The sequence below is a fragment of the Micropterus salmoides genome, unplaced genomic scaffold (genome assembly GCF_014851395.1).
Source record: "Micropterus salmoides isolate LMB-PRFRI ecotype aquatic unplaced genomic scaffold, ASM1485139v1 Ms_hic_scaffold_14, whole genome shotgun sequence".
NCBI lineage: Eukaryota > Metazoa > Chordata > Actinopteri > Centrarchiformes > Centrarchidae > Micropterus > Micropterus salmoides.
In genome coordinates, this window is record NW_024040485.1 from 23457166 (window position 1) to 23579061 (window position 121896).

The window sequence follows — 121896 nt, forward strand, 5'->3', positions numbered from 1 at the left end:
TCTGTTTCTGTTTGATTATGCTGGAAAAGGTGAGTAAATGGACTTTGAGATGATTGTTTTATCCTAAAATAAGCTACCACTGCACGATCTCACAGATCGTGGGGAATTCCATTAAAATGAAACCAATTTATGGTAGGAGATATATACATATATATATATATATATATATATATATATGATGCTTAAAAACATCAATAAGGAAACTGTGTCAGCGCTGTAAAGGCTACTTTTCTGTTGTTATCCACCATTGCAATATCAACCACTCACATGAAGGATAGAAGACCACTTATGAGCTCTCACACAAAACAAACAAAACAAAAGGGTCCATCTAGGAAAGCTATACTGTACTCAACTGCTAGAGGCTGTGTGAGTTGGCATGAGAGTGGCGGTGGTTGGCGCTAAATCAGCATTAACATCAGCATTACAACATGCTCACAGTGACAATGCTAAAATGCTGATGTTTAAAAGGCACTGATGTTCACCATCTTAGTTTAGCGTTTTAACACGTTAACATTTGCTAATTAGCAGTAAAGACAACTACAGCTGAGGCTGATGGAATAATAGCTAAAAGGATTCACATCATTATTATTTGACACAGCTTTGTCCATTTTATTTGTAAGTGAGAAAGAGGAAAAACTTTTAATAATAGCTTTACATCAGATTTTGCCAGAATTATCGACTACTATATTATAATAATAGACAACAATGCAACTACATAGAAAACAAGTTCAATGGTTCATTAATGCAAATGCATTTAAAACCTAACTCTGGATGGTAAATATCTCATATTGCCCTGCCATTGGCAGCTGAACCAAAAACTTAATTTCAGACTCTGTCAGTCATAGATTAGTTATACATAATAATGGTGCAGCCTCCTCCTTCCTCCTATAACAAAAAAGACATCAGAGGTCATGTACTGGTTTCTCCCATTTTCTACAGGCTGTTAATATTCTACCAGAGGCCGTAGTCAAAACAAAATCAAACAGCCTTCACCAAGAGGAACTGAATATTTATATCTCACCCTCTGCCTGTACAGCGGCAGTGCTGAGCAGCCGTGATTGTAACTGAAGTGTTGGGATAATGACCTTGCTTTGGGTACTCAACAAAATATTAATTAGAGGTTGCTATGTTTATGAGTCAGCTGTGGTCGTTGTGCACCCAGATGAGCAAAACAGCCAACTGTTTGGATTTGAATTCACCGAAAACACAAATCTTTGAGGTTGTTCTTTGTGCACAAAATGAAGCTGCTGTTACAGAAACCACATCCCCATTAGTCAGTACAATGTTTTCTTGACACATATTCATCAATAATGTAAAGGCTATGGGATGAAAAATCAATACAGTAAAAAAGAAAAGTGAATTCATTATTTTAATAGCAAGCTTGTTGCGTCATCCTGATTCCTTCAACACCTGCAGTCACAGATGAAGCTGTTTGCAGGGGAGGGAGTCATTGGAGTTGATAGCATTATGAGTATGCTTGCTAATTAACTGTTTCTAGTTCCCTTACCAAAGCCTGCAGTCTCTCTCTCTTTCTCTATAATCACTGCCGCTCCTCTTGTTCCACAGCCCAGTCTGATTTGTATTCAGGTGGCTTCCTCTCCTCCCTGTGTGTGACTCTGCAGAGCAGGTGTCCATGGCTGTGGCTCAGACAATGATAGCCCACTGATAAGCTGCCTCGCAAAGACTGATAGCTAGATAGGCAGAGACCCTGTGTTTTCCGCTGACGAGAATGACATGTTTTCAGCTGGTATTGTGCAGTTTTGGAAGGTAATTTAAATGCAGGGAAAAAGAAACATGCAAATCCCCCACATGTAGGCCTACTGTATGTATACACACACACTGGCATGTGTGTAAGCTATATACTACACAGGACAGCTAATTTTCCTATAAATTTGAGCTAAATTCACACATATAATTAAGTTTCTTATGTCTGTCAGTTATTTATTTATGAAAAAAATGTGGCCCTGCATTAAAGTTAATCATTCTGGGAAATAAATTTGCTCTCTTGAGATTTAGATGATGAGATTTAAATTTAGATCTCTGGAATGTAAACATGAAGGTAAGCCAGTTTACTTAGCTTAGCATAAAGACTGGAAACAGATACAAACAGCTATGCCTTTGCTCTGTCAGAAGGTAACAAAAAAACAAAAAACATAAATAATACTAACTGATTTGGTTGTATTTTGAGTCACTGTGTTTCATGGCATGTCAATTATTTATTTCTGTTAGGAATGTGGTTTTGTGTTCATGTTTCCTGTTTAAGTTTGTTTGGTTCTCTGTTCCAGCTCCACTTCTTCTTCTTCTTCTCCTTCTGCATTTTGGTTTGGTCTTGGTCTGTCGTCGCATGCTTTACGTCCTGGTTTATTTTGAAGTTGACTATTTGTGTCTAGCTTGTCCCTGTGTTTGATTAGTCCTCGTGTCTTACACCTGTTGACTCCCTCCCTGCTTGTTACTTAATGCCTGTGTGCCATTCAGTCTGTGTTGGATCTTTGTGGTTCCCCTTCGAGGGAACTCGAACTGCGTCGGTTACGACACTATGGAACGCCTCTAGGCGAAGCAGGTCTGAACGTGAATGAAATCACTCCAATCCTATTGGCCTGTTGCTAGAACGGTAAGGTGTGACGGAATAACCGGAGGAGTATAAAGCACACCTGTACACACTCATCATTAGCTTTTTTTTATTCAGCAGGCGCTCTGTATGTTGTTTGAAGAAAGCTCCAGTCCTACAAGCAGTGTGTCTTACCTGAAGAAGAAGTCTACCAGCATGTCCGGCAACCAGATGTACAGAAGGTGTGTTTTTTCTTGCCCTCGGTACATCACGGATGGAGATTCTCATGAGATGTGTCTCTCATGTTTGGGAATGGAGCACGCACGGGCAGCTCTCGAGGGGGCTGCCTGCGCCCGTTGCGAAGCCCTTTCCGTGCGGGTACTGAGGTCCCGCATGGCTCTCTTTTCCGAGGATGGCCGGATGTGTTTTCCCCGTGGCGCGGGCCATGCGGCCGCTGAGGCGGCCCGGCGGCTTCACTCATGGGTTCACAGCGTGATCTGTCGGAGGATTTCGGGACGGCTGAGGCTTTTTCCCGACCTTCATCCGCTGGCTCCGACGCTTCCTTTCCTCGTTCGGGGTGCCCGTTCTCGGCTTCTCCCGCTCGCGGTTTGGATCCGGAGACGCGGCAGCAATCCGACTCCGAGGAGGCGGACCTGCTCAGCGCAGTGGACGATGACTTCCGGGTGTCGGGGCGGCGACATCTGGCCGCGCCCGACTATGACGTGCTGCTGGAGGTGGTAACTAGAGCCGTGGCTAAGCTCAACACCAAGAGACAGGAGGAGCAGACACCACAGGCTAGTGGTAGCTTGATGAAAGGTTTCTTAAGCACCACGCACCACCTCCACGCCGATCTCTTCCTGATTTACATGATGAACTGAGTAAATCATGGGGCAGACCCTTCTCTACATGGCTTTCCACACCCCGATCACTGAACTACAGTAATGTGTTAGGGACCGTGGTTATGGGAGGATGCCTCGGGTGGAGGATGAGCTTGCGAGCTATCTCTCCCCTCGACTTGCGTCCTCCCTGGAGAAGCCGGCGTTACCATCCAAACCATGTCGCACCACATCCACGCTTGTGGGGAAGGCGTACATGCCAGCGGGCCAGGCAGGTGCGAGCTTGCACACCACGGTGCTTCAAGCCTACCAAGCCAACCTGCTACAGGAGATGGTTCAGAGGGGGGGTCCCTCCGAGGAAGATCTGGCGGAGCTTCGCAGAACCACGAAGCGTTAGACGCAGTGCGAAGCGTTCCGCCAGTACCTCCCTCGCCGGTCTGGACCCAAGGCAGCTGAGGCTGCCAGGCGTAGGTCCCTTCCCTCTACGAGCTCCTACGGAGAGGAGGGAAGCAGAGTGTCGCTTCTCGGGGGCCCCCCGAGGAGCTGGGGCAGCGAGACGGCGCTCTCACCCTCAGCCGTCTGAGAGACGCGATCTGAGGACCGTCATCCAGTCCCGACGGAGCTCAGGGAAGACCGGGGTAGGGGAGTCTTTCTCCCCTCCCGCACCCCCCCCACCCCCCCCGGAGGCCGACCGAGGTCCCCTCCGCCGTGGCAACAGGTGATGTTATCCCGCCGTTTACACGTTCAGGACGCACCTGCCACCATCGAGTCCGCACCGTACTGCCTGCCCCGAGGGTCTGCAGACGGACGGCATCCCGACTCACTCACCGTGGATCTTCGGCGGCTCCCCCCTGCCGTTCTGGGGCTTCAGGGTCCACCAGAAGATCACACGAGACACCGACCACCAGCCCCGAGGGGCTGGTTCCGTTGGCAGTCTTTGCAGACGCTTGGCGGAGCCTGACGAACATTTCTCCGCGGGTCCTGCGCACTGCCATAGATGGGTATCGACTACAGTTCATAGCCCGCCCTCCAAATTCAACAGAAGAGAGGGGTGGTTTGGACTGTGGTCCGCCCGGAGCAAGGTCCGGTGTTGGGACAGGAAGTTTGTACTCTGCTGAGGAAAGGGGCCGTGGAACGTGTCTCCCCCCCAGACAGAGACTTCATAGTCCCCAAGAAGGACGGAGGGCTGCGTGCCCTATTTTGGATCTGCGGGTTCTAACCGGTCTCTGAGGAGATTCAGGTTAAAGATGCTCATCATCCCCGCCACCGTGACGCACATCCAATCTGAGGATTGGTTCGTCACGATAGATCTAAAGGACGCCTATTTCTAGGTCTCCATCCGTCCTTCTCACAGGAAGTTCCTGAGGTTTGCCTTCGGGGGTGTGGCTTACCAGTATCGGGTTCTTCCATTCGGCCTGGCACTTCCCCTAGCACATTCACCAAGTGTATGGTTGCAGCACTGGCCCCGCTGAGGCTCCGGGCATCCGGATTTCAACTTCATCGACGACTGGCTCATCCTAGCCCAGTCTCGAGAGTTGGCGGTTCGGCATCGAGATGTCGTTCTGGCTCGTCTGCGGCGTTTAGGGCTGAGGCTCAACGCAAAGAAGAGCATGCTGGCGCCCACCCAACGGGCTACGTTCCTAGGGGTTGCATGGGATTCGACAACGATGCGGGCACAATTGTCTCCGGCACGTGTCGACACCATATTGGCTGCCGTGAAAGGGGTGAAGTTAGGCCACGCCATCACTATGAAACACTTTCAACGAGTGTTGGGTCTCCTGGCGGCTGCGTCCAGCGTAATACCATCTGGACTGCTGCACATGAGACCCCTGCAGTGGTGGCTAAGGAACAAGGGTTTTTCCCCGAGGGGAATCCTCTCCGTCTGGTTTGGGTTACGCGCAAGTGTCTTCGTTCCCTATCAGTTTGGAAGGAAACTTGGTTCCTGTCCCAGGGGCCCGTGCTGGGAGGGTCTTGTCGCCGGCTGGTTATTTCAACAGACGCCTCCCTCACGGGCTGGGGCGCGGTCATGGATGGCCGCTTTGCAAGGGGATCCTGGCAGGTGCATCGATCCGAGTGGCATATCAACTGTCTCGAGATGTTGGCGGTGTTCCAGGCTCTAAGGAGTTTCCTGCCCGATCTCCAAGGCCACCACGTCCTGGTTCGTTCCGAGTAGAACAACACAGCGGTGGTGGCCTATCTGAATCACCAGGGCGGTCTGCGCTCGCGCCCTCTGGACAGACTGGCGCGTCAGATCCTCCTGTAGTCCCAGCAGAGGTTACTATCGCTCAGGGCGATGTATTTCCTGGGGACACAGAATCAGGGAGCAGACCTGCTGTTGAGGCAGGGGCTGAGGCCCGGGGAATGGAGACTTCACCCCGAAGTGGTGGAGCTCTTGTGCGAAGAGTTCGGCCCCATAGACGTGGATCTGTTTGCGTCTCAAGAGACTACGCACTGCCCGCTATGGTTTCTCTCGTTCCTCCAGCCCCGTTGGGTCTGGACGCCATGGTACATTCGTGGCCGAGGCTACGTCTGTACGCTTTTCCCTCAGTCGCTCTGCTCCCGGGGTTCTGGAGCGGGTCCGCCAGGACTATGTCGGCCTACTGCTCGTAGCCCCGTTCTGGCCAACCCGGGTGTGGTTCTCGGACATCATGTCGCTCCTGGACGGCCCGCCGTGGCGGGTCCCTCTGAGGAGAGACCTGCTGTCCCAGGCGCAGGGCCGGGTTCTTCACCCTTGCCCCGCCATATGGCGACTGTGGGTCTGGCCCCTGAGGGGGCACAGTACCTAGAGGCGGGTCTAACAGCCGGAGCAGTTGAGACCCTCCTGAGCTCCAGGGCCCCGTCCACACGGAGGATGTACGGCCTGAAGTGGAGTGTTTTCTCCACTTGGTGTAGGGAGCGGTCGGTGGACCCTGTTACCTGCCCGGTGGTTCAGGTACTTGAGTTCCTCCAGGACCGGTTCTCTGCTGGTCTTTCCCCTTCCACCCTCAAGGTGTACGTGGCAGCTATTTCATCTTTCCACACCCCTCTGAGGGAGGGGTCCTTGGGGAAACTTCCCTTGGTTGTACTTTTCCTCCGTGGTGCCCGGAGGATGAGACCTGCGACTCGGTCCAAGGTTCCCCCTTGGGATCTGGCGGTGGTTCTTGGGGCGTTGGCTGAGGCCCCCTTCGAACCCCTAGAGTCAGCTGAGGCTAAGCACTTGACCCTCAAGATGGCCTTTCTCCTTGCTATCACCTCTCTGAGGAGGGTGGGGGATCTCCAAGCGCTTTCGGTTTCCCCGCAAAGCCTGGAGTTTGCCCCGGGGAATATTAGGGCTATCCTGCACCCTCGTCCAGGATACATCCCTAAAGTGCCTTCTTGTGCGGCAGGGTCCACAGTGCTGCAGGCATTTCATCCTCCACCTCATGTGACGGCGGAGGACGGGAGACTTCATCTGCCCTGCCCTGTCAGAGCACTGAGTATTTACACTCTGAGGTCCTCCCGTTGGAGGAAGGCTGACCAGCTGCTAGTGTGTTTTGGGTCTCCCAGGGCCGGGCTCCCTGCATCCAAACATACTATTAGCAACTGGATTGTTCAGACTATTTCCCTGGCCTATCAGGTGCGCGGTTTGCCTTCACCTGTGGCTGTGAGGGCTCATTCTACCAGAGGCAAGGCGGCCTCTCGAGCCCTCCTTTCCGGGGCCTCTTGCAGGATGTTGTTTAGCGGCTGGCTATGCCACTCCGCACACATTCATTCGGTTTTACAGTCTTGACCTTCCTTCGGCACCTGGCACTCGTGCGCTCTCCTCTTAGTAGTGCCATTTTATTGCACACAGGGGCAGGCGGGGTTTTTGGCACGGTTTAGTGGGTATCTCGTTCCCATAGTGTCGTAACCGACGCAGTTCGAGTTCCCTCGAAGGGGAACGTCTCGGGTTACGTATGTAACCCTGGTTCCCCGAGAAGGGGAACGAGAGACTGCGTCGGCCCGCCGCACCTCTCTCCCCGCCTGAAGCGCCTGCTTCATAGTTTAAGCTAATGATGAGTGTGTACAGGTGTGCTTTATACTCCTCCGGTTATTCCGTCACACCTTACCGTTCTAGCAACAGGCCAATAGGATTGGAGTGATTTCATTCACGTTCAGACCTGCTTCGCCTAGAGGCGTTCCCATAGTGTCGTAACCGACGCAGTCTCTCGTTCCCCTTCTCGGGGAACCAGGGTTACATACGTAACCCGAGACGTTAGTCTCATGTGTGTGTTTGCTCTGCTCCAGCTCCCTACCTTTTCATGGATTTTTTGGTTCTTAATGGATAACCTGTTTTTTGTTGGACTTGTTGTATCTGCCACTATTGTGAGTACGCCTTCAGTTAATTAAATATTGAACTGAACCTGCTCAGCTCTGCTGTCCTGCGTTTGGGTCCTCAACCTTGCTCACACACTGCAAAACCCTGACATTTTCAATGTTAGCAGCAGGTTCCTAACATGTGATTTTTATTTTGCTGGTGTGTTGCCCCTTTTGTTTACATTTAAATCACAGACTGCACCTTTATGCTCTCTGAAACCATGTCTGGCAGGCAGCGTTATCTTTTAACAGTTATCGGGCTTATGGGCAGATCCCACAGGTCGAACTGTTCCAGTATTCCCCAGGTGAAACGTTCTGTATGTGATGATATTGTGCTGCGTGATCCTGACATCCAGCATGATACCATTGCGATTATCTCCTGTAATCTTTAATAATGTCCCAGGGAGGAAGACAGAGTGCAATAATCTGCCCTGGCCAAACAAAGTGCGAGAGAGGGAGGGAGAGCGACGTAGAGTTAGCCTTGAGTAGATATCTGCTATGGCAATGAATCCTAACCTCCAGTACAAGGTTAAAACTTCCTGTACTGCTGTTAGTGCTGTTCATTTTGCAGATGAATTGGGTAATAAAATAAATCTCTGTCCAACAGCTCACACAGGTCAAGGGTCTGGGTGAACTAATGCACAGAATTTATTTGGCTTTGTGTGTTGTTGTTTTTTTTTGTTTTTTCTTAAAAGCAGTGTGGTCTGATTTGTAACTTCAAAATCAATTTCATTCAAACAAACTAACTTTGTGACTTTGATCACAGAAGCAATGTTTATGTCTTTAACAAACAAGGCCTCTGGCTTTGTCACTCCCCGCTGAGCTGCAACGTTAATGTCAGGGTGCGCATCTGGGTGTATAATTGAAAAATAAATACATATAAATTAAGGTTGCCAATGCAACAGCATGGCAATGTGATGTAAATGGGAACTGAAGGAAAAGTAAAACACTCAAATGTCTTTGAAGGGGTGCCTGAATAGGGTATGTGGGTGTGTTTGTGTTTTTTTTTTGTTTGTTTGTTTTTTCCAAAATCTAGCTTTCTTAGTTTTTCCAACGTTACCTACCCTAGTTTTCACACTAATTGTCCTCAATGTAGAAATAAGAGGGACTACCTTCCTTCAGATATTTTGACTGTAGCTTCCAGCGTTTTCACTATACTTAACATAAGGAAATGCCAGATGTGGCCTTCAAGCTTAGGGGGTAACTTGCAGACTACTTATATTCATTTTCCTTTATTACTTTTCTATGTTAGGACCTGATATGGGGGAAAAGGGTTTAAGTTTGTCCGAAGATGCAGGCAGATACAGTACATGGATTAAAGTGTTTGAGTTTATTTTTGTCACAGTAGAAATTATAAGTAAAATGCTCCAAATATGCCACTACTTTGTGAATGAAAGTCCACTGGGCAACATGGAAGGCTGTCTGCCATTATCTGCCTGTGTGGAAATAAAAATGGGGGGTAAAAAAATCAAGAACAAGCTATAAACTGACAGTATTGATCATTGTGTTTCCAGAGGGGAGGGTGAGAGGGTGGTGTTTGCATGTGATGGCAAGGATTTCAGCCATGTTGATGGGCTTATGTTTTTCCTGCCTGTGATATTGGATGAAGATTCACGGTGGCCATGGCTGCTCCATGTCCGCCGTGAATCCGGGAAGGAGATTTATGTTGACAGCGTTCCTTCTCCCACCAAGCCTAGAAGGAGGATCACACAACCTGTCACTCAGATAGATGTCTCCCCTGACAGCACAAGTTAAAAGTAAAGGAGGTGAAGGTAATGAAGAAAGGATGGAGAATGCTCCCGGGTTAGTGACGTACAAAGATCTCTCATTGTTGCATCATCGGTATTCAATTCATCCATTGACATTCACGTACATACACAAACCATACTGTGTGAGCTGAGAGTTGCACCCAGAGCACTTATGTTGAGCAAAGCTGCTCTATTCCACTGAGGATTTGTTGAATACTTCTTTGATGTGCAGCCTGTTCATGAGTGAGAAAAAAGCTATAGGGAAGAGCTCGATCATACAATATGGATCAAATAAAAAGATGCAATGTAATGCCATAGAAGTGACCTCATTACATATTATTGCAATATTTATTTAGGATATAGTGAGATGGGCAGATACATAGTGGTGTAACTGTTATCAAGTGCCATCATCTTCAAAATGGGTTTGCATTTGCAGGTTTGTTATTCAACCACAGCCAAGAATGAATTTTCTATCTCTGCATGCTTTGATATCAGGAATGATTTGTTTTCATATCATGGCCTTGCATTGTGCAACAGGCAATTTTTGTTGCATGGCGAGTGCCTCTACATAATGACGAGAGGGAACATAATCTAATTTCTACTTTCATTTACAGGACATATTGTTCAAATGGAGCAGTAACTATCTTCTCTGCCACTCGCTACCTCTCCTCGTCTTTCTCATGCTCGCCCTCCTTCTCTCGCTCTCTGCCTGTTTCGGCCCTATTCACTCCTTGAAGAATGCATTTGAAACCATGCAAATGAGAACAAGTGAACAAATGAATGTTTCATGAATGCTTTCATGATGAGAAAATGCAAATGAGGATGAGTGAGTGAATGAATGAATGTTTAATGAACGCTTGTTTAATGAAAAGGACTTATTAACTAGAGCGCTGACTTAGCACTGCGCCACAGCCCATTCCTACCACGCATGAAAGGATCACATTATATTTTGGCAAGGAGGTGATACAACACATTTAGATGAACAAGCACCCTTAATCAGTCGGACCTCAATGACAGGACAGAGACATATTGAATTAGCATTAAACTGTCACTTTCCCTCGCCCGCCACTATTTGTTTTGGATAATTCACAAAAATACAATCTGATGGAGTAAAATTGGGTGGGCCTTGCCAACCGAGCCACATTTTTTGGCTTCTGTGGCTGAGCAGGGGATAGAAACCCACACATGAGGGAGATATATCATTTGCCTCATTAGCTGCTGTTGTCATATTTCCCCACATTTCACACAGAGGTAGAGAGAAATAATATTGAATTTCTCCCCCATGTCCTCTCTGCTTGAGAGATGGAACATTTTGTGTGTGTCTGTATGCTTCTTTCACGCTTTCAGTAAAGTATACAACAAGACACGTGTGCGGCATGGAGGACAGTACATAAATTATATAACTATGTACTGAGTGTGTGTGATTTTTGTGAAAAGGCTACTGACCTATGCATGCCTGTGCAAGATGAATATGTATGCACGCCTTCATTTAAGCACAACTCTGTGTATGTGTTTAACTGCTTGAAGGTACGTCTAATTGTAATCTTTAAAGCCAATGAGGACCAACTTCTCTCTTTATGGGATATTCCCGCTGCTTCCATCACTCTCCGTAGACTGGCCTTATAACCAAGGTAAACCCAGTAGGAACAATTGGCTGATATGTTGGAGATGACTGGAGTGTAGTTTCCCCCCACTTGAATTTTCATTGGCAAGAGGTTTGCAATATTAATAACACTAAAAATGTATTTTTTTCCATCAGCCATGCTGTCCTGTGGATGAATTCCTTAACTTTGTCACCGTCCCCCCGTCCCCCCCGTCCCCCCCATTTTTCTCCAAGTCTTCATTCTTGTAGTGTGCATTATTTCATTACCTTGTAATAGATTTTAGACTGATACTATATAACTAAGTATTAGTTCCTTATTACTCTTTCTTTAAAGAAATTAGAAGATAAAGTAAGCACTTTATATTTCCCAAAACCGTTGTTTTTCTGATATTTCCAACAGTATGTGAGTGATCTACATTAATAATACACACTCTCTCAAACATATCTGAAATGTCTGTAACTGTTTACTTTTCACCTTGGGTGTAATAAAGAAACAAATCATACTTTTCCATGAGAATTCCCTCCATGTCTGTTTTATTTAACACATTTATACAGCACATTTGAGGTCGAGTCTAAATAAAAAAAAAAAAAACTTTAATATTTGCCCCAACGGCCATGGTTTAAAGCGATTGAGGCCATAACCTTAAGCCTATATCGCATTCACCGATGTTCATACACTGAGCCTAAGTGCTCAAATGAAAACTAACATTCACAAAACCAATCGGGGTTCAGTATCTTGCCCAAGGACACTTCGACATGCAGCCTGGAGGAGCCGTGTATTGAATCGCCAATCTTCTGATTCACACTACACAATTTGAAGCCCGATTTGCCAGTTGGCAAGCTCAGCGACCATCAGGCTGTGATTGGGGTAGATCAGTGATCGATCTGTGGTTGCCAGCCGTTATGTGTGAACTACTCAACAACACATCAAAACGGCTATCTAGCATGCCAAATATCAGGAGGAGTCGGCCGACTCGACATCCACATCCAGCCAATGAGAGCAGGCAGCTACTTTTTCACTACAATACACTTTTTCCTCACCTCCAACTCTCTCTGCAGCACAGACAATCCCTGCGTGGGCTAATCCATTCTTTAATCCATATTCTTTGTCTTTGTAATTGCTATATTTTGCATATACCATTTCACGTATGTTTTCAAAACGTGGTTTGGAGACCAGCCGTTGGGTAACAGTCACTCATAGCTTGTGTAGTGTGTGTGACCCCCTGTCACCGATCAGTCAGGTAGTGTGAACACCACAACGACTTCAAGAGTCCCGTCACAAGACGGCAAGTTGTGTGGTCTGCACAGCAATCAGCCGACCTAAAAGTCATGTAGTCTGCACATGCCTTAACAGGCAAACCACTCTACCTCCTGAGCCACAGCCGCCCAGTAACAAAAGAATCCCTGAATTTCTGAAATGCATTTTGTTTTTGCATTTTCTGGCCAAAACAAGCAGTAAACTCAACATTTACATGTTGTCCCCTTATTAAGTTGTTATGGTGAAAATATTTTCTATTTACACATCCAGCAAACATATTAGCATTCATTTGGAATTGTGTTTCTTTCCACTTAACAAAATTCCAATATTCATCCTCCTTTAGCTCTGTTTTGGTCTCCACCAACTCTTGAAAGACAGACCACCTAGTCACTGTCTGCTGTTTGATGCCAGGTAAGTTTTATAGCTAAAGTTGTGGGCCCTAAAACCAAAACAAATGGCTAAAAAGTGTTTAAAACAATACATAATACACGTTATCATTTGATCCATTGTTGTAAAAATATTGATTAGTGCAGCTTTAAGAGACATTTTTATCAGACTACAGTCAGCCATGTTAAGTACCATATTGCTTGTTAAACCTCAGCTCCAGTTTTGAAGATGTGCATTGATATGGATAGATTTATGATGTACAGTATGTCTATATTATTTTGGAAATTTAACTCAAAACAGTTCAACAATGTCCTTGAGTCCTTCAGGTCAGCCAGCGAATGTAATCACCTAGTAGCAGGGTGGCACTGTTTTATAATCCCTGAATGAATTTTATCCTTTCAGCTTTAAATGGAGCCATATTATTCCAATAACCATCATTATCCCTCATATTAGCTTAGCGGAGAGAACACGCCAAATGGCAAGGGCCACTCTGTCTCCTATTTGACCTTCCACGCCCACACTAACACTCACTACATATGCTCCCTCTCTCCCTCTGTCCCCAGCCTTCCCCTCCATCTCCCCTTCTCCCCTCTCTCCCCTGTTGCTACAGTTGCGTTAGGGGGAAATGGGGCTTAACAAAAATATTGTCAAACTGCCTGGAAAGCCGAGGGGAGGAAGCTGGGCGAGCATATCCAAATAGCCTCAATTTGAATTGCTAATTTGAGCTCCAAAAGAAAGAAAAAAAAACTGTTGACAGAGCTGAGAGCAGAGCAAAGGAGACTAGATCCTTAATAAGGCAACAGTGTTAACTCGTGGGTGAGTGGTTTTAGAGCGAGATCAAAGCATTTTAAAACAGGGTGGACTTGAGCTTCTTTAGGGGACCTTTCTCACCCGTACACCCCTCTCTCTCTCTCTCTCTCTCGGTTTCCCACTAATTCTGTCCCTTCAGTCGCTAGCCTCCACAATCCCCTTTTCTCACAGCTTGGGCTTTTGGATGAGAACCGCTCCTTTCTTAAAGAGCGTGCAAATGTGTGAATGTATGTGCAATAGAGACAGAGAGGGAGGCAGAGAGGAGAGGGAGGAAGCTTTGTTAGAGATGTCTAAATTGGGCTGCCTTTGTGCAAATCCACTGATCTCTTTCAAATGAAAAGGGAAAACATGTGCTTTTATCCCACTAATAGGCTGTCCACATATGCATTGATATGGAGGAACCCAAACATCAAAACCCATAGTTACTCATGTGGAATACGAGTCAGGTGAGACTATTGACCTAAGCATGGCACCTGTACTGTGTTTCTCTTGAAACTTGAATAAACAAAAACAACAAAACCAAATTAGCATTTTCTAAGGCCATGATAGAACTGTATAATGGTAACACATTGTCAAATGCATATATATGCGTATGCGTACTTAGTGACACATTATAGAAATACCCCGGAAAGAGTAGTGCAAGGGATTACAATTACATAAAAGTTCTGTTACTTGGGATAGTTGATAACCGAGTACATGTTAGCTTGGGGTGGGGGCTGGAAGTGATGGGAAGCAGCTAGCCTCTTTCAAAAGGTAAGAAATGCGTGTCCCAGTAACTCCAAAGTTACTTACTTGACTTTGCTGCTAGCTACCCAGTGGCTGACCCACATTCACAAATCACCTGATTGTGTTCAGAGTTGGAAGCAGTGTGAAGCTGCACCTTCACTGTGAGGACAGGACTTCTCTGCTGCATACAGTCGCTGGGTTAAGCTGATGGTCAGTAAATACTTCCTTAACTATTCCTGGATACAATGTACAGGTGTGGAGGCACCTTTGAAAGAGCTGGATAATGGAAGAAGTGTAACAGGAAATGTAATTCCATTCACTCTCTCTCCAGCACATATTAACCAAAATACATCGTCTGCTATGGGATCAAAAAGAATATTATGTGCAACCACAACATGACTTAAGACTACACTGATCTTTTTTCTATGTATAAATAAGGCTACTCACATATCATTCTGTGGTAGTACCATATTGATTTATTTTGGATCACAGCCCTGATGAGGATGAGGACATGTACATTTAAAGAAGTAGTGGCGGAGTATTTTTTGCAAACTGTGCTTATTAACCCAAAATGATGCAGCAAATTAAAGTAATTGAGACCTAGAAGAAGTGTTAATTTTCTCATTTTAAAATTTAGTCTTAGTCTTAGTCCTGTGTCAAATGTTCTTGTTAGTTTTTGTCATATTTAGTCCACTGTATACTATTTATACTACTTTTTTTTTAGCCAAGTTTTAGTTGACTAAAAGTCTGGGTATTTTAGTTTGATTTTAGTCAAAAGAAAATCAAAAGTATTTTAGTCTAGTTTTAGTCATTAACCATCATTTTAGTCTTTTCTAACTAATTATTATAATTTTAATCTAACCAAAATAGAGATTTGAATGATTTGAATGTTAGCTTTGTTCTCATCAACTTACCTCAATTCCCAGGTGGTTAGCCTTGGTATGCTGCTTCAAGTTCGTAGTGTTTTTTCCAAAAATCACATAACAACATCAGTATACGAACTATACATAGCTTTGCATGATCCATGATAGAGAAATATAGAGATTAATGGCAATAAAGCAAGCTGTCAATATTTGAAGACCCCCGAAATATCACAAATGGTGCATTTAGGGAAGCTGATATCTAAGCACCTCTTTCTCCCTAGCATGTTGTGTTCATCACCAGGGTTCGCATCGTAACAAAGGAGTAGTGCTCTCTAACACAGATTTTGACAGATTTGTCAACAATATTTGAGAGAAAAAGGCTTTTTGTTTACATAGAGAAAATCTTAGATCTTTGAGTTCAGCTCATAATGAATGGGGACAAAAAAAAGTGTTGCTTTTATAATTTTGTTCAGTGTAGAAGCGGTCAGTTTTGGACAGGAATGCAAAAGCTGTGAACATCACAAACGCAACAAGAGGCTTTAATCACATTCTTCACATGAATTAATGTAAAACAGAAAACACAAGGAATATTGCTTTAAGAACAACATGTTTTTAAATCTGTATCCCTTAACTCAGAAAAGTGTTTGAGCAAGTGAAGTAAAAATACCTCATACACATCAGGTACTCTCTCAGTAAAGCAGTACTGTAGCTTATCTGATGTATTCCAAACTCTGTCTAGAGACAACTGTATACTGGATTGCAGCTCATCCAGGCTACGTGAAATGTAATGTAGGTCAGACGCGGGAGCTGCAGTGCCAACACTGACCTAGTAACGAGTCCTGTCAGCCCACCTTACCTGGCACACAAGGTTGGGTTAGTCCCTCTGACTGTGTCATCCAGTGGCCAGAGGAGCGATGAGGCAGGAACATCCAGCTGTCTGATCCAGGATGCAGGTATCCAGGATGTCAGTGTGTCAACAGCTGGTTCTCAGTGTAGGGTCCAGGAAAAAGCCTCGAACCTCTGAATTCCCCTGCTCATTCTCTTCTGAATAAACTGTCTTTACTCAGATCTGTGTTTGGGACTTCTCTGCCTGAAAATCTGACAAAAACAGCCATTCCTGCTTAATATAAATATTTTATAATAGCAATTTATTTTTCTAATGCAGCAGTAAGGTAGAAAAAATGTAAGAAGAATCACAGCACAATGACAATAAAACATAGGATCATCATCAGGCAAAGTAAGATATGCCAAGTCAATAACATAATAGAAGAATCACTGGTGCTTATGGTAGGGCAGTATTGGTAGTAGGTCATTCCAGAGCACTGACAGCAAAGGCATTATTACCTTAGACTAATTTATCACCTTGGAACAGTCACGAAGATAGCTTTTTATGTTGTTACTCTTAATCTATTAATCAATCACTGACCACAAGAAAATGCACACATCAATCACATTATAATAATGTTTACTTTTGTTTAGTTCATAGCAGTAGCAGTGGAGCTATAAAGTTGCAATTTAATTTAGCAACTGGTTCATCTTCATAAAGTCACATAATATGGGCTAAACCTAATGACAAAAACATAAAACTGACTCTTTCAAAAGATAAACAAGAGTCTATTGCCATGCTACCCTAGCAGCTCTGTCGGGCTGTAGCCTGTTGTTGTTAACCAAATGCTAACGTCAGCATGGTGACATACAATATCAAAGCTTATACTGAAATATTACGTACAATGTTTACCATGGTCACCATCTCAGTTTAGCGTTTTAGCATGCTAGCATTTTGCTAATTAGCAAAAAGATGAGAATGTCATTATTTTTGTATTGGAAAATTATATTGAAAATTTGGACCTGATGATTGTGTTAGAAGATCGTTAAAGTCCCTTTGTGGTGGCGAAAGAGATAAAGTCATAGATAGAAGTTGTTTAACTTTACATCAGAAATTTCCAGATGACCAGTAATTAGTTGTATTCATTCAGTAAGACCACATAAGAACGCAAAAGTCGGTTGTTCAGTGGCATTGGCTGGTTGTCATGCATACCTATCTCTAGGTCTGCCCCTGACTAAAGACTTTCATAGTCGACTAGTAGTCGTTAGTTCGATCCATTAGTACACAGTCCTTGCATATTTATATTGATTTATTTATTTAAATATATATTTTTGGGGTATCAGTACATGCTTTGAGTTTCAGGGCTGAGAATGAAAGTTAAACATTGTAACTTTGTTAACGCCATGCTACATAACAAAGAAATGCTAAACCATGATAATTAGCCATTATATAAACTGAAAATATTATATATAAAAATATATAATATTAACACTTCTCCAGAGAGTCCATAGCTCATGTGCTAGCGGTGTAAACAAACACCAATACTCCCCCGGTACTCTGAGCTCCCAGTCCAGTTAGAGTCAGCTAATAGGACTGCAAACTAGCTAACGCAAAGCATACAGTTGACTTGGCGCATGTTGTTAAGTGTTATCCATGTAAGAGAAATGGTCCATGTTGCAAAAATTCCCTGATACTTTCCTCTTGGCCTTAACAAGGCCCAGCTCCCAAATTAAGTTTAAGGAAGTTGAATTTTATCTGTGATTAAGTGATAAATGAAACCTTAGTCGACTAAAACTCTTCTCGTCGACTGTTAGGGGGCAGCCCTACCTGTCTCAATAGACTGGAAAGACTTCCTCAAAACTTTCCCTGTGTGACTCAGGTTCATCTCTTTATTAAAAATACATAGCTGTCTGACAAGCACATCAAATATGTGTATTCATTAAATTCATGATGAAAAGTCCTACCTTGAAATAGGCAAATTCATATATGGGGTATTATGTGTTCTGTGCTGATTCCTGCTTCTGCCTCCTCCATCCTTTCACCTTTAGAGTAAGTATTTAACAAATAATTTTCATTGCTGGGCTGGCTATGTATTATATGGTTTTGTAGTGTAGAAGAAAATGATCAGATTTACATGTTTATTTTACCCTTTTAAATCAATGACAATTTTTAATAAAACTTTAGTGTAACTTCTCTAAACATTTGTGCAGTAAGTCTGACAAACCTTGGAAATTGTCAAACCTGCAGCATTGAAACCCCAAGGTTAACAAAAAAACATTGTTCTTTAGTTAGTTCATTTAGCTAATTCACAGCACGTAAGCATGAGCACCTGCTCCCTACTCACTCCTCTTTAATGTTTCTGTAGACTGCTTAAATAAATTTGTTATCTTAGCACACTTATGGAGTCAGCCAGCAAAGCCTTTTTTTGGCGCACCTTCTCTGCACAACTGATTGCTGGGTTTCTCTATCCTATCCATGTTTTGTCAATGAGTGTTACATACCGTAAAACTTCAATTAATAGCCGAGTCCCAAATAGCTGCCTACCTCCTTTACTGGCCTGGTGTGGGAACACATTTTGACAGATAAACGCCTGCCTTAATTAAACGCCTGGTCTGGTTTTTATAGAAGTTCTTTGGATGTTTAAAGCCTCTTAAACCGGGGTCTCCCGCTTTAGCTGCTTCTAAGCTGCTTAGATCGTTAATACAAATATATGTTTAAATATGTAAATATGTTTAAACATATGATCAATACGGAAATGCTGAACATCGTTAGATCGGTTAGATTCTCCACAATACCACTATAAAGTTCATTTAACGGAAACAACAGGACCCAAAGTCTACTTCTTCTAGATTTACCGGTGTAACCTGCATGGCTACAAGAGAGGAAAAGAGGAAAAAAGTGCTGACTCACGTTAACTTTGAGGCGCTCGTTAAGTCCGAATGTGTTCGTTCCTTGATTATTTAATATATTCCTTTAGTCTGTAAGGGTCCAACCATCAAAAGAATCAAAACAGCTTTTCAGAAAAATGTATCCAAGTTGTGAATCCTGTCATGTGAATCACTCGTTGTCTGCTAACTTCTCTCATCCTACACCATGTTGTTGTTTTTGTGAGGTTGCTACCTTCAAATTCTGTCAGAGCTAGATCAAATGAATGACGTGTATTTGATCATTTTTACATAAGTATTATTCTGTTTGAAATAAATAATCTGTTTCATAGTAGTTTCAGTTTTGTGCAAAAAGAATTAAAGGCCTGTCCCTGTCCCATATGGACGCCTGTCCCAAAAACAGGCAGGGTCAATTCAGTGATTTTAACAAATAAAAGCCCGGGCTTTTTTTCAAAGTTTTACAGTACTTATGTAGTATGTACTTGACACCAAGTGCCTAAGTGCAAGATACTTTCGGTTACTGCCGGCAGTAGGTTAGCTTAGCTTAGCGCAAAGACTGGAAACGGCTAGCCTGGCTCTGTCAAGTTAATCAGTATCTATAGCAGTGGTAATCTTGATCTTGAAGTATTTGCAGGGTCACACGAGTCTAACTGTCCTGTCTGTGACTATAAAGGTCAAGATCTGATAAGCACACAACTAAAGTAACCCTTTCCACTCACACCTCCTATACTATAGCAGTATATTCTGCTTTTAGTTTAATCTACATTACATTTACTCATTTGGCATACGCTTTTATCAAAAGCAACTTACATTTGAGGAACAACATCAATGAAGCATCAATAAAGTAAGAGATCTACAAGTCACAACAGATACTAGTAAGAACAGCAATAAATACTAGTTGGAGCTATTAACATGTATGACATCAATGGGGTAAATACCTAGGTAAAGAAGCAAGAGTTAACAAATAGTGCAAGGGCCAGGAAGGAACGTAAGTTTGTATTGTGGAGTTTGATAGATGGGTGTGGACCCAGTAATCACTTTGTATGCAAGTATTAGTGACTTGAATTTGGAGGCCATGAGTAGCCAGTGGAGGTCACTGAGTAAGAGTGACCATGAGTCCTTTTGGGTCAATCGAAAACAAGATGTCTGATTTAGTGCATCATAAACTGTACATTAAATACAGCGCTACTGCTCCAAAAAAAAAAGACATTTTTTTAGAAATGTATGCAGTTACATATTAAACTTTAAGTTTCATTCTAAGAGGTTTTATTTTAACCTGGTAAGCTGTTGTGTGATATTGAACACAAACATAATCTATATTTGCTACACCGGGGACAAATATACATGAGCAGCAGTCAAACCCAATGTCTTGAAAAAGGTCACCCTCAACATGTGGGTGTTCATGTGTCCTTTTCACCATACCTGTTTTTTATCCTGTGAGAAATTGAATTAGCAAGCGGTACATTAAGCAGTTTATGTTTAGTTTATGATGATCACCCTCCCCCCTCTTTTTACCTCTGTTTCTCGCTCCCACTTTTTTGACGGATGTCGAGTCTCTCCCCGAGCTGCTCCACCTTACTCCTGTACCTGCCTGCGAGGCTCGACGTCGGCTCTGTGTGTTTGTCGACTTAATGCTGGAGCAAGGCTCTAATCTGCCATTAAGACAGGGGGAGAGAGAGGCTTACTGGTGTTTCTCTTACAAATCCACTTCCACAAAACCCCGGCAGAGATGCTGCACTGCATCCCAACGGATTATGATGGGGCAACCACGGAGAGGAGAGGAGAGGAGAGGAGAGAGGAGAGGAGAGGAAAAGGTCAAAAAGAAATAATGTGATGAAGGAAAGGTGAAGATAAAAAGAGGTGAATTGATAAAGGGCTACAGGGACAGCCACAGACAGACAGAGAGAAAACCTAGGTGAGAAAATGAAAAGCGTGTGTGTGTTCAAACATTGCATTTGTGCATCCTTACGTGGGAATACACAAGAGACAGAAGTGAAAAGGAAAATGACACAGGAAGGCAGGGGTGTAAGAGCAAGAATGCGAGGACAAAAGGGAGAATAGGGAGAGATGGTGGTGATGTGTGGGTGCGCTGGTTGTAGAATGCTTTGTTGTGGGCTGTAACATTTAATATCTGGTTTCCACACGGCGTTTACTTAATGTTCTGTGCAAATAGCGGTTACTGACAGGTCCCCGCTCTGCATTTTAACCCCTTTCCACCTGTTCAAATATACAACAGACTCTCCTCCATTCTCCTTTCTACGCTCAGCCTTTGCTTTAATGACAGCCAGACTGTGTGGCCATCCCAGTGTCACTGTGATGCAGCCCAGGCATGACTAACACCTTTCTGAAGGCTGTCCATCTGTGGTGGGAACACCGGAGAGCCAGAGCAGGGGTCTGAAATGGAGCAGTCCTGACAGGCAGATGGCTCAGCTCCTCCATGCCAGGCCTGTGCCCAGTTCCCTCCGCCTCCGCAACTCACCCCCTCTTGGCTCAGCCCATCTGTGGACTGGCCTTGAGGGGAATGAATGTGGCCCACCTGGGCTGACAGGGGGGCCCCACTACAGTGTCCATTTTGTTCTGAGTCAGAGGTCTGTCAGCGCCTAAATCACACTTAGCAAAAGAGAAACCACCCACGCTCATCCAAGGAGCTGCCCCTCTAAAGGTAAGTGAGGGGTGTTTTTTTCCTTCTTTGCCATCAACCACTCTTGGCTTTCCGTGGGCAGTTGCCATGGCTACCGTAAAGTAAGCGACCACCTGTGGGCTCGCTTCTGATGTAAAAGAGAAAAAGGCGAAAAGAGACAAATCAACAGACTGCAAACTGATTGACCAAGAGTAGCCTGGAATAAATCCAACATTTCAGATCCTCTGATGTGTCAGGACATTGACGCAGGCAGATCAAAACATCTTGAATCAGCACACAGGCAAGTCTCTTGATCAGTCAGATAGGGACTCAGTCACAGTGGGCATGGGCAGCAGATTTTAGCCCGGGTCAGAGCAACCCAAACCCCCAAAGAATCTCGCTCCGCAGACTCCTCTCCTGCTGGACATCAATCTTCAGAGCTGCTGTCCAAGCAAAGAGCAGATTTGATTTCTCAGCTGAACAGAACTCAACCCTTGACCTCCCTCCCCTTAAAGCCCTGGTAGCCCAAGTAGTTGCTATGGTTACTATAAAGCAAGTGGTAGTAGTAGTTGCAGCCCTGCAGGATGCAGACCCGCTGTGAATATTATAGGAATAGATATAAATTTGCACAAGCCCCTTGCAAAGTGTAATTGAATGTAGTCAGGAAACCCATCCCTGTCAATAAATTACCTATTTATTTCTGGCCTTGAACAAGGTGACTGCATGTAATACATGCCAGCACACTGTGCAGCGTGATGCTCTAACTCTGAGTAGAGGTGGATCCTGTTTAAAAACACAGTCATGTCTGAGCACTCTCCAGTCATGTGCATGCGTGTTCGCACTAACGTGTGTACTGTATGTGTACGTACATGTGTCCAACTGTGTGACTATGTGTTGATTTGGTGCCAGTGGGTTTCCTCGTGCCAGCACCGCAGTCTGGTGAGGCAGAGCGGCATGTCGGCCGCACAGCTGCGCGTAGGCAACTCCCATTGGTTGAGGTTAACGAGGTAGAGAGCACATCTGTATTGGAGCAGGCCACGGATGAGTGAGGCCACAGCAGAAGCTGTCATGCTCTCTGTCTCTCTGACTTGTGTTTTTATGAGTGCAAGACAGTGGATTTATTTTTCTGTCAGGAAGGGTGTCACAATGTAAGGGAAGGGAAATAATTTATTCTACTATAGGATTATTTGCATTAGCAAAGAATTTACTGCATGTGCAGGAGTTTGCATACAGTATACACTATCAAACAAGCCAAGTCAATGTGTAGATAAGACCTGCTTAGTCTTGAAATATATTAATTTAAATGCAAATGACAGTTAGTCGTGTTTTAACCGAGCTTAGCCTATCAAAACTATCCCAACTTAAGGTTCACTATAGCTTTTTAAAGAGCTTTCAACAATATCCCCCCTTTTTCATCAGCGAACACAGCTTTCTCAGTTGAGATGGGGATCTTTTGGCTAATCCATGTTAGGTTTTGAGAGACTTGAATAGGCCTTTTTCACAGGAAGAAGTAGGAAGAAGCACAGGAGTAAATAATCAAATTAATGACTGTCACACTGTCATGGCTTACTGGGACACTTGAATAGACCAGAGCCATTGTTAATGTTATTAGTAACACCTGCGCTTTTCCTATTATTACTGCATTTACGCAATGCCAGCAGAATAGCAAAACCACATGAAATTCCGACAACGGAGGCGGCATTATTCCAAGATGGGAACCCCACTTTTTACCTTGTAGTTACACTATTTCAATACCTTAAATTAGCAACTATTGCTGTGTTACAAATTTTGAGCAGTTCTTTAACAAGTAAACCCAGATGCAAATAGTGTACAGCTTCTTTAAAATCAGCTGAATCGTCTGTATTCGTTACTGTTATTATTGGATTTTATTTAGGTGTAAACTGCCTGCGATTGTGGCTTTGTGACCATTTTGCTGCAGGTTTGTTGACTACTTCTGTAGGTCTTTTGAATGTGACATATCACAAGTCAAAATGTGTGCTGTGAAAAAATGCCTGTATGCTACACATTCTCTGGCTTGTATGCAGGTGCAAGTTATGTAAGAGTCAGTCAGGGGAACAAATAATATAATCATAAATGATGCAATGATGGTCCACATGCTGAAATGAAAGTCTGTGTCTGACAGTGTAATGGAACTACTATGAAAGTGGATGATAGACTGTATTATCGCTGTTACTGGTGATCAGATGAACGCAGCAAAAAACTAAAAGTTAGAAACCTTCCTGGGTTCATCCTCAGCTGCTGAAGTGACTCAGTCAGTACAGGAATGACAGTAATACACCTGAACCGAGATTATCGGAAACCTGGATAATGTTGCTCTATGCTCATGAATATGATCAAACAGGATAACATTAAAAACCAGGACACTAATGTGCATATGAATATACAGCCTATGGAATCTTTAAAAGAGGTCTGAGAAAAAGAAAATCCCTACTTTTATGCGTAGATTTTCAATGTGACATGAGCCAGGAAACAAGTCCCTCTCGGATTACGAGTGCATCAATTTGAAAAGCAAAAAATCAGCAAACTTATCATGGCAAGGGGGTGCAGTCGTGCAAAGGCAATAAATTCTGGGAATAAACATGTGCAAAGAGGAAGAAGTGATGACATGCTTCCATTCACTGCTCATCAAATTTGAGTGGTTACATAAATACCAGGATTTAATTGCACACCTTCAGTGAACATTTTTGCAAACTTTTACATCCTCTCTAGAGGTGGAGGCTTTTATTGTGGAAATACTGTCCTATATCCCTCTACAAATGGTTCAGGACATGTATTGCAGCATCAAACAAGGACTGAATGACATATGATGGCCCTACTCCTCATTGTGAACTTCATCTAAATTAGAACTCATGCTTGTCTATGCATGTGCTGTCCTCAGCCTCACTACGGTCTGCTGCTAAGTATGAATGTGAGTGCACCCAGTCGTGCATAAATATGTCTTTGTGCTTACAGTAATTGTGTTGCAGTGCACAGTAGTATCTATCTAGGACAGTAGCGTGTAGTGATTGTTGTTTACACCACCTATTTACATTAGAATACCCCGTAACAATAGACAGTCTCACCACGTAGATCCGATAGCAGTGGGTTTTAACGTTGAAGCCCATCGTCCTTATTGTCTGTTTCACCCAGGGAATGTGGAATTAACAGATTAGCCAACTGGAGGGGGTAGATGAAGAAAACGCATGCATCTGCTGTTTGATTTAGAAAAGGAAAGACAGTGGTGATTGTTTGAGCAAGCATGCATGAATTCATAAGTCTATTTGAGGATAATGACTAAAATCATATGTACACAGGACCTGATGAATGTAAGCAGGGCTTGATAGTATGCTGAAGCAAGTGTCTCCCTTTCCGTTTTTCCTTCTTTTTCTGTGTGTGTTTGTGTGTGTGTGTGTATGAGTCTATGAAGTGAGGCGTGTGTGGAGAGCGAGACGGAGAGACAGACAGAGAGAAATAGCACTGAGATGAGAAAGAGAGAGGGCAAACATATTCCTCTTTACCTTGGATTCACTGGCTGAGTCACTGCAGATGGAGGGCATTTTTTATGCTGCATTGCTACACAGTTCTCTTTACTGCGTTATTTTTTATGACACTCCTCCCCAAGGATGTTGGAGTCTTAAGGAGGCCCCTGACTGTGATTAATATAACAGGCTGCCCATTACCAACTGACATTTGAGTTCTTCTCCTACACCATTATGTATCTGCCTCATTCTTCATCGGGCGGGTTACAGCGACAGCCGCACGTCACGCTACAGTACGTGTGGAGTTATAGCAGTTAGCAGAATATTCAAACCTCCATCTGGCTCTTTCTGTATCTATTTTTCATTTTACTCTCATCGCCTTCTACCTTTGCCTCTCCTTCTGTCACTCACTGCTACCCTCAGATCCCGTTTCTCTCCTCCTCCTTCAAAGACACTCACACACAGTATCTCTCTCAATCTGGTTGACTCCTCAGACAAAAGCAATTGTTTCAATTCCCAAGTAGGTTGCAAGTATCATACTTGGCTGGCCTGGCTTAAAATGAAATTCAGAAATCCACCATTAAACTATCTCTTCTTTGCGCTGCCAAAGTTGATAGTGTAATTAAAGACTGGATTTGCTGTTTATTACGATTTAGAGCTGTGTTCTAATGCATGTATCGTGGTAACGCCCCCCATGGTACAAATCAAAACTGGGTCAGAGCCTCAAAATATCAGAAGAGGAGCCTTATTATCATTCCTGTGTATTGTCGAGCTCCATATATTTTGCCAGATAAAAACTCTAAACAAAAGCTTGGCACATGTAAGGGAGATGAGGATACGATGTGAGGAGAGGGAAACCAGATATCATAGAAGCAGGCTCTGTCGTGGTGTGTGTTTGTCCAAATAACCCATAGTCAACATCTTGGTGAAATGACTTGGTGAACCTTGCGACAGTTAAACTCCCCAAATCTCTGGTGAATATCTTGGGGCAGCCCTGCACACGTGGAACAGTGAATGGAAAGCCTACCTGTGTGTCAGTGGTCCTCAATTTGCATCCTGCCTGCGTGTATGTCATGTAAAGTACGTGTGGGTGGTTAAATATATGTCAGTTAGACACAGAGAGGTGTGCAGCAGCTGCACCCATCTGTCTGCATGTGCACAGGAGTGTGATGATGGGAAGATGTGTATGTAGGAGTGCCTGTCAGGGCTGTGAAGGGGAGGTCTGAAGGTATTTGGATGCGCTTGATGGAAAATCAAATAATCCCCTCCCCCTCCTCCCTCCTCCCTCGCCTCGACTCCGAGTACGGAGCTCCACTTCAACACGTTCCTAAAAGGCCGGCGTGGCATCTGGGTGCCACGCTGTAAAATATACCCATCTCAGCTTGTCATTTATCTAGGATTGAGTCTTAATATCTTGATTCCCTTAAAAAAACAGTGAGCATATGTGGCAAGAAATGAGGAATTCTGACGTTGTTTACAAAGCTTGTTCAACTGTTTAAAAACTATTGCATTATTGCCAAGATAGTAACAAAATATTCCTAAACCATTGTGTTTTACATTGGAAACAAGTGCAATAATATCCACTTTACTCCACATCTACTTTACTTGCTTTAACAAAAGTCATTTTTTCAAATTCTATTGAACTGATAGGGAGCCCCAAAACTGACAAAATGCAGTAACAGGTTACCAGACAAGAAAGTAATTGAATCGACCTGTGTGACTGGTTGTCAAACAACACAGTGAACACAGATCAATTATATGGCTGAAAATGTGTTCTAGCAGCTAATTTGCATACAAGTCAGTCGACATTGCAAGCATGGCCAATTTGCTTAGGTTCTTCAGGTAGATTTTTGACACTTACAACACGTTTATGGTTTGCAATGACATCAACCGGACAAAGTGCACTGGACTCTGCACCAATGGTGCTCATGCTATGATGGGAAAACACAGTAGAGTTGTGAAATCAGAGATGTGGCCCCACTGCTCACTCACATACACTGCTGCATTCACAGAGAGGTTCTTTGAAACAGATTATTACAAAAAAAGCTTTTGACTCTGTTTTGGTTGCCCAGAGCTGTTGAATAGTTAGGGCATAGAGCAACAAAAGTAGCTAATTTAGGCTCTATCTGATGTGACTATAAGGCTAGCAGTGGGTAACCATCATGAAATAATGCATGAACACTCCCAAATCAAAATAATAGAGGTTTTCCTGTTCCTCCTATTCTACTGATATTACATGAATGCAGCATACACTGTTCTAACAGTACATAAAGAATTTTAGCTGGCGAGCTTGTGCTATATATGTTAGTTGTAACCTAGAGTTCACAGATACCATGCTTCCTATGGAACAGCCTCCCCATGCATTCTAAAGCTGCACTGACCCTACAAATTTAAATCACTGCTTAAGACGCACCAGTAGCTTTTAACCTTCGTTAACCTGGTTTTTGATGTTTAAAAGTGTTGTTGTTTTGTTTCCCTGTGATTCACTTTGGCTGTAGTAATTTTTGTACTTTATTTATGTATTTGACATCGACCCTGTTCAGCACTTTGGTCAACTGTTGTTGTTTTTAAATTTGCTATAGAAATAAAATTGACATTGACATTGACATAACATTATCTTCAGCTTTAAGTGCATGTCTGTCTGTCTAATGTATGTTGTTTTTTTTTGTCAGTTTGGGGGCTCCATAGACGGAAGGTCTTTCCAAGATGGACATTTTTGCTGTGCAGCAGTGACAGACATGACTTACAATTTGTGGGGCCTTTTTCAGAAAGTGGAGCGGCATGGTGGAAGCTGTGGTTCCCTCCTGTCCTGCATTTACTGTCTTCAGTTTGTCCTTCTCTGATGCGTCGCTTTAAAGAGCATATGGGAAACCCATTTCTCTCTTTTTCTCTATATTCATTTGACACTTGTGTATGTGTCTTTGAGATTTTATGTGTTGAGATGAACACACAACCACACAACATGCTGAAAAACACACTCACATGAATGGTAAAACACACATCTATACATATACACAAATATATACCCCCTCTATGCAGTGCAGTAAATACAATGATTGTATTTTGGCTCCATTTTCTCCAGGGTGGTGACAAGTCTTTTTTCCACTCACATGGTTGAAATAAAATCCAATTATATCTGTAATGGCTCTCCAACTCTTCTTTTGCTTTGAAGGAGTCAGCTTGCTTGAGTCACCACTGTTAGACTCAAATGTGCTCAGTAAATCAGTGATGCGCAATGGCGCAAATGTGCAATGGAGACAGATGTAGTGTGTGAGTGTGAGTGTCTGCATGTTTGTGTGTGTGTGTGCGGTCCGTGGCTCTTTTTTAGGCAGCTAATGTTAGGAAGTGACTGAACTCCCATCAAACTTTGTTACTCTGGTGAGCGTGTCACATGTTGCGACGATGGCTGTCTATTTGCATATTTTAATTAAATAGCTGGAATTTGGAATTAATCACATCCTAAATTTGTGGTGTAATTATATAGTGTTTGTCCTTGACTTTGGCAGCGTCACCCACCCATGAATAAATTCATCATAGTCCTGTGATGGCAGACAAAGTTACGCTGACACCGGCAAACTTTGTTTCCTCCACTTACCCCTCAATTACCCTCTTTTACTTTCTTTTCTGACACAATAAATCACATACTGTCACACTGTCTTTGTCATCGGGCCCCTGTGACAATTTGATCACAATGATGTGTGGGTGGAAAGAGAGCGGTTGGTGTGTGTGTGTGTGTGTGTGTGTGTGTGTGTGTGTGCGTGTTTTGGGATTTCTGAATAACCAGTGTACTCGCTAATATAAAGGGCCTCTTTGACAAACCGGACATGACCAAAGTGTCGTGTGTTCCCATGGCACCCTGAAGAAGCTGCTGTGTGCTCAGAGTTGCTGATTGGGCAAAGACAGTGCCACCACACTGTATTCACTTCTTCACATGTGTGGTATTCAGACTTACATCACACAGAGATGGGAGACCAACCTGTTTTCAGTTTTTCAGATAAGTAATAAAACCTCTTTGGATGACATTTTTTCAGAAAAATGTGCATAATAAATTGTAATAAAATGTTAACATATGAAATCTAAAATGTCTATAGCACATTACCATAGGACAAACAATCCAATAAATGTTTGGAAACGTGAGTGTCTGCTCAAATAATGTCACCAAAAAATAAGAATGTGGCATGAATGCAGGAGCAAAAAAGATGCAAATGGCCTATTTAGACCAAAATTCTACAACAGACAAAAATCAAGATGTTGAAAAGCCCAAATAACTGGAAGAAGATTCTATCTGTACACTATCCTGTATCCGCATAGTGTACAGATGCAATGTAACCACATTGTGGTCATTAGCGCTTTTAATTAAGAATGCAAGTTCAGCAGATGGGTATAAATCCATTGCGTTTTTCCTCCCAAAATGAAAACTGGCACCTGTCATTGTCCATCTGCTTTATTTCCTGTTCTTGTGATTTAATATCAGCAGCTAATAAACCATCACAAGCCTGAGCTTCAGCCATGTGTATGCTTCATGCTGTGCTTAGACTGAGTGCTTTGATGCTGCACTTTGGATCATTTTAACCTGTTAGGGAGAGGAGATGAAAAATTTTCATTTTATATAAAGTTTTATATGAATGGTTCATTTATGCTGAGAGTAACACTGCATAAAATGTGATCAGATGTTGTTTAAATGTTTGATTAAATCCTCACATTTCCTTCTCAGTTTGCCGCTGATGTTTTGAAATTCAACTTCACCTGTTTACACTCACTTCATGTCTGCTGTTTCAAGGTAGATTTCTGACCAAATGACAACTGAGTGGGGAAAAAGAAGGGGCTAACAATACATCCTTTAAGGCAGAAAGTAGCTTAATTGCTTTTTTGGCCACTCGGGAGCAGTGAAACAAGCTATAAACACAATCAACATTGACATAAAAAGGTGGAATGGTGAACTTGTTACCAAACAGCTGCCCTTTTATACTTCCAGCAGACGCGAGGCAACATGAGTATTTATTTCGAGCCATATAGGTGACCACTTGAAGAAAGTCTCCTATTACCTCTTAGTTGTTCTGCACCAACTGCAGAGGGAAATGACTTGTTAGCTGCTAAATGCTCCACTATGTTCATCAGCTAGAATAACCGGAGCTTTTTCCCCGCCAAAAACAGCTGCCTTTCGCGTCTAGAAATGAGGTTGATGAGAGCGTGGAGAATTAACCGAAACAGAAAACCAAAAAACAATGAGCTGAAAGATGCTAGAATGGCTAGACTTAGACTAACTAAAGTGAGATGATAATTTTCTATGGTTTCTATGGGTTGTCATAAAACATTTGACACACTGTTAATTAAAAAAATTGATTAGTGCAGCTTTAAAATAGTTTTAGGAATATTGTGCACTGTTTAGCATGCTGCTACAAATTTCTCACCTATTATTGTCATCACTCCAAAGAATCTATGCTAAATGTTAGCATGGCACATGTGTGTGAGTGATCTACACATGACATGACACATGATGGTTAGCTTGAACAACTTCTTCAAGCCACAACTTCTATGACCCTCAAAAAAAAGGTTTTTTTTTTTCTTTACCACAGATGCTCCACACTTGGTCCCCTGAGGCCTCCTGACCCACTGGTGTCTGAGTACATTATGATTAGCCATGCTACAGGAAATGAAGAGGCCTGGGGTGAGACTGATAAAGGGAGAGGAACTTTTCAGCAGCCGGAGTAGTCAGGGTCAAGGGTCACATGTCATTCATCGATGTCAGGCTTCTCCCCGCCGCCCCTCTCTGAATGCTAATCACTCACACACTGCTACAACAATACGATTAGACTTGATTAAAACAGTCCATTAGCATAGAACTCAGAGGAGGGTGAGCACAATACTGACAAAACTGCCCGCTCTCCCCGATAACACATTCAGTCTGTGACAGTTTTCTTGTTTCAAGAATACAACTGAATGGCCTCATCAGTGGTCAAGTCTTTAGCAAGCCACTAGCCCAGGAAACAACGTAGCAATCAGCTTCTTGTGTGTTTCCAACAAGCATATTTTCTGCCCTTCCAGTAGTGTTGTGTCGCGATCCCAAAGCTACTCTATCATTGTAACCAGGAACTAGTTATTGATCAGGTTTTACTGCATGGTGCAGTGGAGGCCATCAGTTAACCTCCTCCCCTCTGGGAGGTGACTAATCATTTCCCGGGGTGCGGCGATGAGAATTTTGACTGTGGTAATCTTTGGTATAAATGGAGATTAACCGCCATGTGGGGTGATGACTCTCTTCTTTGTCTTTTTTGTCTGGATGGGGATCTGCTTGCCTTATCTTATCGCTCTGCCTCATTTCTCCGGGGCAGTTCCCCGCCGTTATCAGCACAGCTCCATCTACATGGAAATCAAAGCCTTTGCAGAAGTGGAATACGATTAGGGAGGGGGAGAAAAGTCTAATCTTTCCCCTCTTGATTCATGCTAATAACGCACCGCAGCAACCTAGGAAGAGCTGAGGGACAACAACAACAACAACAACAACAACAACACACTCTCTCTGTTGTTGTGAAGGTAGATGGATGAATGAACAAGGTGGCACAAGAGCGATGTGTTCATGTGTAACTCATGAAACATTTCATCTGTGAGGCTTCTTTTTGTCTGTGGGCCTTGAAAATGAGGATTAACTCTCGCTTCACAGGAACCAGCTGCCTGATACTGACCTCCTTTGTTTTTTAATGACTAAAGACTAGATGCCTGTGTGCATTTGCGCGTGTGTGTGTGTGCGCACAAGCAGGGGTGGCCGCTAAAGGGAGGGCGGGTTACAGAGGGGATTAGAACCCACACAGCAGCCTCCCTCCCCAGTAAACAAAAGTACATGGTGCTGTACAGTGTGTGTGTGAGTGTGTGTGTAAATGTATAACATGCCACTGCCACTGCTGGTGACATCAGACAAAAAGAGAAAGACTGAGTCCATCTGTGAAAGCAACGGGATTAAGCTGTGCTCAAGCCAAAAGCTACATGTCAATCAACCGCTAAGTGTATGTGCGAGTGTGTGTACTTCTGCCAGTGTGTTACACACACCACTGTACACCCGCATATACACACAGCTCTCGTCCGGCAGTGGGGGGAGGGAGGACCCCAACACTGTTGTTTTGTAATCTGTGGGATGGAGTGAAGCCAGCCATACATCAATCACACTCCGTGGTTGCAACACATCAACAAAAAATTGAAAGGAAAAACTTTTTTTTTATAGTGTGTGAACTCTTTTTTTCACCAAAGCATGAATCAGAACTGACTGACATCTTTTTGTAATGTGGAACGTAAAAAAAGCTTTACAAAAACAAGAATGTTGACATTTGAGATGTAACAAAAAATTTTTCATGCCGACTTTTATCTGCTGGAATGTCCTAGACAGAGAAGAAGAAGCTTGTTGTTGCGCTGTCAGGAACCCCAACTGCTCACCCATAATGCACCAGCACTTCTGCATGGCTCCCTGTGGGGGCCAGTCTGAAGCCACGCATGTGTAGGTTGCAGCCATTCACAAAGGTCAAGACAGTCATACAGTAGGTGTGTATCTGTGAGGGGGCCTGACCTGGATGTATCAGCCCCCTCAGTAGCAGAGCATGAAGGTGGGGGGTCATTATGCCCCCACGTGCCGTGTATTAGTGATTGAAGTTGGCTCGCTCCCCTACACCTTTCACCCCGGTTGGAGGGGGAAATTGAAATCAATACAGCCTATGATGAGGCGACTGGAGTGGGACAGGGTGAGGGAAGTGGAAGAAGGAGGGGGGAGCTTCGGCTTGATGGATGGCTGGTTAAAGGGGGCCGATCAATTACCCTGATGGATTGCTTTTTGGGGATTTCAGAAATGAGAGGGATCTCTGCTCCTTAAAGACCGATTGTCCACTGAAGGAGGAGAAATGGATGGGAGACTGCTCCACTACAGTTTGCATAACATCCTGCAAGGCTGGAATATCATTCACTTACATCTTTGTTGTTGTGAGAAGTGGCAACTGGTCCCTCCTCCTCTCCTCAATCCTTTATTTTTCGAAAATGTTTAATCCCCCCGCCCCCACCCTTCCCCCTATCCACACATTCTCCCTCTAACGGATCCCCTCTCTCTACATTATTCTCTATGCATTTTAATTTTTTTTCTGTCACCGGGGGCCCAGTTTCCCCGCCCACTCTCCTCATTTTCGCCTGAGTCTAGAATAGTGGAGCCAAGAAATAGTTAATCTCTCCGGCTGCTGCTATGATTGGCCGCTGTATGCAGCCTTCAGCCTCCTTGAATGAGAAACAGGGGTAACCAGGCAACTTCAGAACAAGAGAGAAGGGGGGAAAAGAAAATATAGCTTTTCTGGATCTTAGAATTGTGGAAGAATTTTGAACATGTAAAGAGCAAGGCAATGTGATTTCACCTTGTGTGTCCGGCAAATGGAATTAACAAATGGATTTTCTTAAACACGCTCTCTCTCTCTCTTTCTCTCTCCCTCTCAATGGGGGGAAAATAGAGCGCTCAAATGAAGGGGACACAGATGTGGATTAAAACGCATAAATGGGACACTCCAGAGAAGCATCCACTGAGAAAAGGTGAGTGGCAGCTCCGTTCTGAGTTTCTCTATTAACGGGAGTCTTTAAAACTGAGAGACTGTAGAGCTGTTTAAGGATGCAAGGCAGCTCAGCGACATGTCAAGATTTATGGATAGGATGCGTTGTCCGCTGAATGAAAATGGGTTGCGGAACAGCTATGGATGACTGAGAAACAGCCACATATACGTTTAAACGAAACAAATAAGATCATCAATGATCTCGTGAGTCAGATCATCGATGGTGCTTGGTGGATTTGAATGTGGAGTCCTTTAAAGCGCAAACGCCGGTCTCCTGTCAAATACCCTGCTGTCCCATATCGAATTGCGCACAAATTAGAAAAGGACATTTCCTGTTGAAATGATTTCGATACATGATTTACGCAAATAGGTTGTTGCTTTATAAGATGCCCTCTAAAGATACAAGTATCAGGAAAAGCTAACAGCTTTTTCAACCACGTCTGAACCCCCTCCCTCCCCAAATATTCAAATGAAAAGATGTCCTGCTGCAACAGCAGTAAGTCATCTTCAAGCCACTGCGGGTTAACCCGCTCGGATGCTGAGTAAATGATGGCGCATATGTTGACAAATGTATTGATTTCTGTTCTGAAACGGTTTTAAAATACTCAGCAGGCTGTATGTATGAGGGGAAGAGTACCTGTGGATGGATGTTGGATGGGAGCGCGCAGCGCAGCAGCGCCGGTCTGATCGGCAACGCGGAGTCAAAGTCTGCCTCAAACCAGTGCAGAGGCCTTTAGAAGAGTGAGTCCTCTGGTCTTCATTCACGTTCAAGGGTCACTGTGGGGATGAAAACAATCAGGTTAATTGTGGACACATCTGGGGGGGGGGGGGGGCTGCGTCAGGGCGTACAGTTGCACCCACATTTGGATTTTCCCGATGAGAGATGTGGGCCAATGCTTCTCATACACTTGGATGCATCTTTACATCTTTGTATACTCTCCTTTTGGTCTTATGTGCAACAATAGTGACTCTATTAATCTATAAGGAGCCAAACAGCACTGTAAAAATATTAATATTAATAGGTCACGTTATCTGATATGAGTCTTGGTTTCTTAAAAAAAGCGAAAAATAAGAGTTGTGCTTTGCTCAATGCTTTGTTCTAAGACTAACATTGAAACATTTCTTAAGTAATCTTCATGAGGGGCTACATGACCAGTGTTGTCCACTATTTAACCCCCCCACACACACACACCCCTTGGGTGAAGCTGAATATAAGCCAACAAGACTAGTTCAAATACACAGTTCAGTACTGGACCATATGTCTATCATGAAGCCATGTGGTTTCTGCTTGAGTGCTAATGTAAGAGCAGGCCTAGATAGAAAATGGCTGTAGAAAGGCGTTATCAAAACAGCTAGCAGCTATAAAACGAGCTGCTGGTGAAATAATGTGGCTCACCTACATCACATTGGCTCACAGGCCATGTTTATGTTGCGGCTTGGCGGGATATAAGTAAAGGTCATTGTTTTGACGTTAGTAACAAAGTTCATTGGTGACTTCTGCCAATCGGCCAAACTGCCTGTAGTAATCTCCTTACAGAGGATGTTCTGCAATAGATCCTAAGCTGCACTCACTGGCTCAATTGTAGGACACATGCACACACATACATACAGTACAATTTCCAGTTGTCATCCCAAGACAGTTGTTTGCAGCCCAGTGTGAGTTGTGGGGCTTAAGATGGTGCTGAACAAAACACAAGAGAGCATTAACTTCTCCAGTAGGGGCTTCTTTGTTGGGTCTCCCACTGGAATCAAGATACTTAATTTAGCTCCTGCTAGTGGATGTGTGAGCTATATCTTATCCGATAAAGACCATAATGCCTTTTCCCCTTTTGCAATTATTGTAAAATGGTGAAAGTGGTTTGGCTGTTTCTTTTTCATGTTATCTCAGCACAATTACAACAATGTGGGGACAACATTTCTGCTGGTTGTTGTTTGGCACTCCTTCTGAAATCCTTGGGGTCGTCTCACCCATTTGCTGTAGTATTGACTCTTGCCTTTTGTCTTGTTGAAAGCCTGGTGTATTATCACATTTGTCGTTTCTCTTCATGTTGCGGTGGCATTACCTCAACTTGAACCCCCTTAAGATTTCCCAAGTGCTCTGAGATAATGCATCTAATGAACAGGGGTTACACTGACATTAAAGTAGCGTTTCAGCGTTAGACGCGCAATTGCTGGAGTGGCCTGAATCTTTCATAAACGTGGTTTTAATGAGCTTGCAAGATTGTGTCTGAGTTCTCGTTTTGCTGGTGGCCTTATCACATCTAGTTTTTCATTAATGAGGATGTTGCCCCTGGCAGCAGCAGGTCAGAGGTGATCTCGGTTGCCTCAGTTGAAAAGATTTCTCAGATAGTGGTGCATTGGATGCTGAATGGAGCACATGCTCCATTGAGCGTAATCAACATGACAGGTGCATCTGAAGTTGAGAGTGCAATGGGAGGGTTGTGGCAACTAAATCAGTCAGAAGCAAAGACTCAAACTACAAGCTGTAAGCTGTAATAGCTATAGTTTAAAGGAATTAATTAGACATTTTGGGAAATAGGAAACTTAACAGGGTTAAAGATGGTGCATTTCATGAGTTTTGGACCCGCAGGAAGTGATGAAATCATGTGACCTTTGGATGGTGACCTTCGTCATCATAGGTGACTTTTGTTGTCATTGTAACATGTTTGTTTATGTTTAGGCACCAAAAATACTTGGTTAGGTCTACGATTAGATTGTGATTTGGGTTCAAATAACTTATGTACATAAGTTAAAATATGTCATCGTTGACTTGGTTTCACACGGGACACGAACACGAACGTCCTGGGAGAAAGTCCTACTGTATGTTTCTTTGACCCATCCACGCACTCCAACCACCTCCCTACACAGACTTTCTTTATGACAATGTTTTCTCTATGACATTTGCACTTAAAATGACACGCCGTCTCTGCACAATCGTCAGTACAGAGTAAATCTTGTGAAATGACACGTGAAAAGCAAAAACGCAATAATACACTACGTGACTTTGTCGTGTTATTCATACACCATTTGGTGATGCCAGGCTGAATAATGGTAACAATTCTTTCTTATTACCCAGTCTCTCGCTGACATCAACAAGTTGTTGTATAAAACCTGAAAATGGAAAATATTTAAATGAACATTTCCTTTCCAATATGTTTGGGCTGGACATGTTCCAGTAATGAAATTGGAAATAGGCCCACTGAATTCAGCCTCCACAGAACAGAAGACCAGGCTATACATCACAATTCTATATCCATTCATATCCTGTTAAATATGAATTCATTAATATTTCCAATATCCTTTTGCAAAATGGGACCATTCTGTTTACAAAAGTATCAAAGTGCACTTCATTGTTGTTATTGAATTACATGCTGAAATGAGAAACAAAACAAAGAGGTAAGTTATCTGAAGAGTAAAACAGTTAGGTCAGTAAATGTGCCAGTGGCAGTCAAGGCTTATCTAATGTTTCCATCAATTTACATGTAATTTTGTCAGTTATAGATATATGGGTACATTCTGCAAAAACAGCAGTCAAGCACCATTGACTTCAAGTGTTTTCTCACAGTTATTGCACTGACCCTGTTGAGTTGACAATGAGGTGGTGACCTCAACACTATAGTGTTGACAGTGTTACTGGAATCAAATGGGGCAGTGAATTGCTGGCCCGTCACACAATTATTTCCATTGTGTAGAGCGGGGGGGGGGGGGCTAGTAATCCTTATGCCTTGGCCTGTAACATCTGGTGAGTGAGTGAAGTGTTCAGTGTGAAGCCAGCAGTGTCAGTCTGCCTTCCATGTTCACCCAGAGCAGCCATCACTGCCCGCTTCACGTCCAGAGGACTGGGCATCTTCAATGCATCAACGACACCAGCCATCACAAGGGACATGTAGCATGCCAAACCAGTGATTCATTAGGACTCAATTAGCTGGGAGGCATGGGGCGCCCTGCCATATGTCTCGAGGTTCTACGGCAATCTGTACCCACTCTTTACTACTGTACTATCAACTGTCTTTGGCACTGTACAGTCTGTATATGTGTGTTGCACTAGTGCTATACAGTACCAGCACTGGGCTACAGTCTGTTCCTTTTCAAGGGCTGTCTTCTTTGTACTATTAAAACAAGTCAGCAGTAGAGATTTAGCGTCTCTGTCTCCAACCACCCAGGTTCTGAGCTGGAAATGAGTCACAATGACCTTCAGCTCAACTCATGTTGCGCCAGTTGGCTCCGTATGAAATACTCATCCATCTACTGAAGTATGAGGCTGTGGAGCTCCAGATACTGTAAATCTTAGGAGCTAAGAAAGGCCCCGCTCAATATCGACTTTGCCTCGCTTGCCAAGAGGCAGCGTGTGCTGCCGACAAGATCTATCCACCCTCAAATCTAGTTTGTCTTCTTATCTGTGCCAAGGTAAAGGACCCCCTCACCCCATGCTCCGTGCCCCCACCACCCAATCAGACTGTTCCACAAACCCGAAATTAATGAAATTAAATTGGAGCAGAGAGTCGCCTTAAGGAGAGCAAGGCCAATGAACACACCAAGCTCCAGATATGTGATGTGATATGATGTGACAAGGCACATGCACATGCTGTCTATGCATGTAAGCTGGCGTGTGATATGTATCAATGACTGATATTAAATGTCAATACTACTAATTTGGTATCCAAGCTGCCACTGGGCTATTTGTTACACTGATGTTAAATTTTCTAAAGGTTATGCACATTTAAAGTAAGAAACAGCAGTTTCAGCTTCCATAATGCAATTTTTTTAATGAAATGGGTGGGATATAATTTTAAGAGGGATTTATTCAAATCATTCAGGTGTTTGATCGTATTGCTAAAAAGTGGCCAGGGCTTTGACATCATGAGTCTAGAGCAGGGGGTTTGTGTGAGGCAGGCCTCCCCAGGGGGGCTCCAAACAGTTTCAGGGGAGGCTCAGTGAATGGAAGTGAAACAACATTACTTATTGCATTAGTTATCAAAAGGAGATCATATAGAATAGCCAATATGTGTGAGAGTTCAGAGACACAGTAGTATTGGGGCACCGTTTCCCCCCATCAGAGTCAGAAACTAATAAATGCCTTAGGACATTTTTCAAAACTATTTGGTGTAGTCAGAAGTTATGTCAAATAGCAATATTAGGCTATTTTGGCTCAAATGTTGGGTGTCTATGGGATAAGATAATATAATCATGATCCCATAGGCATCCAGGAATTGAGCGAAACTTACCAAGTAAACTAAAGATGTGGTGGGGGGGCGCTGTTTCCCAAGCTTTGTCTGAGGGGAGGCCTACAGTCTCAGACTTTGAAAATCCCTCGTCTGGAGGATATGGATTTCTACAGAGCTAGAGAGGACTGTTGGCCTCCATCTGCACCTCCCTCACCTGCATTGTTAGATCATGAAACCGCAACCTCATTAGCTACTAAGGCCCACAAGCTAACAAGTCAAGTGCACTTTTAGAGAAAATAATGGGATTGCTTAGCTGCTCATCCCAAATCCCATTTGATTGGATAAATGTATCTATCTGCCACTAAGTACAGGATGAGTTTTCAAAGACATCAAACTGTCTAACAGAAGGCCAAAAGAAAGAGATTTTTATATAAAGTAAACTGTCAACAAAAAAAGGGTTGGTTTTTATTGGGCACATTTTAATGTTATGTGAATTGTTTTGAGTCAGTGGCCTTAGGAAATGGGAAAAGCAAAGTATGTTTTTGTGAATTAAAAGAAAAAAAAAACTTTTCAGTAATGCCAGGAGCACGAGAGGAGAAAAGAAAATGGAGTCAAGTTGGAGCAGCTCTGCCCCAGTTGTAGGCACGTGCAGCCACCCAACTGCACTCCTCCAGCGTTTTCACCGCATTACCCAGAAACGCTATGTTCGTGTGACCCAATTTAACAGCCTCTCCTCCCCATTCATCTGCTCTCACAGATGCACTACAGGAGGCTCCATGAGTAACAGAGCATTCATCACCTCTGAGTAGTGGGGTCCTCCGGTTTCATCCCGTCGGCCCATTCTACAACACTATTCCCCACGGGCAGGACAGCAGCTCCATATGTGGCTGATGATTATAATAGTGTGGCGGGCTGGCAGCAGCAGGTTCTATACTGAGATGCATTTGTGTGTACATTTGTGTTTGTGTTCTATAAAATATGTAATCAAATATAAGCTTAGCAGGGTTTTTCTTCCAATTTAAATATTGTATCTGCCACATCTCCTTACTGCAGTGCTTTTTCAACCCCCTGGAGGTAATTGAGATGTTTAGTTCAGCCTAGAGGAGCTATCAAACTCAATTCTCATGCGATTTCATTTCCCTTATCTCATGTTTTTTTTTTATTGAGCACAGTGCATTCCCCTTGTTTAGATCATTTACAGTTTTGAGCAATCAAACATTAAATGACAGCAAAAGTGTATTCACTCGCACACAACCCAAGCATCTCTTTAATGCAAGTGTTTAAAACAGGTGTCGATTTAACTTTATGGTTGTTTTGGACGCTGTAGTTTGTTTGGTGTTTACTGTCCTCTTAAATATATAAAATAAACCGCTGTCAGAGTAATGAAATACAATTCAAATGTTTAAAAAGAACTGAACATTATAACCTTAATTTATTGCAGGACTTTTGTAAACTGTATCGTTTTAGCTTTGTGTACCAAATAAACTAACAACTGTGTGTATAACGAAGTAGATTAAGCCAGTAGGTTGTCTGTTGGTGTTATTGGTGTAACATGGGGCCAACATGAAAAACAAGGCAGATGAAGCACAAAAGGCTGTTACCTTTGATTATTTAATTCCTCTTTCAGTTTCTACTCCGGTAATAAGTAGGAAAACATAAATAGCATCGAAAAATAATGTTGATTAGCGTCATTATGTCAGTGTACTGTATATTGCCACACAGTGAACCTGGATGTTTCTGGTACCCAAAAGGTCTGGGTCCACGCTGCAGTTGCTCACTTTGACTGATTGGTAATCCAGCCTGAGTCATAGCCAACTCTAAAGGGAGTTGACCCTGGATGAAACCATAAATTTCTGGATTTGGTTTGTTAATGCATCAGTATTATCTTTCATTTATTAATGTCGAAAAAAGGGTCAAGGCTGTGTTTAATTCACCTATAGAATCAGACATGAATGAATGTTTCACTCTTACTGGCTGGTGGCATTTGATTTTCCTAAATGTCTGCCCAGGCTGAGTAATTGCAGTTGTTCTAATGTGGAACTTTGTACCCTTTTTAATTAAACGGAGATCTCTCTTATAGTTGTGCCTGCAGGGAACTGATTCTACATTTTTGATGTTAAGTTGCAGTGAGCGACAGGCATCTGGCACAGCAACAGCGGCCAGCGTGACGTCTTCTGACGAGACCCTTTAGATCACTTCTCATCACAGCATCACAGTGGGAGGCTACCCTGATGTTTTACTCTAATCAGCCATCAAGTGTCATATTCAGAAGGCTTCACTCAGGCTTGTATCTGACCTCTGCTTTGGGTTTATACAAAACAACATGAGCAACTGACGAAGGAGCTCCTCAGAGAGACAACAGTGGCACTGCTTGTGTGCGTTTGCGGTCTGTGTGAGATCTTGACCTTGCGATGCCACTGTAATGAGAGGCAGTTGAATATTTCACTTATCATTAGTGGCATGATTAGCTGCCAATGGGCTGTGCCTGGCGTGGTTAAATCCTCCCAGTCTCCAGAGTGCGATAACATATGAGACGACAACAGTTTCACACCCAGTTTCACACCTCCCGTGGTTCCATACGTCGCAGCAGTCTAATCACTCATGAGAGATTAATGAGAGACGTTGAGGTGTGGTGGGAGATTCACTAATTACACCCACACATACTGTATAGTAGTCAGGGGAATAGACAGTGTGTGAGAGAGAGTGTGTGTGGGTTGTGTAAGCTTCTTTTAAAGTACAGTTTTACGAGATACCTGTTACTTTGCAGTGGGAGAAGTTGGGCTACAATAAAAGGTATTTTGTGGAAATGACGATATCTACAGTACAGCTGCAAAAACATCACAAAATTCCACTTATTGAGATGTTACCCAGAATTGTAGTGTAATTTATCTGATAAAAGTATTCTGTTGTTTGAAAAGCTCCTACAGATGCCTGCAAGAAACTAGTAGAGTTATGAAAGCAAACTAAATAACCCATCTGCATTATCACAGGAAAAAGTGTTACACATGCAAACTTTCCTTTGTGTATAATGTCAGTCACTCTTATATTTTCTCTCAGGCGTATTTCTGCCAGACACAGCAGATCTGAAAGGAAACCCAAACCAAGTGTAAAGTTTTGATGTGAAGAGGGATTTGTAACATCTGAATTGTGTGCCACCTTGAGAAATAAATAACCAAAGAATTATTCACAAACAAATTTGGCCTTTTGTTGGCCCTTATGAAAAAAATTTGGGTGGGACGTTGAATCTTATGCTTCATTCTGAAACGGGGCAAGCTTTATTAAAGCAGCTTTATTGGCATGAAAAATGATACATCCTCCCCCATAATATCATAAAATAGTATGTTGAATTGGTACAATTTGAGTATTCATAAAGAAACTAAAAGCAGCTATAATCAATATTTTCATAATAATTATGTACCACATGACAATGTTAAAGGGTCGTTGGCTTTATGGAGCTTTACAGTGAGTTTAAGCTAATTGTCTGTATGATTGTCCAGAAACATGTCTTCAAATGAAAGGTAAAGTTGGTCCGTAACCGCTGGATGTGTAAAACAAACTGTTTGCTAACAAGTTAGCCATATAAACTTAAACAATGACATTATCTCAATATTGCGTTCTCAACCTCCTGAATTTACATTTCCCAAATATGCCAGCCACTTTATTTTTGAACAAATAGCCACTAAGTAAACAGTCATAACCACTTTCAATGACAAAATGAACCGGCACTGGCGGCAGCTCTCAATCCGACATTGTTTGCAGGGTGTGTCAACATCATGACAACATCAGTGCGACAGCAAGTAGAAAAATAAAAAGGTTCCTGTTTTGAAATGGCTGTTCTGTGCTTCCCCTCAGCTTCATTAATGCTGTCTCACAGAGAGCAGGTAATGTTTTTAGAACATGGCAACTTTTATTTCAGCTACACTGGATCTTGTGTTTGATCGACATATTACCTGTCCACAATGCTGCTGAATCAAATTTGTGTTTTTTAAGACAGAAATACAGTCAGAACTACAAACTGTGAAACAGTTATTCACAGTCGAGTTTCACAAAGAGTCTGCATGTGTATCTTAATTATATCCATGACCCATGTGCAATTAAAGAGGACACCTTTTGGCTATTTATTTAGTTCAAAGAGAACACAGAGGGAGAAAAAATCCCTAATTGTCTCATTAATTACTCTCTGCATGAAATAATGACCAAACCAAGGTATCCACAATTCTTTTGTAACTTACAAAAGAAGGCAGGGGTGGGGGTGGCAGCAAAATAACATGCTTCAATCTCTTTTTTCTTTTCACAAATAGGCTTTATGTTGGAAGAGAGGGAGACAAAGAAAAAGAGGACAGAGGAGAACTGGAGTGGAAGGGAGAGGGGGAAAAGGGGGGAAAGATGGAATTGAAAGAGTAAAAGGCTGTAGAGATAAAAAATGATAAATACAGAGCAAATCAAAAAGAGAGGAAAGAGACAGAATGAGAAAAGATTGGCTGCGAGGTAACATGGTGTTTGTCCAGGCCGTCTGGAGCTTGCCCAGTTCTCTCTCCCACCAAACGTGGTGAATAGCCTGTTTTAACACACTGTTCAGACGCTGAGACACAGCACAACAACAATCCAAATCAACAGTGAATTAAAGACACCTCAGGGAAGCCACAGAGTAACATCAGAGGAGGTGTTTTTGGGAGCCAGATCCACCAATTAACTGATCTGAGAGGGGTCCAAGAGACTCATGCCGGCTACATTTCCAGATTCTCTGTATGCAGCGAGTGGAATTAGATGAATAAAATAGGAAATGTAGCCTATCTTGTTTTCATGCTATTGTTTACTGTCACCATAGGGAACTAGTGACACTTTATTAGCCTGAATATGTCTGTTATACAGACAGAAGCAGCTTAAGAAATGCAAACTTTCAAAATAAACCCCATTAATATTTGTATCTTGAGACCTCTGCTGTGCGAGCGCAAGTGTATTTGTTCATTTATGTCATGTCTCAGACTTAAAGAGGCCCCCCATAACACAAACACACACACATACACACACACACACACACACACACACACACACACACACACACACACACTCTCTCTCCTTGCTTTTCTTCCATCTAAATTGGGCCCAGTTATCCTGCAGCTGAGCCGGTAAAAAAATATAATGCAGAAGTACATCAGAGGGCAGCTCCTCAATGCCCTCTGCGTAGCTGTGCCCGGCAATGCTGGAGCCACGCCTAACTGAGTGCACAGCTCCAAGGCCTTTACTGACATAAATCTGCACGGCAACACTTATTTAGTTTACCAGCTGTAGCCGCTGAACCTAGCGCAATGAGGCCTCTCTTTCCTTCAAAAGTAAATGAGAACGCTTCATGCCTAAACAGAATTTTTGTATGTATTTTTTCCCCCTCCTCCCCGCTTGCACACTTGACTGTTCCATCGTCAGAGGCCCTCCATCTTGTCAGAATGAGGTGAACTAATGGGCCGTGGCTGAACAGCCTGAGCTCAGAGGCTATCAGTTCCCCCTGGAAGGCCAGGAAGGCAGAGGAGGAGGAGAGAAGCAGAAGAAAGGAGAGTTTCTTCTCTTCTTTGGCAACAGTATTTCATTTTTGCCTCAGATAAATCCTTGCTGGAATCAAAAGGAATGCTTGTGTTTGTAGTGCAATGTTAATACAGAGTAGTTGTCCCCATTTCTTCTGCATCCATTTTATGTAAAGGTTATTTATATTTATGCTAGCTAAAAGAAGGCTTGGTAATTTATTCAATTTCATCACAGATTGTCGTTTCTAGCCTGACAGAGCTAAGATTTGCAAGATAGCTAACTGCAAGGTACATCGGTGTGTCTTCGGGTGTTTGCCACCTCAAACCTTGTTCCGTTTCCTCTAGAGTGTTTCCGGAGGGTGGGCCTCCAATGACTACTGTACACAAACACAACATTATTCACTATTTTGGGTGAAACCAGATCATATTTTATGGAGAAAATATTTTCTGGTTTCCCTCCGATGTCCTCCGGCAGCTCTGCTGGCTGCTGTTTCCTGATGGACAGATACTTTTAAAGTAACAGTTAGCCTTTAGCTTACCGGATTGATATCCAGCCCTGGGGCAGGTGGGACCCAGTGGGTAATGCTGGCAGGGACCGAGCACAGTCTCCAAGAGGTCAGTTTGATGACCCAGTCAGCTAGGTTAGGCCCACTATAGCTGCATAGATGACAGCAGGCATACGTCACTTTCCTGTTGTCAGGACAACCACACCCCTTTTGGGTGAAAACAAGCACTGTATAGCATTTTGCACAACAAACAAAACAAAATAAAACGCTTTACCATTTTGTTTACTTCCCTAAAGAGCAAAGGACACTAAAAGAAGAGGTCTGTGGCTTCAGGCCATCACCAGAGAGGATGAAAATGGTAAACTGGCAAACACGCCACCACAGGTTAGTTAATGATGTTAAATGAGTAAATGACATGTACCAATTTTAGATTGAAACAAATCAGAAAAGAGCCTTAGTGATGGTGTAACTAAAAACTGTGAAAAAGGGGCACCAGTTAGCTCACTGCTTGAGCAGGCAACACGTGTACAAAGACCTGAGTTCTTACTGTAACGGCCCGGGTTCAGCTCTGACCTGTGGCCCTTTGCTGCATGTCATCCCCTTTCTCTCTCCCCCACATTTCCTGTCTCTTAACTGTCCTGTCACAAATAAAGGCAAAAAGCCCTCAAAATTTCTTAAAAAAGACAACTCGACCATAAAACATCTGCAGGGGGTAACGCATGTAAACACCAATAAATAAAAAATAAAAAACTACCTCCCTAGCTTTGTGTTTTTACAGGACACACTGTGCTTTCCATTTTGTGGATACTTTAAGTGTTCATCTAGCGCCATCAGCAGTGAAAAGTTTATGTCTAATCTTGCAAAACTATCAAGCCATCAGGGGTGTACTTTGGGTTTAGTGCTAAATTGAAAATGCTTTCATGCTAACACTCGAAACTAAGATGGTGAACATGGTAAGCATTATACCTTCTTACCATCAGTATGCTAGCATTGTCAGCTTGCTCACATTAGTACAGCCTCACAGAGCTGCTTGAATGGTAGACGCTTGCATTTTTCTGTCTCCACTGTCTTGCAGCTTGTGATGACTGTGTGTATATAGGTGAATGTGTTAATAGATTGCAGCATTACCTCCAAAGACATACGCCAGTCAACCACTCACTAGGTAGGAATCCAATTAGTCCAACAAAAGCAAATTTTCCTTATCTTAAATTCAAGGGCTATCAGCCTCTTGTAAGGCCACATGAGACGGCATTGTTGATTGTGTGGCTGCAATAAGAGCTGATGTAAATAGAATAAAATGTCCAGCCATAGAAAATTTTAACATTTCACAACAGTATAAATTAAATGCTTTAGGTATGGAGAGAATATAGCAGTAGTTGCCGTAGGTGACACAAGGTAACACAGCAGGAATATTCAGAGGAGCTTTGCTCAGCCAGGTTGTGACAGTCGTGTCCCACTCCATAAGCTAAGGGGCATTTTGTAACAAAGATGACCAGCGCAAGGTGCCAGAGCCGGTCTGTCGAACAAACGTTCCACCAGCCCCGGGCCATGCCAGCCTTGGCCAGGACGAGACAGATATGGTCCGGGGACGGGGCCTCCCCACTCCTCAACAGTCACATGCAAGCTGGAAAACACAGACTGCGCCTTCCATCGGGACCACAGTGAATGGAGGCGTAATTGGCCATATCTAGTGATAGATGGCTGTTCAACCTTTGTTACTCATCTGTGCCAGGATGCACAGAGGCTTGTCTCACAATATGAGGTTGATTGTGCAGTCTATTAAACACCAGTCTCAGGAGGAAATGTTACTTACTGGAATGCTGAGGCTTAAAAAAAATCTCAAGAATGATCTGATTTAAACACGTGTTCAATGATTGCCCATTATATTTCTGAGACGGTAAACATGACTATAAAATCTAATCATACTTAATGAATCATTTTCATTCATAGAGGTGACTAGGAAGATAGAACTTGGTATAATTATTCAAAATTATAACTCTTTGTCTCTCCGAAACATAATCAAACATATAAATTATGGTTTTTAAATTTTTGCAAAAAGATTCATGCATTCATTCATCATGTCACATCATACATCATTGTATTGGATTATTGGATTGGATTAATTACATAATTATTGAAAGCAGCAACAACACTCTACATCTTATTTTTGATCATGAAGCCAATTTACAGTGTGACTGGTGGAGTGTTTTCATTGACCTGTACTTCATCTCATTAAAGGCATAGGCATCTCTGACAATATGATTATAACAACAAAGATGGGGTTCTCTTCATGAAAAAGATTCAGATCACATCTGATCCCAGTACACTGAAGCTGTATGACAAGATTTATGTACCTTCATGTTGCCCAGAGAGTCTAGTGTACCTTGTGAAGGTATACACTCAAACTCCTGTACTGGAAAATCAATGGCTTGCATCATTGATGTGCTCAATGTTAAGGAAGAGAGAGTTGCCGTACATAAGGTTTTCTCAAAGCATGTCTGTTTTTGTTCAATAATCCAGTTACAAGGTAAAAATTCTGACGCAAGCAGGAAACAAACATCTCAGGAGATGATTTGTGAAAAACAAGCAGACAGAGACAAAGACGGCGGTGGGAGGAAATAAAGAAATGCAAGCAGAAATGAAATTGACTTCCCTCAAGGAAGTTTCCCTTTGCATTTGAGAGAGGTAGTACTAAAATGAACAAATTAATAAATAAAGGGTGGCTTTTGTCAAGGGCTTTTGACATCCCTACAGTTGAGAGTAGCTGGAGAAACGAGTGATGCTCGTTAACTCTGACCCAAATCATAAGAGACACTGGGAGCTGTTAAAACACAGAGCAGATTGAGGAGTCTGGGTGACCTAGATAGCATTGGTTTTGACAAGCAGCGTACATCACATTAAATCGCTCTTCCGTTTAATACAATAAGGCATATCTCCCTCGGTGGTAATGAAAATTACATTCTGATAAGGTTCTTTGTGACATGGAAAATACCTCTTCCATCGCCCACACTCTTAAGGCTCCTTTCTGAGATGCACTTATGGAGAGATTGTCCCTTTGCCTGGACCTGTGTGACATTATCTGCCTCATAAGCACACTTGAGGGGTGACACATGGTCTAGACAGCCATGCACAAGAAGAATGGGTGGTGATGAGGCAACCGCAGTCACCTGTTGTTCAAGGAAATGAAGTGTATCTTAACATCACATTTCATTTTGGAAAAATAGGAAGGGGTGAAGGACTTGTCTGCAGGAGGAGAAGGAGGCAGATACAGCTGCTGAGAGACAATTTCACAGATCAATTTGTTTTATACATACATTCATACACAAAGCTATGCATCTGTACGCTGAAAAAAATTCCCCCTGGAAGGTTTTCTGAACCCAAATAACAAAACATATTTTCTCACTTGCCTTTAGGGCCATCTAGCCCTATTTGAGACACCAGCACTCCGTACATTACTCCGAATTTATGCGGTGACAAGAATAGTATGTGAAAATATTGTATTTAAATGTTGATTTAGCTCTGGGGAAACATTTTATCATTCTGGACAGACAGTAGACACCTGTGGGATCACAAAAATACCTTAGACACAGCCCGCTTGTGGATTAATGGTACAATAGCATCATTTTGATTTTTCTCCTCCCGAACCACATACACATTTAGCGGGGAGGTCACAAATGGGGCTACTAACCATGCAGATAGTTTCAGTTTTCTGTTCCCAGGTTTTGTGACATCCCACTCTGAGACCTCTGAGATCTGTATTCAGAGACAGTGTCCCAGTTATTCTCGATAATCCACAATCCTCACTGTGAACAGCTTTGTTAGGGCCAATGTTTGATAGGCTACATTTCCAGTTTTAAAATGAAAATGTCATGTTTAAATTATATGGACAGGACAAATTACATTTCATTTACCTCTGTTATGTTATTGGGTGGACAGGGGGTGTATTTAAATTTAACACTGTTAAAAGAAATTGCGCTTATGCTGAGGATTAATGATGCCACTTAATGGGAAGAAACTAGAAGAAATTAGGAGAAAGAACTCTAGTTTCTGGTGAGTTCTGAGATCAGTCACAGTGTATGAGGGAAAAGACAGTAAGTACAAAAAACTGTAGTGGTTAAATTCGTTTAATGGAAAATGAAGTTCAGACTGACCACACCTTAAGAGAGCATATTGTCTTAACCTGGGCAAAACAAAAAAGAGGTCCAAAAAAAAGTAGGTAATCTGGGCGACCCTTTTACAAGCCGTGTCTTTAATTCTTACAACAGAAACAGATCAAGGGAGAGGAAAATTGTTGTTGTTGTTGAAAAAAGAATCAAAATAAAATGACTTCAAATACATTTAAAATGACACTCATCATGCTCACACTCTCACCACACACACTCACAATGTCACTTAATGTCAAACAGGATAATGTGTGCCCGGTGTTCGATGTGCTGCATCTCTTTTTCAGGCCAGGGTAGGCTGAAGGCCTTTCTCTAACAATGGCCCATCACCATGCCAACACAAGCGGTGCCAGCCTCGGTGCCAGCTTGGCACGGCCCCCATGTTAGCAGTGGATGATTCAAGGGCATTAAAACACAATGTGGGGGGTTCCAGTTTTTAGACGGCTGTGCCAGGATTTCCACCACAGTTTGCTTTGAAACAGCCTGTCATTCATCGCTCTCTGCTACTTCCCCTCCTCTCATGCTGTTGGCCTGAGCTGGAAGCATTTACAGTCCATCTTCTGAAAATTTGCTTTGCATGCACAGAAGCACCGGTCATGCTTTAATGTTCTATATTTACTCATAAGAAGTACATAAAACAAGAGCGTCAAATATTTCACCACAGGTCTCCTTCAAGGGTGGGTACTAAACAGCACGCATTTGCTGCACTCTCATTAAGGATTGATGATCCAGAAGAGAAAATAACATCTTTGTTGATTTGTTAAATTGGTGCCTGCCATTTTGTATGTTAAATTAATGCTGTAATGAGTGATCAAGGGGCATGTGTTTGTCATTTTAATTTTTAACTACCTCCAGCTTACTATTAACTGTCATCCCTGTCTTCTCCCCTTGTAGTGCTCGGAGCAAGTGACTGTGATGGGCTGTCGGACTGCATCTGAAGGGTTCTACCAAAGAATAATATCCACTCCTGACCTACTCTGAAAAACAATATTTGATTCAATCAGTGTTGCGGTCTCCCCTGGGGGGACTTACTCCCGTGTAATAGGTGGACCCTCAGAAAAGAGCAACAGTGGACCATGTGATACTTGACCTTCACAGAGAGAACTCAGGTACACTCTGGAAGATGTCAAATCTGATCTGAAGCTGTGCTCAAGAGGATCGCCCAGCTCATAATTCAATCATCTTTTCATGTATTGTTTAGCAAAACTCAAACACCATGGGCCACCAGTGACGGAGCATAATTATCAATGCTGGATCTTCATTTATTGAGGAGTAGCAGACATCTCATCATGGATTTGAATGAGATTTTCTCCACCAAAGAGCGACTGTAAGAGAGACTGGAGTGGGGAGAATTGGACACTGGGAGTTGGGAGGATTAGCTAGTGTGCTGCTAACCCATGGTGGATCTGCTGTGAGCAGGACAAGGGACTCAGCAGTGGAGGATGTCAGCGGAGGCCGAGCTCCAGCCGGGTGTCAAAACCAGCCAGCGAAGGGAGTCCAGGAGGATCAAAGGTACATGAGATTTTACTTACCAAACTATCCCATCTCTGCTACATTAATGCATTAGTACAACAATTCTGTAATGTAGATGCATTTACATTTTTTTGGGGCTCATAAAGTGTCTAATTTTGTGGATTGGGGTGAAAACCTGAAAATGATGTTGAGGGAAAACTACTCAAAAGGCGACCAGAAACATGTAAAAAAAAAAAAAAAAAATGGTTTGTCAGGACAAAATGGGAATCTGGCAGCTTTCTCATGTTTGGCATGCAGTGAACATAACCTTAACTCATGTTTGGATGGAGCTAAATAACGCTGGAGTACATGGAGAGAAGCTTTACTCAGTCAAGCCCGCTGAGAGGCTCCCTGTCTCATCCCAGATATCCCGATGCAGTAACAGCTATTTCATGTAGCCCCAGGGTTTGGTAGAGCCATGATTTAGGTGTCATGGACAGGGTAATTCACACCCTGTCGCTTTGATGAACAGCATAAGTGATGTAATAGGACGAGGCATTCTCCGAACGTTCACTGGGAGATTGAAATGGGATTGAATTGGCTGAGAGGACGAAAGAAGAGGGGATAGAGAGGTAGAAAGATTGAGATTCACAGTGAGGGAGAAGGAAGTGAGCAAGAAGAGGACGCTTTCTCATTTGCCCTCCCTCTCTTCATCCTTTTTTCCCTCATTGCTCCATCCATGAATAAAGCCACTCCAGCTAGTCCAGTAAATCTGGCTTCTGCGGGCTGGCTGTAACGAGGCCGCGGGGCCAGTTCCTCTGTGGCTGTTTCACTGGCCCTGTCGGCTTGCTCAGATAAATGGCCAGGCTGGAGGAGGGCCCATTGATTTGAGTTAAGTGGAGAGGGGAGAGCAGAATGAGGGGGCTATTACACACATGGCCATGCGGCTCATTGGATGGGACTATCAGATGGCTATCAGCCCCTGACTTTACCATGTTAATCACATGTGCTGCAGGGGCCATTATCACAATAAGCAAAGATGTTATTTAGATCCATATAAATGGAAATGGGGCAACATAAATGCATGCACACTGTCAGGCAGCACAGCTATTGGTGGTTGTGAGCAGACTGAGGCCAGGTGAAGGACTCCCCTGAGGATCAGGTTGATGAGATGAATTTAGACAAAGCACTGTTTATATTCATAGTGGTGGAAGATATTGGTGTAATTTAAAGGATAAGGTTGCTTTTGTTTTTATATTTTTTATCTTGTCAACAATCCCCAAAACTAGCCATGCGCAAAACTGTTTATTAAAAAGGTTTTAAGAACCAGATTTTAAGAGGTTTTTGGTGTTTTCCCTTTCCATTATTGTTTCATAAATGTTTTTTGCATGTAACAGGTTTGCAGAGTGGAAAAGCCCAAAGTCCACCCCAATGAATGTAACATGTATGGAAGTAAAACACTGCTCCTGAACTGCCTGAAAACAGCTTGATTGTGGTCCAGCCTTTATTTCCATAACCCATTCCAATCATAATGCTCATCTAGCGGCTAGTGTGGCACACCCTCAAAAACAATGGTGGAGAAATACACTGAGTTCCAGCACACACAATGACAAGATGTCCGCCCGCTGCCTCCCCTCACCCCCGCCCTCCCTACCTAACTTTAGATCCAGGCAGTCAATGAACATAAAGTTGTTATTGTGATGTAGAGTGCACAGTATGAACGATACGTTAGTTATAAATAAATAAGTTACCACTCTGAAACTCTTGCTCCAGTTTAGGTTGTGAAGCTGGTTCGGGAACATGTAGCTGAACCCAAAACTGTAGTTACTGGTTTGACAGGACCCGCCCTACTCTGTAGTCCTTAACTAGGTGCTGCGCATGTGCAACTCCCAACAATGATCAAGTACAAGTGAAATGCTTCCCTCGGTAGCTGTTTTTTTGGAAATGAAACCATGTAAATCTATTCTACAACCCCTAAATGAAATAATGAATCTGAAAATTTAATACATTCTGACTTCCCATCTTACTGTTCATCAAGATGTAAATCATTTTAAAAAGGGTCACAAATATAAAGTTTACATTTTTAAAGGGCTGAATCCTTTTCTAAAACAGAAGGGAGTAAATAGAGCAATATTTTCAGCAAAAGGATGCCGTAGGTGGGATTGCCTTTAAAAAATGCCAATAACAGCGTTTAACAGTGTTGGGCAAGTCATTTGAAAAGTGGAGTGGTGTCGACTGAAGTCACTTGAGACTCCATGAAATCTCTGGCCTGGCCAAGAAATATTTCCAGCGTGTACTCCCAAGGTTCATTTGTGTAAGAGTTAATATGTTAACTTTGGTGGTGCTGTTTCAACAAGACCAGGCTAGCTAGCCTTCCCCCTGCTTACAGTCTTTATGCTAAACTAAGCTAACCGCTTCCAGGCTTTAGCTTTATATTGTTAACGCACAAATTTAAGGCAGTTTTTTCACTTAACACTAGCCAAGGAAACAAATAAGTAACCCCCCCCCCCCAAAGACACACACACACAAAAAAAGTATTTAACGTGTGTAGAAATAGAAAATGACACTTTGTCATTAAAGAAACGACAAACCTAACATTACATCTTTCAAGTAATTGTTAACCATCAACAGCTAGCTTAGCTCGCATCGCCTGGTATTCACAGTAAAGACACCTCCTCGCACCTCCAGCCCCTGAGCCAAGCTCCCTTCCCATAAACTGTCAAAGTAACAAAGTATTACTGGGATAAGTAACTGCTATGTTATTATTACATTTTAAACTTGAATCCCCTGGTACTGGAAAATATAATCACATTATTGTAATATGTTACTCAATCATTGTCATTGCCCAAATCTGGGGTTTGATGGCTGCACAGACTTTTAGCAGAATAAATGAATTGTTAGATTTGGTCCCATTTTATGGGATTTGTTAATGAAAAAACTAGAAAAATCAAACCTTGTAGCAAACTCTGACTGCCATGGTAAAGCAAAAGCTCCCCTCTATCCATCAACAGAATTGCTTTACATGCGTGACTTTACTCGATCTCCATAGCAACTGTTGCTCTCCCACTGTAATCTGTGCACAAAAAAAATAATCATTTCAAAAAGAGAGACTAGGAATGGAGGACAGAGAGACATTGAGAGAGGGGGGGAGCAGGACGGAGATGCAGGAAACAGACATAGAAAGAGGCAGAGAGGCAAACAGCAGATTAAATCACCAGTCACCTCTCATACTGAATGTATGACATTGAAAATATTGTAAGAGGCAGTTCAAATATTAACCATTTCACCCTATTCAAACAGTATTTCCCACATTTGACCAAATCATTTGCTGGTGCACTTATCCAACTGTTCATCACACTGTGGAGCCCCTACCTAACAAATGATCTCGCCCATCACCACCCAGCACACGTCAATACTTGCATGTAACTCTGCAGTGATTCAATGGTCCACCCGCTGCATTGATGATGTGCACAATACCCCTCATTAATTCAGTCATTAAACCAAAACCTTGAATTTGAGTTTAATGCCAAAGATCAGGTAGAGGAATTTTGACATCGGTGTAGGTTGGACGAGGGAACGCATGCTGATGTTTGTAAATGTATCTGTGTGTTTGATGAGGCTTATAAAAGTTATTTTGTGCACATGGGGGAGGCAGGTGGCGAGGACAGATTTGCCTTTCTCAGACTTCCATTCACTTTGCTGCTGGATAAAGTCATCAGCCCTCTGCGCTGACGGGACGTACCTAGTGTTCTCCCTTCAAATGTCCTGTGCATAGACGCACAAAATAATGGTTAACATTGTCCATTGCATGGGGGTGCACGCATGACTCAGCCGGCATTGCCATATACTCTCATTATAGTTCAATGGAACGGTGAGTTTGGTTTCCTAGCTGAGAGGAACGTTGACAGGAAGAGACAGGCAGACACAGATACACACTCAGAAAGGTTCAAAGGTTAAGCTGCCTCGATGCCCGGATCCCCAACAAAAAGTTTCTTGTTGCCAAGTCCTTATATCTGGAGGCACACTTCTGACTCTCCATCTGTTGCCATCTGTCCCTTCACTGTCCCCATTCTAGTGTGGCAAGGAGGAGGATGCAACTCTGTGATCAGAGAGTAGCCCTGAAACAGTATGGAGCCGGGCTAACAGTAATTGTTCTCTACATGGTTCTGGTGCAGGGCCTTTGTGTCAGGTGGCTGTTAAATCTCATCTCCATTTTTAATGATTTGTGCATTAGATTGTTAGTAAATGAGGGCAACAGGAAATATTAGGGAGAAAGAGATGTGACAAAGGTCCCAGGCTGTATTCTAACCCAGGATGCATGCGTTTCAGACCACCAGGACTCCCAAATGGCTGGCATGTTTTCCCATGTGTAGGATACACTTAGATGCAGACTAGCAGTAGACAATGCTTTAGGCAGCCCTCTGTCAGACACATTATGAGCATCAGGATTGTGGGCCAGAAATATTGTGAGGACCATTCAACCTTGGGTAATTGTAAATCCAGAAAGCCAGAGGAATATGTGTCACACACCTTCTCCAGCTCTCTTTTCCTTTCTTACAGTGTGTAACAACATGAAACAGCATGCCCCGCAGCTCTTTAGTTTTCAAATACAGCGCACTCGCTAGTCTTGATCTGAACCCAGAGCACGTAGCGTACGAGTTATGCCACTGTGTCAAGACTCTCATTCGGTATGCAAGGCCTACTTTTTTTGAGGATGTGTGCATAAACCTCTAAATCTCTCCTGAAGTGTTATTAGGGAAAACGGCATGCTGTATATAAAGAAACAAACGGCACAGAACATCTGGTTAAAGCTCATCTGAGAAAGCTGCACTGAATTGGGCTGATCGTGTTAAAATGCAACTGGAGCAGCATGCATTTTACATTACATTACAGAGTGTATGAGTCAGTAAAATCAGGATGGAATACATAATACTGTATGAATAGACTACATTCACCATATGAGGCATGGTTTTAATCAGGTACAGCAATAATTATTGTAGGAGTCCACCCTCTCTTGCATCTGTACTGCAGGGTTTAACCAACTGCACATAGATAGTAATGTCTACAGTCTTTTTTAGTGAATTTGCCATCAAAGTTGGAATGTCAGTTCTCTACATGGCTGCTGTGTGCATGCCAGGCTGTGTCTGGTTAATGTTCAGAGGTACTGTACTGCTGTATATAAGACTCATTATCCTCTGGCAAAGGAACATGTCTGAATTAGACCCAGATTTGACATTCACTTGCATAGAGACTTTAATGACTTTAGCATCGTCAAGCCCTCCCCTCCCCCTTTAGAGAATTGTGCCCTCATGAATTAGTGAGAGGGTGTGCATGGCCAAGACAAGTGCTTGCATTTGAACTAAGAGAATTTTTTTCTCTGTTTCCTCAAGCCATTTCATTTGCTTTTTTTTTTTAGGCTAAATTTCAAATTTGTCTTTTGGATTTTTCCTTGAACATTGCTGGGATAGAAGACGAAATTCCATTTTTGTTAGAGTAGATGTAGAATGGATGGCAATACTGTGTGTTTCTTGGTGGAATTCTGTAATTTTGGTGTAATATGGTCTTTAAGTGCAGCCTGACATTCTTTGTTAGGGTTTTTAAATCTTGTCCTCTTCTCGCACATGGCTTAGCCAGCTACTGAAATGTGTCGTTAACTGATGTACGGTGACCTAGAATTGAGTGAGCAAGGAGCCTGGAAACTGTTAAATTCTCAAAGGTGCCAGTGACCTTGATTTTGAAATCCTGCTATCTCTTCGTGTAAATGTGTTGGGAGTCAGTGTTTTGCGCCTGACAAACCCCGCACAGGTTATAAGGGGATGGTTTATACATTGCTCGAGGCTCGCGCCATCATAATCAAAACAGTACGATGGCAGACAGCGCAGAGACTAAATGAGAAAGGTGTTGGTGTCAAGGTGGTGTCAGGACAACTGCAGAGATTGACAGACAGAATAATCAGCAACAGGGATGGGAAGAAGAAGGGAGGGGATGACATTATAAAGCCCGAGGCCATTCAAACACACATTTGCAAATGCCCCTGTCTCAAACCATCCCACTACCCAACATCCATCACCCAGGGAGGGCCTGGTGGATTGTGGGTGAGCGCTGGACCGAGATGATTCCCCTCAATAGCAGCGACCCAAGCCTGGTTTGTCACCACCAATAGCACCCATGGGAACTGTGAGCGTGGGTGAGGCGTAGGGGTAACAACCCCCACTCAGCCACCCCATAACCGTCCACCCAAGCTTTCTGTGTGCAATAATAGGTGATGGTAAAGGGTACTCAATGTTCTAGTTGTTTTCTCATTTAGTCCACTAGCTTTATACAGCCTCCTTTTCAATTTCAAGTAAAATTTTCTTTCAATCTTTGCTCACTGTTGCTAATTTGCTATTTCATTCTGCATTTCCTATTCCATAAATATTTATACGGAAGCAGCTATCTCACTCACACACACCTACACATTCACACACACACACACACACACACACACACACACAGACGCCTCTATACCTCAAGTAGGACATGATGCCGAAGTGGTAGGACTCAGTTGAGCTCATATCCTTGTTTCCTGTGATCACTCGCATTCATTTTCTCCTCCTTATTTCTTGTCCTATTCCTTTTTTTCTCTTTCTCTCCCGCTGCAGGTCAGGACCGCACTGAGGCGGGGCTTATTAAGCGTTTCCGTGGAGATGGCGTGCGCTACAAGGCCAAGCTGATTGGGATTGATGATGTGACAGCGGCACGTGGGGACAAACTGTGCCAGGACTCCATGATGAAGCTGAAGGTGCAGACTTGTGTGTGTGTGTGTGTGTGTGTGTGTGTCTGTGTGTGTGTGTCTGTGTGTCTGTGTGTCTGTGTGTGTCTGTGGGGACATCATTGAGCCTCTTTGCTCATCTCAGTCAGATTTGGAAAAGGCATGCTCTGGCATGCCTGTATTGTCTGTTGAATGACTCATGGGAGCTGTCTTGTCCTGTGTATGACTCACTGGAACTCTGTAAAGAACTGACCAGACGGAACAAATAAAAGTCCAACTGTATTATTCCGCAGCTCTCTGTCATGTAGATAAAGCTACTATAAGTTTGGTTTTATATCTTTTGCAAAATGGTTGCAATTTGTACTTTATTTTCCTTCTAATAGGCTGCTGTATTTTTTGGCATTGTGCAAAGCTTTATGCATTTATTACAACAGTTTTTTTGACCTTGGAGGTAAACTGGCTTCCTATTCTGAGAACCTTAAAGCAGAATGTGACTTAAGTAGGAATTTGTCTCTTTCCCCCAGTTTGTCTGCCTCTTGTATGTCTTCTCATGTCAGTCACAGCCTTCTATTTTTCCAACAAAGTCCATGATGTTATACTTGTAGCACATATGCAAACTGTGATAATGTGACCCAGATAATATTTTAGCCAGTGTTCTTTACAAGTAAATTAGGTCATATTCAGCCCTGCGGTAAGTGAGAAAGTCGTAAAAATGTCTGAATACTAGTGATTGTGGATGAAAGGCTTGAGCTTTCTTGAACTTATTTTGAAGTATGTGTACTAAAATGTACTGTAAATTCTCTGTTCCCCAAGCTCCACTTACTGTTGCTACGCCTGTCAAACTTTCCGTTCTCGCACATGTGCAGTTTACAATGGTTACAGTCGTAGTTTTACTACTTGAAAGTCTGAGTAATTTTCAAAACAATGGCTCCTTGAAATGAGACAGAGGCCGTCAAAAGCAGGCCATCCATTCAAACTTTTTTTACTCTGTTTTCCCATGATAACGGGATGATTTTCTCATGATCTCGAGATAACAAAACAGTAGTTCAACACAGAGGTTTAATGGTAATTTCACTTTGAGCATCAGTGTCACTGGTTAGCTCAGATGGTAGAACACAGGACTCATACACTAGGAGCTGTGGGTTAGATCCTCCCGGAAGACCAACCTTTTTTAACTTTTTCATAATCCTCTTCAACAAAGTTCTTATGAAGAGACGGGTGATTTGTCCACATCCATCAACCGATGGACTTTTTATTACCCCATCATTCCCAGGCAGAGGAAATTCCTGTGCTTCTCATTCAGGGAAATCCATTTAACGTATACTCATTGAAATGCTCCCACAGCGCTTTAGAATGTTTTTTCCTCCCGTGGTGTTCGCTAGTCGCTGTATTACAACTACAAAGACCAACATGCAGCTGTCATGTTATTGTCGCGAGTCTCTTTCGGATTGTACCACAGAACTAAAACGGATTTATTCTTCAGCTGTGCGAAAGTGCAACCTTAGCGACTCTTGACAGAAACAGAGCTTAGGGCTTGGTTAAAACCATAGACTGTATATAAGAAATGGACATAGTCATCGTGACATCACCCGTTGGTCTGTGGACTGGCGTTTTGAAGCCTCGAGTTTGGCCGATAGGGCCCCGCCATGTCAAGTTTTTGCAACCAGGAAGTGCCCGGAAGTGACGATACGGCCGTGTGCAGAGCTAGCTAGCTTGCTTAGCTAGGTGCAACGTTAACTGTCATTTTAACAGGGCTGATAACTTTGTCTAGCGGACAACAGTCTTAAAACTAAATGTACTCACCAGAGAAAGTGAACAGCCAACTCCTAATAAGCCTTTTCAACGGCGCTGGTTAAATTTACACAGTGCCGAGGGTACAAGTCGGCTCTAGCCCGATTGACAGGTCGCTATGGTAACGACTTGTCAATCATAGATAATGAAACATACTCTGCTTTTTGGTCTATTTTAAAATAAATGGGACCATAATTTATTAAATGAACATCATTTTGTATTGAAGAAGACTTGAAACTAGCAACTGAGACTATAAGCTCATCAGGAAAGTGTTTACTGGGGTAATTATTCAGCTGAGAAGTAGGGTCATTTTCCCATTATTTCTAATGGAAATGCCGGATTTAGAATGGAATAGAATGTAGGTTTCAGGGACTTCTGCATTCGCTTTATATTGTAGACTGGAAGCTTCCCGCTTGGTTAAAACCAGTCGCTACCAACTTATTTGAAGCCTACTTTCGCTACTTAATGAATGAGCGCAGCTACTAAAATTTCACAAATTAAAAAGAAAGGAGAGTGGTGACCACAGAATAGCTGAGGTTAGTAACGTTAAAGCAAATTAGGGATGCAAACTAGTCCTTTTAAGCTAATGAGGAAACTATTCTTTTGGATTTTGATGTACAAATGTAATGCTTGTAATTATACAGAAGGGAGGTGGTTCTCATGTTGCCTATTTTTATGTTAATTTCTACAAATGTATAAAGCAGTAAATTAAGACACAAAAGACAAACATGAGCAGTCCTATCTGTATTCTGAGGTCATATTAACAATGTTTTCCTGCTATTAAGGTGGTGAGGCTCCAAACAGCTTGGTGCTGCGCCATGAATGTAAAATCACTGTGGAGAGAATCAAAACTAATTACATGAATTTTCCCAGATCTAATGGTTATTATTCAAACCCAGTAGACTGATTTAGCAAGTTTAGCTTTTGGGTGTAGTTTATTCAAAATCTGCTCTTGATTTTCCTACTTATTATTCCCTGATGTGGTAATAACAAGGTTCCAAAATTATGTGGAGTTGCAGATTTCTTTATTGGAAAGCATAAAACTTTTCTTGGGGGATGACCACCAAAACTCCAACACAAAAATACCATCTTAATGTTTCATCTTAATGTTACCATCTTAATTTTTTACATTATACCGCCCTGTGAAAGCCTGTTTTAATCCTCATGGACATCATTTCTATAATTATTTGTAAATGTACCTGCTTTGCACCTGCCTTGACTTCTGCCTGCACTCACTCACACACAAACCTTTACCTCTGGTCTCTCACTGCAAACACTCTGGCTTTCCCCGCCCCTCTCTGTCTCCCTGACTGCTCCCCTGAGTTTTTCCATCAGCAGCAGGTTATGTTTTATAAAGTCACCGAAAAGACACTGGATATTTCTGGATATTTCCAACCGTGATCCTTTTTTCATGGCAGCAGGTGCACCGCATGCCGGGTTGTTAATTACGTAGCCTATCAATGTCATCGTCCATCCTGGTGTTTCATTGTTGACATTGTCCAATGCCATTTTTGTAGACATTACTCAACCCTAATTTGAATACATTTATTTACTCTGCAAGTAATTTTGTGACTGCATTTTCAGTTGTATGTTTCTTTTTTTGATGTCGTGATATAGGTCTTAAATTTCATTCAAAAAGGTCTTTAAAAGTCTTAAATTAGACTAGGTGAAACGTGCAGAAACCCATTGGATTACAAGTCCTGTGCTCTACCAACTGAGCTAACCAGTCACACTGTAAAGTACTCTGAAATTATCCTAAAGAAACATACTGGCCGACCCCTGTATTCAGCTATGGTTTGTTGTCTCGAGATCACAAGAAAATTATCCCGTTATCATGGGAAAACAACATTAGTCATTATCTCGAGATCATGAGATCACGGGAAAATGGAGTAAAATAAATATTTCAGTGGATGGCTGCTTAGGGCTTCCGTATTTCTCATTTCTAGCTACAGCCATCAATTTTTACTGCTGAAATGATGACTAACAGCAACGTAAAACTAGTTGCTCCTTATATTATAAATACGATAGGGAAAATGTAAGATAACCTTGATTTGCTGCTTAGCTTATATACTTAGACATGCAAGATATATGCTTGATTGTTCTTACTTTCTGACTGAGGTTAATGGAGGGTTAACCCAATAGAGCAGGACAGAGGCACTATCATTAGCCTACGCTGATGTTTTAGCATCCTGGATCCGTGGGTAAATACTAAACAGCGGATGTGCTAGCCATGAACCACGCATTTTTTTAACATAACTTGTAAGCCTACAAAATAATGTAGTTTGACATGCGCCAGACCTTGAAAGTAACGCTGAGTTAGGCAACTATTAAGCAAATTAAGCAATTCCTTACACATAAGAGGGAAAAACTTAAACATATCTTAAACCATCAACCACAATGCCGTGTATTACTATTCACGGAGCCCCATGCACACCGCTTCAACATGTGAGAAATGCTGAACATGCTGAACAATGCTGCTTGGATTTAGCTAATGGCCAATCATTAATATAAATTACATAATACTCTGAAATAGCATGCTTCCGCTTCTCAAGAGTTTATTCTGTATCCTCTTAAATGTCAGCTGTGTTTACTTGTTCCAAAGAAAAAGGCAGGAAAAATCACTCTCTATGTTGGGGAAAAAAGCAAGCTTTGCAGTAGGTTGCTACGGGATAAATCCTTCTCGAAAAGAGGACGTATATGCATGGCTTTTTAAGTATCTTCTCACAGACTTTGCTGGAGCTTAAATGTGTGGGAAGCCCCACAAGAAAAGCAGTATAGCCAGAAGGCAAAGCCTCTCATCACCCATATCCATTCCAAGTGATATGTACAATAAAACAACTTTTTCCCTGCCTCGATCTGACATTTCAGCAGGGCCCTCCATATGAATCCAGTAGTCACCAGCCAGTTACAGTCAATAGACTAGTCAATACAGACCTGCTATTATCTGGACAGGGGATAGAGGAGGGGACGGGGTCTCTATTGAGCTGCCTCTCGCTACCTTGAGGACTAATCCACCAAATGGAGAAGCCGATGGCTGATTGACAACATCCGTTGGCTGTTCCACCAGCCCGCCTTTCTCACTTACTTCTTCTCTTCCTTATCCCTGTTGCTTGTTCTTCTCTTTATCCTGCTCTCTGTACCCTCATTATACTCACTGTATCTCTTCAGCCCATCCTTTTCTCATGTGAATATACATTTATGGATGTAATGAACATTTACATCTCCCTGCAGAGGCAGAGCTTGTTGGTGATATAGAAACCCCTGGTTTGGGTTTTAAATATTAGCTAAGCTTTTAAAGAAAAAATGTGAGGCGGAAGATAGCTGATGTACAGAAGAGGTGGACCACTCATCAGCATTACTGGGCCTGCAATTTTGTCAGACGTATTCAGCACAGCAGGCAGGTTTTTCTTCTCGTCCTTTCTCCTTTTCTCTTTTCCCTTCTTCTCTCTTCTCTTCTCTTGCAGGCTTTGTTCTATGAAAGACATGTCAAGCACACAGGTCGCATCAAATGGAACACGGTGGAAATGTTAATTGTTTTCTTTATTAGAGATGAGAATATGAGAAAAAGGGAGCTGTTGAGATCCATGGGAAACAATTACTTCAAAGGCTGGATTGGTTGTTCAGTCAGCACTATGTGAAGTAGTCGGAGCAAGCTGGTCGGTCAGCAGCGCGATTCATTCTGTCAGCAGATCTCACCTTATTGTTGTTAGCTAGCACTTGTGTATAACACATTGAAGTGCAGTAGACCTACTTTAAGAAAAGGGAGAGAAAAAAGGTGCTTGGGAAAAACAGGCTGCAATAATAAGACTTGCTGCACAAGGCGACGTGTGAATTCCTCTGAGAGTGAAGCTTCAAGAAAAGGCACATGAAAGAACATTCTGTCCTATCACACCTTATGTAACTCTTGTCACCCTACCTTCCAATCTAACCCCCTCCCAATCTATCCCTCCATCTCTTACTGTCACACTCACCTGAGTCAGAAAAGAAGAAGCCTCACCGTCTTTCATGCTGAGCTCATATCCTTTCATCTCCTCATTTCGTTTCCATTCATCTCCTTCAGGGAATGGCTTCTTCGGCACGTTCCAAAGGGGAGCACAAGCAAAGGGTCTTCTTGACGATCTCTTTCGGCGGGATCAAGATTTACTGCGAAAGATCGGGGGTGAGTAGCATGTCAGCGAGTGGGCCTATGGCAGAGATGCACTGGGAGGCCTCTGCCAGCTGCTGCACTGTGAACCTACAGTATAGGACATCCAGAGGGCAGACGCTCGCACGGTTCAGTTCACAGCGGCTGCCAGGGTTGCCATCTTGTAAGCCTGGCTGGCACGGTTGACATATTAGTAAAACTGTAATACCTGCACAGAAGGAAGATGATTCACAAGGTTGTGCTGAAATAAAATGTGTCATTTTCAACACTAGATTTGCAATTCTTCTCCAAATATCACGAAATATAAGCAATAATATGCCTTTCTCAGGACAGTTTGCCCTTTAGCTAAACAAAATTTAACTTGACAGCATTAAATTACAATCTTGCTTTTGAAATTTGACCCTGGATAAACTGGTTTAACACATACCCTAATAAGATTAGTGATATGCTGCAGGACCCACTGAAGATCACTCAGGCCTTGTCTGCTTGCTAATGATAGCGCAGTGAGCAATGTTATGGTGATGTTATGAGACGGGCTGCTTCCGCCTCCATCCTGGCTTTCATCCCCTGGCGGACTCAGAGGCCTGCTGTTCCATTACAGGATGATCGAGAGGCTCAGCTCTCCCCCGTCCTGCGGCGTAGTGTTGGCTAGATAGGCCCACTCTGCTCATCAGTGCTAACCGATAATTAGCACTCAGTTCCACCCCTTAATGATCATTGCCGCTAATGCTAATTACACCACGGCTCCACCTCAGCTGTCGTTAGCGCTAAACTGATAATTATGCAACAGCGTTTGTCCCGTGGCTGCCGACCCCCACCCCACCACCAACCGTCTATTTCCCCAAAAAACACCCATCTTTTATAATATCTCTTTTTAATATGACTGGTGGTGATAGTGGCGCGTCAGTGGCCTGTAATGAAAAAGAATATTAAGCCTTCTGCCACTACCAACCAGCTCACCAGCTTCTGACAAGCTCATTTGTTGTTTTGGAAATCATGCCCCCTAATGCTCTTCATTTTATTTACTGATTACTACCAGTAAATAACACTCTACATTTAATATCCCTCTTGAATTATTGTGGTGGAAATGGGGATCACTCCAGCGCAAGCTGTGTTAGATGGAAATACTTTATGTAAAGCTGACATGATTCTCTGCTGAATCGAGTAGACTAGTCATATTAGTTTTGTATTTTACATTAATCTGAGGCGCTACTAGCGTCGCTCCCCACTGTACATCAGCTAATATTCCAATGAAATCTCCTCCCCAGTGCCTGAGCTTATCTCCGCTAATAGTGGAGCGGCAGGTGGGTGTGCCTGAGTGACAGCTGAATTACTCTCAGTGTGTACAGTGTATGTATGGGTGTGTGTTGATATTTTGAGTGTTTCAGAGCTGCCCATTAGGCAGAAATGTTGTGAAAACATCACACAGTAGATTTTGAAAGTGGAATTGTCTCCTGAATTTGGTGTTTCTTAATCACCAAATTCACAGCGTCTCAAATCCTGCTGATATCAAAGCTGAGATGTCTGCTTCCCAAGCAATAGCACAAAACAAACATCAAGCTACTAGATTCCAAGTCCCATAGTAACTATAGTATCTATAGTAGTACTGGTAAATAGAGAACCGCCCTGAATCTCTCCTTCTGCTGTCAGAGACTTTTAGGCTCACTCTGTGTTGGTTGGTTGCGTTTGGCTCAACAATATGCAAAGATGTTTAATGTAGGTTTGACCTACTTTTCCTGCCAACACAGTGTATAGTACTTATACTTGTGAAACAGTGTTTTAAAAAGGCATACTTTCAAATGAAACATGATATGTTTTTTACGTACAGAAGATGGTGTGATTACCCAAATTTAACATTGTCTTTCCTGTAACACGTAACATCCCTGCCATGTACGTAGGTGCTCCTGCATCACCACTCAGTCCACGAGATTAGCTACATCGCCAAGGACACCAGGGACCATAGGGCCTTTGGCTATGTCTGTGGGAAGGAGGGCCACCACAGGTTTGTGGCCATCAAGACCGCACAGTCGGTAAGTGCTTTTCTACTCGGCTAGCTGTTCAGTCCAACTCAAGTCTCAAGTATTTTATAGAAGTTCCAAACCAAGTCACACGACTAGACAAAATATTTGAATTGAACTAAGGTATTTTTACATTTCTAAAGGATGTCCATTAAAATGGCATAATATTTTAACATTTTCCCTTTAAAGCTGTGTTAAAGTAATGTGTTTTTACTTTGCTGAGACCAAGTGCATGCAATGCCTACCAATAGGCCTACCAATTACATATTCAAGCTCTGTGGCTTTATAACGCATTCCTGGCAGACACATATTTTGATTAAAATTTCAAGTCTACGGGGAGTCAAGTCCTCATTTTATCAGGTTAGACTGAACCCTAAGCCTCAAGTGTGAAGTCAACAAATGTGCACTCTTTTGTTCAATCACAAATCTTCATCTACAGCTCAGGAGCTCCGGGGGAGAATTGTGGAAGACACAAACAATGGTTTAACTAGTATGGAATGAGAATGTGCTGTGATGTGTAAAGCCACCATAGCTGTTCTAACCTATGAAGCAAGCCAATGCCAATGTTAGCACTCAGCTACTGTTCTAACGCTGTTTTGTACTACATTACTTTCAGGTCAGTAAAGTAAATAAGCAGATACTGACCTTAATTTTTTGTTTGAATTTTTGATTGAGCGTATATTATTATCATCACTCTCTGCTGTGCTGGGATTTGTGTTACCTCGCAGGGAGTGACCAGTCAGATGGCATCCACACATCCTACATTCATATAATGCATTCTGCATGAGTTGGTTGACTAAAATGAAATGTGAAAATATTAATAAATACATAAATAAAATAAAAAATACCAGAAAGAAATACATAAAATGCAAAAAGGTCCCTCCTCACAACATTAATATGTTCATTAAATTTTTTATAAATGTCATTCCTGAAGATTTTAAGATATTTTTAGTTTTCCTGCACTGCTTTACTTCTTCCACATCTTGGCCTTGCCTACACATGTTCATCTTCCACTGCTCTTCACTGACCTGGATTGCTATACTCCTCCCCTTCTTTCTCTGAATCTCTTTTTTTTCTTTGTCCATTCCCTTCCCTTCCCTATTTCCCTCTCCTTGATTCCATTTCTTAAATTTCCACAACCTCTTCTTCCTCTTCCTTCTCTCACCGCTTCTCACATCCAGGCGGAGCCTCTCATCATTGACCTGCGCGACCTCTTCACGCTTATTTACGATATTAAACAGCGGGAGGAGATTGAGAAGAAGGCCCAGAAGGACAAACAGTGTGAGCAGGCAGTCTACCAGGTAGGACAGTCAGAGAACATTTCTGCTTTTTTCATCAGTTTCATTTTCCATTCGGAGGCGCGATCACACATTATAACTCAGAAAAAAATTAATTCACACAACAGAAATCTTAAGACTTTTAAGCTTCCTCTGAAGTACATTGCAGACTGTGTTTGTTTGCATCATTGATTTCTATGTTGAATATCTACATTTAATGGAAATGCAACAGGTTTTTTTTCTGAAGTCAGGTTTGTGTGACAGGAAATGTACGTTTTGGTGTATCTGTGATATACGAAATCACTGTTTCATTAAAACCCAACACACTGTCAGCCTGTAATTATGCTTGCTTGCAGGAAATGACAGACTAAGTTGTTTTCTGTCCTTCCTCCATTTATTTTCTAATGAGATGCTAAATTTGGCTGCACTGTCTCACTGCTGAAAAACAAAATGTGTCATCTGCCTTCTGTCCCACCACTGTACAGACCATCCTGGAGGACGAAGTGGACGATCCAGTTTACCAGGTAGGTCTGTAGGCACACAGAGCAGGAACCAAATACTGCTGATTTTGATGCTTTTCTAGCTTCACTGGTGCTTTTTTCAGTCTTAAAGCTTGGAATAAAAAACATTTAATCCTTAATTTAAATATCTCCTCCAGTCGCTTATCTGCTTGAATTAATGATTCATGATATTCCGCCATTCCAGTAATACACAGTAGACCATCCTAGTGGACAGTTTTGTTCAACCATTCAACTCCCATTTGCCAGTGCAATGTTGTAAAACCATATTTTTTAAGTTGATCTGTGTCAATGTTCTGATTTCTTCCAAAGACATGCCCCACTGACTGATTGTTACCCCCACCCCCACCCCCCACCCCTTTTTGCCCTGTGCATTTATTTGGCTGAACATGACTTTGTTTCACTGTGTTTGCTCACACTGAATACAGACAACACTAACTCTTACTCTGAATGCTATGTTCAGTGGTACGTCAAACCACCTCCCAGATCACCTCTGTTCTTTGCTCTTGAAGTGTGTTTTGCATAAAATCATTCCATTTTCAGCTTTCGATTATGTTGATGTTGGTTGACAAAACTCCAGATTGTGGCCCGAATCTTAAAGGAGTACTTTGACATTTTGGAAATTACCTTTATCTGCTTTCTTGCTGAGAAGATCAATACCACTCTCATGTTTGTGCAATAAATATGTAGATGGAGCCAGTAGCCAGTTAGCGTAGCTTACCATAAAGACTGGAAACAGGGGGGAACAGCTAGCTTGGTTCTTTCCAAAGGTAAAATAATCCACCAGCACCTGTAAAGCTCACTAATACTAATATGTTATATTTAGTTTATTTAATCTGAGCTGCTGTGTTAGTTTTGGCAAAAGTATGTTATTTTTTGTCTTATTTTAGTCAACAAAAACAAAATATATTTTAGTCTAGTTTTCGTCTCATTTTTGTTTTTGAGGCTGCAGCTGTCGCAGTTTGCACACAAACACACACATGGTGTCCAGGTGAGTCTGCTATGCAGATGGACTCTCAGTAAATCCAGTTTTCATTTCCAAATTCTGGCTGTTTGAACAGAACGGCTCACTCACAGTTGTTCTGCTCGCCTAGATTTAGCATTACTGCAGCTACTGTACCTGTGTTCTCGACAGAAGAACAGCTGATCAGAAGCCGATTCATTCAGTTGTTCATTAAAGTACTGTTTATTATCTGTAATCCTCAGTGGATTGTAGAAGTTAATCCATCCATCTGTTTCTTCCAAGAGCTGGTAACATCAGATAACATTACCGATAGAGACACAGGATAACTAAATGTATTATGTTTCTTATTAAGGGCAGTGCAACAGGTCAAACAGCTCAACTTCTGAACAAGAGATATTTTCGGGCAATACTATTTTACTTATGAGAAGCAAGGCTACAAGGTGTGTGAGTCTGCAGATGAATTCAGGTTGTTGAGCAAAACTTTGCAGTGGACTTTGAAACTAATTAGTTCATTTGTTGTCATAATTTAGTCTTTTTTTCGCTGAAGAAACATTTGTCATGGTTCTCCTTTGTAATGTTTACTTTTTATTGAGTTTTGTCTTCTTTTTGTGGTGGAGAATAGGCTGCCAATGTTTCTGTCATAGTTTTTTTGGCCAAAATTAACATGGCCGAGGTGGTAGACGAATGTTGTTGTAATTAGACAGAGCCAGGCGAGCTGTTTTCCCCTATTTCCAGTCTTAATCGTAAGCTAAGATAACCGGCTGCTGGCTCCAGCTATATATTTACCATACAGATATGAGAAAGGTATTGATCTTCTCGTCTTACTCTCAGCAAAAAAGTTGATAAATATTTGCCAAAATGTCAAACTACTACTTTGAGATTGATTTGAGATCCACAAAGGCATTTATTAACGTCAACCTTAAGAGGAGATGCTGACCAATTTGAGGACTTTTGAGACTTCACTCATGGATCTCAAGCAAATACTCTGACCTCCGGGTCTGTTTTCTTTCAAAGAGGTGGAGCATCACATTGCTGATGTAGAAGAGAGACCTCTAGCTAAGACCTCCACATTGCCTTGAACTACTGCCTGACCTATTGTACTTGTGCTCTTTCCTCTTCCCACCTCACACTTTTTTCTTTCTCTCTTCACCTCCCCCATTCCTCTTTCCCATGCCCCATTTTTTTTTACACCCTTAATATTCTTGATCTCATTTCACTCCCCACTCGACGCCATCCTCGCGCCCCTGTGCTTTCATTTATTCTTGTCATGTCTCACTTCCTTGTTGTATCTCTCTATTTTATATGCCAACCTTTCTCTCTGTCTTCCCATCTCATTATTCTCTGCACCTCTACGTCTTGCCCACTACTTCTGTTCTATAGTACATAGTGTTTGAGGCTGGACACGAACCCCTCCGTGGCCCCCAGTCAGAGGAGAGCGTTTATCAGGTACAAAGACAAGCACTGCCCCCTTTTTTCTCCCTCTTCATACTCTGTGATAGATTATAATAGTAACAGTATTAACAACATGCCTTTGTAGCACCTTTCTTAAAAGAGTTACCAAGCAGATTTTTGGGGGGGAAAGGATTTTCTGGGGATTCAGAAGTAGATCAAGCTAAGGTTTCTGTTTTAATGTGGCAATCAGGAAAGAACCAAATGAAGCTGTGAAACCCAATAAAAAGATTTAGATTTCATGCTAAAGTTATAATCTGTAAAATTTAAGTGGTTTAAGTGTTTAGTGGTTTGGCAAAACCCATAGAAAACACTTGAGAAGCTACTTTGTCAGACATACAACAGAGCAACTGGTGCATCTATTTACAGTGCAACCAGACAAACTCACATTGTTTCAATAAAGAAGTCAGTCAATAAGTGCAACCGCAAGTAGTTGTCCACACAGCAGCAGGACTCTGTTAAGTTGGTTACCTTGCTGAGGAGTTGGAGGTGTGCAGCCTGTCACCGGAAACTCTTCATCTAACAGCTCACTCTGGCTGTTCCACATTTTTAATGAACAATCACAGTCAGCATTAACCTCAGTGACAAACACATTGCATTTCCCGTGGCCTCTTTACAATAAAAGCCACCAAGTGTTTCACCAGATGAACGCTTTTCAGGTGAGGCAATAACAGTTGGCATTAGTAGTAATTTACCGTAAAACTTGGATTAATAGCCCGGGCTTTTTAAAATGACTTAATTAACCCTGCCTATATTTGGGACAGGCGTCCATATGGGACAGGCCTTTAATTCCTCTCAAACAAAACTGAAATAGGCTACTATGAAACAGTTTATTTTTTTCAAACAGAATATTACTTAAATAATATTAAATACACATACAAATAGTCATTAATTTGATCTACCGACAGACGACTTATGCGCTTTTATTTTGTTGGCAGCAACATAACGAAAACAACAACAGGGTGCAGGATGAAAGAAGTGTCGCAGAAGTTAGCAGACAGAGAGCAATGGATTTCACATGCCAGTATTCACAACTTGGATTAATTTTTATGAAAAGCTGTTTTGATTCTTTTGATCGGTAAAGCCTTACAGACTAAAGGAATATAAATAATCAAGGAACGGACACATTCGGACTTATGGAGCGCTTTAAAGGTATCAGGGAGTCAGCACCTTTCTCCTACCATGCCGGTTACACCGGTAAATCTATAAGAATTAGACTTTTGGACTTGTTGTTTAAATGAACTGAATGACTGAATTGTTGAGAATCTAACCGATCTAACGATGTGTAGCATTACCATACTGACATATTGATCTTACGTTTAAGCACTAATATTTGTATTAACAATCTAAGCAGCTAAAGCGGGCAACCCCGCAGGGTTTAAGAAACAACTTATATAAAAACCAGACCAGGCATTTAATGGAGACCTGCGTTTATTTGTCAAAATGTGTTCCCACACCAGGCCAGTAAACAGGGTAGGCGTCAAATTGGGACTCGGCTATTAATGGACGTTTTACAGTAATACACCGCTGATACTGTGTAAAGAGAGCAAACACTAAACAGCAAACACTAAACAGCGAGCCTTTAATCAATGAGTTCAAATTACACTGGATTACATGCGTGCATCGTGTCCTGTTGCTCCCTTGTGCTTGTGAAGGCTATTTGAATCCAGCATGGAAATGGCATACTCCGCCACTACCAATGATAACTACTATATAGAGAGGTAATTAAAGAATGTAAATATATTTAATGGCTATTGCTGAAAAAAAGCATATCATGAAACTCTTCTGCATTGTAACGCTATATGATGAAAATAAAAAGGCAGCAGTTTTATGTTTAAAATGATCAGCTGCAGAAGTGTCAAGGTCAGTTGTTTAGTCTGGCTAGTTTACCCAAAGCCTGTATACCAGGCTCCTTTTATAAATCCAACACTTTGACCTTTTGGCTTTAGACCATTTAAGAACCTGCTAGGACTCCATGGACCTGTCATATGGTTTAATCCTACCCCCCTCCCTCCCTTTCTCTCCCCTCCTCCTCCTCCTCTTTTTGCCTCTCTGTATCTTGCGTTCCTCTGAAGATGAAAGATGTAGAGAGAGATTAATCACTTGCCATGCCATTTGATCTCAGAATGAAACAAGATCAATAGACTAAGGGAAAACGAAATGGAAAGTTAACCAGTCGAGGGAGTGATAGAAGTGAAAGGCAGCAAGGTTAAGAGTAACATATAGTTCGAATAAATGTGAGGGAAGTATACAAAGAAGGCCAGAGCTGAGGCATGTTCATATTGTCGGATGAACCAGTTGAGACCATACTGTTGCAGAATAACAATAGGTTTCCTTAATATTCACAGAACCAGCACGCAATATCTTCAGGCATTGTTTGCAATCAATAATGATTTAAATAGAATTGATTCAACAAAACAGCTGTAGAATTAACATAATCCCACTGCTCTAAAAAAAAAAAAAATTACATCTAAAGAATATGGACTAAATCGAGATTGATGTAGTAAGCTTTATCTTTTTCAAGAGACATGTTTCAATTATTGTAAGCTCCTGTTTTTTTTATAATCCAGCCTAAAAATAAAAAAGTGTTGCTCTGTTACTTACATTTGAATCGACCTCCAATCCAATGCAGGTCCCAACCAGTCAGCAGAAGGAAGGGATCTATGATGTCCCAAAACGCCATTTCATGACTGTAGGTGTTTTTATTTTTTATTATTTGTTTCTTTACTCTTCTACTTGCAAACCTCTCTTTAAGATCCTCTTGAAGGAAGTGCCTTAAGCCCCCTTTGACAGTGTCCATTTGTAATATTATGCTCCACTGTATTTAATAGTTTTAGTTATGTATTACAGCCTATAGGCTCTAAAATGCATTTCCCAAGCCAAGGGCGCGCCAGACCGCTCTCTATGTCTGCATCCGCTTTCTGTGATGATGACGAAACAAAGCTACATTGGTTTTGCCTAGCCTGCATGAAGACATAAGACTAATCGATTGGTCAACCAAAGTCCGACATGTCAGCAATTTCACAGGACATTAGAGAGGCAGGCTTCATATCCAAAATGCAATCCTGTGCAGAATCTAAGGCATGTCGGGACCAGATGGTTGATACCAATTCAAGTTTGGAGTCTGTTAGCTAGTCTCACCTGACCGGTACAGTGGACTGACTGGATGAAAAAAGGGGCGGCTGTTTTGTCTTCCTCAGAGGATGAGGACGAGAGGTTTGTAGGTGTTGGGTTGAGCTGCATGCAGTGTAGTCACGGCTACATACAATCAAGGCCACAGAACACTCATAAAATCTTAATGAATAGCAGCCTATTTTTCTTTAGAAAATTTATTTGATCAGAAAACAGCACAAAAAGCATTTTTGATTTCCCCCTTTCATCAAACTGAAAATATATTTCATCTCATCCTGGTAGTTCTTCACCACCATGCAGTGACCACACTACTACATCTCTCAAATCGCTTGTAAAAAACATTCATTCAAGCCTATTTCGTCCAAACATTCACCCAGAGAGATTTTCCACACAACTTTTGAAAACAGCCCTAGCAAAGTGCCCCTCTTACTCTTCGCTGTTAGTGTGGTGCTTGTTGCTCAGCATATCAAACAGATAAACTGTCCCGGTCCCCCTCGCTATCTCACCCAAACAGCCCATGCCAGTATAAGTAGCAACGCTTTCCATATCTCTAAGTGTTACTGCTTGTCTGTTCATTCAGTTGGAGCTTTTTGAGAGCCTCGAGCTCCCCTGATGTGTGTCAGTGCCTGCAGGGAGAGACCTCTGTGCACAATGTTTACCTTTTTTCCAAATTCTGTGCACCTCAGTGGTCTCAATGTGCCGCGCAAACTGTGCGATCCGCTGTGTCCCAGCTTATTCAAGGAGGACGTAAACACCCTCTTAGCAGCAACACTGATTGCTGTGATTCCTCCCTTTTCTTTCTTTTGTTGCAATATATTATGTTTGTATCTGTTTATTTCTAGCATGCAAATCCTGTGTGTTCTGTGCGTTTTTGTGCTTTTCCAGTGATTCATTGTCTGCTTGTGCATGGCCCCAGAGACATTTCATGCAACTTAGCCATTCCATAGTCTCTTCCATAGCCGCGTCCCCTCTCCGTCAAGTACTGCGAGTGGAGAACAGAGGGGACTAGAGCAAGGGTCACGTCTGCCTATAGGGTGAGGTGGCCTCATTGTCTCGGCTGGGTGGTTCCAGGAGCTTCTTCCTTCATTCATTCAATGAAATAAACACACTACTCTGCGTATGTGTGTGCTCGCGGAGTAGAATCAGCATGACAAAGCGGCCCAGGCTCTCACGGGGGCCCTTCTTGATTGGCAGACATAAGAATATCTAATCAGAGTCTGTTTTATGGGACTGAATAGCCTTTTTACCCACTCAATTATAGCGAGCCATGAAAGATTCATTTTAGATCAATTTTCTGATAATGAAACGAGGGGATAGTTGTTTCTTGCCATCTACAGCACAAACTGCCTATGTGAATAGATGTCACACCACACACCTACCCACCCATGCTACCACCATACCCTATCTGGAGATGAACTCAGGTTTCATGACTGTGCAAATCTCATTGTCATGATGTATCACCGGACTCGCTCTGTCTCTCTCTCTCTTCCTCTCTCCCTCATCCCTTGACTCGACTCAGAATATCAACCACTTTGATCTTTTTGGCGATATGTCCACTCCTCCCTCGGTGAGTACTACCACACAAAACCAAACCCTGATTAACTTTGTTGATTGATACAAGTTTATAGAACTGCATTTAGTAATTACATATCATATTAGATCTGTAATGTAAGGTAATTTTATTAGAACAGGCAGAACATTCTGAAATGCCTGAATGTTCGACATTACTGCAGATTAAAGATAAATGTGCAGCGCAGTGACTTTTAAGTGACTTTGAAAGTGGTGACGTGTGGGTGTGTGTGTGTGTGTGTGTGTGTGTGCTTTGCCTCCCAGATGCCCCCATCACCTGCCAACACACTGGACCCTAGCAGGAGCAGCCGCCAGCAGCAACACACTCCTGCTGAGATGTATGCCCCCTTCAGCCCCACCTCCGTGCCATCAGGTAGCTACCCAGACTAAAGTGCTGAATATTTTCCACAATACAAAACATAAAAGAGAAAAAGTGCTGGTGGGGATGTCTTTCTTTGATGAGTGGTTTGTGAAAAGCCTTGTCAAGACGTGGCAGGATGTGGATTTAAGGACCACACATCGAGCTTAACCCACAGAGATGTGATGTTTCTTGAAGGACCATACTGGCATTTTTCCACTGAGATTCAAGTTTTCCAAGAACATTCAATAACGCAACATTGTTGTAACACTGTTTAAAGACAGCAGCCTACTGAAGAGCAATATTTTTAATGGAAGAAACAACTCAATTCACATCATCCTTTTCACAATGTGCCTGTCCATGATAACACAGCTTAGGAAGTAAATGCTTTTTGGCAGCTGACTCTCAAATATCAGATGTTGTCCTGGAACACACCAACAGGGAAGCACTTTCACGATAGTCCTTGCATGCAAATGCATTACCATGCAACTGTAAATTGGACAAAAATATAAATGTCCAAAAGAGTCCACTGTCATTATTACTGATCTCAAGCACACCTGTGCCAGTTTGGTTGTATCAAGAAAGCTATATGGAAAGCAATTTTCAGAGGAGATTTCTTTCAGGAAGTTAAGCATGTTTTACACCCCGTACATTGAGTGTTGTGTTATAAATATCATAAATAATTAGCTGTGTACATGTCAATTCAGTGATTCTCAAACTTTATCCGTCACACCAAAAGGTTGAATCAGAACGCTTTTTTTGTTAATGCCCCCCAGGGGGGGCCCGCCCCCCGGTTTGAGAACCACTGGTGTAATTAATGGGTTCAGCCTGGGATTCCATATATGGACCTTCTCCAATGTTGAGTTTACCTGGAGAGATAATTTTGAAACTTCATAATTGTACTTAATAAATCTTTGAGATGTGCATACAGTACCTTCTGAAGTAAGTTTGGGAGTGAAATCAAGCCTGTTGTTGTATGGAAGACACAAAATCTATGTAAAAACTTTGCTGGAATGTAAAGTGTACAGTATGATCCTTGTAGCTAATGGCAAAATTATTCAGCACACATCTCAGAGTGCTGTATAAAACAGTCTGTGGTTTATGTTGAGCATAAAACTGTAAAAGCTTTAGAATGCTGTCCTTAAACACACATTTTTGATATTAATTTCTGCCTTGTATAGCTGTCATTGTTAGCTAAGATATTAATAGAGGAACATGCTGCAATATTGAAAATCGATGCATTGAACTCACAGGAGACAAAATATATTCTGTGCTCATAATAATGATAATCTCGCCTTCCTTTTCCTGTCTAAATATCCTTTAATTATTTCCTTCTGCCTCCTTCTCTTGTTTCTACTCCAGGTTATATGACCATGGGTCCAGTGCAGGCGGCTCAGTGGGCGCAGCAGCCGTTTCCTGCCCAGGCTCAGACTCTGGCCTTCCCCGTGCAGGGGCCCCTCCAGGTGGCTCAGGTCCTCCCCGGTGGTCAGCCGGTCATCTGGAGCCAGGCCAACATTTTCCCTGCCACTCAGCAGCAGTGGGCGGCCATGGCGGCCTATATGCCAGCCCAGACTGTGGGCGTGGGGGGGCACGCCATACCAGCTGCCATGCTCCAAGGCCTGGTACCCATTACCACCATGTGCCCCCAAGCCTGCGACCTCTCAGCCCCCTCCTCTGCCATCACCAGCCCCCAGCACACGGCCGACCCCGCCCTGTTTCAGAGACAGCTGAGCCTGGGGAAGGAAGGCGTGGACTCAGATGCAGGCGAAGGCCCCTCTACATCAGGAGCCGGAGCAGCAGGTGCTGGGTTTGGTGTCGCGTCAGCAGCAGTGAGCAGGTGTGGGACCCCAGGCCTCATGAGTGTACCGGACACACTGGCCTGCAGTCAGCTGCTGCCACCTTCAGCTTCTGTGACCCAGGAAGAGGAAGGGAGCTGTAGTGACCTTGATCTCTCTAGGATGACCTTGAGCCCAGGTACATCCACGTCACCGTCTACTGAATCTCGTAAGTGTTAATTTTTGTCCTTCTACAGAATTGCAATTACAAAATCATCCTCTGTACCACCTTACTTGAAGAATGTGCAAATCTCTGGTGAACTATTTTTATTAGCTTTTGTAGCTGCCTTGCTCTATGAATGGTAATGTCGTCCTGTTGGTCAATCGACCACTTTCGTCCAGACTGGACTATCTTTAACATCAATTAGATCCACTGCCATGAAATGTTGTACCGATATTCTGGTCAAAGTTTTTACTTATCCATTGAGATACCTTAACATCTACTTGGTGAACTGGCACATCAGTGCAGACAAGTACATGAATTTCATGGTTCCAAGATGATGTATCCTAAAGACTTTGGTGATCACCTGACTTTCCCTCTAGCGCCACGATGAGGTGCATCTTTGTGGTTTTGAGTGAAATTTCTACAGAACTATTTCTATGAAATATAGTACAGACATTAATGTGCCCCTAGGGAGGAATTGCAATAACTGTGGTGATTTACATTTTTCCAAAACTTTGGTTTGTGACCAAATACCTGCAAAGCCACTGACATTCCCATCAGCTAACACTGTAAACCAGGGGTTCTCAAACTAGGGGGACATTTTCCCAGAATGCCAGAAAAACTGGAAGAAACCTCAGGAAAAGCAACAGAGGAGGGATCCCTCTCCCAGTACAGACAGATATGCAATAGAAGAAACAAAGAAAGGGTTGGAAAGATGCAGTGGTTTTCAGAAAGTTTACAGTATTCTTGTCAGCAGGACAAACATGGACTATAAGTATTAAGCTTAATAGATTCACTGACGGACACACTGGAAGGATAATGGTAACAGATACGAGTTATCAAAGTATAGGCAACTAACTGAAAGTTAAGGAGAAAAGATGAGTTTTTGGCCTGGATTTAAAGGCCTCACAGTCAGACTGATATCAGCACAGAGGTCATTCCAGAGGAAGGGGGCACGATAGGAAAAGGCCCTGCAGCCTGCTGACTTCTTTTTAACTCTGGTGTCAGACTAAGGTGTGTTTGTTTAGAAAGTTATGCATTATTTGATGGTATACAGAATACACAGTGTCAGGTATAATAGAAAAGAAAGTCGAGGTGATCACATGCAGTAAAGGTTATGGTCTAGATCTGAATCTACTAACATGAGGATACTAAAGATATTAACAGAGCAGATTAGCGTTAAACAGTAAACACTGCACAATCCTTTGACATGCAGTAGATAGCTCTGCGAACTATGTGCATATTTACTATAATGCATTGCTATAGTCCAGAGTGGTACGATTAACGCCAACCCTGGACGAAATAGAAACGGAAGACTGGTACAAGCCAGTAGACAGTTACTGAAAGTTCCTTATTTCCTCTCTTCACAGCATCCACTCCAGCCCCTCAGCAGAGCTCATCTTCAGACTGCCCTCCTTCCCAGGCCAGTGACCCCCCTACAGATCAGTCCCCTGTAGACCCGATGGGCTCCAGCAACGCCAAGGAGGAACAATCGGTGAGCACCATCCCCCTGGATCACATCCCAGCATCCTAGTCAATAAGATTCATGGATTTGATTTAAAAACTGACTGGCATGACGCTATAATCTATTATTGTCATATCTATGATCTGTTCTCAAGTACATTGCATGCACGCAGAGTAAAATGTCATGTGATTAATATGAGCAAATGGGATTGATTTTACCCTTTTTTTTCCAGAAAAATGTCAAGTCAATTAAACATGAAAGGCCAAAAATGATTGAAGTGTCTTGATTAGATCATGTATAATAAGGCAGCATTATGTTTCATGGTAATTCTAGTCATTTTCCTACATGTTCAGCTTGTGTTTTTCTGGGAAATATGGAAGAAAAGGATTTTGCCAGAATGGTGAAGAATAGTTGATTTTGCCAAAGCATGTCCCCTGCAAAACACAGATTTTACAGCTTTCATTCTCTCTCTCAGGGCTCTGTTGTTGCAAGGTCAATCTCTCCGGTGCTCAGTGGATCTCCTGATCCTCAGCAGGATCAGATTTGTCCACAGGAAGACAGCTAGAGAACAACAGACACTGAGTGGGTATTGGATGGTTCCCTCCTCTCTTATTTGCCTGTGTTAACTATCAACAACCTTCACATTGTCATGGATTTTCTCCCCTGCTCTTTTCATCAACACATCCTGCTGCTCTTTTTTCATAACCCAGCTCTGTGTTTCTTTATTAGCTTTATATTTTCATTTGTCTCCTTTTTTCCCTGCAGATGAGTGGTTTGCTGCCAATTGGAAAAGAGTCTTGGTTTAGTTTAGTGTTTCTGTCATTATGCCTCTCTGCGTCACCCAAACAAAAGATTAGGAAGGCACAATGTTGCCACCTGGTGGTTAAAGTTGTAATTGGACAAATATAAGTTCACAATATGTTGATCATGTGACATGTTTCTGTTTGTCTTGTAGGGGATGGAAGCTCTCAAGGCCACGACAGAAGCTCATGAGAAAGAGAGAGAGATGAAGGACTGTGAACAGCAGCATCTCTCACAGCTGGATTACACAGACTTGTTCTGTTTTTTCAACCTTTGAAGGATATTTTGGCAGTTCTGTAATAAGCTGGCTATGCTAGGCTCTGCTTTCCTCCAGAGGCCACATACTGTTCTGTACTCCTCAGCATGACACCCAGACTTTGGCTTTATCGTCCAATCAAATAACCTTTTAACCAGGAAGTGACCTTTGACCGAAACCTTCAACAGGAAGTGATTGCACCCTCCTGTAATGGATTAATGAGTTTATACCTGTGAGGATACGTTAAATGGCCATGGTGACACGGATGATGCAAATTTTTTTGGAACATTTCATGAGGAGCAGCGTCCTACTGTATGTGGTTGACTTGCAGTTTGTCAGCTGCCACCAGCAATGACTGTGCACAGCAGATGGATTTGCCAAATGTTCTCATAGTGTTGCTCTACCGATTCGTCCATTTGCATGAACAGACTTAATGTGGATTCAGCTGACTCTCTGCAGCTTCCTTCTAGATAAGAAACAAATCAAAAACTATAATTTGGTTTTCTTATTTTATAAGCTGTAAATTCTCAGCTGATGACACTGAGTCATTAGAGGTATTGAAATGACTTTAAGGCATCAATGTCGAAATCAGAATTTGCCAAACATCTATTTTGTAAATAAGAATCTCCCCAGTCCCCTATACCTGAGCCTCTGTGCCATAAGATAGCTCTCTGCCTCTTGGATGCCAACTACCTGTGTTTCTCTCAAGCAATGCCCTACCAGCACTTCCATTTTTGACGTCTGGATGTTTGTTTCACTTTTGCTGCCATTTATTTCTCATTTCGGAAAATGCATTTTTTTTTCTGTTCAGTTGGTGAGATATGAACTGTGAATCTGTGTTACATGGTCATTCAAAATAAAGCCTGCTGTCACCTGTCTCACTCATTTTGAACTTGAACTTGACTTTTTTTAGTAAATAGGAGGCAGGTTTTCCTGCATCTCTTTTTTTTTAGATATTCTACATTTCAAGCTGAGGTCGCATTGTTTACAACTTGCCTCTTAGAATCATATCTCTGTTTGGTTTCTTGAATAAATTAGCAGAATAAACCCATACTGATGTGACATGGCTTAATAACCACAAGCTCAGAGACAGTAGAGTGCATTTCTATGCCTTATCAGGTTTATTTTTGTTGTCCAGTCACTGTTCTTCTTGTCAGATCATTTGTATACAGTAAACAGGTCATTGTTGTAACAAAGCACTTGGGCATATTGTAGGTCTGCTCCACCGAATCAAAATGGTCAAAAGAAAGGCAACGTTATATAATATGATCAATAGAGATATCACTATTAACTGCTAGACTTACAATAACAAACAGTAACTGTACCCCTGCTTGTGTAAGAAAAATGACAAATAGTCCAACATATTTTGTAAATTTTATTTATGGAGTTAAGAATTGTCATGAAAAAGAGAAAAAAAGGACTTTTGTACGTCTATGACTTCCCCATACACTGTACCCATTCCACTGTTCAGTCACAAATAAAATATCATGTGATTCCCACTTATCCGCTTGGTTTTCTTTTCTTTTTTTTAACCCTATCTCTAATGACCTACTGTGAAGAACACTGACAGAGGATCCTCTCTTCACACAAATACTTCTCTTCCATGCAGGCAGTCATTGTCATGTGACTGTTTGTGATACATTAGTATAATCCTTTTTTGTGCTGAATTTTTTATTTCATCATAAAAAGAACTGAAAAGAACAAAACTGTACTTTAGTGAAAGTACAGAGGTGTTCAAGCCAAAAGTCAACGTACCCATCATACAGAAAAATGCCCCTGTAATTAATAGCCTATATACTGTAACTATGTATCACGATATTAGATTTTGAACACTGATACCTTCAGTGTCAGTGTATAAGCATCATGTAGCTGGGCAAAGTAGAGACAGATTTAACTACTTTTTCTTCAAATAGGTTCAGTAGTTTCCAACCTAGGGGTTGGCCCACCTTCAAAGGGTCACAATATAAGATAAAGAGATGACTTTTTTGCTTTTGTTGTGAAATATTGGAAAATTTTACCTCTTTTAGCATCAAACAGTTTTTATTTTGATGAGACAATCTGAGAAGTTAAGAGGGGAAATCACTCTTTGAGGAAGTACAAATAACTCGTAAAGTTTGTAAGGTTTCACAAGCCAAAATTTTCAAAATCCACTGGTTTAATCTTTTGTATTACTTTGTATTTCATAAGCTTCTCATATGTTTATTCTACAAGGACAAATCTTAACATAGTGTTTGTTAAAGTTGCATTATTAGTAATATCATTAGTAGCAGTTTTAGTAACAGTCATTAGACATAATTTAGCATTAGTAATTGTGTTATCTTGCTTTCCACTGCATAAGTAAACTAAAGCTGGGTCATGGGATTGCGTAATTCTGTAAAATCCAAAATGAGTGAAGGTAAGCAAAGTTCAAAGGTCATATGTACACAAACATGACTCAAATCATTTGACCACAGAAGTCTGTCACAGGAGCATACTTCATTACAAAGCCTTCATTTTCCATCACTGGCATATGTTATCTAAACTATGTTTTCTGTCCATTTCAGATTTATCATATTACTACAGATCAAAGTTTATGATAACTGAAGAGACATGCAGACCTCCTGGTTGGCTATTTAACTTGGCTGCAGATCCTAAACAACTTCATTATAAACCTGAGGTCTGCATCAACCTGTGTTAAATACACACTGACATGAGACCTAACACCACAACACCTAGTTTTGTGGCTGTGAGTCCTGCAGCATTGTGTATTCAGCTCCACCTCTGAGTCTAATGGCAGCAGTGAGTTCATATCCAGGCCACTATTGATCAGTGTGTGTTTACATAGAGAACTGAGCAGTGTCCTCTACTCCTTCACAGTCACTCATAATACACAACCATGCTTTCTGTTGTGATAAGGATGAGTGCACTCAGTTTGCAGTGCTGTCTACTGCATGTTATTTTGAGCCAGGTACTGCTAAGGTAGGTGTTTTATTTGTCTCTTAGTAATAAATAATAGAATGTCTATATTTTTTGTTAAATTCCCATTGAGGTTAATGTAATTGATGACATGCCACCTAATACACAAAATGTTTCCAATGTGATATTAAAAGTAATTTCACTTTAAACATTCACTTTATTTTTTCTAATTGAGATCTCTCAGGTGTTCTGTTAATACTTCCTTTCTTCCAAAGTGGCGGAAATGTCTGTTAATGTTAATTTGATTTTCATGTACATGTCACAGCAAAGTTGCTGTCACAACAGTGAGCAATGACGAGCCTAGTGTTCGTGAAGCTCGGTCAGCGGGCAACGAGGTGGTAGTTCATCCAGTGGACTGTGTTTTATCAGAGTGGAGCGCGTGGTCACGCTGTGACACCTGTCAGAAAAAAAGAGTAAGTATGATGATATCAGACAGGTGATAGTGGGCCTGGGGGGTTGCAGCCACAATACATGAAATGCGTTTGTTGGCCCATCAGGACACCACAGTGTTTCCCTGATAATATTAAAATGGAATAAAATCACCCATAGTTGATGTTGATGTTTTGCATGAAGTTTACACTCTTATGACAAGGAACTGGCCAGTTACAGCAAATTAAGATACAGTTAAGTATGGCAGAAAAGCTTTAGCTCCACCCCCTTAACACATAAATGAACCATCCATCCATCATCAACCGCTTATCGTGCGTACAGGTTCGCGGGGGGGCTTGAGCCACTCCCAGCTTACATCGGGCAAAAGGCGGGATACGCCCTGGACAGGTCGCCAGTCCATCGCAGGGCCAACATAAATGAACATTAAATCTAAAAATTGTTGTGTAAACAAGACAAGATCAAATAATGAAACAGAAATACACAGACCAGGTATAACACCAACATGAACTAAACCACAGAACTAAGAACTGAGGCAAGGAACTGAAATGCAGGACTTAGACCTAAGACTAAGAGACAAGACATAAATAACCAGGGACAAGGAACTAGAGAAACAGAGGCAAATAAAAAGACACATGAAACAATGGCAAAAACCAGAAACACATAGGGAAAAAATACAACTCAAACATAACCCAAAACTAACAAACAAACATAACAAAAAATATCACATAAGGAGGAGGTTTGAGTGCTGTGGCATGAGCATATCAACTGAGTAATAATGACAAGTGTTGAATTATAATAATCATGCTGTATACCTGTATGAATATGACTGGATGTTGCAAGTCATCTGATAGCCTGAAGCATGACTGAAACAGTTCATGCCAAACAGCTAATACATGTGCAACTTTAGTGCTCTGCCTGAACTAATGCTGTGCTTCATTCTTTAGAAAATATTGTTTCATTGTTTCCCCCATGATGTGGAAAACCCTCTGAATCAGCCCGGACACTATCCTGCCACATCAAACTTCCCCATTGAACACATGCTAACGATATCATCTGATTTTCTACTTGTGCTCCTCAACCAACTTCCTCAGCAGGAAAAATACATTATAGGCATTTAAGTGAAGAGTTTCTTTTACAAAACCCTTCCAACCCTACCACTCTCATTTCTGTATGGAAATATGAATACAGCCAGCAGCAGCCATTTAATTTAGCTTAGCACAAACACAGGAAACTGTGAAACAGCTAGCCTCCAATGTGAAGGTTAAATTTAGGTAACAGAATCTGATTAGCCACTGTTTTTGTTTCATCTATATAAAAACAGTGACATATCTGTCTGTTTTATGGGGGTTATGTGCCATACTACTTCTTGTCGAGAAATTAGTCCGACAAAGAAACAGTTTGTGGTAGATGAATTACCTGTGGACCTGAGCCACACTAGTTGTGTCCCCTTGTTTTCAGCCTTTGTGCTAAGCTAAGTTAGCCAGCTGTAAACGCATTTATTTACAGTAGTAAATAAATACATTTATTTCCCAGAATTTCAAACTTTTAACTGAAAATTGTTAACTCTAACTTAATAATAAAGCAATATGAATAAAATGTACAAAAGAAGAAGAAAAACAACTGGTTTCATGGACTGCATATAGCTAATATCCCACTGAACTTCTGGCCAGACAAACTTATCTAACAAAGTGTAATGCAGCAGGTCTCATAAATGAAATTAGATGTAGATTAATAAACCATTCCTATAGTGCTTGGACTGAGAGATAATTAAAATTCTGCATTACATATTTTACCCTTGTTGGCTGTTTTTCTGTGAGGTAGTATTCCACTACTGGCAAGCATCTCAGCTGATGTACTTCAGTACTCTATCTCATTCACTTTACAAGGAGGGGGATTAATAACCTTGACATGACAAAGTGAAAACAGCCCTCTAATGGGATTATGGCTGTTATAGTTCCCCGATGGCAGTTTCTGAGGCGAGCCTTCCTCTGTGTTTCTCTGACCATTTATGTGTTTGTCTCCCTCAACCATCCAGTATCGCTTTGCTAAGCTGGACCAGCCGTCTCAGTTTGGAGGACAGCCGTGCAATTTTCATGGCAGGGAGGAGGAGGCCTGTAACGTTCCAGACCGCTACACCTGTGACAATGTTCCTTTGTGTGAGGGATTTTTCTGTACCCAAACAGGTACACCCATCCATCCATATACACTACTCTCCGTTCTGGAGCTGGCATTATAAAGTCTTGTGTTATACAACCTCACAGCGGTAACACTGAGTGTTAGGATGTTTAAAATTCAAGTCACAAGAAGAAGAACATTATTAGTCTGTGTTTGATGTGAGTGAGTCATCTCTTCATTCCAGTCAGGAGATTGCAGACTACTTTGCATTTTGCAAGAGCTTTGTTCGTAAAGGAATAGTTTGACATGTTGGGAAATACACTTATTAGCTTATTATGTTGCAGAGTTACATGAAAAGATCGATACCACTCTCATGCCAGAACACTTAACATGAAGCTGCAACCAGCAGCCAATTAGCTTGCTGTAGCTTCATATTTAGAGGGACAGACGTAACATTTATTTGTCTTATATAACTTTAAGCAAGAAAACAAATCAGCATATTTCGAAAATGTCAAACTAATCATTTTATTTTGGAAATGAACCATTACTAAATGCCATCCACATCGCTCCTCAACTTCAGGTCGCTGTATTCCAAGAACTCTGCAGTGTAGTGGGGAGGATGATTGTGGGGACATGTCGGATGAAGTCGGGTGTAAGAAGGTTTCCAAGCCCTGCAGGCAGGAGGTGGAAGAGTACTGGGGAATCGAAAACCTCGCCAAAGGGTGAGTTACATTCCCATTAGACTGCAGAGTCAGATATTTTGGAGGACTTTGGTACGTAAACGTGTTGCTCTTCTCAAATCAATCTGCTCACTGTTAATGCTGTTGCTGTTACTCATCTTTCAGAATCAACATCTTGAACAGTAACCTGGAGGGAGTGGTGCTTGATAACAGATATTACGCTGGCGGCTGCTTACCACACTACATCCAAGATGTCAGATTCAGGAAGCCTTACAACTTGCAACAGTACACTCTACAGGTGGAACCGACTGGCAATCACACTATTGTATAATGAGTATTGAGTTGCAGTTGACATACGAGATTAAAGTTTATTCAGCATTACTTTCTAATGTCACCCTTTATTATCTTATTTCTTCTCCATCCATCTCATTATTTTATGTGTCCATGTTCTAACATAATTTAGAGTAAATGTATTGTTTAATAATATGGTCCTGCTTATAAAACACTAAAAAGGAAATTTTGCTTCCCATGTATCTACAGACAAAAGGCTCGTATGATTTCACCCTGCAGTCTTTTGAATCATATTCTGACTACATGGACCACACCGTGAAGGAGCGCATGACCAAAACTACGGTTTCCTTTGGCTTTGCCATTCCAGGCATAGTTGAATTTGGCTTCAACTTCAATGATGAAAAATTCACCAAATCAGTTCAGAAGATCCGCCGTGCTTCTGGCAAGGTGAGATGTCGTTGTGTCTCCTGACACTTTTCTCTTACTGATTTCTCAAAAACATAACAAACCAAACCAAACTATGGATTTACAATTCATACAAACCCACAAGTCATTTAAAATATCTGCAAATTCCCACTCCAGTTTAAACCTGAAAGCAGTGCAGTATCCATCACCTGCCTCCCGCTGATTCTCCCCTCAGACTAACAGTTTTGTGAGGGCCAAAGCAGAACTGGAGTTGGCCCAGTACATGTTGAAGTCAGATGATCTGATGCTTCACCCAGAGTTCCTGCAGCGCCTGCGCTCCTTGCCACAGTCCTATGTTTATGGGGAATACAGACAGATCTACAGAGACTACGGCACCCACTACATCACAGAGGCTGCACTGGGAGGAGACTATGAGCACACCATTATCCTGAACAAGGAGAAGCTTGAGAAGTCAGGTAATAGATATTAGTGGCTCCCAAACTGGAGTCATAGTAAGTCAAGGTTGGTTTATTTAGTACATGTTGTAAGAATGCACCTGTGGTAAACTAATAAACCATTGCACTGAAACCCTCATGGCCCAATTCTGTGAACGGTAAAATAATTTTGAAATACAGTAACCACCACCTTAGTTTTGTTGTTCTAGATTATTCTTTGGAAGACTACAAGCATTGTACGCAGTCAGGTCTTAAGGTTGGGGCCAACATCTATGGTGTTTATGTGTCAGCGGGGATTCAGGGTGGATCCTGTGATGGCCTGCTGAATGAAATTGGAGGTGAGGGTCCATCTTTTATCAAATGCCCTCCCGAATATGTCCCTTCTTCCATCTCATGATCTGATACTAAAACTCAAAGTCATTGTGTCTCTCTCCAGAGGACACAGTGCATGGCAGCATGGTGGAGGACTTTGTTGCTGTTGTAAAGGGTGGGAGCAGTGAATCTATCACTGCTTTAGTGTCTAAAAAGCTTCCCACCCCGCAGCTGATGGGGCTGTGGGGCAACAGTGTGCGTGCCAATCCTGACTTCATTCGCACAACAGTGAGTTTTTTTCACTAAATTATGTATTGATTCCTTTTTTTCACTTACATTGTCTATATCTGTTTTTGTTCATGTTACATGACTGCTATAGTCTTGTAACTTGTATAGTGTAGTATACTCTCTTTATCTTTTCCTCCCGCAATCTCTTGTGACATTAACACAAATATCACCTCTTCAAATGTTCCTTTGTTTATTCACCATCTCAAATTGCATCTATAATAAAACTGTCTACAATGAATTTGATGTGAGTAATTGATGCAGAAACATTTAAAAAAGAGCTGGGCATTGGTGGTACATAGATTGGCACTATTACAGAAAGGCAAAGTACAGCTAGGCTGATCAATAGCAAGTTAGAGAACAAACAGCAAAACGTGCCAAATAGCAGCTGCACCACATACACATAGGCTGCCTTGCTGCAACACGGTCACATTTCAGCATTTGTGGGGCTATCCAGTTGGCTCTGTCTAAAAAAAAAACCTAAAGAATTAAATATGAAAAGCAAAAATATCCTGGTTTAATAATGACATTTGTGTGTCATTAGACACGACCACTGTATGAGCTGGTGACTTCCAGAGACTTCTCCCAGGATGCCACCCTGAAAAGAAACCTGAAGAGAGCCCTGTCAGAGTACCTGGCAGAGGCTAGTCCATGTCGTTGTGCCCCCTGCCACAACAACGGAGTGGCTGTTTTAAGAGGTACCTCAGAGGACATTATTGTTTGGTGTTTATTTTATGGTTCCATTGTCATTATTGACTGAAAACTGAAATACTGCATTATTCTGATCTTCTTTCCTAAGATATGTTTTGATTTCACTCATAGTTTGTGCCATAGCTTCAAGGTGATTATGCTTTCTCTTCATTTCTGTCATATGTAGGCTTAAATAAATTGTTACAATGTCACATGATCAGCAGTGGCACAGCGCTAAAACAAAGTGGACATAGGTCTGGCTATGCAAGACTGCTCTGCTCAGGACTACACTTTAAGTTTTTTAGGTTGTTCAGTAGGCCTATGACTTGTAGAAAATGCGTTTTCGTTTGTAAAGGAAAATTTGTTAGTTTCTTGATGGACTACTGCTACTACTGCTAAAGGTAGATGATGTTAGCTAATTAGTTTAGTTAGGCATGCAGCTAGAGGTCCCATTAGCTAGCTGACTCTGCCTGGACTAGGAGCTCATTGCCTGGGCCTGAAACCTCCAAACCTCCCCTGTTGCTGGATCTCCCAGTCCGAACAGAGAAAGCTAAGCTAATAGGGCCGCTTGTTAAAGACAGAACAAACTGCATAAAGGGTCAAAATAAAATAAAACTGTGTATCATGCAAAGCTACTATTGTGGAGTCACAGACTAAAAATATATAGTTGGAAATTTGAAAAATAGGTTAATGTTCAGTTTTAGTGACATTTAGATAGCAAGTAACACCAATAGAACTGTCTCTAAACTCATTTTTGGACTTTTTGTTCCCAAACACAAAAAAATACTGCAGAAAGTTGATGATTACAGTGATGGTAACGATCCTGGGGAAAATTAAGATAGTGAAAGAATTATCTCCATTTCCCTCAAAAGGCACCAGGTGTGACTGTGTGTGTCCTGTTGGCTATACTGGACGGGGCTGTGAAATCACTCAGAGGCGAAAAGGTTAGCATTCAAGATCCAAAATACAAAACACTGCATACGACAAAGCCTTATTTTTCTTTCTTCACTCTACTTTGCTACCTGCTGAGATATTGACTCAATGAGATATGATATGGCTCCTTCTGACAGATATAGCCATTGACGGCAGCTGGAGCTGCTGGGGTGCATGGTCATCCTGCAGCGGAAGAACGATGACAAGGAGTCGACAGTGTAACAACCCAGCGCCCAGCAATGAAGGCTTGGCATGCAGAGGACTGCAGCAAGAGTCTACTGAATGCTTTTAAAATCTGCTCAACAGCCCTGATTGTAAACCTTGACTTTAAGATTTCTAAAAAGGTCATTGAAAATCGAGGTTTTTAAATATTTGAATAAAAACAGACTTGGAAATGGGATATCGTCAATGATTATTTTATTTAGAATATCACATTATGTCTGTCATTTCAAGATGTATGTCTGCACTGATGTGGATTCAGATTCTGCTACCCAATTTTAACCTTCACATTGGAGGCAATTTAGAGAAATGTCCCATATATTTAAAACTGTTTAACTGTGCTTCAAAAAAGTCCAGACAGGAAAACATTAACAGATACATAGTAAGGTCTACCTTAAATTTAAATTATTTTGGAAAGAAATTAAATTAAATTTGAAATCTCAGATAATGACATAAGGATTTTAAATTAGCAGTTTTTATTAATAAAAAAAACAAACACTAGATGATTCTGAATTACCACTTAAGAGCATCTGAGTTTGAGGAAAATGTCACTCTAACAGTGTTCAGTCTGAGAGGAGGAGCCCAGGCAGGCTGCTCCGCCCCTGTCAGGTGCAGGATTATCACAGGTTCTTGTCCGAGTCTTCCTCCCTGATGCACAGGATGACCAGGCGCCCCAGCATGACCATGACCCATCTGTCTTGGTATCTGTTGAGTAAAATTAAAGGGGGTTTAAGCAGATTTTAACAAAAGGATGTAGATTTGGAAACAGGATATGTCTGCACACTGTCATTACTCCATCGCATCCTCTGAGTAAATTAGGCGGCTTATCCGTGTGTCAGCAAATGGAGAATAGACCCTATCGATCTGTAGGCCTACAAGAAAACACTACTGCACATGCATGAGGAATTTTACAAAAGGATAATTACCAAATAAACAACTTCCTGTCAGAGGTGAGACAAAAGTAAGACAGAAAGTACTTTCACTAAAGTATAATTATGAGGTACTACCTGACCACATACATTTTGTGAGCCTCTAGTTTTACTCCATGGCATTTTAGAAGGAAATATTTTACTCCACTACATTAAGCTGACAGCTTTACCTGTTCACAAAACAAGGTCTGTATGCATTAGACCCCTGGCAACATTAGTAAGCTTTAAAGGAGCTGATAGGCAGTTTTTTTTAACTTTGGACGGAGCCAGGCCAGCTCTTTCCTCCTTCTTTGAGTATTTACACTAAGCTAAGCTAAGCTAACTGTCTCCTGTCTCCAGCTTCTTATTTAAGACAGGTATGACAGTGGCATCGTCTCATCTAACTCTCAGCAACAAAGTGGATGTGTTGAACTCCATTGCTTTTACTCATGACAACAGCCTCACCTCTTCTGAGAGTCTCTTCACAGGCCTCTCCCTGGTAACCTGACTCACAGATGCATTTACAGGAGGTACCCATGAGGACAGGGATCCCGTTGTGTCTGCAGGCGGCGCAGCGACATGAGTCGAACTGCTGCAGATACTCTTCCCAGCCCCTCTGCAAGTTGGCCAGTCTGGCACCTACATGGTCAGCTGCTGTGCTGAGGCGCACTAGCTCATAAACTGGCATTGTCTGGGTCATAGGGGAGGAAGGCCAGAGAGACGAGAAAGAGGAAACTTAATGAAAAGCAGATGACTACACCAGCAAAGGCACAAAAGTAGTGGGGTCATAAATTGATGAACTTGTTGTGTTTTTCTTCTGTTAATGAGCATGTTATGTCAAATCATTGAAAATGTTTCTTACAGAAAGTTACCTCATATTCAATGAGTGTTGGGTTGTATTTGAGAGTGGCTCCCCATTTCCTGTATGTGTCTGGGCTCCTTATAGCCAACAGGCCACTGCTGCTGTCTGTGATTCCCCCCTTCACTAGAGTAACGATGTCCTCAATCACAGCTGAACTAGAGTCCTTGACTACATTTCAAAAGGATTTAAAAGAAAATCACATATATAATGCAAGCTCTAACAACAGATTAGTACAGCAATGCTTCATATCATTTGTTAGAACAAATTAGACATTTACAAACAAAGCTAATCAATTCAAATTTTAACTAATTTGGTAGAGGACCTCAAGTAGGGTTAGCTACCGGTAGGATTTTAATGCCTCACCTTGTTCAAACCTTCCTTTTTTATTGCATGTTTTCCCACCCACTTTGAATTCTGCTGTTCCATAGCTGTTGATGGGAAAGCTCAAACCAATAGAGGCACCAAGGCATCTACCAGCTTGTTCACCCTCAAGGTCTGTGTATGAGGAGGATTAAATTGTTAAAGGTTACTTTACCTTCCATATGCTATTAGATGATATTGATTAACAAACTGGAAAGACCACAGTACTTGATTCTGCCATAGATGTTTTGTTGACAACCACAACATATTCAAGCGTTCCTCCCATAGTTCCCTCTGTGACATAGTGGGTGCCAAACGTGTTGAAGAAGCGGGAGTACATCCCAAAGTCATACTGCTCGGGGAGCTCCATGAGTGAAACGTAGAAATCTTCATGAAGCATCAACTTATTGCTTCTCATTTTGAAGTGGGCTGTTTGTACTTTGGACCAAAGCCTAACAAACCCTAGGTCCTGTGGGAAAAAAGGCAAGAAGAAGAAATAGCTATGATGATGAAGAAAAATGTTTTATAAAATTGTAACTTATTAATACCCCAAATAATGTTCTTTTGACCACAGGCACTCAATGCTTTTTAGTGTTTTAGAGATAAATTTAGGGCAAGTATTGCTTACAATACCACTATCATATTTAACAGTTAAGTATTAAGTTACAGCCTGCTTGTCAGTCGGTGTCAGTTGTATGGAGTCTTTAGAGTTTGACACGTCCAGTCGGGTCGGGTCTAGTCGTAGAAAGTCGGACCAGTGTGCGCCATTTTCCAACAAACCGCAACATTCTGAGAGTGTTCCCTTGACAACTAAGCCTATACTCGCATGCCAAATTATGCATCCACCTCTTTAGGTCCTTTTCAGACACTTTGCTGTGCTCATGGATCAAATGGTGTTATCACTACATATATTTAATTAATGTCAAGGAATGGTACTTCTACTAGGCCTAAGTGTATTGAAATATTAAAGACTCGTTCATAAAATATATACTTCGAATAATTTAACACCATTGATGGACCCCACAAAGAATATTCTAGCGTTTAAAAGCAGCATTTGGAGGTGCATGCAATTCTCGGGCAGGCAAAACTAGGCATAACACCTGAGCGCAGGCAAGCTGTCCTAGCTATAATCTACATCTAGCATACAGCTGCTTTTATCTGGATCAAACAGTCATAACATCCTAATAAACATCACTTTACGTCCGTGGTAGTAAAGGTATGTATGTCTTTGTGAAACAATGTTGAGCTGTGGTTCAGTGGATCATACCTGACTTTTATACTGCGTTATGTTCCGGAGAAACTCAGATTCCACACTTGTACTCAGTCCCGCTTCCACATAATAGATCCCAACTGTGAAACCAACATTGGAAGAACTCATACTTTTCCTTGCTTTCAGCAGGCTCAGCATATCTTCATAGTATTCCTGAGAGCCCTCTGATGTAGCTTGAGCCTGTAACAGGTTGAACCTTATATCAAAATGTCTTAGCTCAAACATCCCATTTATTAAGTTACACAAAGAAATAATTCACAACATTGTAATACCAAAAAACGGTAGGTATGGTAGTTGTAAGGTTTCCTGTAGTTCTTCTCGTCGTCATTGTAGTGCAGGTTCTCACAGAATGAGTCATAGATGAATTTCCTCCATTCACCATTGTAGACATATTCACACTTTCCTCCAAAGTACCTCGGGTCAATTATGTGATCCACAAAGTCTCCAGTCAAGACATTGTATCTAGGTAAATTAGAATAATTCACATTATTCATAAGTAAAAGCAGATGCGTGTATATACATGTAAGCAATGTTTTAGCAATTGTTTTAGCAATTTTGATGTGTTGATGATGTATGTGCTTATTGAAAACACATGTGATAATGTGATATAAACTATGTAAAGCAAATTATACACCAGTATTTACCCCTGAGTGCCACGTTCAGCACCAGGGATTGGCATGAGGGTGGAACACTTGTCGTCTCTCCTGTTGAAGTTGTCACAGCCGTCTTCATCAGAAGAATCCTCACAGTCTGGCTCTCCATTACAGCGAAGGGACTGGCTGATGCAGCGCCCTGGAGAGACAGTTTCACTCACACAGATCTACATGTATTGTGCACACACGAACAGACAAAACACCTTTGACTTAAAGAAATTGTGCCGTCTGAGTGGTTGCTGGTGGGACTTGCCAGTTTCTTTGCAGGTGAAGCTCTCTCCACAGTAATCTGGCACCAGACACTGTGTGGTTACTGTGGGACATGCCAGCCTCTCCCACAGTGTCTCAATACACTCTGTGCCACCAAACTGTGAGGGCTTCTCTAAATATCGGAAACGGAACTAAAGACAGAGTTAAAAATGAGTTAGCACTTTCAATCACTCATTAAGTCAATTCCCCTATACCATCGTTAAGATATAGATTGATACAGAAACACGAAGAAGCAGGCAGAAATAGGCCATGTATATTCCATTAAATGATGCTCATAGAATTCAGTTCAAATTCAATAAATGTTTATTTCTGCATTCCATTTAAGCAGCTATGTAATGTGCGATATGTAGTGTCTAGGTGGTTCCAAAGATCATAAATGAGTTGTGTATTTTGGAGATTAAATCTCAGGAACATAGTAAAACCAAGGCCCACTTTTATTGACCTTATTGGAGTACTGATTTTTGTTCCCTTTGGACCTATGGATCAGCTCATCCATAATGTATTGATCTGAGCTACCTGACAGAAACCAGTTTCAACTCCAGTGTTTTTGAAGAGAGTTCTAGTTTTCCTATGGGCAGGTATTGCATAAGCCTCCCACAATAAAAGCTGTAATCACAATTGTCATTCAACCGCTTTAAATTACTTTAAATTAATGATTCATGCAATTTATTGAGAAGAACACCATTACCTTTTTGTCTGTGCAGGAGTTACAAGGAGTCCAAGGTGACCAGGCCCCCAGCTTACAGTTGATGGGAATTGGCCTGTTTACAGCTCTCGTCCTCCTTATCCCTGCCCCACTGCCCCCCCAAAAAACACCCTTTATCGTCTCAGATCTTCTTCTAACACCCATGGAGCATGGTATACGTTAAATCCAGCGATCAAGATGTTATCAAGTAAATGTAAAATGTACTACACCTGTTATCAGCAGTTGTCCATGGCCTCCTGGATGCATTCACAGTTGAGCTAAAACTGGTAAACAGATGCAGTGTGCATAAAGTCAGGAGTAGATTAATAAATATCCCCATGCTGAAAATGAGTAGCTAGTCCTTAAGATTAATATGCCACATCACAAAACAGCTGTGTTGTGACTTCTACCACTGCAGCATTGACCAACCACAGTGAATGATTGATCAAGAGTAAACACATCCTCTTACAACAGTTGGGAAAGGTTATTTTAATGATCTATAGCCTATGCCTCATTCCCATCTTCACCCCCACAAACGCTCCAATCCAGCCAAAACATGTTGTCCCAATATACACTAACACTCTCACTGTAGCAGCAGTACAAGTACTTCAAAACCTCAAACTGGAACACAAACATTTTCCTTCTTACAATATCTGCAGTGAGATGATCCAATTTAATTATAATTATATATAATATATAATTATTAGTAGTAGCGTTGTTGTTGTTGTTTGTTGTTATATCATTACCTATCCACATGCAAAGTGGCTTCAGACCATAACTGGATAAAACAGCTTCAGACGCTTCTGATTTGTCAATCACACACACAGCATGAACGTGCACGTTATCAGGTCACGCGCAGCACGCAGGTGCGTCTCACGTCGGCGTTTTCAAATTGTTTGTTTTAGGGTAAATAGTCTGCTGGATTGTTCTCGCTAAATGTGTTAATGCAGTCGACAGCGTCCGCTTCATTTCTGCTTAGACCGCTTTCCAAATGTACAAACCTGAACAATGATGTGAAAAACGAGCAACCATGGAAGAGGTAACATTAACTTTACAAATTTGTTTTTTTTCTGAGTAACTTCAGCTTGAGCAGCGTTAGAGCTACTTTTAGGTAACGTTAGCCTTTCTTCCATGCCCGGTGCTAGCTGTTAAGTTGTCCAATATTTAATACAGTGTTTTTTAATACAGTTTGTTTTACTAGCTTATCACAGTTCTAAATACTATTGTATATTAAAGGGTTGGTTCACCCAAATTACAAAACATTTCACTCATTCACTTCTAGTGGGTTCTAGCCATGTAAGTTAGATGTAACGTTAACGTTACGGGTTTATTTGCCCAGGTTTTCAGGTATCTATCTCTGAGATATCAGCCTCCATCTCAAAACGATGGCTGCAAATGAAACTTATTTTGTCGTATTCACAGCATTGAGAAATGAAGTGCGTAAAAATCTGCGGTACCATCTTTTCTGAGAAACACTGTCCGCTACTCTTGATAACCCCAAACCTTTAAAAGGGCGATGCATGTGAATTGAAAAAATGAGTGATAATTATCAAGTGATTTTAAATAATTTAAAGCGGATTTGATGATTTAAAACATAATTATTTAAAGAAAGTGGCCTCAAGGGTTGGAGTAGCAAAAAATAAAAATGGAGTGATAAATTATCAAGTGATTTGATTAATTTAAAGCAGATTTGATTCAGGCTGTCCTGATATGATGAACACAGCTATGTTTCACAATTTTGCCAGTCTGACAATCATCATTCACAAAACAAAACATTTATTATTTAAGTAAAGTAGCCTCAAGGGTTGGGGTAACAAAAAATAAATGTGAAAAGTGGAAGTGATGGCATGTATGTGAATTGAGAAATAGTGATATATTGTCTATTCCTTTTGATATACTCAACAATACCCAATACAATACTGAACTGAATTTATCATTTATAGCAAGCAGTTTTTGTTACTTCTGCACTGCATCTGTTGTTTTTCCAGCTTACTTTAGATGAAAACATGCCCACTTCCGCATAACGAATGCCTCAACAGCGGCTTTCCTATGGACAGAATACAGTAACTTGGAAAATCCGAGTGTTGAGTGATGGGAAGTGTTAATTCTGAAGGACTAGTTAACAGTTTGAATCATGCATAAAGTATTATGTGTAGCCCTGGTTGTGTCTGTAATTTTCTCGCAGTTGCTTTGTAAAACAAAAAGCCAGCAACAGTGCCTGCCCAGAGACAGTCGGCAGTTAAGAGCGGCTCCCCGAGAGCAGCAGCAGGTTGAGCAGGAGGAGAAATTGGTGGGGAGCTGTATCAGCATAGCCGCTGGCTAAACTGTGTTGTCAGCATTGGGTTTTGGCTCCCTACATGAACCATTTTAAGTAAATTGTCTGTAAAAGTAATATACATTTCTATTAATTTAATGATCAGTGATGTGATTTGTAATTGTTTTGTTTTTTTTTCTCAGGAGGGACTGATCAACTTCAAAGCTCTGAGGGCCAAGTTTCAGGAAGACGCCCTCCTGGCTCAATCCAAAACTAGTCGACCAGCTGTTGCAGAGAAACCTAAGCGACTTCCTCCTCCTGGAGGTCACTGCATATCCGTGGTTAGCGGTGTTAATACTGCTGTAGAAAACAAGGCACCAGTGTGTCCCCGGCTCATCTTCAGAGATGGACTGCGGACATCTGGAGGCAAGCGACCAATTTCCTTTCCACCACATCCTCAGCAGACCTCCCCCTCATCCCAGCTCGCTAACAGAGACAGCACAACAAGGCAGCCCTACGAAGAACAACACATGCCTCTGGTGCTTCCTGTCCTGCCTGCAAAAGAGCAAAAGACAAAACAGCCAATAAAAAAGGAGCACAAACTGGAATCAGAGCAAGGGAAAGAAGTCCCGCCACTTTCTAAAATCAAGAAGAAAGGTTTGTTGCTTCCTTTCAAGTCAGCCAAAGCATCAAAAGTCAGTGCAGAAAACGGAGAGGAGCCTACATACGCTGATTTGACCACCAGACCTTCCAGTGCACCTTGTGAGTTGCCATCTGTGGAAAAACAAACCACAGAAGATTGGGTTTCGCTCCCTAGTGACCAATCAAGTGTTGAGTTCTACCTCTCCAGCCCAGATATCCCAATTAACTCTCCCTCTGCAGAGAGAAGTTTCGACTCCGACAACAAAATAGTTAGCACCTTGGAGAGGGCCAAGAAGACATTTTCACGCAGGCAGATGTTGATCAAACCTAAGAGCTTATGTTTAGCTGACTATGTATCAAAAGACAAGGCGTACCCATCGCCACCAAAGAACATTGAAAGTGTCAAGCATGAGCTACCCATACCCCCACCATTGTCTTTTCCACACCTGGCTTGTATTTCGGCCCGGCCTTTCTTCAAAGCCAACAACTCTGCACACAGTAAGTATTATTCAGTGATATAAATTTATCCCCTCAGACACCCTATCTTCTTAAGCTGATTATCCAGGTAAGATTTCTAAATCATTTGCATTATATTTCCCAATGGCTAGAGTCAGCGCTGAATAAGCAGCTTGGAAGGGATAAAGCTCAGCTTCCCTCTGTCAACAATGGTGAACTTCATCGAACCTCTGCTCCTCCAAAGAAGCCTCTACCTGACATGAGGACACTGGGACAATTGCCACCAAAGCCCCTCAGACCTCCATTAGTAGATCTCACCTGTTACCACCTACCCGCAGTTAACAGTAAGTCAACTTTCCTTTTGTTTTTCACGCTGCATTTGACTTTTTATCCCTTTTTATGTATATCTACAGACTGAAGATTAACATGTTGTGTTTAACTTGAGCATCAGTGACTTGTGTATTTTCCATACTGCAGTTTACATTATACTTATTTGTGGTATGGTCCAAGTCATCATAACTGCTGATTTTGGTTTGTTATTATAGAGGTATCACCAGGTCTCAGCCAAGCACCAAGTGCAGAGTCAGAGTCTGAGCACCCATCATCTGTACTAGAAGCTCCGGAGTTTCCAGACTTTGAGAATTCAGATATGGAAACAGCAGCGGGTGAAGCTGTTGACATTGGTGCACTTGAACTGGAGGCCTTACACTTAGTCAGCACTGCCTTTCCTGTAGCAGATGACTTCAGGGTCACTGATTTTGAGGTTCTGCAACCTGACTTGTCAGTGTGTGATCCTGTAGAGCCCCTCATGACCATTGACGTCCAAGATCTAAACCTTGGCAGTCAAAACATAATACCCCTTGGTCCAGCCAGCTTCCCTGAACTAATAAACCTTTCAGAGTTCCCAGAGCCTGCTGTACCAGAGCAGTGGTCTCAGAGTGATGAGAGGATCATAGATCCCCTTTCTAGCTCTCAAGCTGATGAGACTGATCCAGGAGCTGCTGAGACTTGCTCTGCTGCAGAGGAAACGGACAACAGTAACCACGCATTAAATGATGGTATTCAACCACATCCAAGGTGACTTTGTAATACCTGCAGTCACACTAATGATCAATATTATTCACTTTTCAATGTCTTATGACAGAATCTTTTGTTGTTTTTGTCCCCTCTAGTATATGTCAACAGGACAGCTATAATGAAGGGTGTGATAATGTGTACGAAGACGTTGAGAACATCAACAAATTAATCTTGGGCCAGATCTCACGTAAACGAAAAAGTGGTCTGAAGAGTAAGAATGTTTACTTAACACATTTCAGAATGTTTCTTCTCAATGTAAGTAATCTTTTACAGGTGTTACAGTGTCTTAACATCCTTGTTAACCATTTTTTACAGATCCATATGCTGACAAGCACCCTATGGTAACATTTTTTTTAATCTAATTGAATATATAATCTTCTTAGTGATTACGTAAGAATAAAACGGTTAAGTTTGTTACCAGTGACACACGGTGCAGTCAAGAAAAAGTGTGCATCACTCTGTTTTAAAAATTCATCTGTAGTAAATAATCATCTGTGTTTATTTCAAGAAGGAGGAGGTGTGTCTTAACATATGGCCACGGAATCCTTGGTATGTAATTTTATTTCAAACAATACAGGTCCTATGTTTTATCATTGACATTGTTTTTTTTTGGCTAGATGGAAGGCAGCCATTGCTTTTTCTCTACCTGCAGGGGCAGCATATCAGGAGAACATGCTCATCCAGCCCATAATCATGTCCACAGGTTTGTTATATATGTCTCTCCTCTCTCAGTGTTTTGGTTAAAAACAAATGATGTTGTAAAGTAGATCATATCCATTTCTCCTTTGTTTATACTTTGAAATATCTTTTTGTTAATTTTTACTAGCATGTGGTTCCATTTTATATTTCAGGTGTTACATGTAATCTTTATCTGCTGTAAGCTATTGCCTGATTTTGTTTTCAGTAAGGAATGCCAAAGCCCAAACACTGTAGACCATAAAGAACAGAAGAAGAGGGAGAAGCAGCGACTGGAGAAGGAGAAAAAGGAGCAAAAAGAAAGGGATAAGAAGGAAAATGAAATGAAAAAAGAAGTTTAAAGTAAGTTTTGCAATCAACTTACTTAGAGGTTGATAAATTTCTTTACTCTGTCAGCTGTTGTCTATAATGTTTGGTTTTTGTCCAGCTTGACTTTGAAAATTGCCAACTAACACATCCTACATTTCAATAAATATAATGGCATCACAATGATGGTGAGTGGGAAGTGGTTCAAAGTTGTAAATGTATATAAATTTACTAACTAAGCTTGGCATTATGCATGACTGCACTCATTGCTGATATTTGACTCTCTAGGTGACGGGCGAAGAGGAGCCCATGTACCATGCCAAGGTGATGGTGGCTAGTAAGGTTCGCAAGAATGACTTGCCTGTGAAGAGCGGGGACACAGTCAGCATCATTCGCACCACCAACTGCCCCAAAGGCAAATGGTTGGCCCGGAACACCAACAACAAGTGTGAGTTTAGACATATATTTGTGTATTTTATGTCAATATGAGCCCACAAGTAGTTGAACCTTTCAGTACAATCAGGATTAACCCTTTAGATAACGCACTGCATTGTGTGTTGTGTCACAAGATTTGACCTAGACTTAAAGGGTAAAATTTTTCAACCTGGATCTTAATTTTGCATGTGTTTGTGTGATTAATTGGGACATTTTTCGAAATTGATCCAGTATTGAGCGAGCGCGCTGCAGTGTGAAGGTGCTTGCACACTGCCCCGACAAACGCAGACCGACTCCAACCAGTACCGACTGTTGGATCAGTGTGCGCCATCAGTCTGGGTTTGTTGGTGTCAGTTTGATGGAGTCTTTAGAGTTTGACATGTCCGGTCAGTCGTAGAAAGTCGGACCAATGTGTGCCGTTTTCCAACAAACCGCAACATTCTGAGAGTGTTCCCTTGACTACTAAGCCTATACTCGCATGCGGAACGTCAGCGCGCATAATTAGCAAGGTATCCAGTCCTCGCTCCTCTGTCTCTCTCATTGACAACGGACCTGTCTGTGAACAGCCCCTCCACTTCGTGCACAATCACATTCAGTGATTGTTTAAATTTGGAAAACAGTTTAACGTGATTCATGGCTGGGATAGGCTATAAATAAAATAAAGGAAGTGTCGCTCCCACCATTGTCCTTATGACTTTAATTCAGCTTGCTCTGTGCCAACCAATCCATCTGTTTACCAGTTGAAATATGTAGTTTGTAGAATTGCACTTGCCAAAAAGACTGAAAATAGCTTAATCAGTCCTTATGACCAATTGCAATAAATGGCCAATGCAGTTTTGCACTTGCTGACTGAAAGGTTCTCAATGAATTGATTTCATTTATGAGCATTATGAGTTGTGGCTAATTGTAGCTCTCTCAGTCCTTTTTAACCTGTTGAAATACTTTTAAAGGGCCACAACCAGTAGGCTACAACAAGTAACAAGTAGCCTAGTTTTCCACTTGCCAAAAAGTGATTGCAACCTCGACCTTTTGACTTAAATAAGAAAACTGTCTGGTCAGTTTCTGTCTGGTCAGTGTAGACTGAAACCAACTACTGCCAACTTTAGAATGTTGGTGTTAGTTGGGCGCAGTCTGAGCAGTGTGCAAGCAGCTTTAGGGTTACAAACACCAGTCGCATAATAACACAACTAACCGATTGAGGCAGCGGCAGACCAGAGAGGTAAAATTACTATTTTTGTCAAGGGAGTCTGGTGGCTTTGACAAGAACGATATAGCGACCGTTTCAGGTTAGACAAAAGCAATCTTACTCATTTAAAAAAAGAGGTATATCTCTGTAGGGATCCTTTCCATACTGTTAGTGGGTGTACTTTGATGTGGCGAAATTGCCCGCAGGGATTACTTTGCTGACCTGTTTTCCTGCTGCAGCGCTCTCGCTCAATACCGGACCAACTTTTATACAATATTGACCCAATTCGTAACAGACACAAAAAAACATGCCAGGTTGAAAAATACGGTCAACCTTTAAAAGAACCTGAGCATGAGTTGACTTCAACTGAATTTCTCACTACAAGCAGGCTCATTTGTACATTTACACCACAGTGTGATTAATTTCTGTGTTTTCAGTAACTGCTCTATCCCCCGTATTGCAGACGGTTATATTTCAGTGATGAATGTGGAACTAAATATCAAGGAGATGCTGGAGCTTGGCAAGAAGGCCCAGGCAGCTGGACGAGGAGGCAACCTAGAGGAAGATACCATAAGCATTGGGAGCAGGTACTGTGTAGCTCACCGATAAAATGTTTAGTTTCTCAATTTAAAAACAATTTGTAACCAGCACTGATTCACAACTCTTTTTGTTTTACAGATCCTCTAACCACCCTGTACTAACAAGCAGTTGTAAGTGTCAGTGTCCTCTGCCCAAAGACATTAAGCTCTATGGTTAGCTTACTATTGTTGGACTGGTTGACTGTCACCTCTCACCCATACTTTGCATTGGCTACTTCATCTCGAAAAGCACTGCAGCCCAATAAAGGCAGAACTTACAAAGTTAACTGGCTGATATATTGTATGGACTTGTTGACTGACAGAGAGCAGTTGCACAGAGGTTGGCAACCAGCCCAACTTAACTAGTTCAACCAGTCTTCAGCTTGACAGCCATGTGTTATTTTATGATTGTGTGGGAATGCCATGTAGGAAGAGGGTTTGGGTTTCTACCCTGCCAAACATCTATCAGCATGCACACTGTGTCACCAAACTCATTTGTTTTTCCACAGTCACAGATGACAGTGAGGAGTGGGCATGTGAAGATGAGACACTCTCATTCTCCAATGAAAGCCAGTAAGCCAGACTACTTTACTGTGGCTTAAAGTTGCTTTGAAATCAATGTTCATTCTTAGGAAGAATGACAGAAACCATTAACCACATAAGAGAAGATTTAAGTCATTCCCTCTGAAAGATATGATTGAATATTTGTAGCGCAGAGTATATTATTATTTTTCTTTCTCTTCATTCTGTATAGTAGCTTTCCCCAGCAGACTGCCTCAATGCCTGAGATGTGTGAGTACATTATACATCCAGTCCTTTTTTTTGAAGTGAAAACATGGGAACAGAAGATGTTTTCCCCCTTCATGCCTTTGAAGGGAAATTCAACCTCTACCTGTAGTGTTATGCCTTGACACATGTCTGACTGTAACATGCCTCTGATGTGCACTTTTTACCATGCCATTTCCTCCATCCTCTAACTCACCCTCTCACCTACCCACCCATCTCTGCCCTTAATGTATTTGCTTTGACAGCATGTGGCCATGTCAGCGCCCAGCACACTCTGAGCGATGCCAACATGGAGGATCTACACACACAGTAAGTCTCAAACACACGCAGGTGTCAAAGCAGATACCCTGGCACAATTCTTTGCTTACCCATGTGTATATATAAATCTTTCTACATCTACCACTTTTTATGATGGTCAACATGGATGATGTACTGTATGTGCATACCTATATATTTCTTTATGAGTAAGTAAATATTTAACATTGGAATTGAGAAACATAATGTGGAGAGCAAAACAAACATTGGTCTATGATTATAGTAGAGACCAATAACAATTATTTCTGAGGTATTCAAATAGCTTTAGTCCATCTAGCAGTCTGAATCCCGAAGATTATCAGTTTAGTATAACAAAAAGCAGCAACTGGTAACTGCAACAGCAACTTTTATTAGCAAAATAGCTTCATCAAATTGATTTACTAATTGTTTCATCTCTATGCCAAAGAACCAAAAGGTTAGTTTAAAGCTGGAAATGAGATGCTTCTAAGCCAATGTTACCAGATATAAATGTCAAATAGCCTAATCAGAGCCCTAACCCATCCAATTGCAATAAAAGCAGCTCAAAATTATTGGAGAGGGTTCTTCTTGTCCATTCAACATTGTATGTTTGAAATAATTGTGTGGGATATGATATTTTGTTAAAATAATACGCCACCTTGTTGCAACCGTGCCTGCATTTGGACAGTACACTTAAGCGGTAAAGGCGGTTTTACCCTTGTCGTGTGATGCTGGTAAGAAATTTGGCCCCTTAAAGCCTCCAAGATTAGATATGTTTTGCAAGTAGTACCATCAGGGCAGGAATTCCGCAGAGGCCATGGCAGCCATGACTGCTGAACCCCCTCAGTTTGGCCTTTTGCCCCTCAAAATATTTGGGCCCTGTAGCCACAGTGGCCTTATGCCCCCCGCCATCACTGCCCCTGCTGGTTTTGCTGTTTGTCCTCCTGCCTCTTTCCTGTCAGTACAGTTCTTTTTTAAATACCAGTATCTTTTCAACATCAAGTGAAATGTTGAGCTAATAATAATAATAATAATCTTTATTTGTAGAGCACCTTTCAAAAACAAGTTACAAAGTGCTTTAACAAGTGTAAAGACAATAATACCCAAGAGACAATAATATAAAAGCATGAAAACATTGAAAAGACTAAAATACACGTTTAAGATAAATATAAAATTAGTAAAATACAATAAAATAAAAGGGATAAAATAAAGTCAATAACATCGGGAAAGGCTCTCCTATAAAAGTATGTTTTAAGAAGGGACTTAAGAGTTCACTGACTCAGCCGACCTGATTTCCTCGGGCAGGCTGTTCCAGAGCCTCGGGCCCCTGACAGCAAACGCTCTGTCCCCTTTAGTTTTCAGTCGAGACTCTGGAACAGACAGCAGACCTCTGCCCGAGGATCTCAAGGTACGTGCTGGTGTGTATGGGACTAAAAGGTCAGAGGCGAGAGGCCATGAAGAGCTTTAAAAGTGATGAATAGAATTCTAAAACATACTGGGAGCCAGTGTAATGAAGCTAAATAGGGGTGATGTGGTCATATTTCTTTGTTCTGGTTAAAAGCCTGGCAGCTGAGTTCTGGACAGTCTGGAGTCGATCAATAGATTTTTGGGTTAAACAGGTGAAAAGGCTGTTGCAATAATCCAGGCGTGATAAGATGAAGGCGTGTAAAATGGTCTTGGTGTCCTTAAAAGTTAACATGGATCGAATTTTTGCTATATTTCTAAGTTGATAAAAACATGATTGAACAAGCTTTGTGGTGTGCTGCTCGAAATTTAAATTACTATCAAACCAAACACCAAGGTTCTTTGCCACAGGCTTAATGTGATTTACTAGGGAACCAGCAGATGGCAGTATTTGATTTGCCATCTGCTGGGACCCGATGACCAGGATTTCTGTTTTGTCTGAGTTCAGCTGGAGGAAATTATTTGACATCCATTTTTTTAACTTCACAAAGGCAGTTGTTAAGTGAACTCAGCATTCCAGGGTCTGTGGATCTGACGGGCAAGTATATTTGTGTGTCATCAGCATAAATATGAAAAGAAATGCCATGTTTATGGATAATATGGCCAAGGGGAAGCAGATACAAGGAAAACAAAATGGGTCCTAAGACCGACCCCTGAGGCACACCATATTTAACTGGACAGAACGAAGAGACATAGTTGTTTACAGACACGCAAAACTTCCTATTTGACAGGTAGGATGAAAACCATCTAGGGCAGTACCAGAGATCCCCACCCAGTGCTTCAGTCTGTCTAACATGATGTTGTGATCAATGGTGTCAAAAGCAGCGCTAAGGTCCAGGAGTACAAGGACTGAGCACATGCCTTCATCAACAGACATTAAAAGGTCATTGGTGACTCAGTGCTGTGGTACTTCCTGAAACCAGACTGAAACTTTTCAAATAATTTGTTATTTTCCAGTACAGTGAGCAGCTGTTTGGACACAATTCTTTCTAGAATCTTTGCAATAAAAGGCAGTTTTGAAATTGGTCTAAAATTATGTGGGAGGGAGGGATCTAAACCAGGTTTCTTTAAAAGTGGGTTCACGCAAGCCGTTTTAAAATAATCAGGGACACAACCAGTAGATAGGGAGCTGTTGAAAACGGAGATCAAATGGGGCCAACAGAATCCATTACTTTCAGTAAAAACTTTGTAGGTATTACATCAAGTGGGCTGGAGGACACTCTCATTTGTGATACTGTTTTTAAAAGCTCAGACAAGTCAATGGGATAAAACTGATTAAAACTCTCTTGTTGCTGGTGAGGAACCTCTGAGTAAGAGGCCGCGGGGGTAATGGAGGCTCTGATTGACACCACCTTATTGGTAAAATAAGATAAAAACAATTCAGTCATCATTACTTCCAGCTGAGGCACAAGGAGGGGTTGGGTTTACCAGCTGATCCATAGTCTTAAACAGAAACCTGGGATTGTGTTTGTGTAGTAATGAGTTCAGAAAAATAGTGTGTTTTCGCATCCTTAACCAAGTTATTGTAGTTACTTAATAAATCCTTCAGACTGAGGTAATGGACTTGGAGACTTGATCATGTCATTTATCCAGGGTTGCTTACTAGCTTTAGACGTAGGCTCTAACCTTTAGAGGAGCAGTAATATTTAGTGATGACAAGCAGATATGATTGAAAGCAGATATGATTGAAATATAGTGGGTTCGATTCACCGGGTCACTGTGTGGACTCTTGAAACAAGAGTAAGAGAGGTCGGTCAATGTGTATAATGTTCCCAAATTGTGGTTAATAAGTATTTAAAGTTATTCTGGTATTTCAAATTAATACAAAAACATGAACATTTTACATGTAGCATGATGTTGTCCTAACACTGAATCGTATCTGGCCTGGGAATTCATTGGACTTCTATTACACTTACCCTGTGTTATCATCACCATTGGCTTTTGTCTTCCATAAGACATATGAAGGGCTTCAGCACAACACAAACACTGATCATCACTAGCTTAATAAAGCTAGTGTTTATTTCAAGGTTACTGTATTGGATTATAATGTATTGTATAGGTGCTCCCTGTAGGCCATTGATAAGTATGAAAATTAATAGTTACAGTAGTAAAGCAAGAGTTTCTTGTCTTAAAACCTTTAGGACCAGACATGAGGCCCTGCAGAAACTAGCCATCTTTTTTAAACACCGCAAAGATGAATTTGGAGACATCCCTGATAGTGGAGGAACAACCCCTACAAAGTACAGTACTGTCATACCCTTACCTAAACCACTACTTTCTTGAAAGTTATCTTTTTAAGTCCACTGATGTTGTTATATTCAATCTGTCATCAACGGCTCAAAAAGAAAAAAAACCTTTCTCCATTTTATCCATTCTGTCCTATGCAAAGTGCTGAGCCACCAAGTAAGTTTACAGTGTTTAAGTTTTTCCATGACTCCACTGTTGTCACCACTTATGTCACTCTCACTGATAATGGTGAAGCTAAGAGAACGGTACTTATAAATGTCTTTAAGGATGCAACACTTGTTGGTGTCTTGCCTGCAATGGAAAATAACTTGTGGGGTACACTTATCTGATTCCTGTAACCTGGGGACATGGACAGGGAGGGTCATGCAGAGACAGTTCAAAGTTAATGTGACCTTTTGTATCTGCTTGTCTTGATCCAGACTTCTTGTGTGCTGTTGAGGAGCCTCCATATCCGTAAGTGTTGATGGTTCCCGCTAATCAGCAAGTGAAGCTCTGCTCTGTTGATCTGAGTAGATTTTACCAAATAAGTACTTCAGGTTGTTTGGCTTTCTCCTCATGAACTGTAATGTCTCTGTGTTTTGCATGACAGTGAACAGGAGGTTGACTTTACAGAGCTGGAACTCCTTCCTCCCCCGCCACTATATGCCGACACCTTCTGATTACCACATCCGGTGAACCAGGAAACGACGGCATGAAAAACTAAAACTGTACAGTACACCTGTTGGGATTTAATACCATGAAGAATATCTGCCATCAAAACCAGTTTGTCATGTATTAATGTGTTTTGATGTCTACAGTGGAGAAAAGAAACCACAAGTAGCTGCTGATGTGACCTTTGTGTTTAGTTTGTTGTGCATACTGGTGCATTTACACATTTACACACACACATCCTTTTTTTTTGTTGTTCATTCTCTGATGTTACTGTAACTGTTAATGGAGCACAAATTGAATCATTGCATTTTATCCAAAATCAGTGACATAATGGAGCCAACTGTTCACTTATAGTAGCTTACATTTAAGGATTGGTTTGTGAATGTGTTCTCTGCATTGGGAATTTCTTTCGTTTCTGTTACAACTAATAAATATTTGTCATTGATTTATGCTCTTATGTTTTTATGACATTGTATGCATGCTCTGTTTGAAACAGACTGCTGCAACAATCATAATATTTACTGTGTAGCTCCTGCAGACTTATAGTAATCCACTTCTGAGAATAACTGTTGTCAGAATTTCACGCTCACTGTGTCAAGTTGGTCTTTAGTTATTTGAAATTTGTTTACACTTCAGGGTTGTCAATGTTGTACACTCTAAAATGCATTTTTTTTTTTTTTTTTAATTACTTCTGTAAAGAGAGAAACTGCTTCTTGTGGAAAACGGATCTCCTACTGCATAAATGTTCCACTTGTTCTCACATATCAGGATCCTTTTCATTGTTATCTGGCTGACTTTGCTTTGTGAAACACCCTTACTGCAGTGTTTGAACATCCCCCCCAGCACTGTGTGTGTGTGAGAGAGAGAGAGAAGCAGTTGGCATTAATTGAAAGGGGAGGGGCTGGAGGAGTGGCTTTCTTGGAAGGCTGTCGCAGGACTTTCACTATATCCCAAGGAAAAGGAGTTAAAGGATGTCAGAAGAAAGCGTGCTGCGATTGTAAGAGAGACAGGGACTGGTGGTTCCATTGAATGTATTTTATTTTTTCAGTTGCAGACTAACATTACAGACTTATGACTAGTCCTCCCCTGGGATTCAAGCAGTTTCGCGAGCCACTTAGATAGATAGTATTTAATACAGTAAACGCAGCACTGCTACAGCTAGTAACACGATTTAAAAACTTTATTAAATTCGAACCACTTAATAAGTTTTAAATGCAACGCTGTTTGATATATGAGAAAACTATGGCAGCCGAGACGAGGAACGGCGGGAGTTCACTGAACAACAATAACTGCAAAGACCACAGCAGGAGAAAGTTACTGGTCGGGGTGGATCTCTTCTGCTTGTTCTTAGGTGAGAGTCTCACTGCATGTTAATCACCGAATGACATTACTACTTTTGGTTGTCGGCAGTGAATTTATGCCTTTTTAAAGCTTACTGTTACTATTGTAACCAATAGGACTTTTACTTTTAAAGACGTTTTCAAGATTAAGTTAACTTTTTGACCCTCATAATGTCTTAATCTGCTATAGGATGAAGCTGTTTCCTTTCATATGTTGATATTTTACTTTATTATATGATTGAAGTCATGTTTAATCAATCACATATCGCGTTTATAGTTTTTACTGCTAATTGACTTGGAGGCAGTCACACCTGGCTGTAGCAGTTGTTGATTCCTGATTATGACTTGTATTGATGACTGTTTTTGATATTTTAAGATCCTATAAGTTATTATTTATTTTAATTGTAAACTGGTATATGTTTTTTATGTCTGTAAACCTGTTAATTGTACTGCTGCATGTCTTTGGCCAGGTTGCTCTTGTAAAAGAGATTTTATTTTAAATCTCAATTAGACCTTTCCTGGTTAAATAAAGGTTATAATAAATAATAATACTGTCCTCATAAACAAGCTTAATGTCAGTTAAATTAATTAACCTTTATTGACACGATTGATGTTAAGATACTGAAAAACTGTTTGAAATGTTTTAGCTACACCAGCTGGAAAAGCTGTGCTACCAAAGCAACAAGTGTAGTCTACATTTGCTAATGCCCCATTAGCAACTGTAGCCTACACATTCAGCTGTAAGAGCTCTATTAAGCTACATATTTTCCAAAAATTAGCTTAGCTAGTGGAAGTCTGTTTTCCTTTTCCAAAGAAAAATACTGCTGGCAAAGTGGAAACTAATAAATTGCTCCAGGAGGGATTATATATCTTTGGTCTCCACCCTCACCTGTACTGTACCTCTGCTTGCTTTGATTCCTCATTATATTTTCCAGAATGGCTCACATTCCAGACCAGCAGGAATTCCCTTGATCTCAACATCTGGCATAATATATTTGTGTGTGTGTGTGTGTGTGTGTGTGTGGCGTAATTAAGGGAAGTGGTGAAAAGGTCAGACCTGAGTGTGCATGTTCAACAGCTGCAGACACTGAGTTAAGGTTGTAATTGGAGGGTTTGCACTGAAATTTGAAGCCGAAAGTCACACAAAATGTTTTCCCATCCTTGGGACTTAAACCTTTGATTTGATTGACCAGTTTCCTCACTATTTTATTTTTTTCTCTGACATGTTTCCAATGGTTTGTTCTGTGGAACATTGGTGTGATTGCAAATAGCAAAGCAGTGTTCAAATATATAATAACATTGGTGCAACTGCAAGGGAAAAGCACCCGCTATTGTTAACAATTCCTTGAAAGATCTACAGTATAAACAGTCTATTTCTGACCAGCTATATTTAGCTTTGGTGTAGTTTTTGTCTCTATGGAGGGTAAATCCCATAGGTAAATCCCCATGATTTGTATGGAACTTCCCACAGGGAAGCATGTAAGCAAAACCAGCAGTGTTTTCCTGGCTAAAGATGCGGTGTAAAGAGAGCAACCACAAGGAGGAAATGTCGAGCTGGTAATGGTAATCACCTCTCCTCCATTCTTGCATTTTTAGTTCTAGTAGAACTGCATCCAGGGATGTGCCAGTAAAGATAACATTAGTTACTACTCTAGAGTAGTAATTCAGTGGCGTTTGTAATTGAATGCTGACAAATAATACTGAGGAAAGCTGATTGTTTTATTTTTTTTATTTATTTATTTATTTTTCTGCTTGAAGCCCTGGTGAGGTGATCAGTTTCAGTTTAGATTAAGCTGTAGCAGGTGGCTTTCATGTTTTCCAATTAATCATCTTAGAATGTTTGTGTGTTTTTTGCCCTGGTTCAGCGCTAGGTAAAGCATGGTTAAGCAGCCAGGTAAACAGTGTGGACAGTTGGAGTTAAATGGTCAGTTCACCCAAATATTTGTTTGGGTGAACTGACCATTTAATTTAAATGTTTGTTAATAAAAGTTAAAATGGAGGTGCTGAAAGAAGTTTGAGGTTGCGTTTAGTACTGAATATTGTTGAAATAGTAATTGAAGTGAAAGTACTTTAAAAGAGTTGAAGATTCAGTTGAACGTCAAGCACTGAAAGAGTTGAAGTGGTAAATTAAGGTTGAAGGGTCTGCTTTAGTTGGAAGTCCTGGAAAAAAATAGTGAAGCAAGTACAAAGTTGCACTGGGATATTAGTAAAGTTTCGTTTTAAGGAATGTTCAAACTGTACAGACATTTTAATTTGTCCCACTTTACAACTAATCAAATACCAAAAGAAAAACAAAGTAAGAGTTATGTGATACATTTTATAGCATGTTTGGATATCAAAAGATAGAGGTAGCCTACAAAATGATATCCATCCATCGTCAACCGCTTATCCTGCGTACAGGATCTCAGGGGGCTGGAGCCTATCCAAGCTGACATCGGGCGAAAGGCAGGGTACACCCTGGACAGGTCGCCAGTCCATCCCAGGCAAAATGATATCAGCTGTTTCAAATGCTTGAATTGAGTTAACCCTAAATTAATCTTTCCTACTGTGCATGTACAGTGTGAAGACGTTCCCCAGGTGATACTGAATGATGAGTATTTTTGCAATTAAGGTGTGTACATGCTACAAGCATGTACTTGAAATGTGACATTGTATGATTTATGTTTGTATATACAATATGTATGTGTTAGTGCTAATGTATTGTCAGCATTGCTGTGCGTGCGTGCGTGCGTGTGTGCGGGCAATAGGAGGGAGGAGGAACAATATGTAAACTGCCTTCTGTGTAATTAAGAAATGTAAGAAATGTGAATAATAAATAGAGCAAAGAACAGGTGACAAGCAGCAGTTGTAGCCACAAGCAATTCCATGCAAATGTGCTCTTATTTAACCCAAGCAGGTAGACACGCTTTCCCTTCCACCATGAAACTATAAACTATGTTTTGTAGCAGGCCAGGCAGATCGACAGGGTGCAGGTCGTGTGGGGGCTGCTGCAAGTAAAAACAACTGCATCTGTGTATACACCACCACTGCCTCAGACATGTATACATTTCTACGCCAGACAGCGAGCGATCCCTTCAAGTGGAAAATGTGCGTCTGTTTATTTTAATAGTCACACTTGGTGTTTTTGGCAAATGCCTCCAAAATATGGTGGGGACTTAATGTGTAACCCTCACGCTGAATTGATTCTAGTTTCCACAAACTGCAGTGACATGGAGCTGCCAGTGCTGAACTGGGGGAAAGGCAAACGGGCGAGTGTAGGAAATTCTAACTAGTGTAGTCTTAATAATAGGTTTTCTCCCATATTTTGTTGTGAGTCGGCGCACAGTTATGTGCAGAAAAAGTCATCATCATTCGTCATTTACAGTGTCTTTTCAGTCACCCCAGGTGATTGTTAAGCATACTGCTTTAGGGCAAAGACAAACAGAAGGACCCTGACGTTGACACGAGGAACTTCTCCCTCCAGCTCCAATTCGGTTTTGTTTGTTTCTGTTGTCTTTGGGTCAGTTTTAAGCTAATGCAAAAGACATACCCACGCCTGCTGACTGGTGTTGTTGTTGGCAGGACAAGGACACCCTCCCCCTCCTCTTCCCCGGCTGTGACAGGCGGGAAAGGAGGAAGAGTAGGAGGGGAAAATCCTAAAATGCTGAACTCAGTACTCATACTGCACTGTTTAGACGGATGGAAGGGGTCGGAGGACTGAACGGATAAGAAAACCCTCGCTTAATGTCTGGAAAACAGGACCTGACTAAGTCTCGTTGGGGTTGTGTTCTTTCCAGTCACCTATTTGAAGCACTTGACCCGTGCAGGTCCCTTAAAACCTGTGGACACTTTATTTCATAAATCCATTTGCCACCTCTCTGTCTATCAATCTCTGCCCTCTGCCTCTGGCCTTGTGGTTTGTATCAGGTCTGTGAATGTGTTTTGAGGCATTTGCAGGGGTCAGGACTCTGAGCTTAATGTTTTTCACATCCAGCACTTTCAGCAGCTTATGCTTTTCTTTTTTTTTTTGTTGTCTGGGCAGCCAAAGTCCCTGTGTGGTTCTGCTCATGGCTAGGCCAAGCAAACTGAAGGGACTAGACGATTAGGATTTAGCACACAAGTACTGTATATTTTTACTATATTTAATGTTACAAACTCTTAAGAGGTAGCACCTTGCTTTTTCTCTCACCACCAGACTTGATTTGGAGCAGACTGTAGCTCCATCTAGGTATTTGTTTGGAGAGCGAGAATGAAACGAGACAGTTAATAATGTGAATCCTGCTGAAAGTAGGTCTTCTGGAGTTCCCATCAGACAGCAGAGCTCTGTCTGTAATGTGAGCTCAACCCAGCTGGACCTTCAAAGGCCAAACATCAGCTGTGTGTGTGGATGTAAGGGGTTGAGGGGCTCAGCAACTGAAGCGTGTGTTGACATTTGGTTTGAGAAATCATGCCCCCCAACCACAACCATTCCACCTTCAGCCGCTCTCAGCACTGACCTCTACGCCCCGGTGCTTTTGAGCTTTTGAGACCGCGAGACATAGGATGTGAGAAAGAGAGCGCTGATGTTTGCTTTCTTTTGTATCGGCAGATTGCAGAATTATTCAGAGTGTGACTTGAAAGCTCCATCGTCAGTTAAATGCTGCTTTGAAGTGATTTGAAAGTGTGTTTTCCAAATTCTGTCAAAGATTTGAGGCCTCTCCTGGGTACCACGTCCACACTCAAATTTCAAAGTCCTTCAATGAAGCCTTTGATAAATGGGGGAAATAAGCTGTCCTTTTTAGCTTCCATTTTGACAACACCCACTCTATGTTTGTTGTCGGGAGATAAATAAGATCTTTTTGCCACTTTACATGGTGAAAGACACTAAATTGATCAGACACCCCCCAAGGCATCTTAACGTGGGCCTTTTTAAGTGCACTTGAAAGCCCCGACAGAAAAGGAAGAAAGACTAAAGTGCTTGTGGGGTTTTTCTCTTGTCAGTTCGCAGCATGGACTTTCCAGAACAGGACACATCCAACCCTTTTAGCGCCAACAGTCTGCTTGAGTTCAGTTAATGTTATTCTAAGCGTAAAAGCTTCACTTAAATTTAAAACAATGACGTAGCTTTGATTTTGGCATTTGTTGGTCATTTTCTCATTGCAGCATCAGTGTCAGATTTGAAAATAGAATATAACTTGAACACATGTCTGCATGGAGGTTTTAACCTGTTTGTGTGACTGAGATGTCTGTCTGTCTGTGCCTCTGTGTGCTTTTCTGTTTGTCTTCCTGTTGATTATGTTCATTGATGCAGCTGTCCACTGTTTTGGTTTAAAGAGCTGTCTGACCTCTGCTCGTGTGTGTCCAACCATACAGTGTTGCTTGTTGCCGTGTTTTTGCACAAATCTCCCTTCCCGCCTTACCAGAGAGGATTCTTCTGCAATGACAACAGCATCAGGCTGCCCTATAAGGGCAGCACAGTGTCCACCACCATCCTCACAGCTGTGGGCTTCACTGTGCCCGTGGTCTCAGTAAGTCCTGCTGTGGTACTGCAAGAGAACTTGAGAACATATTTTGGGACACTCTATCCATCCAATGGTTGGCTTGTGACACCTTAAAAAACATGATTGGTTCAACAGGCTCTGACTCACACTCAGTGGTTTCGCATGTTGTACCTCATTAGCTGTAAATCATGTATAGTACTGCCAGCCATTTTCCAAAGTTACTGTACGTTACCATAAGCTTTCAGACTGATTTCCTACCCCTGGAGCCTAGGAAGCCATTGCTTTCCATTTATTCCCTAGAAAATGTACTAACTGTTTAAGTAATTTAATAACTAAAAATACCAAGGATTTGCTGAGCTTGAAGGTTCACTCTTAGATGCAGCTGCCGATTACCTTTCTGGAATAATTGAATAATCATTTATGCTATAAAATGTCAGAAAATAGTGCAAAATGCCCATTACAATTTTCCAAAGCCACAGTTAATTTATTTAAATTACTTGTTTTGTCTAAACAGAATTGTATTTATTTTTCGGGAGGAAAGAAAATACTTACAAGTAAATAGAGGATTTACTTGCTTTTTTTGTTTATATCACTTCCATTTAAAAACCATTGGGTTTTTTGGATTGTTTCTCACTTTTATTTATGAAAACAGGTAATATTAAGACTGTTTTTTGCTATTTGCCATTTATAAGTTGATTATTGCCACAAGACAATAAAGCCGGTTGTAAACTAAAATTGTAAGCTGGCTAAGTGTTTATTTTAGGTTCCTTTTACTTCCAAATGTCTGCCACTTCATTGTCATTCAATAGTGAATTTAATGGAAATGGCAGCCTGGAGATTTAGAGATCAGTCTAAATACAAATGAGAAATGGCCATCCTTAAAGTAAAGTGTACATGATTAATAGTTAACAGGCTAAAACCCCAAAAAAGCAAACAGGTATCGTCCTGTAATACACCCAAAGGTCTGCTCAAAAGGCCCCACTGATACTGAATATTTAACAACACTGGAGTCATTATTTCTTGATTAGTCACAGATAATGCCTCAGAATGGATGGAGCTGGTCCCAGATGTTCCCTCGTTGCCTCTAGCTTGTACCTGCGACCTCTGTAATTTGCGTATTATTAACTCTGCACCTCCATCTCTCTCTTTCTCTATCTCTCCCTCACACATCCCCACCCCCCTTCTTACTCTCTGTGCCGCACACTGCTTCTTCACACTAGCTGGCCTGCCTTTCTTGGTCATTGAGACCAGCGCTGTTCAGCCTTACCATAGAGGGTTTTACTGCGATGATGAGTCCATCAAGTACCCGGCCAAAAATGGAGACACCATTAGCGACGGTGTACTTAGCGCTGCTGGTATTCTTATCACCATCCTCTCTGTAAGTCACCTCACTCTGATCACTAATGTCATCATCACTCTTTATGTTTCAGCAGCCTTCACCATTACTAGCAGAACTCACTGATACCGTTGATCACATCATTTCTCATCCTTAACGCATTGTAATAATTCTCAAAAAGCCCAGTAGGGGTTCTAATTAGTTTATGGTAACAATAACATTTTCAAGAATATAATAATGTGGTAATGATTTTATACATGTTCATGTTTTTCTCCAACCAAACCACACACATTCCTGCTGCACCTATGTTCAGGGAAATACACACTCAATTAGAGGGCTCTATGTGACCGTTGATTCATTGTGGTTGTAAATTGAGATCCTACAGATTACTGAAACAGCACCTCTCCATACCTTTGCTATCAGTCCCCCTGATTGGCTTCAGATTCACGTTCTAGATAAAAAACAGTCAACAGCATTTGTTCAAGGCTTTTCCTTTGGGGGCTTAAGATGACTCAGTTGATAAAGGCACTTGAGCAAATAAAGTGTTGAGTAGTTTGTTGCATTCTCCTGGGAGAAAACACTGGGGATGAAGCCAAAATCTGCACACTAAACTGTCATCCCAAAATCTCTCCATGTGCCACTGCGCAGAGGCACAGAAGCACTCTGTCTGCTTTGGATGTCTTTCTGCTACGGTTTAAGACATGCTTCCATTTTTCCAACTTACCAACTAGTAATGGCTAGCATTTCAGTTAGACTTAACGCACATAACTGCGACCCAAAGCGATTTTTCTGACTTTGTTTTGACATGGTTGTGTACTGGTCATTTGCATTTCTACTAAATTAGTGTAGCAACATGTAACCCAACCCTACACCCTGACACCCTTAAACAAACCCACCCATATCCACACACAAGTTATTCCCTACATGTCATTGTTTCACAAAAATTGGCCCATCACAAATGGGCCAATTTTTAAATCTGTGGTGGGGTCTAGCGCTATTTTCAAAATTATTTTAATTAGGGGTGATTAAGTGAGGAAACAACAAAAGTGACCATTTAAGATTTGCTTTGACTTAATCTAAATCGTAAATAAATTTCTCATTGGACTGTAACAACTTACCAACCAATTAGCAACAACCTACTAATGCTCTAAAAAACACACAAAAGCAACCGAGTAGTAACCACCTGTAAATACACTGGGAACCACTGCTAAAATCCTAACAGCAACTTAGCAACCAACTAGCTACCGCATAGGAAAACACTTGTAACACAATAAGCAACCAACCAGCTACTGCACAGAATTTTGCAACCGTGTGCTAGACACCTAACAGCACCTAGCAATGTCTCAACTTTAGCTAACACATTGAAAATGCCAAGGAACAGGTAATATGTTAGCAATGGGCTACCAAAAACAGTAGCAGGCAGACTTGAACCTTTCTAGTTGCTCTATGGTGTGACTAAGCACTGCCATAGCATGTGCAATTGTCACCTGGCAGACCCGCAGTGGGAAGCTGCCTTGCCTCATGGCATGGCCAGCCGTAGTGCCCAGCTCCTGGAGAGCTGATTACTATACGGGCTTGGAGCCACGGGGGTTTTCATGGTGAGAAGGAGTTCTGGCTTTGTGTAATTATGGTTGACGCAATGGTTGTTCGGTTAAATACTGTAATTGGTGGGGTGGAATTGTGGTGAAGGCCCTAAACAAGAATACTTTGCCAGATACCTAATTTTCCCCCTAGCAAAACGTGACTTTACAGTTCATCCCCCTAGAGCGTTCTGGCCAGCCTTTGTGTGTTCTCAACCAGAAAACACCATCATTAGGTAATTTAGTGCTTGATTTCCCACTGAATAAATCTGAGAAACACAATATGCCACATCTTTTATAATTTATGCAGATGTTTTTGTGAAGAAAGGAAAATACCATTGTGTCATTTTGGAAAAATACAAGACATTTGACATAAGCCACAAATCAGCGTCTTGCCCCCATGATTATCTCTTGAGGTTACATTATTACAGCTACATATCCTACAATGCCAATTCATTTATTCATTCACATAATTAAGTATTTCACACAAGGGGAACCAGATGTGTTTTCCATGTGTTTTCGCCCTCTCCTCTTTCCCATGAAAGCAGCTGGGCTTTATCGAGCTGGCTCCAAAGGCCTGGATGGTGGAAACAACGCTCTCTATCAGCTTGTTAAATCTCCTTAAAGGCTATCCCTCTGCACAGAGTGTTTCCCAGAATGAAGCTTATTTCTGCGCCCTTCAAAAGAATGTCTGATGAAACCGAGATACTAACATGAAAACAGCCAGACATCCCTTGTGAAATCGGAGCCGTTTCAGAGAGACAGCCGGAGCGGTGAAAAACAAACGTGCCCCCGACGTGCGCCTGGTGGAGTCTGGCCACCAAAATCAGACACGTCGCCTAGCTCAGCGTTTCTGCTGATTAGAACCAGCGGCGCCTCCCCCGCCACCTCCCTACTCTCCCTCCTACTCTCTTCTCCTCTCACCTTCCTCTTTCTTCCCCTTTTCAGCTCCTCTCCTTGTTTGCACTCTACTTGATCATGAATTTCCTTTCTTTATTCATACTCTTTTTGCTTTCCATCCTGCCTTCCTGTCACTCTGCGTTCCATCCCTCCACTTTATCCCTGGAACTTCTCCTTAACTCTCGTTCTGACTCCTCTTTCACATTTTCATTTGTGAGCTCCTTGAAAACAACAGGGGATAAAGGGGGTTGGGGTGGCATTTTTGCAGTTTGAACAGCTGTTGTGAGTTATGGCGATCCACCTCCCCTTACACGTCAATCGTCTGTTTGAGACAGTGGTTTATTTACACACTTTGAAAAAACTATACATGGCGGGCAGTTTGAGTTGCCTCCCACATCGCCCCACTGTTTCCTCTCAGAAGTAGAATGCCACAGGTAAACACATTCAACTATAAAGTAGCCCTTTGTAAACCACTTCACAAGAAATCACTGGATTCTTTTTTAGCTGTCATAATAACATCTTCCTCCTTTAGAAAAGTTATTTTGGTCAGATACATAACTTAAATTCTCCAGTCTGACCACTCCAGAGCCCGGTTCCAAATGTCCACCCTCAATAAATCACATACTTTAATGTCCACAAGAGCTTGATGAGATAATGAAAAAAGACGTTACAAGAGCAACATTCTATGGCGTCAAATATTTTCAGATGATGAGCAACAAACAGTTGTACATTAAATTACATTGGTAATATGAGCAGTACACTTTACTGGCCAAACAAACTCCTCTATCCAAGTAACACAATTTCAAAGTGCTGTCCAATTCCTCATAAAATACATTGTCTCTCCTGCACTCACACATTTTCACTGAGCGCTCAGGAGATGTAAATTAAGTGCTTAGGAATTAGGGTGGGCACTGGGACTATGTCAAAACCACGATATTCACTGATGTTACCGTCTCTTCTGTCCCCTCAGATCATCATCGGGGAGAGCTACAGGATCTACTTTCTGAACGAGGGGTCCAAGTCTTTTGTAGGGAACCCCTACATTTCTGCTCTCTACAAGCAGGTGGGCGTGTTCGTCTTCGGCTGTGCCATCAGCCAGTCCTTCACCGACATTGCCAAAGTGTCAGTGGGCCGCATGCGCCCTCACTTCCTCGATGTGTGCAAACCAGACTTCTCCACTATCAACTGCTCCCTGGGCTACATCACTGACTACCACTGTCAGGGGCCAGAGAGCAAAGTTCAGGAGGCCAGGTAAAAAAAAAAATTAAAAAAAAAGTGCAACACACTATTTGAGTTTTTTTTTTTTTTTTTTACACAATGTATTTGTACTCATGTTGACTAGTGATAGCTTTTACATTGTAAGCTGTGGTACATTGCTGATTGCCCTTCATTCTTCTCAGGAAATCTTTCTTCTCTGGGCATGCATCATTCTCTATGTACACTATGCTTTACCTGGTGGTGAGTTATTGAATTGTTTTTAACATACATACACACACACACACTCACACACACATTCTTCACCAGATTAAAAACAACAAGTGTCTCTCTATATCAACTCACAATTCTGTCTCTTTTACAGTTTTATCTGCAGTCTCGTTTCACTTGGCACGGAGCTCGCCTGCTGCGCCCTCTGACCCAGTTCACCCTCATCATGATGTCTTTCTATACCGGCATGTCCCGTGTCTCTGATCACAAGCACCACCCCACTGATGTCCTGGCGGGTTTTGTGCAGGGAGCCTTGGTGGCATACTGCATAGTGAGTGTTTCTATTATGTTGTATTTTTATAAAGTTCTGTATTAGATTCGACAGAAATCATTAACAATCTGTGTGGCCTTGTCTAAACATTATTTTCATGATGTTATTTCTAACTTCCCAGTTAAAAAAACAAAAAACACGATTATAACTTAATGTACAAAGTTCTTCACCAACACAAAAAAGAACAAAGCAGCACATAAAGCACTGTCCGTTGAGTAGTAAAAAGTAAAAAGAGACAGTTAAGTATGTTGTAATTCATCAGTTCAGCAGGGCCGTGCATCTAGTTTTAACATCAAACTAGAGTCTGTAAAATTGGGTCGTATAGGTCAGTCTGTCCTGTACAGGAGTGTGCATACACCTGAAGCTCTGTGTCTGACAATGATAATGTAATAATGTGTGCATATACAGTACTTCTTAGTTTGTTAAACAGGATAGAAACATTAATTGCTCAGTTGAGAAAGTAAAAAAAAAAACATTATCTCAGGTCAATAGGTACACACAACATGGCTGTACATTACAATGGAAGGAGAGACTGCATTTACAAATTTAATTGCAAATAAGGTGCATGTAAATGGGAAACAGAAGGGGACCTAATATAGAACACTGAGTGACTCCATACTGGATCTGTGAAGGAAGAGGAACTGTCCAAGACAAATTTCAAATGTGCCATTTTGCAGTGATTAAGGTTTTTTCTATTCCCTCCACAGGTATTCTTTGTGTCTGATTTGTTTAAGCCCAAAGGTAGACGTTCTACCCTGTTGCCAACCCCAGTGAAGAAAGATCTCGTTCCTCCAGCAGACATCAGAGAGCGAAGCAACCATCTCATCATGGCATAGAAAAGACTGCCAACTGACTTTATATAACCCTGACCTGTGCCATTTAAATCACTGCTACAGCCACTGGTCAATACTGGATGAAATAAACTTCAAAAATCTGGATAATGCAGACAAATATGGAACATATATGGAACATCTCAGAGGATGAGAAGAGGCCACGGAAAACAATCAAGCAAGTTTTGCTTTCTCAACGGAAATGTTCATCTTTTTCCCTCATTCTCACTAGACATTTTAATGTGGAAAAGAGAGAGGACTGGGCATATGTTTGTTTATGTTATGAAGATTATTGGAGATTCTCCTCTGTCAAGGCCTTTCCATGGACAAAAGTCTGAAATAAAACAAAACTTGAGAATTGGCAGCTATACACAAAGCTGTGTGTGCCTTTCTCCCCTCAGCTGCATTCAGCATGGGAGCTATACTAATATTCCTGCCACTCATTCACTATGTGACTAATACAAACGAAACATGACAAAAAAACTAATTCCTGGATTTCATAAAGGATGTTGTTTGGTTTTATTACGAACATAAGCATTGTATGTGTGATTTTATAGTAATATTTTAGCTAAACTCAGTACTGTTTGTCACCACTTGAATGACCTGAAGTTAAGCTTTTGGAAAGCTTTGTAAGACTTTGTAAGCTTGTGTTATGTCCATAATGTAGTGTTACATAGAAGGTGCACATAATTTAGAGTAGGTGGAAAGTACAGTGAGAGCGAATGTGTTAGATGTGGGCCTCTTTCTGCTGGGTAGGACGAGCCCTCATTGAGCCATTTAATGAAATGTACCAGACAGGTGCTCACAAGTTTTAGGTCAGAGTGTGTGTCCCGTGCGTGTGTGTGTGTGTGTTTGGGTGTGTTTGGGTGTGTGTGTGTTTGGGTGAGGCCTTTCTGTGAGCATGTCAGTGTGTTTTAATGTCATGTCTATATATTTTAGTGTTTATAGCCTACAAGTGTGCCTCTTCAGCCAGAGAACAGGTACCTGCTCCAACAGACACTTGAGACGGGAACACTGTGGAAAAAAGTATCTGTACATGCATGTATACTCAAATTAAAGACCAGATCTTCCTAGAGCAGTGGTTACTTTTCAGTACCAAAGCATAATTTAGTAAAAAAGTAAACAATTCATTGTCACATTTTAAGCGCTTAATATCTCTTAAAGTCTTGGAAAGTAATAGACTAGGGCTTCCAATGAAGCTCTGCATTTAACTAATAGACAAAATCATTACACTGGTATACAATTGCATTATCATAGATGAAAATCATTACATTGGTGTACAATTTAAAGTTATAATGATGATAATATGTTTGCATGACATTAATGTAATTAACTTTTTAGCAAAGAAAAAACCACTGACTGAAATTATCATCCTAACTCAACTTTAAGATACTGAGACAAGCTTTGATCTGACGCTTATATGGATACTAGTTTTTTCTTCATACATGTCTTGAAAATCTTCTATTTACAGCATCAGGAAATTCTGCATGCTACCATACATTGTACAATACTGTTTCATGTGTTTATACACAGTATTTCTTTTGAAGAAACGCCCACTATGACTTTGTGTCGAGACCTGTGTAAACGTAAAACATGCTGCTTTAAAGAGGCAAAGCTTGGCAGATGTCATCCAGTAAAGTTGACAACTTGTGAATATTAAGTTTAATGGAAAAACAAAGCTCTCAAGGCAGACAGCTTCAGTACATTTTTATTAAAAAAAATATGCCTTTCAATATTTTTGTAATGTCATGTGAAATTTTGTACAATGAACCTTTTAAGACATATCAAAAATAAAATGTCTTTACTAAAACACAAAAGATCAAATGCAGTGTACTGTGATGTTTTTTACTCTGTGTCATACATGACTTAGAATCTCTGACTTATACTATAATTCAGTAGTCGACCAACTGTGCGTGAGATGGAGAGATCTGGGCGTGGGGCAATGGTAGACTTCCATGCTCAGCTTCCTGTGGGGAAATAGTGTGCATTCCAGGCTTTAACCCCTCTCCCCAATGGCTCTCTAGAATAATATAGACTCCACACAGAAAGTATGCCAAAGTGGCAGAGTACATTTACATATGAGAATGCTTAGAAGCAATAAAATTTGGGTTTAGTGTCTTGTATTATCCTTATGGAC

At 41.7% G+C, this 121896-nt stretch overlaps 5 protein-coding genes across 8 annotated transcripts; 4 read left to right on the forward strand and 1 right to left on the reverse strand.

Moving 5' to 3' along the window:
- The first annotated feature begins 33094 nt into the window (after positions 1–33094).
- LOC119902406 (disabled homolog 1-like) lies at positions 33095–80272 on the forward strand. Of its 3 annotated transcripts, XM_038718564.1 has the most exons (16): positions 33095–33456; positions 49721–49935; positions 50028–50338; positions 56920–57059; positions 62881–62979; positions 64863–64994; positions 66164–66283; positions 66745–66783; positions 69122–69187; positions 71823–71882; positions 73842–73889; positions 74156–74264; positions 75612–76253; positions 77618–77742; positions 78188–78294; positions 78668–80272. In XM_038718564.1, exons 3-15 carry the CDS (start codon positions 50269–50271, stop codon positions 78275–78277), a joined length of 1740 nt encoding a protein of 579 aa, XP_038574492.1. In that variant the 5' UTR covers positions 33095–33456; positions 49721–49935; positions 50028–50268; the 3' UTR covers positions 78278–78294; positions 78668–80272. The 3 variants fall into 3 exon arrangements, with proteins under 3 accessions (XP_038574492.1, XP_038574493.1, XP_038574491.1); XM_038718563.1 differs by lacking the exon at positions 33095–33456 and adding an exon at positions 34082–34214 and having other exon boundaries at positions 49721–50338; XM_038718565.1 differs by lacking the exons at positions 69122–69187; positions 71823–71882 and having other exon boundaries at positions 33096–33456; positions 49721–50338.
- A 1294-nt stretch (positions 80273–81566) lies between these two features.
- Positions 81567–88680, forward strand: c8b (complement component 8, beta polypeptide). Its single transcript, XM_038718562.1, has 12 exons — positions 81567–81727; positions 81990–82137; positions 84150–84297; positions 84810–84951; positions 85075–85207; positions 85450–85647; positions 85841–86081; positions 86270–86398; positions 86497–86660; positions 87202–87355; positions 88220–88291; positions 88418–88680. The coding sequence occupies exons 1-12, from the start codon at positions 81645–81647 to the stop codon at positions 88570–88572; spliced, it is 1767 nt and encodes a 588-aa protein (XP_038574490.1). The 5' UTR covers positions 81567–81644; the 3' UTR covers positions 88573–88680.
- On the reverse strand, positions 88681–93950 carry c8a (complement component 8, alpha polypeptide). The gene is made up of 11 exons (XM_038718561.1): positions 93738–93950; positions 93511–93619; positions 92806–92953; positions 92544–92691; positions 92172–92361; positions 91897–92079; positions 90858–91098; positions 90633–90764; positions 90280–90437; positions 89873–90098; positions 88681–89204 (listed from the first exon to the last, which is right to left on the reverse strand). Exons 1-11 carry the CDS (start codon positions 93845–93847, stop codon positions 89053–89055), a joined length of 1797 nt encoding a protein of 598 aa, XP_038574489.1. The 5' UTR covers positions 93848–93950; the 3' UTR covers positions 88681–89052.
- A 429-nt stretch (positions 93951–94379) lies between these two features.
- Positions 94380–107236, forward strand: si:ch211-188c16.1 (uncharacterized protein LOC562677 homolog). Its single transcript, XM_038718568.1, has 19 exons — positions 94380–94546; positions 95965–96901; positions 97012–97203; positions 97405–97936; positions 98032–98147; positions 98252–98277; positions 98445–98485; positions 98589–98639; positions 98841–98967; positions 99227–99386; positions 101023–101146; positions 101238–101269; positions 101647–101710; positions 101892–101929; positions 102169–102232; positions 105802–105900; positions 106050–106063; positions 106327–106360; positions 106497–107236. Exons 1-19 carry the CDS (start codon positions 94538–94540, stop codon positions 106564–106566), a joined length of 2730 nt encoding a protein of 909 aa, XP_038574496.1. The 5' UTR covers positions 94380–94537; the 3' UTR covers positions 106567–107236.
- Positions 107237–107461: 225 nt separating this feature from the next.
- LOC119902407 (phospholipid phosphatase 3-like) lies at positions 107462–121482 on the forward strand. 2 transcript variants are annotated; one of them, XM_038718567.1, is made up of 6 exons: positions 107462–107909; positions 113230–113384; positions 118144–118424; positions 118574–118631; positions 118753–118929; positions 119637–121482. In XM_038718567.1, the coding sequence occupies exons 1-6, from the start codon at positions 107771–107773 to the stop codon at positions 119763–119765; spliced, it is 939 nt and encodes a 312-aa protein (XP_038574495.1). In that variant the 5' UTR covers positions 107462–107770; the 3' UTR covers positions 119766–121482. The 2 variants fall into 2 exon arrangements, with proteins under 2 accessions (XP_038574495.1, XP_038574494.1); XM_038718566.1 differs by lacking the exon at positions 113230–113384 and adding an exon at positions 114578–114735.
- Positions 121483–121896: the final 414 nt, after the last annotated feature.

Excerpts from the sequence above, each read along its gene's own strand:
- LOC119902406 (XM_038718564.1), top strand. The coding sequence starts at position 50,269 with ATGTCAGCGGAGGCCGAGCTCCAGCCGGGTGTCAAAACCAGCCAGCGA. Across the intron at positions 69,188-71,822 it reads CAGAGGAGAGCGTTTATCAG|GTCCCAACCAGTCAGCAGAA; the intron begins GTACAAAGACAA and ends AATCCAATGCAG. Across the intron at positions 76,254-77,617 it reads GTCACCGTCTACTGAATCTC|CATCCACTCCAGCCCCTCAG; the intron begins GTAAGTGTTAAT and ends CTCTCTTCACAG.
- c8b (XM_038718562.1), top strand. The coding sequence starts at position 81,645 with ATGCTTTCTGTTGTGATAAGGATGAGTGCACTCAGTTTGCAGTGCTGT. Across the intron at positions 86,661-87,201 it reads CTGACTTCATTCGCACAACA|ACACGACCACTGTATGAGCT; the intron begins GTGAGTTTTTTT and ends GTGTGTCATTAG. Across the intron at positions 87,356-88,219 it reads CGGAGTGGCTGTTTTAAGAG|GCACCAGGTGTGACTGTGTG; the intron begins GTACCTCAGAGG and ends TTCCCTCAAAAG.
- c8a (XM_038718561.1), bottom strand. The coding sequence starts at position 93,847 with ATGGGGATATTTATTAATCTACTCCTGACTTTATGCACACTGCATCTG. Across the intron at positions 90,099-90,279 it reads CAACACTCATTGAATATGAG|ACAATGCCAGTTTATGAGCT; the intron begins GTAACTTTCTGT and ends CCTATGACCCAG. Across the intron at positions 89,205-89,872 it reads TGAAGAGACTCTCAGAAGAG|ATACCAAGACAGATGGGTCA; the intron begins GTGAGGCTGTTG and ends TTTACTCAACAG.
- si:ch211-188c16.1 (XM_038718568.1), top strand. Across the intron at positions 101,147-101,237 it reads ACCATAAGCATTGGGAGCAG|ATCCTCTAACCACCCTGTAC; the intron begins GTACTGTGTAGC and ends TTTGTTTTACAG. Across the intron at positions 106,361-106,496 it reads GTTGAGGAGCCTCCATATCC|TGAACAGGAGGTTGACTTTA; the intron begins GTAAGTGTTGAT and ends TTTGCATGACAG.
- LOC119902407 (XM_038718566.1), top strand. The coding sequence starts at position 107,771 with ATGCAACGCTGTTTGATATATGAGAAAACTATGGCAGCCGAGACGAGG. Across the intron at positions 107,910-114,577 it reads TCTCTTCTGCTTGTTCTTAG|CTGGCCTGCCTTTCTTGGTC; the intron begins GTGAGAGTCTCA and ends TCTTCACACTAG. Across the intron at positions 118,930-119,636 it reads CCTTGGTGGCATACTGCATA|GTATTCTTTGTGTCTGATTT; the intron begins GTGAGTGTTTCT and ends TTCCCTCCACAG.